This window comes from Pseudophryne corroboree, chromosome 5 (assembly GCF_028390025.1).
Source record: "Pseudophryne corroboree isolate aPseCor3 chromosome 5, aPseCor3.hap2, whole genome shotgun sequence".
NCBI classification, from domain to species: Eukaryota; Metazoa; Chordata; class Amphibia; order Anura; family Myobatrachidae; genus Pseudophryne; species Pseudophryne corroboree.
The window spans coordinates 638957409-639079304 of NC_086448.1; the positions used below are offsets into that span (position 1 = coordinate 638957409).

At 47.5% G+C, this 121896-nt stretch overlaps 1 protein-coding gene across 3 annotated transcripts; it reads right to left on the reverse strand.

Annotated features, from left to right (window-relative positions):
- Positions 1-22012: 22012 nt before the first annotated feature.
- Positions 22013-115001, reverse strand: SS18 (SS18 subunit of BAF chromatin remodeling complex). 3 transcript variants are annotated; one of them, XR_010177848.1, is made up of 11 exons: positions 114439-115000; positions 106945-107021; positions 106034-106118; positions 67443-67596; positions 66433-66654; positions 61730-61897; positions 60985-61089; positions 34909-35001; positions 34072-34194; positions 30897-31090; positions 22013-23164 (listed from the first exon to the last, which is right to left on the reverse strand). XR_010177848.1 is itself a non-coding variant. In XM_063923631.1 (11 exons), exons 1-11 carry the CDS (start codon positions 114505-114507, stop codon positions 23138-23140), a joined length of 1257 nt encoding a protein of 418 aa, XP_063779701.1. In that variant the 5' UTR covers positions 114508-115001; the 3' UTR covers positions 22013-23137. The 3 variants fall into 3 exon arrangements, 2 of the variants coding, with proteins under 2 accessions (XP_063779701.1, XP_063779702.1); XM_063923631.1 differs by having other exon boundaries at positions 30957-31090; positions 114439-115001; XM_063923632.1 differs by lacking the exon at positions 34909-35001 and having other exon boundaries at positions 30957-31090; positions 114439-114960.
- Positions 115002-121896: the final 6895 nt, after the last annotated feature.

A 121896-nucleotide genomic window follows, 5' to 3' on the forward strand; every position in this document is an offset into this window, starting at 1 on the left:
CAAATCCGGGACATCCACAAATGACTTCCCTTCCCCATCAGAAACATCTGTGTCAGTGTCTGTGGGGTCAGTATATGCACCGTTCTCGTCAGAGGACGTGTCTGGAATAGCAGTGGATTGGGAGGAGGTAATGGACCGTTTACAAGATGACTTAGTCTTAGGCGGGCGAGAGTGACACTTAGATTTAGTCATAGATCGGTTCAAATGCTGTAACTGAGTGGAACGGTGATCCGCCCATGGCGGGTTAACAGCAGGGACCATAAACTGTTGCAGTGGCACAGGTGTTCCCACAGGGGGCGTCAATTTAGGTACAAGCCTGTTTAACAATGTGGAAAATGTATCCCAAGGTGGGTCTTGTGATGCCCGAGGTGCTGCCGACCCACCGGGGGCATATTATACTCCATTACTTCCGCGGCCTCACTACCACGCTGTGTGGGAGAAGCCCCAGCGTCGTTGCCACATGTAGCAGACATAACTATGTGCACAATAATGGGCAACCTGGTACAAAGTGTAGCAGCACTATACCTATCAAGAACTCTCAGTAAAGTGTGCCTATGATAGCACAGACCAGGAGTTCAAGAGATATAGTCTATATAATGACTATAAATCACAAGTAAAAATACACCATCAACATATCTTGTGAATCCTATATTAAACAGAAAGAAAACCTGAAACACTTGGCCCCCTCAGGTATAGCAATATAGGAATAGCCCACTGAGTGAAATACCCTGTAATAAGGCAACCACGCAGCAGCTACATGCACACACACAGATATAGTCACAAGCGTACCATGCAGAAATGATGTACCATAAAATTGCACTGGACTAGCAATACAAAGTAATACTCAGTATGGCTATATGTGTTAACAATAGATATATCAAAGCACAGTAAACACTGGATGTATATCACAGGGTGTTTGTACCACACAACCCTGAATGTATGCACTCTTTCTTAACTGTCCCAGTGACAGGTAGAATACTTAAGTGTCCTGTAAGAAGCACAGCACTAGCAATCAGGTGGTTCTACAGAGGAGGATTTGCCCCAGCAGTCCTAGAAACAGCTCAGCTCAATCTATGATGGCCGCTGGTCAGGAGTGAGGGAGAGACAAGCAGCTCCAGGGCAAGAGCATTGCTGAAATGGCACCCTGGGGCAGGGGGGGAGGGGCCTCAGGTTCGACCTGCTCCCCCTGCTGGCATCCCCAACGGGTACTGCGGGCGGTGAAAACGGGGTTAATATAAAGAAAAAAAACCTGACCTGTGCCCCTGAACTTCCCTGGTGGCTATTGCAGCGGCTGCCCAGTAATTAGTGTCCACGACAGTGCGCGCACACGGACGGCCCGCCTGCTACGGCCGCGCTGGATCGCAGTAAAGTGCGGGCACAGAAGCCACTTACCTCCCCCTTGTCAGCGGCCCCACGATCCGGGAGGTCGGCGTGTGTGTTACTGACTTTTTAGAAGAAACCAGAGCCTCCACTGCAGTGACCCGGCAACCAGGGCGCAGGAGTATACAGCGCCGCTGGGGGTGACGGAGCCGCACGCGGGGAAGTCTATGAGACTCTGCCTGCTGCAGCCCTGGTAGTATTCTGTATTCTTTAAAAAATTGAAGCTCTGAATAGGCTGTCTGAGGCAGCCCCCTGTTAAGTGCCTGCATACTGCATGGCACCAACTTACAAACTGAGCTCCCTGTGCATGGAGGCGGGGTTATAGAGGAGGTGGCGCTGAGCATCTTGGGAACAGTCAAAAGCTTTGAGCCTGTTGGTGCCTCGGATCAAGATCCTACTCTACACCACAATGTGAATCCTTGTGGATCCCAGTGTACCCCGCGGCAGAAACAGTCGTTGACCGTGTCCAGGAGTGTCCCAAGGTGCCCCATGCTCTGAGCTGGGACCAGCGAGGATTTCTTCCAATTGATGAGCCACCTGTGGGCTTGAAGGAAGCTTACCGTCAGTTGCAAATGACTGAGGAGGACATCGTGGGAGTTTGCCAGAATCAGCAGGTCGTCCAGATACGGCAGGATCCTGACTCCCTGGCGATGGAGATGGGCCGTCATTACGGCCATGACCTTGGTGAAGATCCGAGGAGCCATAGCCAGTCCAAATGGGGGAGCCTGGAACTGATAGTGGAGGCCGCCAATAGCAAACCACAGATACTGCTGATGCGACATGGCGATAGGTATATGCAGGTATGCATCCTGTATATCCAGGGATACCATATAGTCTCTGGGTTCCATAGCCAGTATAATTGAGCGCAGTGTTTCCATATGGAACTTGGACACTCTCACAAACTTGTTCAGTGATTTGAGGTTGAGTGTAGGCCGGAAAGACCCATTGGGTTTCGGAACCAGAAACAGGGTTGAGTAGAAACCTCTGTCTCTCTGGGCCAGAGGAACCGGCACTATCACTCCTGTATTCAGGAGAGAACTCACAACCTTTTGCAAAGCTTGCGCCTTTAACGGATCCAATGGGATAACCGTGGTGCAAAACTGGTGAGAGACAACTTCTCGCATCCATGCGTCTGAAGTGGTCATTAACCAGACCTGGGTAAACTGCAGAGGTCAGCCTCCCACCCTGGGTTCCCCCAGGGGGAGGTCCGTCCCATCATACAGCAGGCTTGTCTTCTTTAGAAGCAGGCTGACGGGCCACCCAGGACTGCTTTGACTTGGGCTTAGTGGTTTTGGGAGCACAAGATTGTCTCCGGTATGCCTGATCTTTTTCTTTCCCTTGAGGCCAAAAGGAACAAAAAGGGGTACCTTTAGCCTTCTGTGCAGAAGGATTAGTATTTGGGAGAAAGGCAGTCTTAGCAGCCGCCAATTCAGACACAATTTTATTTAGGTCTTCCTCAAACAAAATGTCCCCCTTAAATTGGAGTACCTCCAAGGTCTTTTTGGAGTCTAGGTCCACTTTCCATGACCTCAACCACAGAATACGGCGAGCCAGGACAGACGTAGTCGACGCCTTGGCTGCCAACACACCCGCCTCAGAGGATGCCTCCTGAATGTAATAGGCGGCGGTGGTAATGTGAGGCAGGTATTGTCTGGCATTTTCAGATGTATCCTCGGGCAGCTCTTCCTCTAATCCCTGAACCCATGCTTTCATTCCTTTTGCAGACCAAATGGCCGCAATAGTGGGTCTATGTACAGCACCTGTAAGGGAGTAAATAGATTTCAGGCATCCCTCCACACGCTTATCTGTCAGTTCCTTCAGTGAAGTGACAGTGGTGACAGGCAGAGTGGATAACAACCCTCGGCAGGTGACATGAGAATCCACTGGCAGTGAATTTTCCCACTTCTTACATAACTCTGCAGGGAGAGGATAACGAGCCAAGGCCCATTTAGACAGGGAATTTCATCCCTGGATGAGATCAGGGCTCCTGCCTGATGTCCACCAAATGGTCAGAATGGGATAATAGATTTTTAATCACCTTCTGCCATTTATTTCTTAGCCACAGTAGTGGAATCGTCATCATTAGTGATTTGCAGGATTTGATTAATCAATTTGCAATGGAGAAACCTCATCAGAAACACCTGATTCAGTCTTACAGGACAGTATGCTCCCCCTCCTCTTCAGATGAAACATCTGAGAGATTTGTGGAGTGACCGGAAGTAGATTTTTGTCTGACCAAGGAATGATTTAATTGCTGCAACTGGTTAGACAAATTTTCAGCCGAAGGCGGATTAACCAGAGTACCCAGTAGGTTTGTAAACGCAGACCAGGGTGGCTCCTGATTACAGGAGCTGCACACTGACTGGAAGATGTATGATACATAGTACACAGACCATCATACACAGCTTCCCCCTCTGGACGTATGATACATAGTACACAGTCCATCATACACAGCTTCCCCCTCTGGTAAATCTTCGGCGCATGCTCTGCATGATGCAGGAGCATCCACAGACTTACTGCCCTTCTTGTTAGACATTGTACACAAATGCAACAACAGAGCGAATTAGTACGATAAAGCCAGAGTACAATACCTGCGAATAAATCCGTTAGTATGTGACTGTAGACACAGTACACAACACCAGCGAAAAAATCCGGTATTATATGACTGAGTACACAGTAGAATACACAAAATATGTAAATACTGTAACGCACTATATATATATATATATATATATATATATATATATATATACACACACACTGTTCAAAAAAATATAGGGAACACTTAAACAACACAATGTAACTCCAAGTCAATCACACTTCTGGGAAATCAAACTGTCCACTTAGGAAGCAACATTGATTGACAATCAATTTCACATGCTGTTGTGCAAATGGATAGACAACAGGTGGGAATTATAGGCAATTAGCAAGACACCCCAAATAAAGGAGTTGTTCTGCAAGTGGTGACTACATACCACTTCTCAGCTCCTATGCTTTCTGGCTGATGTTTTGGTCACTTTTGAAAGCTGGCGGTGCTTTCACTCTAGTGGTAGCATGAGACGGAGTCTACAACCCACACAAGTGGCTCAGGTAGTGCAGCTCATCCAGGATGGCACATCAATGCGAGCTGTGGAAAGAAGGTTTGCTGTGTCTGTCAGCGTCGTGTCCAGAGCATGGAGGCGCTACCAGGAGACAGGCCAGTACATCAGGAGACGTGGAGGAGGCCGTAGGCGGGCAACAACCCAGCAGCAGGACCGCTACCTCCGCCTTTGTGCAAGGAGGAACCGGAGGAGCACTGCCAGAGCCCTGCAAAATGACCTCCAGCAAGCCACAAATGTGCATGTGTCTACTCAAATGATCAGAAACAGACTCCATGAGGGTGGTATGGGGGCCCGACGTCCACAGGTGGGGGTTGTGCTTACAGCCCAACACCGTGCAGGACGTTTGGCATTTGCCAGAGAACACCAAGATTGGCAAATTCGCCATTGGCGCCCTGTGCTCTTCACAGATGAAAGCAGGTTCTCACTGAGCACATGTGACAGACGTGACAGAGTCTGGAGACGCCAAGGAGAACGTTCAACTGCCTGCAACATCCTCCAGCATGACCGGTTTGGCAGTGGGTCAGTAATGGTGTGGGGTGGCATTTCTTTGGGGGCCGCGCAGCCCTCCATGTGCTCGACAGAGGTAGCCTGACTGCCATTGGTACAGAGATGAGATCCTCAGACCCCTTGTGAGACCATATGTTGGTGCGGATGGCCCTGGGTTCCTCCTAATGCAAGACAATGCTAGACCTCATGTGGCTGGAGTGTGTCAGCAGTTCCTGCAAAACAAAGGCATTGATGCTATGGATTGTCCCGCCCATTCCCCAGACCTGAATCCAAAAGAGCACATCTGGGACATCATGTCTCGCTTCATCCACCAACGCCACAGACTGTCCAGGAGTTGGCGGATGCTTTAGTCCAGGTCTGGGAGGAGATCCCTCTGGAGACCATCCGCCACCTAATCAGGAGCATGCCCAGGCGTTGTAGGGAGGTCATAGAGGCACGTGGAGGCCACACACACTACTGAGCCTCATTTTTACTTGTTTTAAGGACATTACAAAGTTGGATCAGCCTGTAGTGTTTTTCCACTTTAATTTTGAGTGTGACTCCAAATCCAGACCTCCATGGGTTAATAAATTTGATTTCCATTGTTAATTTTTGTGTGATTTTGTTGTCAGCACATTCAACTATGTAAAGAACAAAGCATTTAATAAGAATATTTCACTAATTCAGATCTAGGATGTGTTATTTTAGTGTTCCCTTTATTTTTTTGAGCAGTGTATATATATGACCCTGACGCACCTAGTCCCTTAGGGTACTGAATATAGTTATAGATATATCTGGGAAACACTGAAAGTGAAACCAAACAGCAGATACAGGCACACACAGTCACAGGCAATGCAGATATTTATTATGACAATAAAACTGCACTGGACTAGTATACGTATGTACAGAATAAATATAAATATAAATATATATATATATATATAGATTTCTAAATGGAACGGCACTCAGAGGCTTTTTCTTTGCAGCAATAGTGTATTAAAAATTTCAATAATACATCAATTCATTATCAACGTTTCGGTGCCGACGCGCACCGTCGTCAGGATATGATGCATAGAATCAACATGTAACGACAAACACATACGTATGTGTTTGTCGTTACATGTTGATTCTATGCATCATATCCTGACGACGGTGCGCGTCGGCACCGAAACGTTGATAATGAATTGATGTATTATTGAAATTTTTAATACACTATTGCTGCAAAGAAAAAGCCTCTGAGTGCCGTTCCATTTAGAAATCTACATCAGCGGTGAATTCCGTTTCTGGATCAGGACACCGGGGTAATTGAATCATTTATTGAGTGCCGGACTCAGCTTTATTATATATATATATATATATATATATATTAGGAAAAACCAGATACCCAACTGACTTTTCAAACAATTGAATAACCCTTGCAGAATACTCAAGTGTTTGTAAAGTCACAGCGCTGTATACAGACGGCTTTACAAGGAAGACCTTGCCCTGCAGTCCCAGAGACAAGCCGCAACTATGCTTATAAGATGGCACCCAGTGTCTCAGTCAGGGAGTGAGGGAGAGTGTGAGGCAGCTCCAGGGCGGGAAAATCTGCAGTAGATGTTGCCCTGGTCCGGGGAGAAACTACAGGTCAAACGCCAGCTCCCCTATGCTGGATTTCAATCCCAGGTACTAGCGAGCCTTATTAAATGGGGTATTAGTACACCCGACCTGTGCTCTATTGCTCTGGTGGTCTAGTAGTCTAGCGCCACGACCCATCTCCCTAGGTCGTGGATGGAATACGATTTAATGGTGGGTCCCGCCTAAGGGACTCTCTTACCTCCTCCCCGTAGCAGCCACTCGAACCAGGAGAGCGACTGCGACCGTGTGCCTAGAGCCAGAGCGTCTCCGCCGCAAGTTGCCAGGAACAGGCCACGGGAGGTAATGGAGCTGCAGCGCTGAAGTGTCACCATGACATACAGTACTGACAGCCCAGTTTTGAAGAAATTTTCTGTCAGAAAAAGCTTTTTCAGGGCTGCCCAGTGCAGCCCACCTGTTAAGTGACCTGCTGTATGCAGACAAACTGAAACTTAGCTCACAGTGCCTGAGGCGGGGTTATAGAGGAGGCGCAAATCCATCCTGGCACAGCCTAAAGATTTAGCCTGTTGGTGCCTCTGGATCAAGATCCACTCTACACCACGATGTTTCCCTGTGGAAACCACTGAAACCTGCTGTAAATATACGTTATCGTAAGAACTTACCGTTGATAACGGTATTTCTCCTATGTCCACAGGATAACAATGGGATATGATGGAGCGATAGCGGATTGGCACCAAACGATCACAAGCTTTCAGTCCTCCCAGGATGCAACGGGCCCGTCCATATATCCCCGCCCACTGGCTCAGGCAAATCAGTTGGATTCCAAAGCATTTAGGCAGGAGCATCATGTAGAGCCCTAATCAGGCGAGAAGAACACACATGCACACCCTTCCATACAAGAAGAAAGAGGTTAGTGAGTAGAAAGATCCTCAAATCAGGTGCGTCAGGGTGGGATCCCTGTGGACATAGGAGAGATACCGTAATCAACGGTAAGTTCTTACTATAACGTATATTTCTCCGGCAGGGTCCACAGGTTATCCACAGGATAACAATGGGATTTCCCAAAGCAATTTTTAGTGGTGGGGACGTTCCTGATTGGTAGGAGAACCCTTCGCCCGAATTCAGCATCATGAGAGGCAAAAGCATCCAAGGCATAATGTCTAGGAGTGTGTTGATGGAAGACCATGTGGCTGCCTTACATATCTGTTCCTGCTAAAGCATCATGCTGTGCTGCCCATGAAGGACCTACCTTTCGAGTAGAGTGAACAGAGACATTAGCCGGAAGAGATAGATCAGCTTGAGAGTATGCTTCTGAAATCGTTATTTGAAGCCATCTTGCCAGCGTCTGTTCAGGCCATCGTAGAGAATGAAGAGAGAATCTTTCTTTCTGACGGCACTGGTACAACCCACGTAGACCCTTAATGCCCGGACTACGTCCAGCGACGCATTTCCTGAAGAAAGTCCCGATACCTGAAAAAAACGGGACTACAATTTCTTCATTAAGGTGGCTCTTAGACCCCACCTTATGAAGATACCCACATCTAGTTCTGAGAACTACTTTATCTGGATAAACATCAGAAAAGGAGATTTACATAACAGTTCTCCTAAATCTGATACTCTTCTAGCTGATGCCATAGTCAGCAGAAAGAGAACTTTAGTTGTTAACCATTTAAGATCCACTTTTTTAAGTGGTTCCAATGGAACAACTTGAAGGGCTTTGAGGACTAGACTACCGTCCCAAAGCACTGCAGGCGGAACAAAGGAAGGTTGAACACGCAGCATTCCCTGGAAAAAGTGCACCCATCCTGAAAATTGCCAATTTTCTTTCAGAACTATGCAGTCAATGCTGACACTTGCACTCTCAAAGAAGCCATCCTTAAACCTTTATCCACTCCCGCCTGAAAGAATGCTAGAACCCTGGGAATTCTGAAAGATTTTGGGTCCATAACTCTTCCATTACACCAATGATTATAGGCTTGCTATATTCGGTGGTAAATATGAGCCGAGGAAGTCTTTCCTGCTCTGAACATTGTTTGAATTACCTGTGAGAATCCTCTTGACTTCAGGATATAGATTTCAAGAACCACGCCGTAAGACAGTTGATCCAGATGTCTGTGATAACAAGGACCTTGCATTAGCAGATCTGGGCGTTGAGGAAGCGGAAGTGGAGCATCCATCGACATTCTCTGTGGATCTTTGTACCAACGTCTTCTGGGCCAAGCCGAAGCTATTAGAATCATGGCACCCTTAGCTTCTTTTATCGTCCTCACTACCCTGGTAGCAGGATGATTGGAGGAAAAAGATAGAGCACTTTTGTTGTATTTTCCTCACCATCCTGGGTTAGCAGGATGATCCAAGGATACACATAAGAGAAATGAAATTCCCATTTAATCCATAGTCCCAGAATAGTAATCTTTTGGACAATGGCACTCCCCAGCCCTGAAGACTGGCATTTGTTGTCAGTATATCCCAACTTGATATCTAACAAGGTTGTCCCCTTGTCTAAATGGGATGTCTGTAGCCACCAGGCTAATGACTTTCTTACCTTCTCTGACAGTACCACTTTGAAAATAATTACGGCAGCAGTGGGATCTGAACCCAAACCTCCGAAGAGATTGGAGCCTTAATAAAGCGCTTTAGACCGCTCTGTCATGCTACCACATCGTTTACTGTCCATCTGGCCCACGTACAACACCTGTTATTCACAGGTGGTCTCCTATCAGAGATTATAACACTGATTAACTTCCAACATCAGATGAGATTGGACCTATCCAGTGTGATGCGGCTGTTGACAAAATCAGAAGCTGCAGAAGTTTTCAGTGGAATTGTTCATTCTCCACCATGTCGAATATTGACACCATCAAACTCATCATTCGCATGCTGCGTGAATTGATATTGTTTGACTGTGTAACAACTCCTGAGTCCTTGACTGTACCTTGGATATCTTATTCAGAGGTAAATATTTTCTGCAGGCTTTGATTCAGTACAGCCTCCCCGTGAGTCATCCGTTGTAACGGAGCCAGGGATGACCTTGCCCCATTTATGAACCACCCGTACCTCTGCAGACATGTTTTTGTCTGTTCGGAATAGCACAGAAGCCTTTCCTGTGATTGTTCCAGAAAAGAAGGGTGGTTGAGGTATGGCAATTTCCTTATCCTCTGCTTGCGGAGATAAACTGCCATAATTATTTTGGAACATACTCTGGGGCTGTGGCTAACCCAAAGGGTAAGACCTAGAACTGAATGTTGCTGAAGGATGGTAAACCTTGAAATAACACTGATGGACAGTGCTATAGAAACCTGTAGGTAAGCATCCTGACTATCCAGGGATACTATGTAATCTACTGGCTCCTTACCAAACTATGGAGCACATCCATGTGAACCATGGTACCCAAACCTATCTGTTTAGGATTTTAGAGATTGAGAACGGAGAAAGAATCCTTCTGAATAAAACCCAGGTTGGAGTAAACCCCCTGTCCACATTGTTGGGTTACTGGGATGCCTACTCCTGACAAAACCAATTTCTGAACTGCTTCTTGCAAACCCCTTATCTTCTATCTGTTAGCAGCTGTTAAGGTTGATGCCCCAAAAGCATAACCCATATCTTTGCTGCCTGTTACATATAAGCTTTATGGGATTCTTGCTCCTATGCAGGTACTGAAGGTCTGTCTTCCAATACCTCAGCCCAGGCAGTTATTTGCTTTTATGCAAGCTGAAGTCCTGGCTGGCCTTATGACTGCCCTAAACAGAGACATTATGTTTTGTTTTTTTTAAATCCATTACTCTCTTGATGTTGACGGCAGAGGCCATAGATTTATGCACTATCAAATGATATGCATATGAGGAACTTCCCTTTTTTTATTTTTAACAATCCCCAGCTAGAAAAGGATATTGGGATGTAGCCCAAACCTTTTTCCTGATTCTCAGCTGTTGGCGTCCCCCTTGAGGAGGCCCTACCTGTTTTGAGACATTAAAATACAGGTGCCTTATAATTAACCAAGGCTCTGCTGCCTCTAAGAACAGACTAACCTTTACTGCTCTTATTGTTTCAGTTTATTTACTGAACTGATACCTTTTACCTGTTCTTCGTGTACCGAAGTAGAGTATATAGAGCTTTCATTGTCTGATGATCATCATGTGTAGCCTGTGAAGTGGATGAATTATTTATACTCGGTGTATCAGCTTGACTTATTCGGAGAAGCTGTTAGGGATATACTGTATGTAGGGAGCTGCATGTATGGATTCTAGTAAACCCCATTCCTGGAATCGAGACTGTTGGAATTAACCTTTCAGTCAAACTGAACAAGGTCTGTGCAAACATCACCCAAGAGAGTCTATCTATACCTGGTGTCAATCAGGGACCTGAACCTCCAACCATTTACACATAAACCATCCTGTACCAGATCAGAAAGGATAATACAATTTTTGCAAACATAATAATATGAGCGGTTGTTGGTGTTACTGCAAGTGTACCCTTGTCACTTTTACCGCTCTTACACATGATAATCAGAACTTTCAGTGTACTACACAATTTGTGACTGTAACCACTCTATCTCTCTAAAGTGATATCAATCTGACCCTACCCATGCACCAGCATTGAGGATCAGGAGATCAACTGACAAACATATTTAAAGTCAGCAGACTAGCAGTCAGTCACATGTTATATATTAGTCATATGAGCACATAATCAACGACAAACACATTTCAAAAGGATGTAGGAGTACATATTACTGAATTCTGTTTTATGCATTACATTAACGTATTCAGACGCAATGCGAAGAAAACCACAGTAATGTACAGACTCATATGCACTAAACTTAACTATTCATACTGACAAAGGTAGATAGAATTTTAGTGCTGTATAACCCGTACTCAGTAGAGTGGGATACAGGGAGACACGTCGATCTTGGAAGTGAGATCAATACATTAGCAAACGCTGAGTGGATCCAGACGCTACTAGTGTACACTGTCGCTCCAGGAACTTTAAGTGGACAGATGCACTGTGCATAGACGCACCGGTCATACAGACGCCTGTACTGCAACCGGGTCTCCTCGCGGTAGCGCTTAGTGAACACAGATGCAGCCACCTATGCTGCGACGAGACCCCTCGTGGTAGCGTCTGAGATGGAAGGGAGGCAACAGTTCATGGTGGGAGACCGACGGAAACTGGTCATGAACTGGGGGGGGGGGGGGGGGGGGGGGGGGGAGGACGACCAGGAGAGCATCTGACTCCCCACCGCTGACATCAACCCTAGGGATCGCAACCTCACACTATTCCTGGAGCCTTATGATCCCTAAGACCTAGCGCTGGAGCACCCGTGGTGGCGGCGGCGCACCAGCTACTGTTTGGTAGTCTCCTCCCAATACAGTGCTGCTGTGTCTGTTGTTCCCCTTCTAAGTGGAACCGATGCCTTACCTTCTCCCCGTGCTCCGACCACAGCCTGGTAACGTCTGCTGGACCTGCTAGTATATCTGACACAGACGCCCCTCAAGACAGCACTTGTACCATGGGTAAGCGTTGCTGCAACCTGGCGGAAAGTTGTTGGAGCGACTCCTTCCAATATGTGTATAAGACGCTGTTAGGAAAGATCACTCAGAAAACATAGTAAAAGACTATAAAAATAAAATAAGAAAGCTTAAATCTGCCAAACACAGCAGCCCTGTGACCATGGTCCGGCTCCTGCCGCACCAAACAAAAAACTGATTTGCCGAGCCAGTGGGCGGGGATATATTGACAGGCCCATTGCATCCTGGGAGGACTGAAAGCTTGTGATCATTTGGTGCCAATCCGCTATCGCTCCATCATATCCCATTGTTATCCTGTGGACCCTGCCAGAGAAAATTGGAATATTGTGCAAAACTTAATTTATTTCAGTAATTCAACTTAAAAGGTGAAACTAATATACTATATAGACTCATTACATGCAAAGTGAGATATTTCAAGCCTTTATTTCTTATAATTTTGATGATTGGGGATTACAGCTTAAGAAAACCCCAAACCCAAAATCTCAGAAAATTAGAATATTGTGAAAAGGTTCACCTGTAGCTGTGTAGCGAACAGGGACGTGCAGTGAGGTAAATGTTTCAGGAGGCACTGGCTAGTACCAGAACCAGATTTATATACAACGTAAGAGCCAAAGGGTTCATGTGGGCAATATACACAGGTGCAGCAGTATATACTGTACTGCTAGAAACTTGGCGAGTTTTAATCGGAGATACGCGGAAAAGATAAGCAGATGAGGCACTGCCCCACCTGCCATAGACTTTTTACTCCAGAGACTTGACTATAAAAATCATTAGAATAAAAAGAAAATATTTCTAATACATTGTTCATATTTGTCATATACTTTATATAATCAAATCTCTGGGTTAAACGTTAGTATGGCAGGAAAGGCTCTGGCTCACCCCACCGCAGACCACTGGTTGCCACTAGTCCTCTGTCAAGTATATGTCGTTTCTGAATGTGTTTGGATAAAAATTAGGTGATAACGTCACGTTCGGTGATGTCCCACCCTTAAAGCGCATACAGAATAAAAGTTCACAAGTAACAGCAGCATCATATCAAAATATACAATAAATGACCATTTCTATGTTACTATTTAGCAGCTTGGATATATATGTATCATAAAAACAAACTGAAGTGCAGAAAGTAGAAGACCCTAAAAACAGCAAAACAACAACAACAAACTATTATAAAAGTAATGGTAGAGATGAAGATAAAACTCCAGCAAAAAATCAGATACAGGATACTAATCTCAAAATAACTCCTAGATTAAAACTAAAGAAAAATAAAATTCAAGAAGACAATTAAATGATAAATCCTCATTAAGACCATATGGATGAACAGTGTGTAACAAAGATGCACCCAGAATTAAATTGAAGCAATGGGTGGGAAGGGTGGTTTTGCACATCAGGTGTGTCTTTGGATGCAGTTGCCGAGAAGAATATATGCCAATGGTTGAAGGAGGAGTCTGAAAGAAAAAGATACTTTCTGCGGGCATTGCAGATTTGAGTGCTACATCCGAAGAAGCAACATCAGATAGCCATTGTTGCACTTGATGGTTATCTGAGTAATCTAAAGAATACTTAGAATGGCCACCTCACGCTCGTTTTCAAGACAAGTCAATCTGGAAGATGCTGACACCTGTCTCTCCATTCTGATGTGCCAAATTACCAGTGTGTTGCCACACCTTTCCAATGACCATAGTGGCCTTCACTTTTAGGTGACTTATCCCTTAATCTACCTAAAATGACCAAACAATTAATATATTTTATTAAAAAGGCAAAATGTGTGTAATTATTTTAATAATAACCATCAATATACACTTTATGTTCTTCTTACATAAAACTGGTTGCCAGATTCCACAAATACCTGTAGGTTTGTATACTAAAATCTGCACGTGACATCCTTTAAACCAGGCATTCCCTTAAGGTCCTCAAGGCACACTAACAGTCCAGGTTTTGGAGATATCCATGCTTGAGCCCAGGAGACTTCATTAGTACCTCAGTTATTATTTAACCATCTGTGCTAAAGCCTGGATATCACTAAAACCAGCACTGTTAGTGGGCCTCATCCCTTGGTTGGGAATGCCTGCTTTAAACCGTTCATGAGCAGGGCTCTCTCTTCTCTCTCTCTTCGCTCACGTGCTTTAATCACTGACTTCTACCATTATCTCATCCTCACTGCCTGCAACAGCACCTAGTCTTTAAATTATGACACCCTGCAGCCTGAGTATTAGTTTATGACCATTGCTGCATCAGCAGTTCTATGTTCTGAAATGCTCTGTACTAGAAGTCACTCTTATCTTGTTTTGTTCAAACAGTTTCTGTATTTTGTAAGGCGCCGAGGACCCCTTGTGGTGCCATATAGAGGAAGAAGATGATTAAGAACACTTAACTGGCTAACTTTTGTTCCCAAAGAAATTGCAATATATATTTTTTTTAATACGAGGACAAGTATTTAAACATATCCAAACTATATAACAAAAAAAATAAAATTTGTAAAAACAAAACACTTTCAAAACATCAGACCACCATCGGAACATGGAAAACCATCACAACTTGGATTTCCCCAGCAGTGCATCATCTGAGCAGCCCCCAGGTACAAGCTTTGGGGGGGGGGGGTTCATTTACATTTCCTGGGCAGCTGCTCTTCTATGCAGCTGCCAGGTGGGGGTTCCTGCTGTGCTGACCGATCGGCAGCACTGTAGAAGAGTGCAGAGAGGCCGGGAGGTCCAACTGTGAGTGGCGGCTGCTAGAACATTATCTTTCGGCAGCCGGCCACTCAATCTGACTTGTTGCATCATTTGCGACCAGGTCAGATAACGCACTGCCTGGTGTCATCTTGAATTAAAGGTTTACAATCTATAAGAATCATAGCGTAGCCCAACAAAACATACCTAGAAAACATTACATGGTGTTATCCAGTCAGGTGGTCAACAGGTTAAAAGTGTCGACATGGATTTTAGAGCGACAACCAGTATATTGACATACAAAAAATTAAAAAACCAGAATGATCACATAAAAGGTTTTTACTTATTTTCAGAGTTAGGCTAAAATAACCAAAAACATGCGTTTAGCTTTCTGGTATCAACACGTTATATGGCGACATTACAGACATATCTGTTAAAGTCCATGATGACATTCTGAAGGTTGAGCCTCTAAATGTTAACACTTCAGGCCACATCCAACCCCTGTATTTATTGGATATAAGATGGGGGAGATTTGTGCCAGACAATACACCTACTGGGGCAGATGTATTACCCTGGAGAAGAAGTGATAAAGCAGTGATAAGCGCAAGGTGATAATGCACCAGCCAATCATTACAGATTTGAAAAATGACAGTTCGGAACTAACTGGCTGGTGCTTTATCACCTTGCACTTATCACTTCTTCATCCTATCTCCAGGCTTAATACATATGCCCCATAGTTTGAAAGTATGGGCTCCTCTTTGAAGTGACTGCATATATACCAGCATGGGGGAAGTAGGTACTCTACCCTACTGTAAAATGCAGATAATCTGCCAGATAATTGTACTTTATGCCCAGCTGTAGAATGCTCCAGGTGCCAAGCTTCTCCCTTTCTCCTTCCTACATCCCTTGAATGACGCAAACAGCTTGCTTAACCACTTAACTGACAATTTTTCCCTTCAAAAGCGTTAACATTGTTTATTAAATAAAATACATTTTAAAAAAAGTTGAAAAGGTATTTTTTTTTAAATAATATTTAAACACTATATTATGCACATCTGCAGAACGGATCTCCTCATCAAAAATAGGGGGGGGGGGGGGACACAGGGTGGGATGGCGCAGTTGCATGAAATCTGACCATGCCAGTTAAGTGGTTGCCAACAATTGAAACTATGCATACACATCTGTAAAATAATATTTTACTCACCGGTAAATCTATTTCTCGTAGTCCATAGTGGATGCTGGGTACTCCGTAAGGACCATGGGGAATAGACGGGCTCCGCAGGAGACTGGGCACTCTTTAAAGATTAGGTACTACATCTGGTGTGCACTGGCTCCTCCCTCCATGCCCCTCCTCCAGACCCCAGCCAGGGAAACTGTGCCCAGAAGAGCTGACATTACTAGGAAAGGATTTGGAATCCAGGGTAAGACTCATACCAGCCACACCAATCACACCGTACAACTCGTGATAACAATACCCAGTTAACAGTATGAACAACAACTGAGCCTCATTAAACAGATGGCTCAGAACAAAAAACCCTATAGTTAAGCAATAACTATATACAAGTATTGCAGAATTCCGCACTTGGGACGGGCTCCCAGCATCCACTACGGACTACGAGAAATAGATTTACTGGTGAGTAAAATCTTATTTTCTCTGACGTCCTAGTGGATGCTGGGTACTCCGTAAGGACCATGGGGATTATACCAAAGCTCCCAAACGGGCGGGAGAGTGCGGATGACTCTGCAGCACCGAATGAGCAAACTCAAGGTCCTCCTCAGCCAGAGTATCAAACTTGTAGAATTTTGCAAACGTGTTTGATCCCGACCAGGTAACAGCTCGGCAAAGTTGTAAAGCCGAGACCCCTCGGGCAGCCGCCCAAGAAGAGCCCACCTTCCTCGTGGAATGGGCTTTGACTGATTTAGGAAGCGGCAGTCCAGCCGCAGAATGTGCAAGTTGAATCGTGCTACAGATCCAGCGAGCCATAGTCTGCTTAGAAGCAGGAGCACCCAGCTTGTTGGGTGCATGCAGGATAAGCAGCGAGTCAGTTTTTCTGACTCTAGCCGTCCTGGAAACATAGATTTTCAGGGCCCGGACTACATCCAGCAACTTGGAAGCCTCCAAGTCCCGAGTAGCCGCAGGCACCACAATAGGTTGGTTCAAATGAAACGCTGATACCACCTTAAGGAGAAATTGGGGACGAGTCCTCAATTCTGCCCTGTCCATATGGAAGATCAGATAGGGGCTTTTACATGACAAAGCCGCCAATTCTGACACACGCCTAGCCGAAGCCAAGGCCAAAAGCATGACCACTTTCCACGTGAGATATTTCAACTCCACGGTCTGAAGTGGCTCAAACCAATGTGATTTTAGGAAATCCAACACAACGTTGAGATCCCAAGGTGCCACTGGTGGCACAAAAGGGGGCTGAATATGCAGCACTCCCTTAACAAACGTCTGAACTTCAGGCAGTGAAGCCAGTTCTTTTTGAAAGAAAATAGACAGGGCCGAAATCTGGACTTTAATGGATCCCAATTTTAGGCCCATAGTCACTCCTGACTGTAGGAAGTGCAGAAATCGACCCAGCTGAAATTCTTCTGTTGGGGCCTTCATATCCTCACACCAAGCAACATATTTTCGCCATATGCGGTGATAATGTTTTGCTGTCACATCCTTCCTAGCTTTTATCAGCGTAGGAATGACTTCAACCGGAATGCCCTTTTCCATCAGGATCCGGCGTTCAACCGCCATGCAGTCAAACGCAGCTGCGGTAAGTCTTGGAACAGACAGGGCCCCTGCTGTAGCAGGTCCTGTCGGAGCGGCAGAGGCCAAGGGTCCTCTGAGATCATTTCTTGTAGTTCCGGGTACCAAGTTCTTCTTGGCCAATCCGGAACGATGAGTATAGTTCTTACTCCTCTCTTTCTTATTATCCTCAGTACCTTTGGTATGAGAGGAAGAGGAGGGAACACATAGACCGACTGGTACACCCACGGTGTTACTAGAGCGTCCACAGCCATCGCCTGAGGGTCCCTTGACCTGGCGCAATATCTTTTTAGCTTTTTGTTGAGGCGGGACGCCATCATGTCCACCTGTGGCCTTTCCCAACGATTTACAATCAGCTGGAAGACTTCTGGATGAAGTGCCCACTCTCCCGGGTGGAGGTCGTGCCTGCTGAGGAAGTCTGCTTCCCAGTTGTCCACTCCCGGAATGAACACTGCTGACAGTGCTATCACGTGATTTTCCGCCCATCGGAGAATCCTTGTGGCTTCTGCCATCGCCATCCTGCTTCTTGTGCCGCCCTGTCGGTTTACATGGACGACCGCCATGATGTTGTCTGACTGAATCAGCACCGGCTGGTTTTGAAGCAGGGGTTTTGCCTGACTTAGGGCATTGTAAATGGCCCTTAGTTCCAGAATATTTATGTGTAGGGAAGCCTCCTGACTCTACCATTGTCCTTGGAAGTTTCTTCCCTGAGTGACTGCCCCCCAACCCCGGAGGCTTGCATCCGTGGTCACCAGGACCCAGTCCTGTATGCCGAATCTGCGGCCCTCGAGAAGATGAGCACTCTGCAGCCACCACAGCAGAGACACCCTGGCCCTCGGGGACAGGGTGATCAGCCGATGCATCTGAAGATGCGATCCGGACCACTAGTCTAACAGATCCCACTGAAAGATCCTTGCATGGAACCTGCCGAAGGGAATTGCTTCGTAAGAAGCTACCATCTTTCCCAGGACTCGCGTGCAGTGATGCACCAACACCTGTTTTGGTTTCAGGAGGTCTCTGACCAGAGATGACAACTCCTTGGCCTTCTCCTCCGGGAGAAACACCTTCTTCTGCTCTGTGTCCAGAATCATACCCAGGAACAGCAGACGCGTCGTAGGAACCAGCTGCGACTTTGGGATATTAAGAATCCAGCCGTGCTGTTGTAGCACTTCCTGAGATAGTGCTACTCCGACCAACAACTGCTCCATGGACCTCACCTTTATAAGGAGATCGTCCAAGTACGGGATAATTATAACTCCCTTCTTTCGAAGGAGTATCATCATTTCGGCCCTTACTTTGGTAAATACCCTCGGTGCCGTGGACAGACCAAACGGCAACGTCTGGAATTGGTAATGGCAGTCCTGTACCACAAAATGATGTTCAGTGATTCCATATAATCCCCCTCTTCCAGGCTTGCAATAACCGCCCTGAGCGATTCCATTTTGAACTTGAACTTCCTTATGTAAGTGTTCAAGGATTTCAAATTTAGAATGGGTCTCACCGAACCGTCTGGTTTCGGTACCACAAACATTGTGGAATAGTAACTCCGTCCCTGTTGAAGGAGGGGAACTTTGATTATCACCTGCTGGAGGTACAGCTTGTGAATTGCCGCCAGTACTACCTCCCTGTCCTGGGGAGTAGCTGGCAAGGCTGATTTGAGGTAACGGCGAGGGGGAGACGTCTCGAACTCCAGCTTGTATCCCTGAGATACCACTTGTAGAACCCAGAGATCCACCTGTGAGCGAACCCACCGGTCGCTGAAGTTCCGGAGACGGGCCCCCACCGCACCTGGCTCCACATGTGGAGCCCCAGCGTCATGCGGTGGACTTAGTGGAAGCAGGGGAGGATTTTTGTTCCTGGGAACTGGCTGTATGGTGCAGCTTTTTCCCTCTACCGCTGCCCCTGGGCAGAAAGGACGCGCCTCTAACCCGCTTGCCTTTCTGAGGCCGAAAGGACTGTACTTGATAATACGGTGATTTCTTAGGCTGTGAGGGAACCGGAGGTAAAAAAGTCAACTTCCCAGCTGTTGCTGTGGATACGAGGCCCGAGAGACCGTCCCCAAACAATTCCTCACCCTTATAAGGCAAAATTTCCATGTGCCTTTTGGAATCGGCATCACCTGTCCACTGCCAAGTCCATAATACTCTCCTGGCAGAAATGGACATTGCATTAATTCTAGATGCCAGCCGGCAAATGTCCCTCTGTGCATCTCTCATATATAAGACTACGTCTTTAATATGCTCTATGGTTAGCAATATAGTGTCCCTGTCAAGGGAATCAATGTTATCAGACAGGGAATCAGACCACGCTGCTGCAGCACTACACATCCATGCTGAAGCAATAGCAGGTCTCAGTATAGTACCTGAGTGTGTATACACAGACTTCAGGATAGCCTCCTGCTTTCTATCTGCAGGCTCCTTTAAGGCGGCCGTATCCTGAGAAGGCAGTGCCACCTTTTTTGATAAGCGTGTGAGCGCCTTGTCCACCTTAGGGGATGTCTCCCAGCGTAACCTATCCGTTGGCGGGAAAGGGTACGCCATTAGTAACCGCTTAGAAATTACTAGTTTCTTATCTGGGGAACCCCACGCTTCTTCACATAAATTCATTTAACTCATCAGATGGGGGAAAAGTCACTGGCTGCTTTTTCTCCCCAAACATAATACCCTTTTTTGTGGTAACCGGGTTAATGTCAGAAATGTGCAACACATTTTTCATTGCCGTAATCATGCATCGGATGGCCCTAGTGGATTGTACATTTGTCTCATCCTCGTCGACACTGGAGTCAGACTCCGTGTCGACATCTGAGGTAGCGGGCGTTTTTGAGCCCCTGATGGCCTCTGAGATGCCTGGGAAGGCGCGGGCTGAGATGCCGGCTGTCCCAAAGCTGCGTCATCGAACCTTTTATGCAAGGAGTTGACACTGTCGGTTAATACCTTCCACATATCCATCCACTCAGGTGTCGGCCCCGCAGGGGGCGACATCACACTTATCGGCACCTGCTCCGCTTCCACGTAAGCGTCCTCATCAAACATGTCGACACAGCCGTACCGACACACCGCGCACACACACAGGGAATGCTCTGACTGAGGACAGGACCCCACAAAGTCCTTTGGGGAGATAGAGTATGCCAGCACACACCAGAGCGCTATATAACAGAGGGATATACACTATACACAAAGTGAATTTTCCCCCGATAGCTGCTTATATCACAATTTGCGCCTAAATTTATGTGCCCCCCCCCCCCCCCCCTCTCTTTTTTACCCTTTCTGTAGTGTATACTGCAGGGGAGAGCCTGGGGAGCGTCCTTCCAGCGGAGCTGTGAAGAAAAAATGGCGCTGGCTGTGCTGAGGAAGATAGCCCCGCCCCTTCAGCGGCGGGCTTCTCCCGCTTTTTTTATGAAAATTATGGCGGGGGATTAGGCACATATACAGTTTAGGACTGTATTATGTGCAGTTTGCCATTAAGGTATACTAATTGCAGCCCAGGGCGCGCCCCCCCCCACCCCAGCAACCGGAGCGTGTGGTGTGCTGTGGGAGCAATGGCGCACAGCTGCAGTGCTGTGCGCTACCTTATTGAAGACAGGAGTCTTCGGCCGCCGATTTTCTCCAGTTTCTTCCGTCTTCTGGCTTTGCAAGGGGGACGGCGGCGCGGCTCCGGGAACGGACGATCGAGGTCAGGCCCTGTGTTCGATCCCTCTGGAGATAATGGTGTCCAGTAGCCTTAGAAGCACAAGCTAGCTGCAAGCAGGTAGGTTTGCTTCTCTCCCCTAAGTCCCACGTAGCAGTGAGTCTGTTGCCAGCAGATCTCACTGAAAATAAAAAACCTAACAAATACTTTCTTTATAGTGAACTCAGGAGAGCCCACTAAGTGCATCCAGCTCAGGCCGGGCACAAATTCTAACTGGGGTCTGGAGGAGGGGCATGGAGGGAGGAGCCAGTGCACACCAGATGTAGTACCTAATCTTTCTTTAAAGAGTGCCCAGTCTCCTGCGGAGCCCGTCTATTCCCCATGGTCCTTACGGAGTACCCAGCATCCACTAGGACGTCAGAGAAATAATGTTAAAAAAAAATTGCCTAGCGAAGCACTTATTCATTCTTAAACAACGTACTGTGAGAAAGACCTAACACCATAAATAATATTGTTAGACAATTCCAAAACCCGGCATAAAGACTTGAGAAATTGAATATACCTATTTATGTGTATAAAAACAATTAGTACGTCTTCCCTGAAGTTAGTTTTTTTGTTTTTAGTAAATCATGACACGCTGCACAAAACTCAATGGGGTTAATTTGTTGGGAAGGCCACGAAGTGGTGACGATATTGTGAAAACTCCGGCACATTGCACATATTCCCTCACGCTACTGGGGTACTGTAATTCCCCAGTGACACTGAGCCCAATGTGTTTGAAGTTATTTAGAGAATACCACAGTAGGGAAGCCATCTTAAAATTCCAAAAAATAAATAGAATTTTGTGTAAATAAAATACAACCCACACACATTTTACAACAAAAATAAAACTCAAGTCACAAATAATTTATTTTTGTAAAGTACATTTTAAATAGCAATGCTAGAACACCGGTGCAAGTTTGGCACAAAACCCATAAAACAGATGACAACAATACTGCCCGTACTAGGTTTATTTCATTTGTGTTGTGTGTTTTATTAAGTTTTAAACAGGAAAAATATTGGGCTGCATAATAAACACGTTAAATCTCTCAAGATTCTTTTTTTTTGGGGGGGGGGGGGGACAGAAAGAGACATACCTTTAACTTACAACAAATATTTATGTTGCTCAACTGTATTGCATAATGGTTACTCAATAATTGAGAATTATGATGTATTGCAGCTTGTGCTCTTTATTGTTTAAATAAAACTGTGTGCTGGTCAATAGATATGAAAATGTGACTGATCGGATCCCTGATGTGCTATAGCCAGATTTATTTCCTGGAAATTCAGAGATGTTGCAAAATAAATGCAGTGCATTCTTAATAACTCAAACACAGTTTTCCAGATTAAAAATAAAATGGAAGGAAGAGGTCACAAACATTTCAGGCTGCAACATTTTAGGAAAATCAGAAATGAAAGCGTAACAATTATTTTCCTGTTTTTAAATCCTATTGTCAGCATTCATAACATAGGATAGAATGTGTTCCTTAATTACTCACATTTATTAGCTAAATGTATCCTACAACATTTCAGTTTGTCTTGAACATCCTGTTCCCCACTTAATCGCACAGATTCGCTTTAACTTGTGACAAAATCCACAGAACAATCCTACCGTGATAGAAAAAGTAAATTTCCCCAAAACCATTTATGGGAAGTCTGTATGGTCTACGTTCTACATTAGACTGATATCCTGGATCGTGTGATGCAACATCGCCACCTAGAGTACATGACGTGAAATAGCTTGGCATGTGAATCACTGCAGTCTTCAATAATTAATCCATGTGGACCGAAAACTTAGAAGCTGCCATCAACTGACATTGTTTTCCCGAATGTAAAAGATAAAGTTAATAAACTCTTCAAAAGGAAGATGTCCACAGTTCCTGGGAAGCAATACAACAGCTACAAGGACTGGCTACAGGAACCCAAAAGTTTATTTTTATTTTATTAAATTTTTTTATGGTTTTTTTAAATTTTTTTTTATTGTTGGTAGTTTCCATACTGACCCTAAAATAAAGAAGAAAAAAAAAAAAAAGACAGGCAGTTAAGACCAGAATAAGTACATCAAGTTAATGATTTTCACATTAGAATAAAATAGGATTTTTGAGGGCAGATTCAATTCTGTGTGATCTGCCCACCGAATGGCAATGTTACGGTCTTTGCAAGTTTCCCTGAGCACTCTACGAAGAAAAACTTGTTACGTTGATAGAGACAAAGGTGGTCATTCCGAGTTGTTTGCTCGCTAGCAGTTTTTAGCAGCCGTGCAAACGCATTGTCGCCGCCCACTGGGGAGTGTATTTTCGCTTTGCAGAAGTGCGAACATCTGTACAGCAGGGATCAGTACTAAATGCCGGCGGTCGGAATCCCGGCGGTCGAAATACCGACGCCGGAATCCCGACCACAAAATCCCGACAGGGGTGGTAAGCGGAACGCAGCCCCTTGCGGGCTCGCTTCGCTCGCCACACTATTATATTCTCCCTCTATGGGTGTCGTGGACACAAACGGAGGGAGAATATGTCGGGATTGTGGCGGTCGGGATTCCAGCGTCGGTATTTCGTCCGGCGGGATTCCGTCCGGCGGCATCTTGACCGCATCCCGTACAGCAGAGCGCCTGCAAAAACATTTTGTGCAAAACAAGACCAGCCCTGAACTTACTGTTCGTGTGCGTTGATTCTAACGTTGGGGGGGGTTTGGCTTTTGACGTCACACACCCGCCAAGCCACGCCTGCGTTTTACTAAGCACTCCCTGAATACTGTCAGTTACCACCCAGAAACGCCCATTTCCTGTCAATCTTCTTGCAGCTGCCAGTGCGAATGAAAACATCGCTATAACCTGTGCAAAACCACAAAAGCTTTTGTACCCGTACGTCGCGCGTGCGCAATGCGGTGCGTACGCATGCACAGAAATGACCATTTTTAGCCTGATCGCTGAGCTGTGAATGACAGCTAGCGATCAACTCGGAATAACCCCCAATGTTCTGGTATGGACCAAAACATTGCAGCTACCGTGCAATGAATTGCCCTGTTGGCTTGCTAAATGAATTACAAAAAAATAAGATTTTACTCACCGGTAAATCTATTTCTCGCAGTCCGTAGTGGATGCTGGGAACTCCGAAAGGACCATGGGGAATAGCGGCTCCGCAGGAGACTGGGCACAACTAAAGAAAGCTTTTAGGTCACCTGGTGTGCACTGGCTCCTCCCACTATGACCCTCCTCCAAGCCTCAGTTAGGACACTGTGCCCGGACGAGCTGACATAATAAGGAAGGATTTTGAATCCCGGGTAAGACTCTTACCAGCCACACCGTATAACTCGTGATACTATACCCAGTTTAACAGTATGAAAACAACTGAGCCTCTCAGATGGCTCAACAATAACCCTTTAGTTAACAATAACTATGTACAAGTATTGCAGACAATCCGCACTTGGGACGGGCGCCCAGCATCCACTACGGACTACGAGAAATAGATTTACCGGTGAGTAAAATCTTATTTTCTCTGACGTCCTAGTGGATGCTGGGAACTCCGAAAGGACCATGGGGATTATACCAAAGCTCCCAAACGGGCGGGAGTGCGCAGATGACTCTGCAGCACCGAATGAGAGAACTCAAGGTCCTCCTCAGCCAGGGTATCAAATTTGTAGAATTTTGCAAACGTGTTTGCCCCTGACCAAGTAGCAGCTCGGCAAAGTTGTAAAGCCGAGACCCCTCGGGCAGCCGCCCAAGATGAGCCCACCTTCCTCGTGGAATGGGCTTTTACTGATTTAGGATGCGGCAGTCCAGCTGCAGAATGCGCCAGCTGAATTGTGCTACAAATCCAGCAAGCAATAGTCTGCTTAGAAGCAGGAGCACCCAGCTTGTTGGGTGCATACAGGATAAATAGCGAGTCAGTTTTCCTGACTCTAGCCGTCCTGGAAACATAAATTTTCAAGGCCCTGACTACGTCCAGTAACTTGGAATCCTCCAAGTCCCTAGTAGCCGCAGGCACCACAATAGGTTGGTTCAAGTGAAAAGCTGATACCACCTTAGGGAGAAACTGGGGATGAGTCCTCAATTCCGCCCTATCCATATGGAAAATCAGATAAGGGCTTTTACATGACAAAGCTGCCAATTCTGACACACGCCTGGCTGAAGCCAAGGCCAATAACATGACCACTTTCCACGTGAGATATTTTAGATCCACGGTTTTAAGTGGCTCAAACCAATGTGATTTTAAGAAACTCAACACCACGTTGAGATCCCAAGGTGCCACTGGAGGCACAAACGGGGGCTGAATATGCAGCACTCCTTTCACAAACGTCTGAACTTCAGGTAGTGAAGCTAGTTCTTTCTGGAAGAAAATCGACAGAGCCGAGATCTGTACCTTAATGGAGCCTAATTTCAGGCCCATAGTCACTCCTGCTTGTAGGAAATGCAGAAATCTACCTAGTTGAAATTCCTCTGTTGGGGCCTTTTTGGCCTCACACCAAGCAACATATTTCCGCCATATGCGGTGATAATGCTTTGCAGTTACATCTTTCCTGGCTTTAATCAGCGAAGGAATGACTTCCTCCGGAATGCCCTTTTCCTTCAGGATCCGGCGTTCAACCGCCATGCCGTCAAACGCAGCCGCGGTAAGTCTTGGAACAGACAGGGCCCCTGCTGCAGCAGGTCCTGTCTGAGCGGCAGAGGCCATGGGTCCTCTGAGATCATCTCTTGAAGTTCCGGGTAACACGCTCGTCTTGGCCAATCCGGAACCACGAGTATTGTTCTTACTCCTCGTTTTCTTATTATTCTCAGTACCCTTGGTATGAGAGGCAGAGGAGGGAACACATAAACTGACCGGTACACCCACGGTGTCACTAGAGCGTCCACAGCTATCGCCTGAGGGTCCCTTGACCTGGCGCAATATCTCTCTAGTTTTTTGTTTCGGCGCGACGCCATCATGTCCACCTGTGGCCGTTCCCATCGATTTACAATCAGCGTGAAGACTTCTGGATGAAGTCCCCACTCTCCCGGGTGGAGGTCGTGCCTGCTGAGAAAGTCTGCTTCCCAGTTGTCCACTCCCGGAATGAACACTGCTGACAGTGCTAGTACGTGATTTTCCGCCCATCGGAGAATCCTTGTGGCTTCTGCCATTGCCATCCTGCTTCTTGTGCCGCCCTGTCGATTTACATGGGCGACTGCCGTGATGTTGTCTGACTGGATCAGTACCGGCTGGTGTAGAAGCAGGGATTTTGCCTGACTTAGGGCATTGTAAATGGCCCTTAGTTCCAGAATATTTATGTGTAGGGAAGACTCCTGACTCGACCATAATCCTTGGAAGTGTCTTCCCTGTGTGACTGCCCCCCAGCCTCGAAGGCTGGCATCCGTGGTCACCAGGACCCAGTCCTGTATGCCGAATCTGCGGCCCTCTAGAAGATGAGCACTCTGCAGCCACCACAGCAGAGACACCCTGGTTCTTGGAGACAGGGTTATTAGGCGATGCATCTGAAGATGCGATCCGGACCATTGGTCCAACAGGTCCCACTGAAAGATTCTGGCATGGAACCTGCCGAAAGGAATTGCTTCGTAAGAAGCCACCATCTTTCCCAGGACCCGCGTGCAGTGATGCACCGATACCTGTTTTGGTTTCAGGAGGTCTCTGACTAGAGATGACAGCTCCTTGGCTTTCTCCTCCGGGAGAAACTTTTTTCTGGACTGTATCCAGAATCATACCCAGGAACAGTAGACGTGTCGTCGGAACCAGCTGTGATTTTGGAATATTCAGAATCCAACCGTGCTGGTGTAGCACCTCCTGAGATAGTGCTACTCCCACCAACAACTGCTCCTTGGACCTCGCCTTTATTAGGAGATCGTCCAAGTACGGGATAATTAAAACTCCCTTTCTTCGAAAGAGTATCATCATTTCCGCCATTACCTTGGTAAACACCCTCGGTGCCGTGGAGAGTCCAAACGGCAGCGTCTGGAATTGGTAATGGCAATCCTGTACCACAAATCTGAGGTACTCCTGGTGAGGATAGTAAATTGGGACATGCAGGTAAGCATCCTTGATGTCCAGGGATACCATGTAATCCCCCTCGTCCAGGCTTGCAATAACCGCCCTGAGCGATTCCATCTTGAACTTGAATTTTTTTATGTATGTGTTCAAGGATTTCAAATTTAAAAATGGGTCTCACCGAACCGTCCGGTTTCGGTACCACAAAGTGTGGAATAGTAACCCCGTCCTTGATGAAGTAGGGGCACCTTGATTATCACCTGCTGGGAATACAGCTTGTGAATTGCCGCTAGCACAGCCTCCCTGTCTGAAGGAGTAATCGGCAAGGCAGATTTTAGGAACCGGTGGGGTGGAGACGCCTCGAATTCCAGTTTGTACCCTTGAGATACTATTTGCAGGATCCAGGGATCCACCTGTGAGCGAGCCCACTGATCGCTGAAATTTTTTAGGCGGCCCCCCACCGTACCTGGCTCCGCCTGTGGAGCCCCACCGTCATGCGGCGGACTTGGAAGAAGCGGGGGAGGACTTTTGCTCCTGGGAACCTGCTGTTTGTTGCAGCCTTTTTCCCCTACCTCTGCCTCTGGACAGAAAGGACCCGCCTTTTCCACGCCTGTTTTTCTGAGTCCGAAAGGACTGTACCTGATAAAACGGCGCCTTTTTAGGCTGTGAGGGAACATGGGGTAAAAATGCCGACTTCCCAGCAGTTGCTGTGGAAACTAGGTCCGAGAGACCATCCCCAAATAACTCCTCACCCTTATAAGGCAAAACTTCCATGTGCCTTTTTGAATCTGCATCCCCTGTCCACTGGCGAGTCCATAAGCCTCTCCTAGCAGAAATGGACAATGCACTTATTTTAGATGCCAGCCGGCAGATCTCCCTCTGTGCATCTCTCATGTATAAGACTGAGTCTTTTATATGCTCTATGGTTAGCAGAATAGTGTCCCTGTCTAGGGTGTCAATATTTTCTGACAGGGAATCTGACCACGCAGCGGCAGCACTGCACATCCATGCTGACGCAATAGCTGGTCTAAGTATAATGCCTGAGTGTGTATATACAGACTTCAGGATCGCCTCCTGCTTTCTATCAGCAGGTTCCTTGAGGGTGGCCGTATCCAGAGACGGTAGTGCCACCTTTTTAGACAAACGTGTGAGCGCTTTATCCACCCTAGAGGGTGTCTCCCAACGTGACCTATCCTCTGGCGGGAAAGGGAACGCCATTAGTAACTGCTTAGAGATTACCAATCTTTTATCAGGGAAAGCCCACGCTTCTTCACACACTTCATTTAATTCTTCTGATGGGGGAAAAACTACGGGTAGTTTTTTCTCCCCAAACATAATACCCTTTTTAGTGGTACCTGGGTTTATATCAGAAATTTGTAACACCTCTTTCATTGCTTCAATCATGCAACGAATGGCCTTAGTGGACATTAGACTAGACTCATCATCGTCGACAGTGGTGTCAGTATCCGTGTCGACATCCGCGTCTGCCATCTGAGGTAGCGGGCGTTTTAGAGCCCCCGATGGCCTTTGAGACACCTGGACAGGCACGAGCTGAGAAGCCGGCTGTCCCGCATTTGGCATGTCATCAATTTTTTTGTGTAAGGAGTCGACACGTGCACGCAATTCCTTCCATAAGTCCAACCACTCAGGTGTCTGCCCTGCAGGGGGTGACATCCCTTCTATAGGCATCTGCTCCGCCTCCACATCATTATCCTCATCAAACATGTCGACACAGCCGTACCGACACACCGCACACACAGGGAATGCTCTAACAGAGGACAGGACCCACAAAAGCCCTTTGGGGAGACAGAGAGAGTATGCCAGCACACACCAGAGCGCTATATAATGCAGGGACTAACTGAGTTATGTCCTCTATAGCTGCTGTATACTGCGCCTAAATTTAGTGCCCCCCCTCTCTTTTTTACCCTTTTCTGTAGTGTAGACTGCAGGGGAGAGCCAGGGAGCTTCCTTCCAGCGTATCTGTGAAGGAGAAATGGCGCCAGTGTGCTGAAGGAGATAGCTCCGCCCCTTTTTCGCGGACTTTTCTCCCGCTTTTTTATGGATTCTGGCAGGGGTAATTATCACATATATAGCCTCTGGAGCTATATATTGTGGTATTTTTGCCAGCCAAGGTGTTTTTATTGCTGCTCAGGGCGCCCCCCCCTAGCGCCCTGCACCCTCAGTGACCGGAGTGTGAAGTGTGTATGAGGAGCAATGGCGCACAGCTGCAGTGCTGTGCGCTACCTTGGTGAAGACTGATGTCTTCTGCCGCCGATTTTCCGGACCTCTTCTTGCTTCTGGCTCTGTAAGGGGGACGGCGGCGCGGCTCCGGGACCTAACACCAAGGCCAGTTCCATGCGGTCGATCCCTCTGGAGCTAATGGTGTCCAGTAGCCTAAGAAGCCCAAGCTAGCTGCAAGCAGGTAGGTTCGCTTCTTCTCCCCTTAGTCCCTCGCTGCAGTGAGCCTGTTGCCAGCAGGTCTCACTGTAAAATAAAAAACCTAATTATATACTTTCTTTTTAGAAGCTCAGGAGAGCCCCTAGTGTGCATCCAACCTCGGCCGGGCACAATCTAACCGAGGCTTGGAGGAGGGTCATAGTGGGAGGAGCCAGTGCACACCAGGTGACCTAAAAGCTTTCTTTAGTTGTGCCCAGTCTCCTGCGGAGCCGCTATTCCCCATGGTCCTTTCGGAGTTCCCAGCATCCACTAGGACGTCAGAGAAATTCAATTTGCGGGAGGGTACTAAAGCAGAAATGCAGTAAAAACCCCACTTTCAGGGTTTTACAGCATTTCCACATGTACTAAAGCCCAGACACTCCAATGCACAAAGCAACGCAAGCTATAACTGGCATTACCTTATAGAAGCCTATGGGCTCCAATCGGATCCCTCCCGTGGCCGCCGCGTCCTTCTGCGCATGTGCAGACGGACTCCCTGGTCACAAACCCAGAAGTCCAGCGACCGGAGCGCATCGCAAAAGACCGCTCTTATCGAGAGAGCGGTTCTTTGCAATACTAATAGCATAAGTTAGTGCATATACGATTAATACCGATGCAATGTATGGCAGGCTATACACTGCAAGGTTAGTACATTCCGCCAAGGAACACTGAAAACTTAGATTTCACAGTACTCATTCTTTGTTTCTCCAACAGAAGCGCATTAACAAAATTATTCCATTAGATGTGGCATTCATACTAACCCATTGCATCCTACATTACAGTATAAAAGCAGGATCGTTAATAATTCTGCTCACAAACGGTTAATTGTAGCAAGAAAGGCATAGCATTCTCCTACCAATCACACTTCATATGCTGGGCATACATGTGCAGATAAAATGCCTGTCAGATGACAGGCACCTCATCTGGCAGCCTGTAACCCAGCAGATATTGTGGCCACACACAGATATCTCTCACATCGTATTGGACACAACATCTGTGCTCCTTCCCTGGAGAGGAAACATTTCCCCATATACTGGCGCATATACTGCCCGATGTGTCAGACTTTCAATTTAGAAAATATCGCACTGGATGGACAACACGGCATGCCTGACTTTTTTGGGGATCGATCGATCACATATATGTAACAATTATTTGGGCTGTACACCAATATCAGCCAGAACATATCAGTGTGCATGCCTAGTTTTAGCTATAATACTACAGCATGTCATCCAATTAAGGCCTAAAATTCCTGTTACTACTGTAAACTGAAAATACATTCTGATGACAGGCATAACAAACAAAGTATTATTCATTGAATTTTGGCTTACATTTGGTTGGTTGTTTTTTTGCTGGTGGTTTTACATAACCATTGGATGAAAAGGCTATACCTGATCATATCCATAAGGTCTCTGCTGCTGTGGCTGTGAAGGTCCTGGCTGTGTAGGTCTGTATGCCACATACTGCTGACCCTGTCCCTGAGTGTAATTGGGGTACTGAGGACCTGGACCACTTTGTGAAGGACCTAGAATACAGACAATAGTATAATAATTGTATCAATGAACAAAAAACATAAGCAGTGTATGTTATGAAAAGGAACTCCATGTCCGAGAAGACTTTTATTGAATGTTAGAATGTGGATATAGGATACAACTCAATAATAAAGGTAACAGGACAACTCTGGTCTTTCTGACTAGGAACCTCCTGTTTCAGGTGATACAGGCACCTGGAAGATAGGCAGTGCTCCATTCTTCTGTTTTGGTAAATCTCCTCCCACCAATCCTTACTTTGCCAATCATGAATGCACCAGATTGAGTTTTTGTTACTTACTGTAATGTACAGCTCTTGAGAGTAGGCCCCTGAAAAACTTTACACTCAGTTGTGAAAGTATTTACAGAAGAACATTAGAATGCATTTGTTCCATCAAGAGTATTAAGATTTGGAAACTAGGGTGAGGGAATACCAGATGTGAAATACACTGCTCAAAATAATAAAGGGAACACTAAAATAACATCCTAGATCTGAATGAATGAAATATTCTTATTAAATACTTTAGGCCAGATGTATTAACCTGGAGAAGGCATAAGGAAGTGATAAACCAGTGATATGTGCAAGGTGATAAAGGCAGCAGCCAATCAGATCCTAACTGTTAATTTACATATGGGAGCTGATTGGCTGGTGCCTTTATCACCTTGCACATATCATTGGTTTATCACTTCCTTATGCCTTCTCCAGGTTTATACATCTGCCCCTTTGTTCTTTACATAGTTGAATGTGCTGACAACAAAATCACACAAAAATGATCAATGGAAATCAAATTTATTAACCCATGGAGGTCTGGATTTGGAGTCGCACTCAAAATTAAAGTGGAAAAACACACTACAGGCTGATACAACTTTGATGTAATGTCCTTAAAACAAGTCAAAATGAGGCTCAGTAGTGTGCGTGGCCTCCATGTGCCTGTATGACCTCCCTACAACGCCTGGGCATGCTCCTGATGAGGTGGCGGATGGTCTCCTGAGGGATCTCCTCCCAGACCTGGACTAAAGCATCCGCCAACTCCTGGCAGTCTCTGGTGCAACGTGGCGGTGGATGGAGCGAGACATGATGTCTCAGATATGCTCAATTGGATTCAGGTCTGGGGAACGGGCGGGCCAGTCCATAGCATCAATGCCTTCGTCTTGCAGGAACTGCTGACACACTCCAGCCACATGAGGTCTAGCATTGTCTTGCACTAGGAGGAACCCAGGACCAACCGCTCCAGCATATGGTCTCCCAAGGGGTCAGAGGATTTCATCTCGGTACCTAATGGCAGTCAGGCTACCTCTGGCGAGCACATGGAGGGCTGTGCGGCCCCCCAAAGAAATGCCACCCCACACCATTACTGACCCACTGCCAAACCGGTCATGCTGGAGGATGTTGCAGGCATCAGAACGTTCTCCTTGGCGTCTCCAGACTCGGTCACGTCTGTCACATGTGCTCAGTGAGAACCTGCTTTCATCTGTAAAGAGCACAGGGCGCCAGTGGTGAATTTGCCAATCTTGGTGTTCTCTGGCAAATGCCGAACGTCCTGCACGGTGCTGGCCTGTAAGCACAACCCCCACCTGTGGACGTCGGGGCCCTCATACCACCCTCATGGAGTCTGTTTCTGATCGTTTGAGTGCACACATGCACATTTGTGGCTTGCTGGAGGTCATTTTGCAGGGCCCTGGCAGTGCTCCTCCTGTTCCTCCTTGCACAAAGGCGGAGGTAGCGGTCCTGCTGCTGGGTTGTTGCCCTCCTACGGCCTCCTCCACATCTCCTGATGTATTGGCCTGTCTCCTGGTAGCGCCTCCATGCTCTGGACACTACGCTGACACACAGCAAACCTTCTTGCCACAGCTTGCATTGATGTGCCATCCTGGATGAGCTGCACTACCTGAGCCACTTGTGTGGGTTGTAGACTCCGTCTCATGCTACCACACGAGTGAAAGCACCGCCAGCTTTCAAAAGTCACCAAAACATCAGCCAGAAAGCATAGGAGCTGAGAAGTGGTCTGTGGTCACCATCTGCAGAACAACTCCTTTATTGGGGGTGTCTTGCTAATTGCCTATAATGTACACCTGTTGTCTATTCCATTTGCACAACAGCATGTGAAATTGATTGTCAGTGTTGCTTCCTAAGTGGACAGTTTGATTTCACAGAAGTGTGATTGACTTGGAGTTACATTGTGTTGTTTAAGTGTTCCCTTTATATTTTTGAGCAGTGTATGTAATCCTCAATATGGCATGATTGCATTAAGACTGAAAGATTTGGGTTATTAGGGGTTTTTACACAAGAGCTAAACTTGGTGAGGAGAATATTTCTTTAAAGCATTAATTAGCTGTACTGCATATTAAACCTAGCCTGTACTGAGGTTTTATCACTTCTTTCAGAAATAAAACCTAACACTATAAAGTATACAGATCCCCATCTCTGCTTCTCTGTATCCGCATTGTATCCAAAAGTTAACGAGAAGCTACAGTTTCCTTTTTGTGACTAGTCCATAGACAAATCAATAGTGCAATACAAAGGCAAGGCTTATGGCAAACCGGAGCTATATAGGATTAGCACGGTTAGGAAGAGCATGTACTCAGCAGCTATGCCAACCCCACCACATCCGATTATGGATCAATGGGTCAACCTGAAAAAGATAGTGTCTAGATCAACCATGCACAAGGCTGACATGGTAAAAAGGAGGACACAGGGAAAAGGTAGACATAAGGTTCGTTTTGGGTGTTTTCCCTGCAAACAAATGGGAACACCAAATTAGTATCCCCTTGCATGGTTCGCTTCGATAGGTTACCATTTCCAATCACAGTCCACGTGGATGGTAAAGTATAAACATGTTGAAGATAAAATTGCAAAAAACATGTCGACCTTTTGACAATGTCTGTCCGTGTTAACCAATAGTGATCGACCCATCATCCGGATACCCCACAACCAATTCATGAGATTATCTGTACGCACACTACACTAAATACTCACCATAACCTTGCTGCTGGCCAGGATAACCTTGCTGGGTGGGGTACTGCTGTTGCTGGGTTTGGTAGGCTTGCTGCTGCGGCGGCCCCTGATAGGTTTCTTGCTGTTGACTATACTGTGCATTTCCTGAAGGTGAATTTACAAACGTAAACAAAAGGAAATTAAATACAACAATTTAAATTGTATACCTTTACAACCAACACCAAACAAAGAATTAAAAGAAAAACAAAAATACAAAAAACCAAAATATAAAAAAATAAAATAAAATATACACAACCAGTCAAAATACTAAACAACAAACGTAAAAATCAAACATAAGGAAATCAGCCCACAAACTTAATAAAAGCTAGCTTGGCAAGTTTGGACTGCAGCACTTTTTTTTTCTTTTTCTCAGCATCCTTGGCAAATGAGCAATACATTTACAAAGTGTCACAGTCTTATGACCATGACTGTAAGAGTAAAGAAAAAAACATGGAGACAGCTGAAGGAGCACATACTAGCTAGACAAGATCAGAAAGCTGGTTCCTAAAGACAAAATGTGTATGTGTATATAATAAGAATGGAAATATTAACTGGATTGTTTGGTTAGGTTTATTTTGCTGATAAGCTTTGGAAAATAAAACATGTTTTAGCCGTTTGTGGTCAGTAAGAGCTTGTGAACAATTATGGTGTTGAACACTGAAGCCTAGCTTTTTTGTGTAAAACAAATAAATAAGCCAGAACTAAGGTCTCAATCATAGACTGATATGGACATGTGTGGTGAAAACTCTCATTCCGGGATTGGCAAACGGAAAAAGATTTGATATATGTGAGTGTGTGTGTGTGAAGGTATATAGATACCTCCTTCGTAGTAATGTTGTGAGGAATCCTCGTAAGGCCTATCGTAGCCTTGTTCAGGGTACGACGGTTGCTGATAACCGTAATCATTATGACCTACATCAATTCGACAAGAAACAGGAAGAAACGTTAATGGCCTGTTGCTGGAGATGCATATAAGTAGTTTTACTTATTTCAGCTCATCAACCATATTTCACATTAAAGACTTACAGCAAACTGAAGCACAATAATGGCTGGCAATCCCTGCCCGTCTATCCAGTATAATGCATATTTATAAACTATATAAAAATAACTATTTCAACCTGCTTATGAGTTGGTTACAGGGCTTTTCTATTTTAGCACAACGGAAAAAGGATATTTTATTCTTGCATGGACCAAAAAATGAGATTTATGGTAAGAACTTACCGTTGTTAAATCTTTCTGCGAGGTACACTGGGCTCCACAAGGATTAACATCGGGGTGTAGAGTAGGATCTTGATCCGAGGCACCAACAGGCTCAAATCTTTGACTGTTCCCAAGATGCACAGCTCCGCCTCCTCTATAACCCCACCTCTGTGCACAGGAGTTCAGTTTCGTTAACCAGCCCAATGCAGTAGCAGGTACTAGAGACGACAATCGTTTATAGCCAATTACACCACACACTCACCACAGGAGAGGGTGTCAGCGGCTATGCCACACCAACCCAAAGAAGCTCAGTGCATCAGGGTGGGCGCCTTGTGGAACCCAGTGTACCTCGCAGAAAGATTTAACGGTAAGTTCTTACCGAAAATATCGTTTTCTGCTGCGGAGTACACTGGGCTCTACAAGGTTTAACATCGGGGATGTCCTAGAGCAGTTCCTTATGGTAGGGGGCGCACTGTAGCAGGCACAAGAACCCGGCGTCCAAAGGAAGCATCCTGGGGGGCGGAAGTATCAAAGGCATAGAACCTTATAAACGTGTTCCCTGAGGACCACATAGCCGCCTTGCACAATTGTTCAAGGGTTGCACCACGGTGGGCCGCCCAAGAAGGTCCTAAAGGCCGAGTAGAATGGGCTTTGATGGTAGCAGGAGCTGGATACCAAGCCTGTACATAAGCATGTGCAATCACCATTCTAATCCATCTGGCCAGGGTCTGCTTGGAAACAGGCCAGCCACGTTTGTGAAAACCAAACAGCACAAAGAGAGAATCGGATTTCCTAATGGAGGATGTTCTCTTCACATAAATACAGAGCCCGTACCACATCCAAAGACCGTTCTTTGGAAGACAACTCAGGAGAATTAAAGGCCGGAAACACAATCTCCTGGTTAAGGTGGAACGAAGACACCGCCTTGGGTAAATAACCCGGAGGCGTTCTAAGGACCACCCGGTCACGATGAGGCATTACAGGATAAGGCACCCAAGTCCAAGACCCTTCTAGCTGAAGTAATAGCCAGCAAGAATAGCACCTTAAGCGAGAGCCACTTAAGGTCAGCAGAGGCAAGAGGTTCAAATGGATACTCTTGCAAGGCCTCCAGTACCACCAACAGATCCCAAGGAGCCCCAGGCGGTACATAAGGAGGCTGAATCCGCAACACACCCTGAGTAAATGTATGAACATCCGGAAGGGCAGCAATTTTTCTCTGAAACCAAACCAACAAGGCAGAAATGTGAACCTTGAGGGAGGCCAGATGCAGGCCTAAATCCAGGCCCTGTTGCAGGGAGGCCAACAGTTTGGCCGTGCTAAACTTGAAAACATGATTGTGAGACGCACACAAAGTAAAGTAAGCATTCCAGACCCTATGGTAAATCAGAGTAGAAGCTGGCTTACGGGCCTTCAACATAGTTTGAACAACCGCCTCAGAAAAACCCTTGGCCCTCAGGACGCCATGCAGTCAAAGCCAGACGGTCCAAGTCCTGGTAAACACAAGGGTCTTGAACGAGTAGGTCTGGTCGTTGTGAAAGTAGAAGGGGATGATCTAGTGAGAGGCCCTGTAGATCAGAGAACCAGTGCCGTCTGGGCCACGCTGGAGCGATCAGAAGTAGGTTTCCTCCTTCTTGTTTGAACTTCCGTATTACTCTGGGCAGGAGTGACACCGGAGGGAACACATACGACAGCCGAACGTTCCATGGAATTGACAGAGCATCCATGAACGCTGCTTGAGGATCCCTTGTCTTTGCTTCAAAGACCGGAACCTTGTGATTGTGTCGAGACGCCATCAGGTCCACATCTGGAAGGCCCCACTTGTCCACGAGAAGTTGAAACACCTCTGGATGGAGGCTCCATTCTCTGGTGTGTATGTCCTGATGACTGAGAAAGTCCGCTTCCCAGTTTAGGACCCCCGGAATGAATACTGCGGATATGGCCGGCAGATTGCGTTCTGCCCACTAAAGAATCCTTGATACTTCCCTCATTGCCATTTGGCTTCGAGTGCCGCCTTGATGATTTATGTACGCCACCTGTAGCAGATGCTGGGCCATTGTCAACGCATTGAACACTGCCCGCAGTTCCAGAATATTTATTGGGAGTAGAGACTCCTCCTTGGTCCACCGACCCTGAAAAGAGAGTTGTTCCAATACCGCGCCCCAACCTCTCAGACTGGCATCCGTCGTCAGGAGGAGCCAGTTGGATATCCAGAAAGGACGGCCCCTGCTCAATCACTGGTTCTGAAGCCACCAGCTCAGTGACAGGCGGACCTCCAGAGACAAGGAGATCATATGAGATCTGATCCGGTGAGGCAGACCATCCCACTTGGTCAGAATTAACTTTTGCAGAGGGCGAGAATGGAATTGAGCATACTCCACCATGTCGAAAGCAGACACCATGAGACCTAGCACTTGCATTGCCGAATGTATCGACACTTGCGGATGACATAGGAAGCATTGAATCCTGTCCTGAAGCTTCAGGACTTTCTCCTGAGACCAGAACAACCGTTGGTTGCGAGTGTCCAACGCTCCCAGATGTAACATGCTCCGAGCAGGAACCAGGGAGGATTTCTTCCAGTCAATCAGCCACCCGTGGGCCTTTACGCACTGGACCGTCAGATTGAGATGACACAGGAGAAGTTCTGGGGAATTTGCCAGGATCAACAAATCGTCTAAGTACGGTAGGATCCTAACCACTTGATGGTGGAGTGTAGCCGTCATGACTGCCATAACTTTGGTGAAAACTCGGGGAACCGTTGTCAAACCAAAGGGTAACGCCCAAAATTGGTAACGAAGGTTGCCCACTGCAAACCTCAGGTACTGCTGATGAAACACTGCAATAGAAATATGCAGGTAAGCATCCTGTATGTCCAGGGAGACCATAAAAGTCCCCAGGCTCCAAGGCCAGAACAATAGAGCGCAGAGTTTCCATACGAAACTTGGAGACCCGCACATGCTTGTTCAAGGACTTCAGATTGAGAATGGGCCGTGAGAACCCGTTCGGTTTCGGCACTAATAACAGCGGTGAATAGTACCCCTTGCCTCTCTGAGCTAGAGGCACCTGTACTACCACTCCTGTGGTCAGGAGGGAATGTACCACCGAGTGCAAAGTGTTTGCTTTTGCCAGGTCCAGAGGCACAAAATCGATGAGGGGGACGATTCTTGAAGGGTACGGCGTAACCTCGAGTGACTACTTCCCTTACCCAGGTATCTGAAGTGGTCTTCAACCATTCCTGGGCAAAACCTAGAAGTCGGCCCCCCACCCTGGGATCCCCCAGAGGGAGGCCCGCCCCGTCATGCGGCAGGCTTGTCAGTTTTGGAAGCAGGCTGACGGGCAGCCCAGGCACGCTTCGGTCTGGGCTTTGCAGGTCTGGAAGCACGAGCTTGCTTTGGGTACGCCCGACCTTTTGCTTTACCTGGAGGGCAAAAGGGCTGAGGGAAAGTATTTTTAGCCTTCTGCGTAAAAGGAGCCGTACTAGGTAGGCAAGCTGTTTTAGCAGTAGCCAGATCAGCCACAAGCTTATTGAGGTCTTCTCCAAAGAGAATGTCTCCATTGAAAAGGAAGCACCTCCAGGGTTTTCTTGAAATCCATATCCACCGACCAGGATCTCAACCAAAGGATACGTCTGGCCAAGACGGACGTAGTAGCAGCCTTGGCCGCCAGCACCCCGGCATCGGAGGCCGCCTCCTTAAGGTACAGAGAAGCCGTGGTAATACAAGAGAGATATTGTCGAGCATGGTCAGATGCGTTGGAAGGCAGCTCCGCCTCAAGCTCCTGAGCCCACACCTCAACCGCTTCAGCAGCCCATGTTGCTGCAATGGTTGGCCAATGCACAGCCCCAGTTAGGGTGTACATTGCTTTCAAACAACCCTCCACACGTCTATCCGTCGGTTCCTTCAGAGAGGTGACAGTAGTTACTGGCAGGGCAGAGGAATCTACCATGCGTGCCACATGAGAATCTACAGGCGGAGGAGTTTCCCAATTCTTACATAGTTCTGCAGGGAGAGGACAGCGAGCCAACAGTCTCTTATTTGGTGTGAATTTTGCCCCTGGATTTTCCCAGGATTCCTGACGTATGTCAGCCTGGTGTTCAGAACGAGGTAAAACCTGTTTAACCACTTTATGTTTCAACTTTTCCGGCTTTTTAGAGACCGCCTCAGGATCATCATACACCTGATGGATGAGCCTAATTGCCTCAATCAGATCAGGGACATCCACCAATGACTTCCCTTCCCCATCAGAAACATCTGAGTCAGTGTCTGTGGGATCAGTATATGCACCATCCTCCTCAGAGGACGTGTCCGGGATAGCAGTGGATTGGGAGGAGGTAATGGCCCGTTTAGAAGACGACAGTCTTAGGCGTGCGAGAGTGACACTTAGATTTAGTCAGTGACCCGTTCAAATGCTGTAACTGAGTAGAGATTTGATCTGCCCATGGCGGATCAATAGCAGGGACCATAAACTGCTGCATTGGCACAGGTGGTCCCACAGGGGGTGCCAATTTAGTTACAATCGTGTTTAATAGCGTGGAAAAGGTAGCCCAAGGAGGATAATTTGTTGCCCCCGATGCTACGGACCCACGGGGGTGGGGTGGGGGTATGGAAACCCCCCTGAACCTGAACTCTCCGCTGCCAAATTTTCCTCCAAAATGTCTGCATCATCACCACCATGCAGTGTGGGAGAAGCCCAAGCTCCGTTGCCTCTTGTAGCGGACATAATATTAAGCACAATATTGGGCAACCTGGTACAATTCGTAGCAGCGATATCCCTAGCAAGAACTCCCCGTGAAGTGTGACTGTGGCAGCACCATCACCGGGAATCCAAGAGATATATATGGTGACTATAAATCACAAGTAAAAATACACAGCAAGTATCTCTTGTGAAAAAAAATCCTATATTATACAGAAAACCTGATACACTTAGCCCCCACAGGTTATGGAATATACGAACAGCACGCTGAGTGAAATACCCAATAAGGCAGCCACGCAGCAGCTACATGCGCGCACACATATATACAGTAGTCACATGCGTACCATGCAGAAATTATGCACCATAAAACTGCACTGGACTAGCAATACAAAGTAACACTCAGTATAGCTATGTGTGTCAACAATAGATATAACAAAGCACAGTAAACACTGGATGTTTGTACCCACACAACCTTGAATATATGCACTCTCTTAACTAACACTATCCCAGTGACAGGTAGAATATTTAAGTGTCCTGTAAAATGCACAGCGCTGGCGAGCAGTCGGCTTTACAGAGGAGGATTTGCCCCAACAGTCCCAGGAACAGCTCAGCTCCGTTTGTGATGGCGGCTGACAGGGAATGAGGGAGAGATATGCAGCTCCAGGGTGGGAACATTCACAGAAATGGCGCCCTGGGGCTGAGGAAGGGGCTACAGGCTAGGCCTTCTACCCCTGCTGGCAGAATTGTGTTGCTCTTTGTTACCTGCACTCCATTTTTGTTATTTATTTACTGTTATGCTAAGTTTTGTCTCCCTGTACTGTCCTTTGTACGACGCTGCGAAACACTTGTGGCGCCCTATAAATAAAATGTAATAATACTAATAATAATAATAATAATAACCCAGTGGAGCAGCTGCCCAGTAACCCTGTCCACGCCAGCACGCGGCCCGTCTCCCACAGCCGTGCCGGATCGCGGTAAACAGCGGTCAAAGAGACCCCTTACCTCCCCCTTTACCTGCGGCCACGCGATCCTGGAGGATAGCGGCGGGTGTGTGACTGACAGGAAATACACTGGAGCCTCCGCTGTAGTTACCTGGCAACCAGGGCGTGGGAGTATACAGCGCCGCTGGGAGTGATGGAGCTGCAGCAAAGAATGTCTGACATCAAACACTGCAGCCCTTTGAAGTCTTAAAAGTATTTTCTTCTTTTCTTCAAATAAAGCTATAAATGGGCTGCAAAAGGCAGCCCCCCTGTTGATTGCCTGCTTACTGCATGGCACCAACTTGCAAACTGAGCTCCTGTGCACGGAGGCGGGGTTATAGAGGCAGCAGCGCTGTGCACCTTGGGAACAGTCAAAACTTTGAGCCTGTTGGTTCCTCGGATCAAGATCCTACTCTACACCCAGATGTTAATCCTTGTGGAGCCCAGTGTACCCCGCAGCAGAAAAAATATATACATCATGAAAACAATACATTCACATACAGTAAAATGAGACAGCATTTAACAAGATTGAGTCCCTGCAACAGATGAAGGATTCCTGTACACGCCAGTGTCACTGCTGGAACAGTGCAGAGCAGCTTTTTTCTTTAAGCTACGCGAACAAGATAAAGGACATTGGGGGGGAGGGGGTGGGGGGGAACAACATCTGATGTTACATATGTTATGGTATCCTGCTCTTACTTTATTTAAAATAGGCGACAATCATGTCCAAAGAATGTCCTTTGAAAGTAATTTTGGTAAAAGACGTAGGGCTGAACTAAACACGCATACATTTTACAGAGAATAAACTATGGTCCCATATTTTGGTAAAAATTAAAATATATTTTAACTGGATGCCATAAAAAATGGCTGCTTTTTGCATATGTTACATAGTTTCTCTTAGATATATGTTAATACTTTTTAGAATTTGTTAGGCTGTGTCAGGGCATCTAGCTTTTACTTTCAGTGTGTCATTTTATTTTTATTTTTTACTTCAAGTCCCAAAACTGTCCAGCTAATTCATTTTTAATAAGAATAATAAGTGAGAAGTTTTATTAGTTATAAAAATATGCCTTTCTTACTTGCGTGTCTTCATTATGTGTCTTGAGCAAGGATGTCATAGCACGTGTGTGTACAGCTTGGGGCAGTGTACTCGGACACGTGTATCGGACACTTGCTGCATCCTGTGATTCAAGGCACAAAGCAGGGCCGTTCGCATATAAATGGAGTCCAGTAAAAGCATTGACCTTCTTGTTTCCCCCTTTTGGCCATGCCTACAGAAGACAGGTGCAAAGTACGCCTTGCAACGGCATGGCACACAGCTATGTTGCAGCTACTGTATGAACAGACATTAAATGGTCCATGTATAAGATGCACCTTGCACAAAATACAGATTGCCTATTATAACGTAATAAGAAAACCATTAAATGGTGCTTTTTTATTTTCTAAATAAAATGACATACAAAATATTAGAGGGGTCCTGCAGTTGATTTGGCATTTGCTACACTCTTCCCCCACTATAATCCAAAGATAGTTTACCAGCCTCAGTCACGTCAGAGGAGATCTGAAGAGAGCAGAGTGACCACCAATATTACGGCTGAACACCTTAACTTTATGCAGAAATGTGGCATTGTAACTATGATCTGTGAGCATTTGAAATAATTCTCAAAGTAACAAATATCCCAAGTATGACAAAAAACAAAAAACAGTGATAGTTTAATTTCAATACATTGTAACATTTGCCAATTTAAAACAGAACTAGAACCACACAGTAATTCTTGATCATATGGCAAATAATAAGATTTTAAACCTACCGGTAAATCTTTTTCTCGTAGTCCGTAGAGGATGCTGGGACTCCGTAAGGACCATGGGGATAGACGGGCTCCGCAGGAGACATGGGCACTTTAAGAAATACTTTGACTCTGGGTGTGCACTGGCTCCTCCCTCTATACTCCTCCTCCAGACCTCAGTTAGTGAAACTGTGCCCAGAGGAGACGGATAGTACAAGGAAAGGATTTTTGTAATCCAAGGGCAAGATTCATACCAGCCACACCTTATAACTCGAGATATATTATCTAGTTAACAGTATGAAGAACATCATAACATCGGCCAAAAACTGATGAAACTATAACATAACCCTTATGAAAGCAATAACTATATACAAGTCTTGCAGAAGTAGTCCGCACTGGGGACGGGCGCCCAGCATCCTCTACGGACTACGAGAAAAAGATTTACCGGTAGGTTTAAAATCTTATTTTCTCTAACGTCCTAGAGGATGCTGGGACTCCGTAAGGACCATGGAGATTATACCAAAGCTCCCAAACGGGCGGGAGAGTGCGGATGACTCTGCAGCACCGATTGAGCAAACAGGAGGTCCTCCTCAGCCAGGGTATCAAATTTATAGAACTTTGCAAAGGTGTTTGACCCCGACCAAGTAGCAGCTTGGCACAGCTGTAGTGCCGAGACCCCTCGGGCAGCCGCCCAAGACGAGCCCACCTTCCTAGTGGAATGGGTCTTAAACGTTTTCGGTAACGGCAATCCTGCCGTAGAATGCGCCTGCTGAATCGTGTTACAGATCCAGCGAGCAATAGTCTGCTTTGAAGCAGGGCCGCCAACCTTGTTGGCTGCATACAGGACAAACAGTGCTTCTGTTTTCCTGATCCTAGCCGTTCTGGCCACATAAATTTTCAAAGCCCTGACCACATCAAGGGACTCGGAATCCTCCAAGTCACGTGTAGCCACAGGCACGACAATAGGTTGGTTCATATGAAAGGATGAGACCACACTTAGGTAGGAATTGAGGACGGGTCCGCAACTCCGCTCTATCCATATGGAAAACCAGATAGGGGCTTTTATGTGACAAAGCCGCCAATTCCGAAACTCACCTAGCCGAAGCCAATGCTAACAACATGACCACCTTCCAAGTGAGAAATTTCAACTCCACTGTTTTAAGTGGTTCAAACCAATGTGACTTAAGGAAACTTAACACCACGTTAAGGTCCCAAGGCGCCACCGGAGGTACAAAAGGAGGCTGAATATGCAGTACTCCCTTCACAAAAGTCTGTACTTCAGGTAAAGAGGCCAATTCCTTTTGAAAGAAAATGGATAAGGCCGAAATCTGAACCTTAATGGAGCCTAATTTTAGGTTCAAATTCACTCGTTTGTAGGAAGTGAAGAAAATGGCCTAGATGGAATTCTTCCGTAGGAGCATTTCTGGCCTCACACCAAGAAACATTTTCGCCATATTCGGTGATAATGTTTAAACGTCACGTCCTTCCTAGCCTTTATTAGCGTAGGAATGACCTCATCCGGAATACCTATTTCCGCTAGGATCCGGCGTTCAACCGCCATGCCGTCAAACGCAGCAAGTCTTGGAACAGACAGGGACCCTGTTGCAACAGGTCCTGCCTTAGAGGAAGAGGCCACGGATCTTCTGTGAGCATTTCTTGCAGATCCGGATACCAGGTCCTTCGTGGCCAATCTGGAACAATGAGAATTGTTCTCACTCCTTTTTCTTATTATCCTCAAATCCTTGGGTATGAGAGGAAGAGGAGGAAATACATATACCGACTGGAACACCCACGGTGTCACTAGGGCGTCCACAGCTACCGCCTGAGGGTCTCTTGACCTGGCGCAATACCTTTGTAGCTTTTTGTTGAAACGGGATGCCATCATGTCTATTTGGGGTAGTCCCCACCGACTTGCAATCTGCGCGAAGACTTCCTGATGAAGTCCCCACTCTCCCGGATGCAGATCGTGTCTGCTGAGGAAGTCTGCTTCCCAGTTGTCCACTCCCGGAATGAACACCGCTGACAGAGCGCTTACATGATTCTCAACCCAGCGAAGAATTCTGGTGGCTTCCGCCATAGCCACTCTGCTCCTTGTGCCGCCTTGGCGGTTTACATGAGCTACTGCGGTGATGTTGTCTGACTGAATCAGAACTGGTCGATTGCGAAGGAAGATCTCCGCTTGACGTAGGGCGTTGTATATGGCCCTTAGTTCCAGGATGTTGATGTGAAGACAAGTCTCTTGACTGGACCAAAGTCCTTGGAAATTTCTTCCCTGTGTGACTGCTCCCCAACCTCGGAGGCTCGTGTCCGTGGTCACCAGGATCCAGTCCTGAATGCCGAACCTGCGGCCTAGGGTGAGCACTGTTTAGCCACCACAGGAGAGATACTCTGGCCCTGGGGGACAGGGTGATCCGCTGATGCAATTGCAGATGCGACCCGGACCATTTGTCCAATAGGTTCCATTCCTTGCATGGAATCTGCCGTATGAAATGGCTTCGTATGTTGCCACCATCTTTCCCAGAACTTGAGTGCAATGATGTACTGACACTTGTTTTGGTTTCAACAGGTTCATGACTAGAGTCATGAGTTCCTGCGCTTTTTCCGTCGGAAGAAAAACCCTTTTCTGGTCTGTGTCCAGAATCATGCCCAAGAAGGGCAGACGAGTTGTAGGATTCAGCTGCGACTTCGGAATATTGAGAATCCAGCCGTGTCGCTGTAACAGTCAGTGAAAGTGATACGCTGTTCAGCAACTTCTCCCATGATCTTGCTTTTATGAGGAGATCGTCCAAGTACGGGATAATCGTGACACCCTGCTTGCGCAGGAGCACCATCATTTCCACCATTACCTTGGTGAAAATTCTCGGAGCCGTGGAAAGCCCAAACGGCAACGTCTGAAATTGGTAATGACAATCCTGTACCGCAAATCTCAGGTACGCCTGATGAGGATACATGGGGACATGCAGGTATGCATCCTTTATGTCCAGAGTTACCAAAAAAATCTCCCCCTTCTAGGCTGGCGATGACCACCCTGAGCGATTCCATCTTGAACTTGAACCTTTTTAAGTAAAGGTTCAGGGATTTTAAATTCAAAATGGGTCTGACCGAACAGTCCGGTTTCGGAACCACAGAGTTGAGTAGTACCCCTGCCCTCTTTGAAGCAGGGGAACCTCTACCACCACTTGTTGAAGACACAATTTGTGAATCGCATGCAACACTATCTCCCTTTCCAGGGGTTGTTTCGGTAGGGCAGATTTGAAAACCGGCGAGGAGGCACTTCTTAGAATTCCAGCTTGTAACCCTGGGCAACTATTTCTATTGCCCATGGATCCACCTGTGAGTGGACCCAGACGTGGCTGAACAGTCGAAGCCGTGCTCCCACAGGAGCCGACTCCCTCAGGGGAGCCCCAGCGTCATGCGGTGGATTTTGCAGAGGCCGGGGAGGACTTCTGTTCCTGGGAACTAGCTGTGTTATGCAGCTTCTTCCCTCTGCCCTTACCTCTGGCAAGAAAGGACGATCCACGTGCTCTCTTGCTTTTATTGGAACGAAAGGACTGCATTTGATAATGAGGCGCTTTCTTAGATTGTGAGGGAATATATGGCAAAAAAATGGATTTACCTGCCGTAGCGACAAGGTCCGAGAGCCCCTCTCCAAACAATTCCTCACCCTTGTAAGGCAACAACTCCATATGTCTCTTGGAGTCGGCATCACCAGTCCACTGTCGGGTCCATAAGACACGCCTAGCAAAAATAGACATAGCGTTTATCCTGGAACCCAGTAAACTAATGTCTCTTCGAGCATCCCTCATATACAAGACCGCATCTTTTATATGCCCTAGGGTCAATAAAATGGTATCCTTATCAAGAGTCAATATCCGTTGATAAGGAATCTGTCAAAGCTGCTACAGCACTACAAACACAGGCCGACGCAATAGCCGGTCTGAGTAACGTACCAGAATGTGTGTAAATGTACTTCAGGGTAACCTCCTGCTTGCGGTCAGCAGGATCCTTGAGGGTAGCCGTATCTTGGGATGGAAGCGCTATCTTTTTTTATAAGCGTGTCAAGGCCTTGTCCACCCTAGGGGAGGATTCCCACCGTATCCTGTCCTGCGACGGGAAAGGATACTTCGTTAGGATCCTTGGGTATCTGCAGTTTTTTGTCTGGAGTTTCCCAAGCCTTTTCACATACTTCGTTCAGCTCATGTGATGAGGGAAAGGTGACCTCAGGTTTCTTTCCATTATACATGTGTACCCTCGTGTCAGGGACAGGGGGTTCCTCAGCGATATGCAACACATCTTTTATTGCGATAATCATATCGAATACCTTTAACCACCTTTGGCTGTAATTTTGCATCATCGTAATCGACACTGGAGTCTGAATCCGTGTCGGTATCTGTGTCAACTACTTGGGATAGTGGGCGCTTCTGAGACCCCGAAGGTCCCGGCGATATAGGGACAGGCATGGGTTGATTCCCTGACTGTGCCCCAGCTTCGGCTTTGTCTAGCCTTTTGTGCAATAAAAATAAGATTTTACTCACCGGTAAATCTATTTCTCGTAGTCCGTAGTGGATGCTGGGAACTCCGTAAGGACCAGGGGGAATAGCGGCTCCGCAGGAGACTGGGCACAACTAAAGAAAGCTTTAGGTCACCTGGTGTGCACTGGCTCCTCCCACTATGACCCTCCTCCAAGCCTCAGTTAGGACACTGTGCCCGGACGAGCTGACATAATAAGGAAGGATTTTGAATCCCGGGTAAGACTCATACCAGCCACACCAATCACACCGTATAACTCGTGATACTATACCCAGTTAACAGTATGAATATAACTGAGCCTCTCAACAGATGGCTCAACAATAACCCTTTAGTTAGGCAATAACTATATACAAGTATTGCAGACAATCCGCACTTGGGATGGGCGCCCAGCATCCACTACGGACTACGAGAAATAGATTTACCGGTGAGTAAAATCTTATTTTCTCTGACGTCCTAGTGGATGCTGGGAACTCCGTAAGGACCATGGGGATTATACCAAAGCTCCCAAACGGGCGGGAGAGTGCGGATGACTCTGCAGCACCGAATGAGAGAACTCAAGGTCCTCCTCAGCCAGGGTATCAATTTTGTAGAATTTAGCAAACGTGTTTGCCCCTGACCAAGTTGCAGCTCGGCAAAGTTGGAAAGCCGAGACCCCTCAGGCAGCTGCCCAAGATGAGCCCACCTTCCTTGTGGAATGGGCTTTTACAGATTTTGGCTGCGGTAGTCCAGCCGCAGAATGCGCCAGCTGAATTGTGCTACAAATCCAGCGTGCAATAGTCTGCTTAGAAGCAGGAGCACCCAGTTTGTTGGGTGCATACAGGATAAACAGCGAGTCAGTTCTCCTGACTCTAGCCATCCTGGAAACATAATTTTTCAAGGCCCTGACTACGTCCAGTAACTTGGAATCCTCCAAGTCCCTAGTAGCCGCAGGCACTACAATAGGTTGGTTCAAGTGAAAAGCTGATACCACCTTAGGGAGAAACTGGGGACGAGTCCTCAATTCTGCCCTATCCATATGGAAAATCAGATAAGGACTTTTGTATGACAAAGCCGCCAATTCTGATACACGCCTGGCCGAAGCCAAGGCCAATAACATGACCACTTTCCGCGTGAGATATTTTAGATCCACGGTTTTTAGTGGCTCACACCAATGTGATTTTAAGAAACTCAACACCACGTTGAGAACCCAAGGTGCCACTGGAGGCACAACCGGGGGCTGAATATGCAGCACTCCTTTTACAATGTCTGAACTTCAGGTACTGAAGCTAGTTCTTTCTGGAAGAAAATCGACAGAGCCGAGATCTGTATCTTAATGGAGCCTAATTTTAGGCCCATAGACACTCCTGCTTGTAGGAAATGCAGAAATCGACCTAGTTGAAATTCCTCTGTTGGGGCCTTTTTTGGCCTCACACCAAGCAACATATTTCCGCCATATGCGGTGATAATGTTTTGCAGTTACATCTTTCCTGGCTTGAATCAGCGTAGGAATGACTTCCTCCGGAATGCCCTTTTCCTTTAGGATCCGGCGTTCAACCGCCATGCCGTCAAAACGTAGCCGCGGTAAGTCTTGGAACAGACAGGGCCCCTGCTGCCGCAGGTCCTGTCTGAGCGGCAGAGGCCATGGGTCCTCTGATATAATTTCTTGAAGTTCTGGGTACCAAGCTCTTCTTGGCCAATCCGGAACCACGAGTATCGTTCTTACTCCTCGCCTTCCTATTATTCTCAGTACCTTTTGTATGAGAGGCAGAGGGGGGAACACATAACCGACTGGTACACCCACGGTGTTACCAGAGCGTCCACAGCTATCGCCTGAGGGTCCCTTGACCTGGCGCAATATCTTTTATAGCTTTTTGTTGAGGCGGGACGCCATCATGTCCACCTGTGGCCTTTCCCAATGGTGTACAATCCTTTGGAAGACTTCTGGATGAAATCCCCACTCTCCCGGGTGGAGGTCGTGTCTGCTGAGAAGATCTGCTTCCCAGTCGTCCACTCCGGGAATGAACACTGCTGACAGTGCTAACACATGATTTTCCGCCCATCGGAGAATCCTTGTGGCTTCTGCCATCGCCATCCTGCTTCTTGTGCCGCCCCGTTGGTTTACATGGGCGACTGCCGTGATGTTGTCTGATTGGATCAGTACCGGCTGGTTTTGAAGCAGAGGCCTTGCCTGACTCAGGGCATTGTAAATGGCCCTCAGTTCCAGAATATTTATGTGTAGGGAAGTCACCTGACTTGACCAAAGTCCCTGGAAGTTTCTTCCCTGTGTGACTGCCCCCCAGCCTCAAAGGCTGGCATCCATGGTCACTAGGACCTAGTCCTGTATGCCGAACCTGCGGCCCTCTTGAAGATGGGCACTCTGCAGCCACCACAGTAGAGATACCCTGGTCCTTGAAGACAGGGTTATCAGCCGATGCATCTGAAGATGTGATCCGGACCACTTGTCCAACAGGTCCCACTGAAAAGTTCTTGCATGGAACCTGCCGAATGGGATTGCTTCGTAGGACGCTACCATATTTTCCAGGACTCGCGTGCAATGATGCACCGATACCTGTTTTGGCTTCAGGAGGTCTCTGACTAGAGATGACAGCTCCTTGGCTTTCTCCTCCGGGAGAAACACTTATTTCTGTTCTGTGTCCAGAACCATCCCCAGGAACAGTAGACGTGTCGTAGGAACCAGCTGTGACTTTGGACTGTTTAGAATCCAACCGTGCTGTTGTAGCACTTTCCAAAATAGTGCTACCCCGACTAGCAACTGCTCCTTGGACCTTGCCCTTATAAGGAGATTGTCCAAGTACGGGATAATTAAAACTCCCTTTTTTCGAAGGAGTATCATCATTTCGGCCATTACCTTGGTAAACACCCTCGGTGCCATGTACAGTCCAAACGGCAGTGTCTGGACTTGGTAATGGTAATCCTGTACCACAAATCTGAGGTACTCCTGGCGAGGATGGTAAATGGGGACATGCAGGTAAGCATCCTTGATGTCCCGGGATCCCATGTAATCCCCCTCGTCCAGGCTTGCAATAACCGCCCTGAGCGATTCCATCTTGAACTTGAATTTTTTTATGTATGTGTTTAAGGATTTTAAATATAAAATGGTTCACACCGAACCATGCGGTTTCGGTACCCCAAACCGTGTGGAATAGTAACCCCGTCCTTGTTGAAGTAGGGGCACCTTGAGTATTACCTGCTGGGAATACAGCTTATTAATTGCCTCTAGCGCAGCCTCCCTGCCTGAGGGAGTTGTCGGCAAGGCATATTTGAGGAAACGGCGGGGGGGGAGACATCTCAAATTCCAGCTTGTACCCCTGAAATACTACTTGAATGAAACAGGGATCCACCTGTGAGCGAGCCCACTGATCGCTGAAATTTTTGAGACGGCCCCCCACCGTACCTGGCTACACCTGTGGAGCCCCCGCGTCATGCTGTGGACTCAGAGGAAGCGAGAGAAGAATTTTGATTCTGGGAACAGGCTGACTGGTGCAGCTTTTTCCCTCTTCCCATGTCTCTGTACAGAAAGGAAGCGCCTTTGACCCGCTTGCTTTTCTGAAGCCGAAAAGACTGTACCTGATAATACAGTGCTTTCTTAGTCTGTGAGGAAACCTGAGGTAAAAATATTTCTTCCCAGCTGTTGCTGTGGATACGAGGTCCCAGAGACCATCCCCAAATAATTCCTCACCCTTATAAGGCAGAATCTCTATGCGCCTTTTAAAGTCAGCATCACCTGTCCAGTGACAGGTCTCTAATACCCTCCTGACAGAATGGACATTACATTCATTTTGGATGCCAGCCGGCAAAATATCCCTCTGTGCATCCCTCATATATAAGACGACGTCTTTAATATGTTCTCATGTTTGACAGGGTCACCGACCACGCTGCAGCAGCACGATCTGCAGGTCTCAGTCTAGTACCTGAGTGTGTAAATACAGACTTCAGGATAGCCTCCTGCTTTTTATCAACAGGTACCTTCAAAGTGGCCGTTCCTAAAACGGCAGTGCCACCTTTTTTGACAACCGTGTGAGCGCCTTATCCACCCTAGGGGATATCTCCCAGCGTAACTTATCCTCTGGCGGGAAAGGGTACGCCATCAGTAACTTTTTAGAAATTACCAGTTTCTTATCGGGGGGAACCCACGCTTTTCACACACTTCATTCATTCATCTGATGGGGGAACAAAACACAGCCTGCTTTTTCTCCCCAACATAAAAACCCATTTTTAGAGGGTTAATGTCAGAAATGTGTAACATTTTTTTTATTGCCGGGATCAAGTCACGGATGTTCCTAGTGGATTATGTATATGTCTCAACCTTGTCGACACTGGAGTCAGACTCCGTGTCGACATCTGTGTCTGCCATCTGAGTGAGCGGGCGTTTTTGAGCCCCTGATGGCCTTTGAGACGCCTGGGCAGGCGCGGACTGAGAAGCCGGCTGTCCCACAGCTGTTACGTCATCCACCCTTTTATGTAAGGAGTTGACACTGTCGGTTAATACCTTTCACCTAACCATCCACTCTGGTGTCGGCCCCACAGGGGGCGACATCACATTTATCGGCATCTGCTCCGTCACCATATAAGCCTCCTCATTAAATATGTCGACACAGCCGTACCGACACCGCGCACACACAGGGAATGCTCTGACTGAGGACAGGACCCCACAAAGCCCTTTGGGGAGACAGAGAGAGAGTATGCCAGCACACACCAGAGCGCTATATAATGTGGGGATTAACACTATAACTGAGTGAAATTTCCCCAATAGCTGCTTGTATATATAATATTGCGCCTAAATTTAGTGCCCCCCCTCTCTTTTTAACCCTTTGAGCCTGAAAACTACAGGGGAGAGCCTGGGGAGCTTTCTTCCAGCTGCACTGTGAAGAGAAAATGGCGCCAGTGTGTCCGAGGGAGATAGCTCCGCCCCTTTTTCGCGGACTTTTCTCCCGTTTTTTTCTGGATTCTGGCAGGGGTATTTACCACATATATAGCCTCTGGGGCTATATATTGTGGTATTTTTGCCAGCCAAGGTGTTTTTATTGCTGCTCAGGGCGCCCCCCCCAAGCGCCCTGCACCCTCAGTGACCGGAGTGTGAAGTGTGTATGAGGAGCAATGGCGCACAGCTGCAGTGCTGTGCGCTACCTTGGTGAAGACTGATGTCTTCTGCCGCCGATTTTCCGGACCTCTTCTTGCTTCTGGCTCTGTAAGGGGGACGGCGGCGCGGCTCCGGGACCGAACACCAAGGCTGGGCCTGCGGTCGATCCCTCTGGAGCTAATGGTGTCCAGTAGCCTAAGAAGCCCAAGCTGGCTGCAAGCAGGCAGGTTCGCTTCTTCTCCCCTTAGTCCCTCGCTGCAGTGAGCCTGTTGCCAGCAGGTCTCACTGAAAATAAAAAACCTAATTCTATACTTTCTTTCTAGAAGCTCAGGAGAGCCCCTAGTGTGCATCCAACCTCGGCCGGGCACAAAATCTAACTGAGGCTTGGAGGAGGGTCATAGTGGGAGGAGCCAGTGCACACCAGGTGACCTAAAGCTTTCTTTAGCTGTGCCCAGTCTCCTGCGGAGCCGCTATTCCCCCTGGTCCTTACGGAGTTCCCAGCATCCACTAGGACGTCAGAGAAATAAGATTTTACTCACCGGTAAATCTATTTCTTGTAGTCCGTAGTGGATGCTGGGAACTCCGTAAGGACCATGGGGAATAGCGGCTCCGCAGGAGACTGGGCACAACTAAAGAAAGCTTTAGGACTACCTGGTGTGCACTGGCTCCTCCCTCTATGACCCTCCTCCAGACCTCAGTTAGGATACTGTGCCCGGAAGAGCTGACACAATAAGGAAAGGATTTGGAATCCCGGGTAAGACTCATACCAGCCACACCAATCACACCGTATAACACGTGATACTATACCCAGTTAACAGTATGAAATATAACGGAGCCTCTCGACAGATGGCTCAACAATAACCCTTTAGTTAACCAATAACTATATACAAGTATTGCAGACAATCCGCACTTGGGACGGGCGCCCAGCATCCACTACAAACTACGAGAAATAGATTTACCGGTGAGTAAAATCTTATTTTCTCTAACGTCCTAAGTGGATGCTGGGAACTCTGTAAGGACCATGGGGATTATACCAAAGCTCCCAAATAGGCGGGAGAGTGCGGATGACTCTGCAGCACCTAATGAGCGAACTCTAGGTCCTCCTCAGCCAGGGTATCAAACTTGTAGAATTTAGCAAATGTGTTGGACCCCGACCAAGTAGCTGCTCGGCAAAGTTGTAAAGCAGAGACCCCTCGGGCAGCCGCCCAAGAAGAGCCCACCTTCCTCGTGGAATGGGCTTTTACAGATTTAGGATGCGGCAGTCCAGCCGCAGAATGTGCAAGTTGAATCGTGCTACAGATCCAGCGAGCAATAGTCTGCTTTGAAGCAGGCGCACCCAACTTGTTGGGTGCATGCAGGATAAATAGCGAGTCAGTCTTTCGGATTCCAACTGTCCTGGAAACATAGATTTTTAGGGCCCGGACTACGTCCAGCAACTTGGAATCCTCCAAGTCACGAGTAGCCGCAGGCACCACAATAGGCTGGTTCAAATGAAAAGCTGAAACCACCTTTGGGAGAAATTGGGGACGAGTCCTCAATTCCGCCCTATCCATATGGAAAATCAGATAAGGGCTTTTACATGATAAAGCCGCCAATTCTGACACACGCCTGGCCGAAGCCAAGGCCAACAGCATGACCACTTTCCACGTGAGATATTTTAAATCCACGGTTTTAAGTGGTTCAAACCAGTGTGACTTTAGGAAATTCAACACCACGTTGAGATCCCAAGGTGCCACTGGGGGCACAAAAGGGGGCTGAATATGCAGCACTCCCTTAACAAATGTCTGAACTTCAGGTAGTGAAGCCAGTTCTTTCTGGAAGAAAATCGATAGAGCCGAAATCTGGACCTTAATGGAACCCAATTTTAGGCCCATAGTCACCCCTGACTGTAGGAAGTGCAGAAAACGGCCCAGCTGAAATTCCTCCGTTGGGGCCTTCCTGGCCTCACACCACGCAACATATTTTCGCCATATGCGGTGATAATGGTTTGCGGTCACTTCTTTCCAAGCTTTAATCAGCGTAGGGATGACTTCCTCCGGAATGCCCTTTTCCTTCAGGATCCGGCGTTCAACCGCCATGCCGTCAAACGCAGCCACGGTAAGTCTTGGAACAGACAGGGCCCCTGCTGCAGCAGGTCCTGTCTGAGCGGCAGAGGCCATGGGTCCTCTGAGATCACCTCTTGAAGTTCTGGGTACCAAGCTCTTCTTGGCCAATCCGGAACAATGAGTATAGTTCTTACTCCTCTTCGTCTTATTATCCTCAGTACCTTGGGTATGAGAGGAAGAGGAGGGAACACAAACAGACTGGTACACCCACGGTGTCACTAGAGCGTCCACAGCTATTGCCTGAGGGTCTCTCGACCTGGCGCAATATCTTTCTAGCTTTTTGTTGAGGCGGGACGCCATCATGTCCACCTGTGGCCGTTCCCATCGATTTACAATCAGCTGAAAGACTTCTGGATGAAGTCCCCACTCTCCCGGGTGGAGGTCGTGCCTGCTGAGGAAGTCTGCTTCCCAGTTGTCCACTCCCGGAATTAACACTGCTGACAGTGCTAACACGTGATTTTACGCCCATCGGAGAATCCTTGTGGCTGCTGCCATCGCCGTCCTGCTTCTCGTGCCGCCCTGTCGGTTTACATGGGCGACCGCCGTGATGTTGTCTGACTGGATCAGTACCGGCTGGTTTTGAAGCAGGGGTCTTGCCTGACTTAGGGCATTGTAGATGGCCCTTAGTTCCAGAATATTTATGTGTAGGGAAATCTCCTGGCTTGACCATAGCCCTTGGAAGTTTCTTCCCTGTGTGACTGCCCCCCAGCCTCGAAGGCTGGCATCCGTGGTCACCAGGACCCAGTCCTGTATGCCGAATCTGCGGCCCTCTAGAAGATGAGCACTCTGCAGCCACCACAGCAGAGACACCCTGGTCCTTGGAGACAGGGTTATCAGCCAATGCATCTGAAGATGGGATCCGGACCACTTGTCCAACAGATCCCACTGAAAGATTCTTGCATGGAACCTGCCGAATGGAATTGCTTCGTAGGAAGCTACCATTTTTCCCAGGACTCGCGTGCAGTGATGCACCGAGACCTGTTTTGGTTTCAGGAGATCTCTGACTAGAGACGACAACTCCTTGGCTTTCTCCTGCGGGATAAACACCCTTTTCTGGTCTGTGTCCAGAACCATCCCCAGAAACAGTAGACGTGTCGTAGGAACCAGCTGTGACTTTGGAATATTCAGAATCCAACCGTGCTGTTGTAGCACCTCCCGAGATAGTGCTACCCCGACCAACAACTGCTCCCTGGACCTCGTCTTTATAAGGAGATCGTCCAAGGAGTATCATCATTTCGGCCATTACCTTGGTAAATACCCTCGGTGCCGTGGACAGACCAAACGGCAACGTCTGGAATTGGTAATGACAGTCCTGTACCACAAATCTGAGGTACTCCTGGTGAGGAAGGTAAATGGGGACATGTAGGTAAGCATCCTTGATGTCCAGTGATACCATGTAATCCCCTTCCTCAAGGCTTGAAATAACCGCCCTGAGCGATTCCATCTTGAACTTGAACCTTTTTATATAGGTGTTCAAGGATTTCAAATTTAAAATGGGTCTCACCGAACCGTCCGGTTTCGGTACCACAAACATTGTGGAATAGTAACCCCTTCCTTGTTGAAGGAGGGGTACCTTTACTATCACCTGCTGCGAATACAGCTTGTGAATTGCCTCCAGCACTGCCTCCCTGTCCGGGGGAGCTGTTGGCAAGGCAGATTTGAGGAAACGGCGAGGGGGAGACGTCTCGAATTCCAGCTTGTACCCCGAGATACTACTTATAGAATCCAGGGATCCACCCGTGAGCGAGCCCACTGGTCGCTGAAGTTCTTGAGACGGGCCCCCACCGTACCTGGCTCCGCCTGTTGAGCCCCAGCGTCATGCGGTGGACTTAGAGGAAGCGGGGGAGGGCTTTTTTTCCTGGGAACTGGCTGTATGCTGCAGCTTTTTTCCTCTACCTCTGCCTCTGGGCAGAAAGGACGCGCCTTTAACCCACTTACCTTTCTGGGGCCGAAAGGACTGTACCTGATAATACGGTGCTTTCTTTGGCTGTGAGGGAACATGGGGTAAAAATGCTGACTTCCCAGCTGTCGCTGTGGAAACGAGGTCCGAGAGACCATCCCCAAACAACTCCTCACCCTTGTAAGGCAAAACTTCCATGTGCCTTTTAGAATCTGCATCCCCTGTCCACTGCCGAGTCCATAAACCCCTCCTGGCAGAAATGGACATTGCACTTATTTTAGATGCCAGCCGGCAAATATCCCTCTGTGCATCTCTCATGTATAAGACTGCGTCTTTAATATGCTCTATGGTTAGCAATATAGTGTCCCTGTCTAAGGTATCAATATTTTCTGACAGGGAATCTGACCACGCAGCTGCAGCACTGCACATCCATGCTGAAGCAATAGCTGGTCTCAGTATAATACCTGAGTGTGTATAAACAGACTTCAGGATAGCCTCCTGCTTCCTATCAGCAGGCTCCTTTAGGGCGGCCGTGTCCGGAGACGGTAGTGCCACCTTCTTTGACAGGCGTGTGAGCGCTTTATCTATTCTAGGGGATGTCTCCCAACGTGACCTATCCTCTGGCGGGAAAGGGTACGCCATTAGTAACTTTTTAGAAATTACTAGTTTCTTATCGGGGGAAGCCGACGCTTCTTCACACACTTCATTTAATTCATCAGAAGGGGGAAAAACCACTGGTAGTTTTTTCTCCCCAAACATAGTCCCCTTTTTTGTGGTACCTGGGGTAATATCAGAAATGTGCAACACATTTTTCATTGCCGTAATCATGTAACGTGTGGCTCTATTGGAATGTACACTAGTCTCATCATCGTCGACACTGGAGTCAGTATCTGTGTCGACATCTGTGTCTGAAATCTGAGGTAGCGGGCGTTTTAGAGCCCCTAATGGCTTTTGAGACGTCTGGGCAGGCACAGGCTGAGAAGCCGGCTGTCCCACATCTGATATGTCGTCAAACCTTTTATGTAAGGAGTTGACACTGTCGCGTAATTCCTTCCACATATCCATCCACTCAGGTGTCGACCCCGCATGGGGTGACATCACATTTATCGGCACCTGCTCCGCCTCCACATAAGCCTCCTCAAACATGTCGACACAGCCGTACCGACACACCGCGCACACACAGGGAATGCTCTGACTGAGGACAGGACCCCACAACGCCCTTTGGGGAGACAGAGAGAGAGTATGCCAGCACACACCAGAGCGCTATATAAAACAGGGATACACACTACACAGTGATTTTACCCCTTATAGCTGCTTATATATCACAGATTGCGCCTAAATTTAGTGCCCCCCCTCTTTTTTACCCTATGTAGTCTGGAACTGCAGGGGAGAGCCTGGGGAGCGATTCTTCCAGCGGAGCTGTGAGGGAAAATGGCGCCAGTGTGCTGAGGGAGATAGCCCCGCCCCTTTTCCGGCGGGCTTCACCAGCTTTTTTTTATACAGTTATGGCAGGGGATTTTACACATATATAGTCTTAAAGGCTATATTATGTGTTAATTTGCCAAGCAAGGTACTTATATTGCAGCCCAGGGCGCCCCCAGCGCCCATCAGTGACCGGAGTATGTGGTGTGCCTGGGGAGCAATGGCGCACAGCTGCAGTGCTGTGCGCTACCTTAATGAAGACCGAAGTCTTCTGCCGCCGATTTCCAGGAACGTCTTCTTGCTTCTGGCTTTGCTAGGGGGACGGCGGCGCGGCTCCGGGACCGGACGACCGAGGCTGGGCCTGTGTTCGATCCCTCTGGAGCTAATGGTGTCCAGTAGCCTAGAAGCCCAAGCTAGTTGCAAGCAGGTAGGTTCGCTTCTCTCCCCTAGGTCCCTCGTAGCAGTGAGTCTGTTGCCAGCAGATCTCACTGAAAATAAAAAACCTAAATATTACTTTCTTTCTAAGAGCTCAGGAGAGCCCCTAGTGTGCATCCAGCTCGGCCGGGCACAAAATTCTATCTGAGGTCTGGAGGAGGGTCATAGAGGGAGGAGCCTGTGCACACCAGGTAGTCCCAAAGCTTTCTTTAGTTGTGCCCAGTCTCCTGCGGAGCCGCTATTCCCCATGGTCCTTACGGAGTTCCCAGCATCCACTTAGGACGTTCGAGAAATTAACATTTGCACTTAAAACATTCCACATATCCATCCAGTCCGGCGTCGGCACAGCCGACGGAGACCTAACATTCATAAACTCCCCCTCCTCCTTAGGGGAGCCCTCAACCTCAGACATGTCAACACACACACGTACCGACACACCACACATACACAGGGAAGCTCTTTTCTGAAGACAGGTTCCCCACCAGGCCCTTTGGAGAGACAGAGACAGAGTATGCCAGCACACACCCCAGCGCTATATATGACCCAGGAATAACACAGTAAATTAATGTTTACCCAGCAGCGCTGTTTTATGTATCTGCGCCAATTATGTGCCCCCCCCCTCTACTTTAAAACCCTCTGTCACCGTGTGTCAAGCAGGGGAGGAGTCCGGGGAGCTTCCTCTAAGCGGTGCTGTGGAGAAAAAATGGCGCTGGTGAGTGCTGAGGGAGAAGCCCCGCCCACTCGGCGGCGGCCTTCTGGCCCGCTCAATTTTTTCAATACATGGCAGGGGCTCTTTTTATACATGTACAGTATGTATATGTATATGTGTGTGTGTGTATGTATGTATATATATATATATATATATATATATATATATATATATATATATATATATCTATATATATATATCTATATCTATCAGTGGTCACATACAAAACCAACGTTTCGGGGTCCTGAGACCCCTTTGTCAAGGCGTGAGACAAAGGGGTCTCAGGACCCCGAAACGTTGGTCTTGTATGTGACCACTGTTATGTGTTTGATTTGAATACATATCTGATTGTTTATACCGACGGAGTGCAGCTGCTTCTTTCCTTTCCTGCATTATTGCCGACTGCGGAGGGCACCCGGTCTTTGCCACAGTACACTAGGAGTGCCGGGCATTGCTATACATATCTCTATATCTATATATATCTATATATATCTATATATATCTATATATATCTATATATATCTATATCTATATATATATCTATCTATCTATGACATAAGAGAGGTTTATATTGCTGCCCAGGGCGCCCCCCCTGCGCCCTGCACCCTTACAGTGACCGGAGTGTGTGAGGTGAAGGGGAGCAATGGCGCACAGCTGCAGTGCTGTGCGTTACCTCAGTGAAGATTCAAGTGTCTTTTCCTCACTCTCACCTTCTTTCTTCCGGCTCTGCGAGGAGGACGGCGGCGCGGCTCTGGGACGGGCGGCGAGGGGTGAGACCTGCGTAGCGATCCCTCTGGAGCTAATGGTGTCCAGTAGCCTAAGAAACAGAGCCCTGAACTCAGAGAAGTGGGTCTGTTTCTCTCTCCTCAGTCCCTCGATGCAGGGAGTCTGTTGCCAGCAGGCTCCCTGAAAATAAAAAACCTAACAAAAATGCTTTCTTACAGGAAACTCAGGAGAGCTCCTGAAATGCACCCAGTCTCCACTGGGCACAGTATCAAACTGAGGTCTGGAGGAGGGGCATAGAGGGAGGAGCCAGTGCACACCCAGAGTCAAAGTCTTTCTTAAAGTGCCCATGTCTCCTGCGGAGCCCGTCTATCCCCATGGTCCTTACGGAGTCCCAGCATTCTCTAGGACGTTAGAGAAATAAACATACTATATTTTAATTATAAAAATGTCATTGACTTTAAAAAGATTTATTGAGGAACTTATGTGTAAAAACATGCCTCATCCTAAAGCTGGCTCAGAGATAGCTGCACATTTATTAAAACAGCTTGGCATTACAGGTCCGCTACCTGGATTATGAGGTCAGGCTTTCAGATTATACCTTAACTTCCAATGTAGGTACCACAGTTAGAGACATGAAGGTGTGTGAGACATTTCATAAACGAGGTAGGTTTTGTATTTAAAAATGCCGAACACTGTAAACAGATTGTTTGGCACTCATTTTCCAGTTAAAAACATGCTCTACGTAACCTCGGCACATAATTACAAGAAAAAAAAAAACTACTATTTTGTATTACGTGTGAAATTTAGCAAGCTACACAAGTTCCAGTACAAGAGTTTCAGTACAAGAGTTTCATAAACCTCAAAGATGGGTAGCAATTAAATGAAAGTGTTTTAATGCGTATTTGTTCATAACAGTTTCATTCTCTAGCATACAGTTACCACTGACTAACAATTAAGCATGTATGTTATAACCTAAATATTAACTAGACAAGCCTAACTGTAGAAATAAAAATTATACACTAAATGTGGTTTACAGGTTGGATTGTATTGGATAAGTGTCAGGCTTAAAATGCTCTGCAATCCTTCGTACACAAATAGGCAGAGTATGGTTTAAATAAAAAATAAAAGCCTTCAAATCTAAAAAGGACAAAAACCAAACCAGAGTATGTGAGTAGTGTGGGACCAAACACATTTTTAACAGATATCAAATAGTTTTGTAAAGGATTTATCCAAACCAGATTTAAATGAGAAGCTAAATTTGTATAACCATTTTGGTGTGTCATAGGAAATCTATAGAAAAAAATAAGTAATTTTATACTAAAAAACAATTACCTTCGGGGTAATATTGTTGATTAATGCCTTCAGAAGGACCTTGACCGCTATGACTGTATTGGTCTCCGTAATAGTCTTCTTGGCCTGAGTACTGTTGTGGTGGACCTAAAAAATTGTTCATTTTATTATGGTTTGTTCATTTAAAGTCATTCATGACCTGTATCTCCTCTATATTAGAGACTGACCCATTCCAAAAGGTAGGTGACTAGAGCATATCAACACTTTTGAAGACAGGCTAATAATGGTTGCCTCGCTCTTTGATGCAATGGCACCAAGGCATTTCAACTGGATCCCAGCGATAAGACCTCTCATGTACACTGTTACTATACACTACTATTACAGTGGCCACAGTACGGTCCCCTTTTCCAGGCAAATGTAGAGGTCAGGATCAGGGTTGGATTGTGGATAGAGAGCAGTGCCAGTTATACATGGCAAAGTAGGGAGGAGTCTAAGAACTGGGGGCCAAATGTTAGTGCATTTCTGCATCTTGGATGCCGCAAAGCTATCACTATGTGAACTGCTTGTCAATTGCTACAATTTTGCAGGTTTTTAATTTTTGTGCCAACTTCAAGATTAATTTGCAGTCTTGCTCTATGCTCAGAAACGAGGACATTTTCATGAATTAAGACATAATATCATCCATCTACTATAGTTTTCATCAAGTGATATCAATGTATCAGTATGTCCAGCCACCTGACCCCCTGTTCTTGCAGTGTGTAAAAGACAGAGTGTACAAGGTTCTCACCTTGCTGAGGAGGTCTGTATGGCGGAATCTGCCTTTGACCAATCATGTGATTCCCTTGGTTAACTTGGCCCATCATTCCAATAGGTGGCTGCTGTCCCTGGTAATGCTGGCCACCACCCTGTGGCATGTTATATTGCTGTGAAGAAGGCTGCTGGTGCATCATTGGGCCTGAAAAATAGATATACATAGCTAGGTTATTTATGCTGCATACTAACACTATACAATTCATACAGTGATTCAGTAATAAGCCATTAGTACCTAGTGCAATCCTAGTGTCATTTGCCAATGGTACAGTAGTTGCTGACATAAGACTGAACCAAGACGTTCCACTTAGCAGCAGATATCAAGTGGTTTTACAAACTATGTTTTAGTAGAGGGTAGTGTCTTCTACATGAGGGGCAAGAACTGGGAGGTGCCATGCCTGTTTAGGTTGACACACAATGGGGGTGACTCAATTGTTTTTGGGCATCTATTTGTCCCATTTAAATGGTATGTTTTTAGGCTCAATTGTTTGGGCGCACATGTATCTCACAGCCAAACAGGTAGGGTTTAGCAGCATAAAACGGCTAAAGGCGTCTAAAGTCCTGCTTTGGATATTCAAATTCCCGCTCGGACACCCAAAGCGCCAACTTCACACACATTTCTTGTCACACCACGGGTGGCTGTGAGAAAAAAAAATGTCATCCCCACAGCTCCTGGGCGTTATGCGCCCCCCTAGTGGTAGTCACGTGGTACAACAATTGAATCGCCCCAATGTTTGGAGAGATTCTGTATACACGGTAATGGGTCCCTTCCAGGAGAACCAACAAATTATTTCCAACCCTCTTCAGTAAATTATATTTATTCTTATTGAGAACATGTATTTTAAAAATTCCCCCACGTTAACAATTCTAACCCAAAACCGTATCAGACATAGGGGTATATGCAATTGCGGTCGAATTGCCGCAAATGACGAAAAACAGGGCATTTTCGACACAAAAAAAAGATTTGACAATGCAATACAGTACTTTGACAAAAAAACAGCCGTTTCAAATTCGACTTTTTGCAATTCGACAGTAGTCAAATTCGACATGTCTGCAATGGTAAAAATGCGGCTTTTCGACAAAAGTATATTCAATTGAAGAATGTTGATTCGACAACAGTGCTTTTCGACAGTCATTTCGTCAATTTCAGTCCGCCTCATTTTGCTGGCGGGATCTAATAAAAAAAATTTTTTAAATGTTTTTTTGTGTGTTTTTTTTGGCTAATAGCATATCTATTTATATTAGAAGGGATTATGCACTTGGATTGTCTATTAGGAGCCACGACTACTATTATTTATATATTTTTTAAAAGAATATTTTTTTTTTTTTACTGACTAAAATAATATGGAGAGATCAGAGCATGTTTTTCAGTGGGAAGGGATGGGAATGGGTTAAAAATCCTTAAAAAAAAAAAATGTGTGGGGGTCCCCCCTCCTAAGCATAACCAACCTCAGGCTCTTTGAGCCGGTCCTGGTCGTAAAAATACGGGGGTGGGGGGGGGTGGGGAGGGGGAAATGACAGGGGATCCCCCGTATTTTCACAACCAGCACCTGGCTCTGCGTCCGGTCCTGGTGCAAAAAATACGGGGGACAAAAGACGTAGTCCCCCGTATTTTTCACACCAGCACCGGGCTCCACTAGCTGGAGAGATAATGCCACAGCCGGGGGACACTTTTATACCGGTCCCTGCGGCCGTGGCATTAAATCCCCAACTAGTCACCCCTGGCCGGGGTACCCTGGAGGAGTGGGGACCCCTTAAATCAAGAGGTCCCCCCCCTCCAGCCACCCAAGGGCCAGGGGTGAAGCCCGAGGCTGTCCCCCCCCCAATCCAAGGGCTGCGGATGGGAGGCTGATAGTCAAGTGACAAAAATAAAGAATATTGGTTTTTGTAGCAGAACCACAAGTCCCAGCAAGCCTCCCCTGCAAGCTGGTACTTGAATAACCACAAGTACCAGCATGCGGGGGGGAAAAGGGGCCCTGTAGTTCTACAGCAAAAAAAATACCCAAATAAAAACAGTACACTCACACCGTGAAAGTAAAACTTTATTACATACATGCACGCCGACACACACATACTTACCTATGTTCACACTAGTGATGAGCGGATTCTGTTTTACTCGGTTTTACTCGGTTCTCAAAACCGAATCTTATTGGCTCACTGATGTCACGTGTTTTGGATAGCCAATAAGATTCGGTTTTGAGAACCGAGTAAAACCGAGTAAAACCGAATCCGCTCATCACTAGTTCACACGCCGACTCTGTCCCCTCCTCCACGTAGAATCCATGGGGTACCTGAAAATAAAATTATACTCACCAAAAACCTGTGCAGATCTGTCATCTTCTCCTTGTAATCCACGTACTTGGCAAAATAAAAAGCATTACCCAGACCACGAACTGAAAGGGGTCCCATGTTTACACATGGGACCCCTTTCCCACGAATGCCGAGACCACCCGTGACTCCTGTCAGAGGGTCCCTTCAGCCAATCAGGGAGCGCCACGTCGTGGCACTCTCCTGATTGGCTGTGCGGTCAGCGGTTGACCGCGAGTAACCTCACCGCAAAGTTCCCACCATCGAATATAATGGAGCGGCATAGTGCTATGCGCCGTCTGACAGCTCAGACGCACACAGCCAATCAGGAGAGTGCCACGACGTGGCGCTCCCTGATTGGCTGAAGGGACCCTCTGTGACAGGAGTCACGGGAGGTCCCGGCATTCGGTACGTGGATTACAAGGAGAAGACGACAGATCTACACAGGTTTTTGGCGAGTATAATTTTATTTTCAGGTACCCCATGGATTCTACGTGGAGGAGGGGACCGAGTCGGCGTGTGAACATAGGTAAGTATGTGGGTGTCAGCGTATGTAATAAAGTTTTACTTTCACGGTATGCGTGTACTGTTTTTGTTTGGGTATTTTTTTTTGCAGTAGAACTACAGGGACCCTTTTCCCCCCCGCATGCTGGTACTTATGGTTCTCCAAGTACCAGCTTGCGGGGAGGCTTGCCGAGACTTGTAGTTCTGCTACAAAAAAAAAAAATCTTTATTTTTGTCACTTGGCTCCCATCCACAGCTCTTGGATAGGGGAAGGGGGGGGGAAGACAGCCTCGGCTTCACCCCCCCTGGCCCTTGGGTGGCTGGAGAGGGGGGGGACCCCTTGATTTAAGGGGTCCCCACTCCTCCAAGGTACCCCGGCCAGGGGTGACTAGTGATTTAATGCCAGGGCCGCAGGGTCAGATATAAAAGTGTCCCCCGGCTGTGGCATTATCTCTCTGACTATTGGAGCCCGGTGCTGGTGTTAAAAATACGGGGGACCCCTATGTTTTTTGTCCCCCGTATTTATGGCACCAGGACCGGACGCAGAGCCCGGTGGTGCTGGTTGTGAAAATACGGGGGATCCCCTGTCATTCCCTCCCCCCCCCCCCCCCCCCCCGTATTTTTACAACCAGGACCAGCTCAAAGAGCCGAGGCTGGTTATGCTTAGGAGGGGGAACCCCACTCATTTTTTTTTTCAGGACTTTTTTTTTTTTTTTTACACACTTTTGTGCCGTCCATGAAGTCGAATCCAAGACGCACACTATCGTCAATTGGTCCGTTTTTCGACAGCGGGACTGTCGAATCAGTTTATTGAATATGTCAAATTCGGGTCCCGGCGGGAGGGTGTCTGACTGTCGAACTGTGTCGAATTGAAAAACAGTCGAATTCCAGCAGGAATTCGACCGCAATTGCATATACCCCATAGAATGTTTGGCTGGCTTCCCAGTCATGTCAGGTAGGTTAACACTTTTGTCTCCAGAGACAGTATTTAGACTACCTAGTGTACTCTCTCGCTCTCAACTCTATGACGGTGAAATAATTCAGCACGATGTGCATGCCGAAACAGCACTCGGAGACCTCCAACATCAATGATTTTGCCTTGCACCATATAGATGTGCGCTGGAATGTCAGCTGTGCTGGGCTTCCAAACGCTATGGATCTGCATATTGTGAACATTGCTCTGCCATCCCCTCTATTCAGCCATATTCTATGGACAGGTGCAGCATTTTACTCAGAGACCAAATGCAGCATATATGAGGCAAGAAGGAAGAGGGGTGAGGAGGAAGGCAGCATTGGCCAGCAGATAACTGCTTTTCTTGGAAGGCAACAAAATGGTTTTCTCTGCATGTTAAAGTAAATTAGACTGCCACTGGCATTGTGGGTATATGAGTGTTTAACTCATGTGTCCTCTACCTCCCAACTCTTATTCTGTATTGTTTTTAGCCAGTCCTTCCAACACTTAGTTGTCCATATATGATGAGTTGCTGCATAGAGGGCAATAGCCACTAGATGGCGCCCAAATTGAGCTATTCAAATTGTAGCTGCTTTCGGGCGCGAAGGCTGCCAGCGTCTGCATTTCAGCTCGTACTCCCCCAGGGGTGGCGAGTTGAAATGCGCAAAAAGTGACCTGTTTGGGCACCCAAACTGCACTTTTCTCAAATCACATCCAGCACTTTGGTCGAGTTTAGCTGCTTTACGCGGCTAAACCAGACCTTTATGAGCGCGTTCAACGCAGAAAAAAAAACAAACAAAAAAACCCAAAACATTTGAATTACACAACGCGATCTCACTTTTTAGACGGGAGATCAAGGGCAAAACAACTCATAGCGCCCATAGTGGTGCCTTACAATAAAACTACTTCTCCGTTACCTTGGTTTGGCTGCATACTCATGCTTGGCCTGGGGCCGTAGTTGCCCATTGACTGGCCTTGATTCATAGTCATCGGATTCTGTACTGGAATATTTTGTGAAGATGGTACAGAATGGTTATATCCTCCCATGGAACCATGATTACTGGTAGGCATAGACATTGAGCTATTTGTCATGTTATGCTGATTAGGTCCTGGTCCTTGCATAGGCATATGGTTTGGTCCTTAAAAAAAATAAATAAAAAATAGAAGTTAACAAAATATTAAACTACAACCCCCTTCCCCCCACTAAATACATTTAGAAGGACAAATCACAAACATTAAGGCTATGATGTTTTTACATATCACCAGTTAAGCCACAACCCACTGTGCAGAATACTGGGAACATGCGTACAGGAGAGCTTACTTACTAGCTAGACACTATATACGGACAATCATCCACAATACTGTGCAACAATTAAAATACTGTCATAAAGGCTTACATTTCTAGCACTACATTAACATTTTGGAATGTATTGTTACCGTATTCTAGATTGAAAAAGCCAGCCTATATGCTATGATGCAGACAAAAGGTAGAGACAGTATATTACTATTTTACATGGCACTCTACTAGCAAACATCAAATCATGACCTGGCAGTGAAAGGGTTACAGGAGCAATAAAAAACATACCTCTGCTCTCATAAAGGGATTTATTTTTCTGAAGCCAATGGCCAATCTCTACAAAAAGCTTTTGAGAGCCAGCTGTACTGTGTGGTTTCACACAGACTAAATTTAGACGGTTCTGTACATCACAGCAATGCTGTGTGTCAGCCACATCAAAGCCCAAGGGCGGAAAGATAAGCAGTGAATACAGGTCACGTAGCTCTGTAGCTAACAAACTGTAAGAGAGCTCGCACTCCAGGGCATTCAGTGCAGTTTTGTCATCAGCAATCTAGCATCCCCTGAGCCTGCACGTCGATCGGTTGCTAAGTAACCTTGGTGTTAATACCTTAGAGAAGAAATTTTTCTTACCAGGCATCTGGCCGTTCATCTGGTTTTGCATGTGTGGTGCAGATGGGGCCCCTCCTACCATTCCTTCAGAAGGCATGTTGTGTGAACGTGGTGGTTGTGGGGGGCCACTCGGATTCATCCCTGCTGGACCCATAGGCATAGTCGGTGTGGGTAGCTAAAGCAGATTTAAAGACCATTTAATACCAGGAACCTATGAAGTAGTGAACTCATTACATAATACTATACACAATCTGGCTTTGTAAAACAAATTACAGTGACAGATTATAGAACCCCATACCTACACAAATGTCATAACTACCAAACGCTTCAAACATTCTTGCTGGTAACATTCACCGCGCCCTACATATCAATAAACAGGACACCAAAGGTTTATTCAGCTTTATGTAGCTTGAAATTATTCTTGTACCTACCCTCTGGTAATATTTACGAATTATAATGCCTTTTCTTTCCAAGGGCATGTACACACTGGGCGATATCGCATACAATCTGGTCAATAACTGCCTTATTGCATGCAATATTCACATCGTCTAGTGTGTACGCACTATATCATGTATGATGCGTGCTCCCGTGGGTCGTTATGTGGCATTGCCCGTCGGACCTACATGCAGGTCCGACAGACAATACTGCTAAAGAGGGACATGCTGCCGAATGCAGCACGGCCACCATCCCCCTCTCTCCAGTCATCGGCAAGTGCGTGCACACCAGTTTCTGCCGCTAGCATTATCGCATTGTGCGCACAAGGCCTAATCTGTACATAGACCAAGCTTCTCCTGTGCTTTAGTGCCATGCAATGCTGGGTGAACCATGATATACACAACTGCTCAGTACAATTCACATGAAAAAAGTAAAGTATTCAGACGCCCCACACCTACATATTACGATCACTGACGTTTTGTGGCAAAGATTTTAACATGCACAAATAAGCTTTTGCCCCATCAAGTTTGGATAACACCACATTCACCCAGACCTAAGCCCAATACCTTTTGTGCCAACGCATATATTCTGTCCTGACTACAGATATATCCTTCATTCTTCTCTCTCCTTTAAACTCCTCTGTTAATATTTCAGTATACATGCAGTATTCTTTGCATTATAAACTCAATTGCAACTCCAAAAAGGTACGCCCTTACAGTTACTAGGTAGGACCACTGCTGCCCCTAGAACTGGAATGTGATGTGGCATAGATTCAACAAAGCGCTGAAAACATTCCTTAGACATTCTGGCCCATGGTGACATGTTGGTATCACACAGCTGCAGCAGATATGTCTGCCACACATTTATGCTGCAAACCTCCAGTCCCACCACATCTGAGATCTGGTTCCTGTGAAGGCCATCTGCGCACACTGAACTCATGGTCATATTAATAGAACCAGTTTCATATAACCTGTGCTTTTTAACATGGAGCTTTACCCTTATTAGATGAGTAGACTGTGGCTTTAAAGGGATGCACATGGTCAGCACGAATAATCATGTAGGCCAGGGCATTTAAACCATGCTCAACATTCTCCAATACTCAATGCTGTTGACAAAAGGCAGGATGGTTCCATGTATTTATAGGGGTGTATTCAATTGCAGTCGGAAACTGCCTGTCGGAAACACTGCAGTTTCCAACTTATTTTTAGGTCAGAAGGGGCTCCAACCTATTCAATCCTCCCTCCCTTTTTCCAAAAAGTTGGGAATTCAGACATGTCGGAAAACACATGGATCTGTGGAATAGCCGCGGATCAACATGCTTTTGACGGAAATGCAGCCAAATCCAACAGGTTTTAGCCCTGTTTCCAACAATGTCAATCAGACTTTAAAAAAAGTCTAACTGGCATTGTCCGGAACAGCCAAATCCTGTTGGATTTCGCCGTTCATTGAATACTAAGATGTCTGATTATTTCCGTCGGAGAGGATCAGACATCATTGAATACACCCCATATTGTTTGTCAAATTCTCACCTCACTACCTGCATGTCAGGACAGAAATTAAATTTGTCAGACCATGCAACATATTTCCAATCTACCTATATAGTTTTGGAGAGTCTGCGTCCGCTGTATCCTCAGTTTCCTGTTCTTAGCTGAAAGGCATGGAACCCAGTCCACTCTCCTGCTGCTGTAGCCCATCCACTACAAAGTGCAACATGCTGTGTGTTCACAGATACTTTTCTGCATATCACTGTAGTAATGCAAGGCTATTTCAGTGACTGTTTCCTTCCTGTTTGGTCATTTTCATAATACTCATTAACAAGGCCTATTCTGTGACCAAACTGCTGACCACTGGAGGTTTTTAAGTTTGTGCCTTGATAACAGCCTACATTCAGCCATTTGGATAGCCTTCTTCCTTAGTCATACACCATAACCTCCCCAGTCAGCCATCTAGTGGACACTCAGGAGTCTATCATACACAAGTTTATTTCCTATGTTGGGGTGCCATCTTGTGTACTTTTGTTGAACTTTTCCCTGTACTGTCAAATAATATATCCTTTGTTATCCAATATGCGTTACATAGAGTTTGCATCTGTGTGAAGACTCGCCATGGTTCTTTTATTTCTGGGTAAATAAAAGAGAAGCAAAACGGGGCAATACATTGGGTTCTCTACTGACCGACTGAACACTAACGAAGCATACAAAATATGTTTAGAAGCCGTTTACACCATAACACTACACACACAAAAAAAAAAAAAAAAAAAAAAAAGAGAAAAAAGTCTACCAATATTTCTCTTCAGAGATTTGGTATAAAAAGGACATTTTATTTAAATAGAACAGCGTGATAGAGAGATATCTATATCTCTCTATCTTTTACCTGTCTGAACCAAGCTATTTATTGTATACCGCTACAGGAGCTTACATTATACCATTTTGGTTAACTGACTCAAAGCACAAATATCGGCAGCCTAAGTTGGTTATTATGCTAAAAAAAGAGTTTAAAATGAAGTTACCCCTGAAAAGGGCTTGAAGTTTGAGGTTTACTGGGCAGCAATCTGTCAGAAAGGGTACTTCAACCACTTAACTGACATTTTTCCCCACCACAAAATCGCTCAGAAAGTGTCAGGATTTTTTTAAATTACCTATTAAAGTTTAAAAAATAAGATTTTACTCACCGGTAAATCTATTTCTCGTAGTCCGTAGTGGATGCTGGGAACTCCGTAAGGACCGTGGGGAATAGCGGCTCCGCAGGAGACTGGGCACAACTAAAGAAAGCTTTAGGACTACCTGGTGTGCACTGGCTCCTCCCACTACGACCCTCCTCCAGACCTCAGTTAGGATACTGTGCCCGGAAGAGTGACACAATAAGGAAGGATTTTGAATCCCGGGTAAGACTCATACCAGCCACACCAATCACACCGTATAACTCGTGATATTATACCCAGTTAACAGTATGAAATATAACTGAGCCTTACTAACAGATGGCTCATAACAATAACCCTTTAGTTAGGCAATAACTATATACAAGTATGCAGACAATCCGCACTTGGGATGGGCGCCCAGCATCCACTACGGACTACGAGAAATAGATTTACCGGTGAGTAAAAAATAAGATTTTACTTACCGATAAATCTATTTCTCGGAGTCCGTAGTGGATGCTGGGGTTCCTGAAAGGACCATGGGGAATAGCGGCTCCGCAGGAGACAGGGCACAAAAAGTAAAGCTTTTTCCGATCAGGTGGTGTGCACTGGCTCCTCCCCCTATGACCCTCCTCCAGACTCCAGTTAGGTACTGTGCCCGGACGAGCGTACACAATAAGGGAGGATTTTGAATCCCGGGTAAGACTCATACCAGCCACACCAATCACACCGTACAACTTGTGATCTAAACCCAGTTAACAGTATGATAACAGCGGAGCCTCTGAAAGATGGCTTCCTTCAACAATAACCCGAATTAGTTAACAATAACTATGTACAATTTATGCAGATAATCCGCACTTGGGATGGGCGCCCAGCATCCACTACGGACTCCGAGAAATAGATTTATCGGTAAGTAAAATCTTATTTTCTCTATCGTCCTAGTGGATGCTGGGGTTCCTGAAAGGACCATGGGGATTATACCAAAGCTCCCAAACGGGCGGGAGAGTGCGGATGACTCTGCAGCACCGAATGAGAGAACTCCAGGTCCTCCTTAGCCAGAGTATCAAATTTGTAAAATTTTACAAACGTGTTCTCCCCTGACCACGTAGCTGCTCGGCAAAGTTGTAATGCCGAGACCCCTCGGGCAGCCGCCCAAGATGAGCCCACCTTCCTTGTGGAGTGGGCCTTTACAGATTTAGGCTGTGGCAGGCCTGCCACAGAATGTGCAAGTTGGATTGTGCTACAGATCCAACGAGCAATCGTCTGCTTAGACGCAGGAGCACCCATCTTGTTGGGTGCATACAATATAAACAACGAGTCAGATTTTCTGACTCCAGCTGTTCTTGCAATATATATTTTTAATGCTCTGACAACGTCCAGTAACTTGGAGTCCTCCAAGTCACTTGTAGCCGCAGGCACTACAATAGGCTGGTTCAGATGAAATGCTGACACCACCTTAGGGAGAAAATGCGGACGAGTCCGCAGTTCTGCCCTGTCCGAATGGAAAATCAGATATGGGCTTTTGTAAGATAAAGCTGCCAATTCTGACACTCTCCTGGCAGAAGCCAGGGCTAGAAGCATGGTCACTTTCCAAGTGAGATATTTCAAATCCACCTTATTTAGTGGTTCAAACCAATGAGATTTTAGAAAATCCAAAACTACATTGAGATCCCACGGTGCCACTGGAGGCACCACAGGGGGCTGTATATGCAGCACTCCCTTAACAAAGGTCTGGACTTCAGGGACTGAAGCCAATTCTTTTTGAAAGAAAATCGACAGGGCCGAAATTTGAACCTTAATAGATCCCAATTTGAGACCCATAGACAATCCTGATTGCAGGAAATGTAGGAATCGACCCAGTTGAAATTCCTCCGTCGGAGCACTCCGATCTTCGCACCACGCAACATATTTTCGCCAAATTCGGTGATAATGTTGCACGGTTACTTCTTTCCTTGCTTTAATCAAAGTAGGAATGACTTCTTCCGGCATGCCTTTTTCCATTAGGATCCGGCGTTCAACCGCCATGCCGTCAAACGCAGCCGCGGTAAGTCTTGAAACAGACAGGGACCCTGCTGAAGCAAGTCCCTCCTTAGAGGTAGAGGCCACGGATCTTCCGTGATCATCTCTTGAAGTTCCGGGTACCAAGTCCTTCTTGGCCAATCCGGAACCACTAGTATCGTTCTTACGCCTCTTTGCCGTATAATTCTCAATACTTTTGGTATGAGAGGCAGAGGAGGAAACACCTACACCGACTGGTACACCCAAGGCGTTACCAGCGCGTCCACAGCTATTGCCTGCGGATCTCTTGACCTGGCGCAATACCTGTCCAGTTTTTTGTTGAGGCGAGACGCCATCATGTCCACCATTGGTCTTTCCCAACGGGTTACCAGCATGTGGAAGACTTCTGGATGAAGTCCCCACTCTCCCGGGTGAAGATCGTGTCTGCTGAGGAAGTCTGCTTCCCAGTTGTCCACTCCCGGGATGAACACTGCTGACAGTGCTATCACATGATTCTCTGCCCAGCGAAGAATCCTTGCAGCTTCTGCCATTGCACTCCTGCTTCTTGTGCCGCCCTGTCTGTTCACATGGGCGACTGCCGTGATGTTGTCCGACTGGATCAACACCGGTTTTCCCTGAAGCAGAGGTTCTGCCTGGCTTAGAGCATTGTATATTGCTCTTAGTTCCAGAATGTTTATGTGAAGAGACGTTTCCAGGCTTGTCCATACTCCCTGGAAGTTTCTTCCTTGTGTGACTGCTCCCCAGCCTCTCAGGCTGGCGTCCGTGGTCACCAGGATCCAATCCTGTATGCCGAATCTGCGGCCCTCCAATAGATGAGGACTCTGCAACCACCACAGAAGAGACACCCTTGTCCTTGGAGACAGGGTTATCCGTAGGTGCATCTGAAGATGCGACCCTGACCATTTGTCCAACAGATCCCTTTGGAAAATTCTTGCGTGGAATCTGCCGAATGGAATTGCTTCGTAAGAAGCCACCATTTTTCCCAGGACTCTTGTGCATTGATGTACAGACACCTTTCCTGGTTTTAGGAGGTTCCTGACAAGCTCGGATAACTCCTTGGCTTTTTCCTCCGGGAGAAAAACCTTTTTCTGAACCGTGTCCAGAATCATCCCTAGGAACAGCAGACGAGTTGTCGGCATTAACTGGGATTTTGGAATATTCAGAATCCACCCGTGCTGTTTTAGCACTTCTTGAGACAGTGCTAATCCCATCTCTAGCTGTTCTCTGGACCTCGCCCTTATTAGGAGATCGTCCAAGTATGGGATAATTAATACGCCTTTTCTTCGAAGAAGAATCATCTCGGCCATTACCTTTGTAAAGATCCGAGGTGCCGTGGACAATCCGAACGGCAGCGTCTGAAACTGATAGTGACAGTTTTGTACAACGAACCTGAGGTACCCCTGGTGTGAGGGGTAAATTGGAACGTGGAGATACGCATCCTTGATGTCCAAGGATACCATAAAGTCCCCCTCTTCCAGGTTCGCTATCACTGCTCTGAGTGACTCCATTTTGAACTTGAACTTCTTTATGTACAGGTTCAAGGACTTCAGATTTAGAATAGGCCTTACCGAGCCATCCGGCTTCGGTACCACAAAAAGAGTGGAATAATACCCCTTCCCTTGTTGTAGAAGAGGTACCTTGACTATCACCTGCTGAGAGTACAGCTTGTGAATGGCTTCCAAAACCGTCTCCCTTTCGGAGGGGGACGTTGGTAACGCAGACTTCAGGAAACGGCGAGGTGGATCTGTCTCTAATTCCAACCTGTACCCTTGAGATATTATCTGCAGGATCCAGGGATCTACCTGCGAGTGAGCCCACTGCGCGCTGTAATTTTTGAGACGACCGCCCACCGTCCCCGAGTCCGCTTGAGAAGCCCCAGCGTCATGCTGAGGCTTTTGTAGAAGCCGGGGAGGGCTTCTGTTCCTGGGAAGGAGCTGCGTGTTGCTGTCTCTTCCCTCGACCTTTGCCTCGTGGCAGATATGAATAGCCCTTTGCTCTCTTATTCTTAAAGGAACGAAAGGGCTGCGGTTGAAAAGTCGGTGCCTTTTTCTGTTGGGGAGTGACTTGAGGTAGAAAGGTGGATTTCCCGGCTGTAGCCGTGGCCACCAAATCTGATAGACCGACTCCAAATAACTCCTCCCCTTTATACGGCAAAACTTCCATATGCCGTTTTGAATCCGCATCGCCTGTCCACTGTCGCGTCCATAAAGCTCTTCTGGCCGAAATGGACATAGCACTTACCCGTGATGCCAGTGTGCAGATATCCCTCTGTGCATCACGCATATAAAGAAATGCATCCTTTATTTGTTCTAACGACAGTAAAATATTGTCCCTGTCCAGGGTATCAATATTTTCAATCAGGGACTCTGACCAAACTACCCCAGCACTGCCCATCCAGGCAGTCGCTACAGCTGGTCGTAGTATAACACCTGCATGTGTGTATATACTTTTTTGGATATTTTCCATCCTCCTATCTGATGGATCTTTAAGTGCGGCCGTCTCAGGAGAGGGTAACGCCACTTGTTTAGATAAGCGTGTTAGCGCCTTGTCCACCCTAGGAGGTGTTTCCCAGCGCTCCCTAACCTCTGGCGGGAAAGGGTATAATGCCAATAATTTCTTTGAAATTATCAGCTTTTTATCAGGGGCAACCCACGCTTCATTACACACGTCATTTAATTCTTCTGATTCAGGAAAAACTATAGGTAGTTTTTTCATACCCCACATAATACCCTGTTTAGTGGTACCTGTAGTATCAGCTAAATGTAACGCCTCCTTCATTGCCAAAATCATATAACGTGTGGCCCTACTGGAAAATACGGTTGATTCGTCACCGTCACCACTGGAGTCATCGCCTGTGTCTGGGTCTGTGTCGACCGACTGAGGCAAAGGGCGTTTCACAGCCCCTGACGGTGTTTGAGTCGCCTGGACAGGCACTAATTGATTGTCCGGCCGCCTCATGTCGTCAAACGACTGCTTTAGCGTGTTGACACTATCCCGTAGTTCCATAAATAAAGGCATCCATTCTGGTGTCGACTCCCTAGGGGGTGACATCCTCATATTTGGCAATTGCTCCGCCTCCACACCAATATCGCCCTCATACATGTCGACACACACGTACCGACACACAGCAGACACACAGGGAATGCTCCTAACGAAGACAGGACCCACTAGCCCTTTGGGGAGACAGAGGGAGAGTTTGCCAGCACACACCAAAAGCGCTATATATATATATATATATCAGGGATAGCCTTATAATAAGTGCTCCCTTATAGCTGCTTTGTTATATCAAAATATCGCCATAAATGTGCCCCCCCCTCTCTGTTTTACCCTGTTTCTGTAGTGCAGTGCAGGGGAGAGACTTGGGAGCCGTCCTGACCAGCGGAGCTGTGAGAGGAAATGGCGCCGTGTGCTGAGGAGATAGGCCCCGCCCCTTTTCTGGCGGGCTCGTCTCCCGCTATTTAGAAAAATTAGGCAGGGGTTAAATATCTCCATATAGCCTCTAGGGCTATATGTGAGGTATTTTTAGCCTTTATAGGTAATCATTTGCCTCCCAGGGCGCCCCCCTCCCAGCGCCCTGCACCCTCAGTGACTGCCGTGTGAAGTGTGCTGAGAGGAAAATGGCGCACAGCTGCAGTGCTGTGCGCTACCTTTAGAAGACTGCAGGAGTCTTCAGCCGCCGATTCTGGACCTCTTCTGATTTCAGCATCTGCAAGGGGGCCGGCGGCGTGGCTCCGGTGACCATCCAGGCTGTACCTGTGATCGTCCCTCTGGAGCTTGATGTCCAGTAGCCAAGAAGCCAATCCATCCTGCACGCAGGCGAGTTGACTCCTTCTCCCCTCAGTCCCTCGCTGCAGTGATCCTGTTGCCAGCAGGAATCACTGTAAAATAAAAAACCTAGCTAAACTTTTTCTAAGCAGCTCTTTAGGAGAGCCACCTAGATTGCACCCTTCTCGGCCGGGCACAAAAATCTAACTGGAGTCTGGAGGAGGGTCATAGGGGGAGGAGCCAGTGCACACCACCTGATCGGAAAAAGCTTTACTTTTTGTGCCCTGTCTCCTGCGGAGCCGCTATTCCCCATGGTCCTTTCAGGAACCCCAGCATCCAGTAGGACGATAGATAAATCTTATTTTCTCTGACGTCCTAGTGGATGCTGGGAACTCCGTAAGGACCATGGGGATTATACCAAAGCTCCCAAACTGGCAGGAGAGTGCGGATGACTCTGCAGCACCGAATGAGCAAACTCAAGGTCCTCCTCAGCCAGGGTATCAAACTTGCAGACTTTTTTAAAAATGTTTGAACCTGACCAAGTAACAGCTCGGCAAAGTTGTAAAGCCGATACCCCTCGGGCAGTCGCCCAAGAAGAGCCCACTTTCCTCGTGGAATGGGCTTTTACAGATTTAGGGTGCGGCAGTCCAGCCGCAGAATGTGCAAGTTGAATCTTGCTACAGATCCAGCGAGCAATAGTCTGCTTAGAAGCAGGAGCACCCAGCTTGTTGGGTGCATACAGGATAAATAGCGAGTCAGTTTTCCTGACTCCAGCCGTCCTGGAAACATCTATTTTCAGGGCCCTGACTACGTCCAGTAACTTGGAGTCCTCCAAGTCCCACGTAGCCGCAAGCACCACAATAGGTTGGTTCACATGAAAAGCTGATACCACCTTAGGAAGGAATTGGGAACGAGTCCTCAATTCCGCCCTATCCATATGAAAATCAGATAAGGGCTTTTGCATGACAAAACCGCCAATTCTGATACACGCCTGGCCGACGCCAAGGCCAATCGCATGACCACTTTCCACGTGAGGTATTTTAGCTCTACGGATTTTAAGTGGCTCAACCCAATGTGACTTCAGGAAATCCAACACCACGTTGAGATCCCACGGTGCCACTAGAGGCACAAACGGGGGCTGAAAATGCAGCACTCCCTTAACAAAAGTCTGAACTTCCGGCAGTGAAGCCAGTTCTTTTTGGAAGAAAATGTACAGAGCCGAAATCTGGACCTTAACGTAACCCAATTTTAGGCCCGTAGTCACTCCTGACTGTAGGAAGTGCAGAAATCGACCCAGTTGAAATTCCTCCGTTGGGGCCCTTCTGGCCTCACACCACGCAACATATTTTTGCCATATGCGGTGATAATCTTTTGCGATCACATCTTTCCTAGCCTTAATTTTTTCAGCGTAGGAATGACCTCCTCCGGAATGCCTTTTTCCTTTAGGATCCGGTGTTCAACCGCCATGCCGTCAAACACAGCCGTGGTAAGTCTTGGAACAGGCAGGGGTAAGACTGATTTGAGGTAACGGCGAGGGGGAGTCGCCCCGAAACTCCAGCTTGTATCCCTGTGATACTACTTGCAGAATCCAGGGAACCACCTGTGAGCGAGCCCACTGGTCGCTGAAGTTCCCGAGACGTGCCCCCACCGCACCTGGCTCCACCTGTGGAGCCCCAGCGTCATGCGGTGGACTCAGAGGAAGCGGGGGAAGATTTTTGATCCTGGGAACTGGCTGTCTGGTGCAGCTTTTTTCCTCTTCCCTTGTCTCTGTGCAGAAAGGAAGCGCCTTTGACCCGCTCGCTTTTCTGAAGCCGAAAGGACTGTACCTGATAATACGGTGCTTTCTTAGGCTGTGAGGAACCGGAGGTAAAATATTTTCTTCCCAGCTGTTGCTGTGGATACGAGGTCCCAGAGACCATCCCCAAACAATTCCTCACCCTCATAAGGCAGAACCTCCATGTGCCTTTTAAAGTCAGCATCACCTGTCCACTGCCGGGTCCCTAATACCCTCCTGGCAGAATGGACATTGCATTAACTTTGAATGCCAGCCGGCAAATATATCAATATTATCTGACAGGGTATCAGACCACGCTGCAGCAGCACTATCCATGCTGAGGCAATTGCAGGTCTCAGTATAGTACCTGAGTGTGTATATACAGACTTCAGGATAGCCTCCTGCTTTTTATCAGCAGGTTCCTTCAAAGTGGCCGTATCCTAAGACGGCAGTGCCACCTTTTTTGACAAACGTGTGAGCGCCTTATCCACCCTAGGGGATATCTCCCAACGTGACCTATCCTCTGGCAGGAAAGGGTACGCCATCAGTAACTTTTTAGAAATTACCAGTTTCTTATCGGGGGAACCCACGCTTCATTCACTCATCTGATGGGGGAACAAAACACTGGCTGCTTTTTCTCACCAAACATAAAACCCCTTTTTTTTGTGGTACTTGGGTTAATGTCAGAAATGTGTAACACATTTTTCATTGCCGAGTGCAACGGATGTTCCTAGTGGATTGTGTATATGTCTCAAACTCGTCGACACTGGAGTCAGACTCCGTGTCGACATCTGTATCTGCCATCTGAGGTAGCGGGCGTTTTTGAGCCCCTGATGGCCTTTGAGACGCCTGGGCAGGCGCGGGCTGAGAAGCCGGCTGTCCCATAGCTGTTATGTCATCCAGCCCTTTACATAAGGAGTTGACACTGTCGGTTAATACCTTCCACTTATCCATCCACTCTGGTGTCGGCCCCACAGGGGGCGACATCACATTTATCGGCATCTGCTCCACCTCCACGTAACCTTCCTCCTCAAACATGTCTACACAGCCGTACCGACACACCGCACACACACAGGGAATGCTCTGACTGAGGACAGGATCCCACAAAGTCCTTTGGGGAGACAGAAAGAGAGTATGCCAGCACACCCCAGAGCGCTATATAATGCAGGGATTAACACTATAACTGAGTGATTTTTCCCCCAATAGCTGCTTGTATACACAATATTGCGCCTAAATTTAGTGCCCCCCCTCTCTTTTTAACCCTTTGAGCCTGAAAACTACAGGGGAGAGCCTGGGGAGCTGTCTTCCAGCTGCACTGTGAAGAAAAAATGGCGCCAGTGTGCTGAGGGAGATAGCCCCGCCCCTTTTTCGGCGGACTTTTCTCACGCTTTTTTTATGGATTCTGGCAGGGGTATTTATCACATATATAGCCTCTGGGACTATATATTGTGATTTTTTGCCAGCCAAGGTGTTAATATTGCTGCTCAGGGCGCCCCCCCCCCCCCCCAGTGCCCTGCACCCATCAGTGACCGGAGTGTGAGGTGTGCATGAGGAGCAATGGCGCACAGCTGCAGCGCTGTGCGCTACCTTGTTGAAGACCGAAGTCTTCTGCCGCCGATTTCCAGGATCATCTTCATGCTTCTGGCTCTGTAAGGGGGACGGCGGCGCAGCTCCGGGACTGAACGATCGAGGTCGGGTCCTGTGTTCGATCCCTCTGGAGCTAATGGTGTCCAGTAGCCTAAGAAGCCCAAACTATCTCCAGTCAGGTAGGTTCGCTTCTTCTCCCCTTAGTCCCTCGTAGCAGTGAGTCTGTTGCCAGCAGATCTCACTGAAAATAAAAAACCTAAAATATACTTTCTTTTCTAGGAGCTCAGGAGAGCCCCTAGTGTGCATCCAGCTCAGCCGGGCACAAGATTCTAACTGAGGTCTGGAGGAGGGTCATAGTGGGAGGAGCCAGTGCACACCAGGTAGTCCTAAAGCTTTCTTTAGTTGTGCCCAGTCTCCTGCGGAGCCGCTATTCCCCATGGTCCTTACGGAGTTCCCAGCATCCACTAGGACGTCAGAGAAAGTATTTTAGTAATAGATTAAAATAAGATTTTACTTACCGGTAAATCTATTTCTCGTAGTCCGTAGTGGATGCTGGGGACTCCGTAAGGACCATGGGGAATAGACGGGCTCCGCAGGAGACGGGGCACTTTAAATAAGAATTTACTCACCGGTAATTCTATTTCTCGTAGTCCGTAGTGGATGCTGGGAACTCCGTAAGGACCATGGGGAATAGCGGGCTCCGAAGGAGGCTGGGCACTCTAGAAAGATTTAGGACTACCTGGTGTGCACTGGCTCCTCCCACTATGACCCTCCTCCAACCTCAGTTAGGACACCGTGCCCGGACGAGCAGACATAATAAGGAAGGATTTAGAATCCCGGGTAAGACTCTTACCAGCCACACCAATCACACCGTACAACTCGTGATACAATATCCAGTTTGACAGTATGAAAACAACTGAGCCTCTCAACAGATGGCTCAACAATAACCCTTTTGTTAACAATAACTATTTACAAGTATTGCAGACAATCCGCACTTGGGATGGGCGCCCAGCATCCACTACGGACTACGAGAAATAGAATTACCGGTGAGTAAATTCTTATTTTCTCTAACGTCCTAGTGGATGCTGGGAACTCCGTAAGGACCATGGGGATTATACCAAAGCTCCCAAACGGGCGGGAGAGTGCGGATGACTCTGTAGCACCGAATGAGAGAACTCCAGGTCCTCCTCAGCCAGGGTATCAAATTTGTAGAATTTTGCAAACGTATTTGCCCCTGACCAAGTAGCTGCTCGGCAAAGTTGTAAAGCCGAGACCCCTCGGGCAGCCGCCCAAGATGAGCCCACCTTCCTTGTGGAATGGGCCTTTACAGATTTTGGCTGTGGCATGCCTGCCACAGAATGTGCAAGCTGAATTGTACTACAAATCCAGCGAGCAATAGACTGCTTAGAAGCAGGAGCACCCAACTTGTTGGGTGCATACAGGATAAACAGCGAGTCAGATTTTCGGACTCCAGCCGTCCTGGAAACATTTTCAGGGCCCTGACAACGTCTAGTAACTTGGAGTCCTCCAATTCACTAGTAGCCGCCGGCACCACAATAGGCTGGTTCAGGTGAAACGCTGACACCACCTTAGGGAGAAATTGGGGACGAGTCCTCAACTCTGCCCTATCCATATGGAAAATCAGATAAGGGCTTTTACATGATAAAACCGCCAATTCTGACACTCGCCTGGCTGAAGCCAAGGCTAATAACATGACCACTTTCCACGTGAGATATTTCAGATCCACGGTTTTTAGTGGCTCAAACCAATGTGATTTTAAGAAACTCAACATCATGTTGAGATCCCAAGGTGCCACTGGAGGCACAAACGGGGGCTGAATATGCAGCACTCCTTTTACAAAAGTCTGAACTTCAGGTACTGAAGCTAGTTCTTTTTTAAAGAAAATCGACAGAGCCGAGATCTGTACTTTAATGGAGCCTAGTTTTAGGCCCATATCCACTCATGCTTGCAGGAAATGCAGAAATCGACCTAGTTGAAATTCCTCTGTTGGGGCCTTATTGGCCTCGCACCATGCAACATATTTTCGCCATATGCGGTGATAATGCGTTGCCGTAACATCTTTCCTGGCCTTAAGCGTAGGAATGACTTCTTCCGGAATACCCTTTTCCTTTAGGATCCGGTGTTCAACCGCCATGCCGTCAAACGCAGCCGCGGTAAGTCTTGGAACAGACAGGGCCCCTGCTGTAGCAGGTCCTGTCTGAGCGGTAGAGGCCACGGGTCCTCTGAGAGCATCTCTTGAAGTTCTGGGTACCACGCTCGTCTTGGCCAATCCAGAACCACGAGAATTGTGTTTACTCCTCGCTTTCTTATTATTCTCAATACCTTTGGAATGAGAGGCAGAGGAGGGAACACATAAACCGACTGGTACACCCACGGTGTTACTAGAGCGTCCACAGCTATCGCCTGAGGGTCCCTTGACCTGGCGCAATATTTTTTTAACTTTTTGTTGACGGGACGCCATCATGTCCACCTGTGGTTTTTCCCAACGGTTTACCAGCATCTGGAAGACTTCTGGGTGAAGTCCCCACTCCCCCGGGTGGAGGTCGTGTCTGCTGAGGAAGTCTGCTTCTCAGTTGTCCACTAGCGGAATGAACACTGCTGACAGTGCTAGTACATGATTCTCCGCCCATCAGAGAATTTTTGTGGCTTCTGCCATCGCCATCCTGCTTCTTGTGCCGCCCTGTCGATTTACATGGGCGACTGCCATGATGTTGTCTGACTGGATCAGCACCGGCTGGTGTAGGAGCAGGGATTTTGCTGGACTTAGGGCATTGTAGATGGCCCTTAGTTCCAGAATATTTATGTGAAGGGAAGTCTCCTGACTTGACCATAGTCCTTGGAAGTTTCTTCCCTGTGTGACTGCCCCCCAGCCTCGAAGGCTGGCATCCGTGGTCACCAGGACCCAGTCCTGTATGCCGAACCTGCGGCCCTCTAGAAGATGAGCACTCTGCAGCCACCACAGTAGAGATACCCTGGTTCTTGGAGACAGGGTTATTAAGCGATGCATCTGAAGATGCGATCCGGACCACTGGTCCAACAGGTCCCACTGAAAGATTCTGGCATGGAACCTGCCGAAGGGAATTGCTTCGTAAGAAGCCACCATCTTTCCCAGGACCCGCGTGCAGTGATGCACTGATACCTGTTTTGGTTTCAGGAGGTCTCTGACTAGAGATGACAACTCCCTGGCTTTCTCCTCCGGGAGAAACACTTTTCTCTGGACTGTATCCAGAATCATACCCAGGAACAGTAGCCGTGTCGTCGGAACCAGCTGTGACTTTGGGATATTCAGAATCCAGCCGTGCTGGTGCAGCACTTCCTGGGATAGTGCTACTCCCACCAACAACTGTTCCTTGGACCTCGCTTTTATTAGGAGATCGTCCAAGTACGGGATAATTAAAACTCCCTTTCTTCGAAGGAGTATCATCATTTCCGCCATAACCTTGGTAAATACCCTCGGTGCCGTGGACAGTCCAAACGGCAGCGTCTGGAATTGGTAATGGCAATCCTGTACCACAAATCTGAGGTACTCCTGGTGAGGATGGTAAATGGGGACATGCAAGTAAGCATCCTTGATGTCCAGGGATACCATGTAATCCCCCTCGTCCAGGCTTGCAATAACCGCCCTGAGCGATTCCATCTTGAACTTTAATTTCTTTATGTATGTGTTCAAGGATTTCAAATTTAGAATGGGTCTCACCGAACCGTCCGGTTTCGGTACCACAAATAGTGTGGAATAATAACCCCGGCCTTGTTGAAGTAGGGGTACCTTGATTATCACCTGCTGAGAATACAGCTTGTGAATTGCCGTTAGCACCGCCTCCCTGTCTGAGGGAGCAATTGGCAAGGCAGATTTTAGGAACTGGTGGGGTGGGGACACCTCGAATTCCAGCTTGTACCCCTGAGATACTATTTGCAGGATCCAGGGATCCACCTGTGAGCGAACCCACTGATCGCTGAAATTTTTGAGGCGACCCCCCACCGTACCTGGCTCCGCCTGTGGAGCCCCACCGTCATGCGGCGGACTTGGAAGAGGAAGCGGGGGAGGACTTTTGCTCCTGGGAACCTGCTGTTTGTTGCAGCCTTTTTCCCCTACCTCTGCCTCTGGACATAAAAGACCCGCCTTTTCCACGCCTGTTTTTCTGGGTCCGAAAGGACTGAACCTGATAAAACGGCGCCTTCTTAGGCTGTGAGGGGACATGGGGTAAAAATGCTGACTTCCCAGACGTTGCGGTGGAAACTAGGTCCGAGAGACCATCCCCAAATAATTCCTCACCCTTATATGGCAACACTTCCATGTGCTTTTTAGAATCTGCATCTCCTGTCCACTGGCGAGTCCATAAGCCTCTCCTAGCAGAAATGGACAATGCACTTACTTTAGATGCCAGTCGGCAGATTTCCCTCTGTGCATCTCTCATATAAGACTGAGTCTTTTATATGGTCTATGGTTAACAGGATCGTGTCTCTGTCTAATGTGTCTTTTCTGACAGTTTATCTGACCAAGCAGCGGCAGCACTGCACATCCAAGCTGACGCAATAGCTGGCCTAAGTATAATGCCTGTGTGTGTGTATATACAGACTTCAGGATCGCCTCCTGCTTTCTATCAGCAGGTTCCTTGAGGGCGGCCGTATCCGGAGACGGTAGTGCCACCTTTTTAGACAAACGTGTGAGCGCTTTATCCACTCTAGGGGGTGTTTTCCAACGTGACCTATCCTCTGGCGGGAAAGGTAACGCCATTAGTACCTTCTTAGGAATTACCAATTTTTTATCAGGGAAAGCCCACGCTTCTTCACACACTTCATTTAATTCATCTGATGGGGGAAAAACTACGGGTAGTTTTTTCTCTCCAAACATAATACCCTTTTTAGTGGTACCAGTAGTTATATCAGAAATGTTTAACACCTCTTTCATTGCCTCAATCATACAGTGAATGGCCTTAGTGGGCATCAGGTTTGACTCATCGTCGTCGACACTGGTGTCAGTATCAGTGTCGACATCTGGGTCTGCTTGAGGTAGCGGGCGTTTTAGAGCCCCTGACGACCCATGCGACGCCTGGGCAGGCACGAGCTGAGAAGTCGGCTGTCCCACATTTGGCATGTCGTTGATTTTCTTATATAAGGAGTCAATACGTGCACTCATTACTTTCCATAAGCCCATCCACTCAGGTGTCTGCCCCGCAGGGGGTGACATCCCTTCTAAAGGCATCTGCTCCGCCTCCACATCATTATCCTCATCAAACATGTCGACACAGCCGTACCGACACACCGCACACACACAAGGAATGCTCCGAATGAGGACAGGACCCACAAAAGCCCTTTGGGGGGACAGAGTGAGAGTATGCCAGCACACACCAGAGCGCTATATAATGCAGGGACTAACTGAGTTATGTCCCCTATAGCTGCTTTTTATATTATATATGTATTGCGCCCAATTTTAGTGCCCCTCATCTGTTTTTACCCTGTTCTGAAGTGTAGACTGCAGGGGAGAGCCAGGGAGCTTCCTTCCAGCGGATCTGTGAAGGAGAAATGGCGCCAGTGTGTCTGAGGGAGATAGCCCCGCCCCTTTTCCGCGGCCTATTCTCCCGCTTTTTTCTAGATTCTGGCAGGGGAATTTACCACATATATAGCCTCTAGGGCTATATATTGTGGTATTTTTGCCAGCCAAGGTGTTTTTATTGCAGCTCAGGGCACCCCCCCCCCCCAAGCGCCCTGCACCCTCAGTGACCGGAGTGTGAAGTGTGCATGAGGAGCAATGGCGCACAGCTGCAGTGCTGTGCGCTACCTTGGTGAAGACGGATGTCTTCTGCCGCCGTTTTTCCGGACCTCTTCTTGCTTCTGGCTCTGTAAGGGGGACGGCGGCGCGGCTCCGGGACCGAACACCAAGGACTGGGCCTGCGGTCGATCCCTCTGGAGCTAATGGTTTCCAGTAGCCTAAGAAGCCCAATCCGGCTGCAAGCAGGCGAGTTCGCTTCTTCTCCCCTTAGTCCCTCGCTGCAGTGAGCCTGTTGCCAGCAGGTCTCACTGAAAATAAAAAAACCTAAAACTATACTTTCTTTCTAAGGGCTCAGGAGAGCCCCTAGTGTGCATCCAACCTCGGCCGGGCACGAAATCTAACTGAGGCTTGGAGGAGGGTCATAGTGGGAGGAGCCAGTGCACACCAGGTAGTCCTAAATCTTTCTAGAGTGCCCAGCCTCCTTCGGAGCCCGCTATTCCCCATGGTCCTTACGGAGTTCCCAGCATCCACTAGGACGTTAGAGAAAGAAAGAATTAGTATACTGGTGTGCACTGGCTCCTCCCTCTATGTCCCTCCTCCAGACCTCAGTTAAGGAAACTGTGCCCAGAAGAGCTGACAGTACAAGGAAAGGATTTTGGAATCCAGGGCAAGACTCATACCAGCCACACCAATCACACCGTATAACTCGTGATAAACTTATCCAGTTAACAGTATGAACAACAACAGAGCATCAGATAACTCTGATGCAACCATAACATAACCCTTATTTAAGCAATAACTATATACAAGTATTGCAGAAGAAGTCCGCACTTGGGACGGGCGCCCAGCATCCACTACGGACTACGAGAAATAGATTTACCGGTAAGTAAAATTTTATTTTCTGTAACGTCCTAGTGGATGCTGGGGACTCCGTAAGGACCATGGGGATTATACAAAAGCTCCCAAACGGGCAGGAGAGAGCGGATGACTCTGCAGCACCGAATGAGCAAACACAAGGTCCTCCTCAGCCAGGGTATCAAACTTGTAGAACTTTGCAAAAGTGTTTGAACCTGACCAAGTAGCCGCTCGGCAAAGCTGTAATGCCGAGACCCCTCGGGCAGCCGCCCAAGAAGAGCCCACCTTCCTTGTGGAGTGGGCTTTTACTGATTTTGGAAGCGGCAATCCAGCCGCAGAATGAGCCTGCTGAATCGTGTTACAGATCCAGCGAGCAATAGTTTGCTTTGAAGCAGGAGCACCCAGCTTGTTGGATGCATACAGGATAAACAGCGAGTCAGTTTTCCTGACTCTAGCCGTTCTGGCTACATAAATCTTCAAAGCCCTGACTACATCCAGTAACTCGGAATCCTCCAAGTCACGAGTAGCCACAGGCACCACAATAGGTTGGTTCATATGAAAAGATGACACCACTTTTGGTAGAAATTGCGGACGAGTCCGCAATTCTGCCCTGTCCATATGGAAAACCAGATAGGGGCTTTTATATGACAAAGCCGCCAATTCTGACACACGCCTAGCCGAAGCCAAGGCTAATAGCATGACCACCTTCCACGTGAGATATTTTAACTCCACAGTTTTAAGTGGCTCAAACCAGTGTGATTTCAGGAAACTCAACACCACGTTAAGATCCCAAGGTGCCACTGGAGGCACAAACGGGGGCTGAATATGCAGTACTCCCTTTACAAACGTCTGAACTTCAGGAAGAGAAGCCAGTCCTTTTTGAAAGAAAATGGATAGGGCCGAAATCTGGACCTTAATGGACCCCAATTTTAGGCCCAAAGTCACTCCCGACTGTAGGAAGTGAAAGAAACGGCCCAGCTGGAATTCCTCCGTAGGGGCATTCCTGGCCTCACACCAAGCAACATATTTTCGCCATATACGGTGATAATGTTTAGCAGTCACGTCCTTCCTAGCCTTTATCAGCGTAGGAATAACCTCATCCGGAATGCCTTTTTCTGCTAGGATCCGGCGTTCAACCGCCATGCCGTCAAACGCAGCCGCGGTAAGTCTTGGAACAGACAGGGCCCCTGTTGTAACAGATCCTGTCTTAGAGGTAGAGGCCATGGGTCCTCTGTGAGCATTTCTTGTAGCTCTGGATACCAAGTCCTTCTTGGCCAATCCGGAACAATGAGTATTGTTCTCACTCTTTTGCTTATGATTCTCAGCACCTTGGGTATGAGAGGAAGAGGAGGAAACACAAAAACCGACTGGAACACCCACGGTGTCACTAGTGCGTCTACAGCTATCGCCTGAGGGTCTCTTGACCTGGCGCAATACTTCTGTAGCTTTTTGTTGAGGCGGGATGCCATGTCCACCTGTGGCAGTTCCCATCGCCTTGCAATCTGCGTGAAGACTTCTTGATTAAGTCCCCACTCTCCCGTGTGGAGGCAGTGTCTGCTGAGGAAGTCTGCTTCCCAGTTGTCCACTCCCGGAATGAACACTGCTGACAGTGCTCGTATGTGATTCTCCGCCCATCGAAGAATTCTGGTGGCTTCCGCCATCGCCACCCTGCTTCTTGTGCCGCCTTGGCGGTTTACATGAGCCACTGCGGTGATGTTGTCTGATTGAATCAGCACCGATTGGTTGCGAAGCAGGGTCTCCGCTTGACTTAGGGCGTTGTATATGGCCCTTAGTTCCAGGATATTGATGTGAAGGCAAGTCTCCTGACTTGACCACAGACCCTGGAAATTTCTTCCCTGTGTGACTGCCCCCCACCCTCGGAGGCTTGCGTCCGTGGTCACCAGGACCCAGTCCTGAATACCGAATCTGTGGCCCTCGAGAAGGTGAGCACTCTGCAGCCACCACAGAAGAGACACCCTGGCCCTGGGGGATAGGGTGATCAGCCGATGCATCTGTAGATTCGATCCGGACCACTTGTCCAACAGATCCCATTGAAAGGTCCTCGCATGGAACCTGCCGAAGGGAATGGCCTCGTATGACGCCACCATCTTTCCCAGGACTCGCGTGCAGTGATGCACAGACACCTGTTTTGGTTTTAAGAGGTCTCTGACCAGTGTCATGAGTTCCTGAGCCTTCTCAGTCGGGAGAAAAACCTTCTTCTGGTCTGTGTCCAGAATCATGCTGTATAACTGTTTTTGCGCCAAATTTATGTGCCCCCCCTCTCTTTTTACCCTCTTTCTACCGTGATTCTGCAGGGGAGAGCCTGGGGAGCATCCTCTCAGCGGAGCTGTGGAGAGAAAATGGCGCTGGTGAGTGCTGAGGAAGAAGCCCCGCCCCCTCAGCGGCAGGCTTCTGTCCCGCGTTGTGTAAAAATAATGGCGGGGGCTCATGCATATATACAGTGCCCAACTGTATATATGCTGCTTTTGCCAAGAGGTACCTAATTGCTGCCCAGGGCCCCCCCCCCCCCCCCTGCGCCCTACAGTGACCGGAGTGTGTGGGAGCAATGGCGCACAGCTGCAGTGCTGTGCGCTACCTCATATGAAGACTAGAGTCTTCTGCCGCCGATTTCGAAGTCTTCTTGCTTCTCACGCCGGCTTCTGTCTTCTGGCTCTGCGAGGGGGACGGCGGCGCGGCTCCGGGATCGGACGACCAAGGGTGCGTTTCCTGTGCACGATCCCTCTGGAGCTAATGGTGTCCAGTAGCCTAAGAAGCAGGACCTATCTTCTAGTGAGTAGGGCTGCTTCTCTCCCCTCAGTCCCACGTAGCAGAGAGTCTGTTGCCAGCAGATCTCTCTGAAAATAAAAAATCCTAACAAAATACTTTCTTTTTAAGCAAGCTCAGGAGAGCTCACTAAGGTGCATCCAGCTCGTCCGGGCACAGATTTAAACTGAGGTCTGGAGGAGGGACATAGAGGGAGGAGCCAGTGCACACCAGTATCCTAATTCTTTCTTAAAGTGCCCTGTCTCCTGCGGAGCCCGTCTATTCCCCATGGTCCTTTCGGAGTCCCCAGCATCCACTAGGACGTTACAGAAATTAGGATTTTACTTACCGGTAAATCTATTTCTCGTAGTCTGTAGAGGATGCTGGGGATTCCGTAAGGACCATGGGGAATAGACGGGCTCCGCAGGAGATAGGGCACTTTAAGAAAGCTTTGGATTCTGGGTGTGCACTGGCTCCTCCCTCTATGTCCCTCCTCCAGACCTCAGTTAGAGAAACTGTGCCCAGAGGATATGTACAGTACGAGGAAAGGATTTACGTAACCTAAGGGCGAGATTCATACCAGCCACACCGTATAACTTGTGATAAACTACCCAGTTAACAGTGTGAACAAGTGACATAACCTCAGTTCAAGACCAACCAACTATAACATAACCCTTATGTAAGCAATAACTATATACAAGTCTTGCAGAAGAAGTCCGCACTTAGGACGGGCGCCCAGCATCCTCTATGGACTACGAGAAATAGATTTACCGGTAAGTAAAATCCTATTTTCTCCAACGTCCTAGAGGATGCTGGGGACTCCGTAAGGACCATGGGGATTATACCAAAGCTCCCAAACGGGCGGGAGAGTGCGGATGACTCTGCAGCACCGATTGAGCAAACAGGAGGTCCTCCTCAGCCAGGGTATCAAACTTAAAGAACTTTGCAAAGGTGTTTGACCCCGACCAAGTAGCAGCTCGGCACAGTTGTAGTGCCGAGACCCCTCGGGCAGCCGCCCAAGAAGAGCCCACCTTCCTAGTGGAATGGGCCTTAACCGATTTAGGCAATGGCATCCTGCCGTAGAATGTGCCTGCTGAATCGTGTTACAGATCCAGCGAGCAATTGTCTGCTTTGAAGCAGGAGCGCCAACCTTGTTGGCCGCATACAGAACAAACAGAGCTTCAGTCTTCCTGACCCTAGCTGTTCTGGTCACGTAAATCTTCAAAGCCCTGACCACATCCAGGGACTCTGAGTCCTACAAGTCCCGTGTAGCCACAGGCACGACAATAGGTTGGTTCATATGAAAAGATGAGACCACCTTGGGCAGAAATTGAGGACGAGTCCTCAACTCTGCCCTATCCACGTGAAAAATCAGGTATGGGCTTTTATATGATAAAGCCGCTAATTCCGAAACACGCCTTGCAGAAGCTAAGGCCAACAACATGACCACTTTCCAAGTGAGGTATTTCAACTCCACTGTTTTGAGTGGTTCAAACCAAGGTGACTTGAGGAAACTTAATACCACGTTAAGATCCCAAGGCGCCACCGGAGGTACAAAGGGAGGCTGAAAATGCAGCACTCCCTTCACAAAAGTCTGTACTTCAGGAAGAGTAGCCAATTCTTTTTGAAAGAAAATGGATAAGGCCGAAATTTGGACCTTTATGGACCCTAATTTTAGGACCAAATTCACTCCCGTTTCAAGGAAGTGAAGCAGACGGCCCAAATGGAACTCCTCCGTAGGAGCAGCTCTAACCTCACACCAAGAAACATTTTCGCCATATACGGTGATAATGTTGCAATGTCACATCCTTCCTAGCCTTGATCAGGGTAGGAATAACCTCCTCCGGAATCCCTTTTCCAGCTAGGATCCGGCGTTCAACCGCCATGCCGTCAAATGCAGCAGCGGTAAGTCTTGGAACAGACAGGGCCCCTGCTGCAGCAGGTCCTTCCTTAGAGGAAGAGGCCACGGATCTTCTGTGAGCAACTCTTGCAGATCCGGATACCAAGTCCTCCTTGGCCAATCTGTAACAATGAGAATTGTTCTGACCCTCCTTAGTCTTATTAATCTCAACACCTTGGGTATGAGAGGCATAGGAGGAAACACATAGACCGATCTGAACACCCATGGTGTCACCAGAGCGTCTACCGCCTGAGGGTCTCTTGACCTGGCGCAATACCTCTAGCTTTTTGCTGAGACGGGACGCCATCATGTCTATTTGAGGCAGTCCCCACCGATCCACGATCTGTGTGAAGACTTCTTGATGAAGTCCCCACTCTCCCGGATGCAGGTCGTGCCTGCTGAGGAAGTCCGCCTCCCAGTTGTCCACCCCCGGGATGAACACTGCTGATAGCGCGCTTACATGGCCTTCCGCCCAGCGCAGAATCCTGGTCACCTCTGCCACGGCCACTCTGCTCCTTGTGCCGCCTTGGCGGTTTACATGAGCCACTGCCGTGATATTGTCTGACTGAATCAGAACCAGTTTGTTCTGAAGCCACTCCTCCGCCTGGCGTAGGGCGTTGTAAATGGCCCTTAACTCCAGGACATTGATGTGGAGACAAGTCTATAGGCTTGACCAGAGACCTTGGAAATTTCTTCCCAGTGCGACAGCCCCCCAACCTCGGAGGCTCGCGTCAGTGGTCACCAGGATCCAGTCCTGAATGCCGAACCTGCGACCCTCTAGGAGGTGAGCACTGTGCAGCCACCACAGGAGAGATACCCTGGTAGACAGGGTGATCCGTTTCTGCATATGTAGATGGGACTCTGACCATTTGTCCAATAGGTCCCATTGGAAAGTCCTCGCATGGAACCTGCCGAAGGGGATGGCCTCGTATGAAGCCACCATCTTCCCCAGAACCTTTGTGCAATGATGCACCGAAACCTTTTTGGGCTTTAAAAGGTTCCTGACCAGGGCTATGAGCACCTGAGCCTTCTCCACCGGAAGAAAAACTTTTTTGGTCTGTGTCTAGAATCAGGCCCAAAAAGATCAGACGCGTTGCAGGTACTAGCTGGGATTTCGGTAAATTGAGAATCTCATTAACACGACAGGGGACACAACCGGACAGCATGTCGCATGTGATGCAAGCTGGCCAGGTAACGTACTCCTGGTTTCAGTCACATCAAGCAGTTAAGGCCCTGTACTCATTGGTGTCAAAGTAAATGCCTTTGCCAAACATTATAAACAGCTAGACTGCTACAGCAAATACCACTCAGTTGTTTCAAACACAGAAGAATTTGTACTACATTTTAATTTGCGGTCTGATTAATTTAATTGCATTCATTGGGAGTGACTGTACTGAGGTCAATGAAGTGAAAGTACTTTTTGATCACTACACCAATGTGTATAGGCAATACATAGGGACAAAAAAAAAAATAAAAAAAAAATAACTAAACAAAAAACCACACACAACAACTTTGTTCTGAACCACTGTTGACAAGTGTCAACTGGGCATGACACTGCACACTGATCGGCTAACCTTAACCAGCAGGCATATGCAGATCTCGTGGAGGCAAAATAACTTATAACTGGTTAATATGGTAATGGCTGATGGCTTACCATGTGTTTGCAAATGTATGTAACCAAGATCTCTGCACTTGTCTATTATGGTGTGCTGGGGGAATTTGTTTCTAGTCTAGATTAAGCCTTCCCTTACATGCACCTGTGATGGACCAATAAAATGATTTGAGCAACTACCATTCTGTGGATCACTAATATGGTCATGGATGAGCTATGGCAGCTTTAGACCTTACACAGATCTATGCACCATTGCGATACATAAGTGCTGTTGCATGGGCTGGGGATCACAAACACTGGGGTAGTACACATCTAGCAGACACCCTACCAATGACAAAGTAGCTCATCCTGCAACAGGACAATTAATTCTGCTTAATATAACCGCAACTCTCAGGATAATTCAATGGGGATGTTGATGTCCCATCTCTACCACCTACTAATACCAGAATGTCAACTTCAGGACCATGCAGCTTGCGATAATGGTGAGCAGATATTTCTTCACACTGAAAATCAGTATTTGGAAGGGTTTTGTTTTTTAATGGAGTTTGTTGGGTGAAGAGTGAAACTATAGGACAGATGGCACATACACATCAATCACATACCTAATAGGAAGCATGTGATTAATGTGAGTCACCTCTACTTTTCTGCTGCCACATTCACTTCTGTATCACTTATGTATATCCGTAAATGAATAAATAGCTTCCGATGCAGAAGCCTTTAGATTAACAGTAGGCAACCTGCTGCATATCAGGCTTTCATGCTCCGCTAAATGTCAGCACAAAGTGTTTCATTCTGCTACAATATATTTCCAGTTTTTAATGTTACCTGCAATGGGCTGTGGATCTCCACCGAACTACAATAGGATTCAAATACTGTTACTACCAGAATTCCTAGATAACAGCAGCACCAAGTACTGATCTTGGAGCTCCAATACAGGAACCGAGAGTATGCTTTGGCACCAAGAAATCAACAAGTCTCTTCGCTCATTCTGAAGTTAACAGCCCGGTGTGTATTAGTGATCTTCATTAGACCTCAGCATAGCAGTAACAATGGTTGATTGAAGTTTCTTAAAATTGGCCAATGGCAGGAAAAGTTAAGTTGACATGGACAATAAAATCCTTCAAGGGCAGAGCTAGTATCTGCAAATGTAAGTTGGACACCAAGTACTTTCTACAGCACACACAAAAAAAAATATTACTCCTACTCTGGCACACCAGTAATAGTCAACACGAGAGAGTGAGAGAGAGGTGTGGGGGAGAATCAGTTTGAGTGAAAGGGGTGACTCACCGTGGCTGCAGCATTTAAAAGCCGGCATTGGTAGCCCAATTCACCCACTTTTGCCTAAAAGTGCTTGCTACCCTATGTGAGTGAGATCCTCCGCCGTGAAGTGTGGTGGGTGTCGGGTGGATTTGGCCAGGCAAATTAGTTTAGCACCAATTAAATTCCGCCCCAAAAAGAAAGAATGTACACTGTACTTTATTTACCCTATTTGAAAGGGGGCAAAAATAAAACCTCTAAAAATGTCCACTAGAGCCTGGAAAATAGAATTTTAATTACCTACAGGTAAATCCTTTTCTCGTAGTCCATAAGAGATATTGGGGAATTAGTATGATGGGGTATAGACAGGTATAAAAGGAGCCGGCGCACTTTAAATTTCTTCAACTGGGTGTGCTGGCTCCTCCCCTCTATACCCCCTCCCACAGGCAGTTATAGGTAAAACAGTGCCCGAAGGAGAATGGGCAAACTTGAGAGAAGAAACATAACAATGAGTGGTGAGATTCACATACCAGTAACATAAAACGACCAGCAACGGCAGGTAACAAAACAACAGCTGAACAGGTAACCATAGGGGTATAGGCAATTGCGGTCGAATTCGCGGCAATTATCGCCGTTTTTTAATTCGACCAAATTCGCCAGGTGAATCCCGGCAGGTGCCTGCCGGGATTCACCATATTCAATGAAAAACGGATTCGCCAGAATCGCGGGCGAAAATCGGCCGATTTGGCGGATTTTGCCGCGATTTTAAAAAACGGGAAAAAAACGTGAAAAACCCGAAAAAAAAATGGCGTGGGGTCCCCCCTCCAAAGCATAACCAGCCTCGGGCTCTTTGAGCTGGTCCTGGTTCTAAAAATGCAGGGGAAAAATTGGCCAGGGATCCCCCGTATTTTTAAAACCAGCACCGGGCTCTGCGCCTGATGCTGGTGCCAAAAATACGGGGGACAAAAAGAGTAGGGGTCCCCCGTATTTTTAACACCAGCATCGGGCTCCACTAGCTGGACAGATAATGCCACAGCCGGGGGTCACTTTTATGCCGTGCCCTGCGGCCGTGGCATCAAATATCCAACTAGTCACCCCTGGCCGGGGTACCCTGGGGGAGTGGGGACCCCTTCAATCAAGGGGTCCCCCCCCCCCAGCCACCCAAGGGCCAGGGGTGAAGCCCGAGGCTGTCCCCCCCCATCCAATGGGCTGCGGATGGGGGGGCTGAGCCTTTGTGATAATAAAAAGATATTGTTTTTTCCATTAGTACTACAAGTCCCAGCAAGCCTCCCCCGCAAGCTGGTACTTGGAGAACCACAAGTACCAGCATGCGGGAGAAAAACGGGCCCGCTGGTACCTGTAGTACTACTGGAAAAAAAATACCCAAATAAAAACAGGACACACACACCGTCGACAGTAAAACTTTATTTCATACGTCGACACACACTTACCTATGTTCACACGCCGACATCGGTCCTCTTCTCCATGTAGAATCCACGGATACCTGTAAAGAAAAGTTCAAAATACTCACCTCAACCATGGTCCAGAGATAAATCCACGGACTTGGCAAAATAAGAAAACGCAAATACCCGCACCAAAAACGGACTGAAAGGGGTCCCATGCTGAAATTCGAATTTCAAAAAGTCGAATTTTGAAAGTCCGTTTTTTGGTCGGAAAGCACTGGATTGCATAGGGGAATTTTTTTTTTTGGTCGAAAATTTAGAGACACAAAATCTGGACCTTAATGGAGTTCAGACGTAAGCCCTTATCCACACCAGCCTGCAGGAAAAATAAGAATTTACTTACCGATAATTCTATTTCTCGGAGTCCGTAGTGGATGCTGGGGTTCCTGAAAGGACCATGGGGAATAGCGGCTCCGCAGGAGACAGGGCACAAAAGTAAAGCTTTCCGATCAGGTGGTGTGCACTGGCTCCTCCCCCTATGACCCTCCTCCAAGCCAGTTAGGTACTGTGCCCGGACGAGCGTACACAATAAGGGAGGAATTTTGAATCCCGGGTAAGACTCATACCAGCCACACCAATCACACCGTACAACTTGTGATCAAACCCAGTTAACAGTATGATAACAGAGGAGCCTCTGAAAGATGGCTTCCTAAACAATAACCCGAATTAGTTAACAATAACTATGTACAATTATTGCAGATAATCCGCACTTGGGATGGGCGCCCAGCATCCACTACGGACTCCGAGAAATAGAATTATCGGTAAGTAAATTCTTATTTTCTCTATCGTCCTAGTGGATGCTGGGGTTCCTGAAAGGACCATGGGGATTATACCAAAGCTCCCAAACGGGCGGGAGAGTGCGGATGACTCTGCAGCACCGAATGAGAGAACTCCAGGTCCTCCTTAGCCAGAGTATCAAATTTGTAAAATTTTACAAACGTGTTCTCCCCTGACCACGTAGCTGCTCGGCAAAGTTGTAATGCCGAGACCCCTCGGGCAGCCGCCCAAGATGAGCCCACCTTCCTTGTGGAGTGGGCCTTTACAGATTTAGGCTGTGGCAGGCCTGCCACAGAATGTGCAAGTTGGATTGTGCTACAGATCCAACGAGCAATCGTCTGCTTAGACGCAGGAGCACCCATCTTGTTGGGTGCATACAATATAAACAACGAGTCAGATTTTCTGACTCCAGCTGTCCTTGCAATATATATTTTTAATGCTCTGACAACGTCCAGTAACTTGGAGTCCTCCAAGTCACTTGTAGCCGCAGGCACTACAATAGGCTGGTTCAGATGAAATGCTGACACCACCTTAGGGAGAAAATGCGGACGAGTCCGCAGTTCTGCCCTGTCCGAATGGAAAATCAGATATGGGCTTTTGTAAGATAAAGCTGCCAGTTCTGACACTCTCCTGGCCGAAGCCAGGGCTAGTAACATGGTCACTTTCCATGTGAGATATTTTAAATCCACCTTTTTTAGTGGTTCAAACCAATGAGATTTTAGAAATTCCAAAACCACATTGAGATCCCACGGTGCCACTGGAGGCACCACAGGAGGCTGTATATGCAGCACTCCCTTAACAAAAGTCTGGACTTCAGGAACTGAAGCCAATTCTTTTTGAAAGAAAATCGACAGGGCCGAAATTTGAACCTTAATAGATCCCAATTTGAGACCCATAGACAATCCTGATTGCAGGAAATGTAGGAATCGACCCAGTTGAAATTCCTCCGTCGGAGCACTCAGATCCTCGCACCACGCAACATATCTTCGCCAAATGCGGTGATAGTGTTGCACGGTTACTTCCTTCCTTGCTTTAATCAAAGTAGGAATGACTTCTTCCGGCATGCCTTTTTCCTTTAGGATCCGGCGTTCAACCGCCATGCCGTCAAACGCAGCAGCGGTAAGTCTTGAAACAGACAGGGACCCTGCTGAAGCAAGTCCCTCCTTAGAGGTAGAGGCCACGGATCTTCCGTGATCATCTCTTGAAGTTCCGGGTACCAAGTCCTTCTTGGCCAATCCGGAACCACTAGTATCGTTCTTACGCCTCTTTGCCTCTCATACCAAAAGTATTGAGAATTATACGGCAGAGGAGGAAACACATACACCCACTGGTACACCCAAGGCGTTACCAGCGCGTCCACAGCTATTGCCTGCGGATCTCTTGACCTGGCGCAATACCTGTCCAGTTTTTTGTTGAGGCGAGACGCCATCATGTCCACCATTGGTCTTTCCCAACGGGTTACCAGCATGTGGAAGACTTCCGGATGAAGTCCCCACTCTCCCGGGTGAAGGTCGTGTCTGCTGAGGAAGTCTGCTTCCCAGTTGTCCACTCCCGGGATGAACACTGCTGACAGTGCTATCACATGATTCTCTGCCCAGCGAAGAATCCTTGCAGCTTCTGCCATTGCACTCCTGCTTCTTGTGCCGCCCTGTCTGTTTACATGGGCGACTGCCGTGATGTTGTCCGACTGGATCAACACCGGTTTTCCTTGAAGCAGAGGTTCTGCCTGGCTTAGAGCATTGTAGATTGCTCTTAGTTCCAGAATGTTTATGTGAAGAGACGTTTCCAGGCTCGTCCACACTCCCTGGAAGTTTCTTCCTTGTGTGACTGCTCCCCAGCCTCTCAGGCTGGCGTCCGTGGTCACCAGGATCCAATCCTGTATGCCGAATCTGCGGCCCTCCAATAGATGAGCACTCTGCAACCACCACAGAAGAGATACCCTTGTCCTTGGAGACAGGGTTATCCGCTGGTGCATCTGAAGATGCGACCCTGACCATTTGTCTAACAGATCCCTCTGGAAAATTCGTGCATGGAATCTGCCGAATGGAATTGCTTCGTAAGAAGCCACCATTTTTCCCAGGACTCTTGTGCATTGATGTACAGACACCTTTCCTGGTTTTAGGAGGTTCCTGACAAGCTCGGACAACTCCTTGGCTTTTTCCTCCGGGAGAAAAACCTTTTTCTGAACCGTGTCCAGAATCATCCCTAGGAACAGCAGACGAGTTGTCGGCATTAACTGGGATTTTGGAATATTCAGAATCCAGCCGTGCTGTTTTAGCACTTCTTGAGACAGTGCTAATCCCCTCTCTAGCTGTTCTCTGGACCTTGCCCTTATTAGGAGATCGTCCAAGTATGGGATAATTAATACGCCTTTTCTTCGAAGAAGAATCATCATCTCGGCCATTACCTTTGTAAAGACCCGAGGTGCCGTGGACAATCCGAACGGCAGCGTCTGAAACTGATAGTGACAGTTTTGTACAACGAACCTGAGGTACCCCTGGTGTGAGGGGTAAATTGGAACGTGGAGGTACGCATCCTTGATGTCCAAGGACACCATAAAGTCCCCTTCTTCCAGGTTCGCTATCACTGCTCTGAGTGACTCCATTTTGAACTTGAACTTCTTTATGTACAGGTTCAAGGACTTCAGATTTAGAATAGGTCTTACCGAGCCGTCCGGCTTCGGTACCACAAATAGAGTGGAATAATACCCCTTTCCCTGTTGTAGAAGAGGTACCTTGACTATCACCTGCTGAGAGTACAGCTTGTGAATGGCTTCCAAAACCGTCTCCCTTTCGGAGGGGGACGTTGGTAAAGCAGACTTCAGGAAACGGCGAGGCGGATCTGTCTCTAGTTCCAACCTGTACCCCTGAGATATTATCTGCAGGATCCAGGGATCTACCTGCGAGTGAGCCCACTGCGCGCTGAAATTCTTGAGACGACCGCCCACCGCCCCCGAGTCCGCTTGAGAAGCCCCAGCGTCATGCTGAGGCTTTTGTAGAAGCGGGGGAGGGCTTCTGTTCCTGGGAAGGAGCTGCCTGTTGGTGTCTCTTCCCCCTTCCTCTGCCTCGTGGCAGATATGAATAATATCCCTTTGCTCTCGTTTTTAAAGGAACGAAAGGGCTGCGGTTGAAAAGTCGGTGTCTTTTTCTGTTGGGGAGTAGCTTGAGGTAAAAAGGTGGATTTCCCGGCTGTAGCCGTGGCCACCAAATCTGATAGACCGACTCCAAATAACTCCTCCCCTTTATACGGCAAAACTTCCATATGCCGTTTTGAGTCCGCATCGCCTGACCACTGTCGCGTCCATAAACTTCTTCTGGCCGAAATGGACATAGCACTTACCCGTGATGCCAGTGTGCAGATATCCCTCTGTGCATCACGCATATAAAGAAATGCATCCTTTATTTGCTCTAAAGACAGTAAAACATTGTCCCTATCCAGGGTATCAATATTTTCAATCAGGGACTCTGACCAAACTACTCCAGCACTGCACATCCAGGCTGACGCTATAGCTGGTCGTAGTATAACACCTGTATGTGTGTATATACTTTTTTGGATATTTTCCATCCTCCTATCTGTTGGATCTTTAAGTGCGGCCGTCTCAGGAGAGGGTAACGCCACTTGTTTTGATAAGCCTGTGAGCGCCTTATCCACCCTAGGAGGTGTTTCCCAGCGCGCCCTAACCTCTGACGGGAAAGGGTATAAAGCTAATAACTTCTTTGAAATTAGCATCTTTTTATCGGGGGCAACCCACGCTTCATCACATACATCATTTAGTTCTTCTGATTCAGGAAAAACTATAGGTAGTTTTTTCACACCCCACATAATACCCTGTTTAGTGGTACCTGTAGTATCAGCTAAATGTAACGCCTCCTTCATTGCCAAAATCATATAACGTGTGGCCCTACTGGAAAATACGGTTGATTCGTCACCGTCGCCACTGGAATCAGTGCCTGTGTCTGGGTCTGTGTCGACCGACTGAGGCAAAGGGCGTTTTACAGCCCCTGACGGTGTTTGAGGCGCCTGGACAGGCACTAACTGATTGTCCGGCCGTCTCATGTCGTCAAACGACTGCTTTAGCGTGTTGACACTATCCCGTAATTCCATAAATAAAGGCATCCATTCTGGTGTCGACCCCCTAGGAGGTGACATCCCCATATTTGGCAATTGCTCCGCCTCCACACCAATATCGTCCTCATACATGTCGACACACACGTACCGACACAGCAGACACACAGGGAATGCTCTTAATGAAGACAGGACCCCACTAGCCCTTTGGGGAGACAGAGGGAGAGTTTGCCAGCACACACCAAAAGCGCTATATATGACAGGGATAGCCTTATAATAAGTGCTCCCTGTATAGCTGCTTTTATAATATAATTTTTGCCACTATTTTGCCCCCCCTCTCTTGTTTTACCCTGTTTCTGTAGTGCAGTGCAGGGGAGAGACCTGGGAGCCGTCCTGACCAGCGGAGCTGTGCAAGGAAAATGGCGCTGTGTGCTGAGGAGATAGGCCCCGCCCCTTTTCCGGCGGGCTCGTCTCCCGCTCTTTAGTGTATTCTGGCAGGGGTTAAATATCTCCATATAGCCCCGGAGGCTATATGTGAGGTATTTTTTAGCCAAATAGGTTTTCATTTGCCTCCCAGGGCGCTCCCCTCCCAGCGCCCTGCACCCTCAGTAACTGCCGTGTGAAGTGTGCTGAAAGGAAAATGGCGCACAGCTGCAGTGCTGTGCGCTACCTTTAGAAGACTGAGGAGTCTTCTGCCGCCGATTCTGGACCTCTTCATGTTACAGCATCTGCAAGGGGGCCGGCGGCGAGGCTCCGGTGACCATCCAGGCTGTACCTGTGATCGTCCCTCTGGAGCTGATGTCCAGTAGCCAAGAAGCCAATCCATCCTGCACACAGGTGAGTTCACTTCTTCTCCCCTAAGTCCCTCGTTGCAGTGATCCTGTTGCCAGCAGGACTCACTGTAAAATAAAAACCTAAGCTAAACTTTCTCTAAGCAGCTCTTTAGGAGAGCCACCTAGATTGCACCCTTCTCGGCCGGGCACAAAAATCTAACTGGCTTGGAGGAGGGTCATAGGGGGAGGAGCCAGTGCACACCACCTGATCGGAAAGCTTTACTTTTGTGCCCTGTCTCCTGCGGAGCCGCTATTCCCCATGGTCCTTTCAGGAACCCCAGCATCCACTAGGACGATAGAGAAAGCAAAAAACGTCCCAAGTGGAACTCTGCTGGCGGATATGCGTTTTCCTCATATCAAGAGACATTTCTTCTCCAGATATGACGACAGCATTTTGACGTCACAGGCTTCCTGGCCTGAACCATGGTCACAATAACCTTTTTGGAAAGGCCTTTGAGAGCCTCATCCTCCATGCCGTCAAACGAAGTCGGCGTAAGATCAGATAGCTGAACGGCCCTTGTTGAAGATCTCTTCTCATCAGCAGAGGCCAAGGGTTGTTGGACATGTCCAGAAGATCTGCGAACCACGCCCTCAGAGGCCAATCCAGGGCAATTAGAATTGCCTGGACTCCTTGATTCGCTTTAGCAACCTTGGGATCAATGGAATCGGAGGAAACGGGTAGAACACCCGGTAAGGCCAAGGCGACGTCAGTGCATCTACTGCCCTCGCCTGAGGGTCCCTGGTTTGTGTGCAATACCAGCAAAGCTTCTTGTTGAGTCGAAAGCCATCATGTTTATTTGTGTGCAGCCCCACCGGTCTATGATCTGCTGAAACACCTGATGGTGGAGCCCCTACTCTCCCAGGTGGAGATTGTGACGACTCAGGAAGTCAGATTCCAAGTTGTCCTCTCCTGGAATGAAGATTGTGGATAGTGCTCTTGCATTTCTTCTTTCTACCCAGAGGAGTATCTGACATCTCTCGCATGCAGGCCCTGCTTTTTGTCCCTCCTTGTTGATTTATGTATGCCACAGACGTGGCATTGTCCGACTGAACTTGGATCCTCTGATCCCAGAGTAGAGGAGAGGCCTGAAACAGAGCATTGTAGATCGCCCAAAGTTGCAGAATGTTGATCAGAAGTAGGGCTTCGTGGGCTGACCACCTGCCCTGGAACTGAGCCCCCTGGGTGACAGCTCCCATCCTCTCAGACTCGCATCTGTCATGAGGAGGAACCAATCCTGAATACCGAAACTACGACCTTCCAGTAGGTTTAAATACTGCAGCCACCACAGGAGGGAAATCCTGGCCTGAGGTGACCGCTGTATTATCCGGTGCAGCTGAAGATGTGATCCGGACCACTTGTTCAGGAGATCCAATTGAAATGTTCTGGCATGGAGCCTTCGATACTGGATTGCCTCATAGGAGTCTACCATTTTCCTCAACAATCTTATGCAAAGATGGATGGATATACGAGTAGGCCGTAGAACCATTCAAACCATCTCCTGGAGTGTTCTCGCTTTGTCCTCTGGTAGGAACACTTTCTGTGCCACCATATCCAACATTCCCAGGAACAGGAGCCGCTGAGTTGGCTCCAGGTGGGACTTCTGTAAATTGAGGATCCACCCATGTTGTGACAGAAGTTGGATAGTGTGGTCTATATGGAACAATGAAAGCTCCCTGGATCTCACCTTTATCAAGAAATCGTCCAGATAAGGTACAATATTGACGACCTGGAACATCATCTCCGCCATCACCTTCGTGAACACCCTTGGAGCTGTTGACAGGCCGAAGGGTAGCGCCTGGAACTGCTAGTGATTGTTCAGCAGGGTAAACCGGAGGTAAGCCTGGTGAGGTGGCCAAATCGGGATATGGAGATAAGCGTCCTTAATATCCAGTGAGACCAAGAACTCCCGTTCTTCCAGGCCTGCAATCACTGCTCGCAAGGATTCCATCTTAAACTTAAAAACCTTTAAGGGTTCAAGGATTTGAGATTTAAAATGGGCCTTTACTGAACCGTCCAGTATCGGTACCATGAACAGGTTAGAGTAATAACCCTTTCCCTGTTGTTGCAGTGGCACTGGAACAGTGACTTAGGACTGGACCAACTTTAGGATGGCCTGTTGCAGCATAACACGCATATCCTCCAATGCTGGTAAGCTTGATTCGAAAAATCGTTGGGGGAGGAGCGCCGTTCAAGTCCAGCTTGTAGCCCTGAGAAATGAGGTTCTTTACCCAGGTATCCGGGCATGAGCTGTCCCAGATGCGGCTGAAGTGACGCAGCCGAGCTCTCACCTAGAGATGGATGGGCACCGTCATGCTGAGGCCTTAGTGGAAGCTTAACTGGTGCTCTGTTCCTGAGAACCTGCGGTTGCTGGATCTCGTCTTACCTCTGGTGCCTCTAGTCGCATTGGAGGCTCCTCTGGCCCTAGATCTAAATCTGTTAGACCGAAAGGACTGGGCAGACGGCCCCGGGTAGGAACATCTAGCTGGTGGGGCCCCAGAGGGGAGAAACGTGGGTTTCCCCGCAGTAACTTTAGAAATCCACGTATCCAATTCAACCCTGAAGAGCCAATCCCCTGAAAAAAAGGAAGAGACTCTACACTGTGCTTGGATTCTGCGTCCGCTACCTACTGGCGCTTTGCGCACCGACACTGCCATAGCAGTGGTCCGAGCATTAATATTGCCTATCTCCTTGAGAGAGTCACACAGGATGCGTGCAGTGTCTTGAATGTGTTTTAGGAGAGTCACCGTAGTGACCAGGGACATATCCCCCGAGAGACCCTCTTGAATTTGAGTAGCCCACGTATGAATGGCATGAGTCATCAGCAACCCGCTATGACCGGTCTTTGTGATATACCAGCCGTTATGTAGATAGACTTCAGTGTAGTCTCTATTTTCCTTTATGGTAAAGGACCCCGGAGCTGGTAGTACCACCTTTTTAGATAGGCGAGTGACTGATACGTCTACATCCGGGTGTTCTTCGCAGAGTTTCCTGCCTTCAGGAGCAAATGGGAAAGTGTGCTAAAACAGTTTTATCACTTGATATTTCTTATCTGGATTTTTCCAGGCTAACTTAGACAGGTCATCCAGCTGTGCAGAATCAGGGAAAGTGACAGTTTGTTATGTGTTAAGAAAAACAACTGCTGCAGGGTCCTCTAGAAGGAGTTTTAACACGTCTCGTATAGCAAGAATGAGGGGGAATCCCCAGTAACAAGATCCAAGTCCTCCCCCTCCTCCTGTATCTCCTCATCAGAGTGAGAGTAAAGCAAGTTACCCACGTTTTTGTGGTCCTGATCTAGAGAGGTGGGCTGTTGAACATCAGCCCTTGCAGCTAGGTCTGCAACAGCCTGCTGCAGTTGTGGAGTTTTGTGAGCATTGGCAGTGAACCGAGATGACACATCTGACATCATGGATTTTATGGCACCTAGCCAGGAAGGCTCTTGGCCCTCCCCCACCCAGCCCCCTCACTGAGTTGTGAGGACTGGCTGCATTGTTCACATGATATGGAACCAGATGTAGAGGGAGAGAGAAAGAATATGGCGTGACATACACTGCATAATTGTTGTTTTACCATGTTTACAGTAAACACATACAGACAAGTAATATAATAGCAAGCCTGTCCTAACTGTGAGAGGGAGACAGAAAGAACAGCACACCCAAGCTAAGCAGCCCAGTGAGACTGCAAGCTGTTATAGCACGGTGCAACACCAGAGTTTTTGTCCTTTTCAGGACACAGACTGTGTACAATAGCAGCTCTCCCCCTTTGCTACACCCCTGTACCAGTTTTCCTGTGTATCCCGAGTGTCTGGAGGAGCTTGGTGTGCCTGCTGTTACAGCTGTAAGCAGAGGAAGGCGCCAAAACACCACTTGTCCTGCTCTGAGGAAGCTCCGCCCCCTGTAATTGCACCGGAGCTTCACAGATATTTATAATGGCAAAGTCTCCATATAAGTGTAAAACATCACATAAGTGTTAGTTTTCACTACCGCTGCCAGTGTACATAGGGAGGCTATAGCAGGTCCCCCATGGGAGAGTCCCGTATACCGCACCAAGAAACGCGGCCCCCGGTTTGTACTCACCACTCGTCACCTTCAGGCAATGTTAGGGGTGTGTGGCGTGCTGCGATTGTGACCGCTAAGGCGCAGTGTCCCGCTGTACAACAACTTCTCAGGACGGTGGTCCTGCAGCGGGGAAGCGGCTCTGACGTCCACCCCCTAACTCCCTCACGGTGCAGGTATGCCGTTGCCCAAACAGCATACCGAAAATAATAAAGTTTTAAAAGAAACTGAAGAAAAAACAGTCTGGAGCTCCAGAGTGTGCATCCTCTCCTGCGGGCACTTTTTTCTAAACTGCCTGTTTGAGGGGACAGAGGGGAGGAGCCAGCACACCCAGCTGAAGACATTTAAAGTACACTGGCTCCTTTGGACCCCGGCTATACCCCATCGTTTTAATTCCCCAATATCCCTTATGGATGCCAGAGAAATTAATACAAATTAAAATATTTTTAAGGAAAAACAAAACAAAAATAAACCACCAGCTACTTTTCAAACATCTATAAAAATAAACCCAATATTTGAACAGTAATAGTCCTAAAGCCCTAATCATTAATATACAAACTGCCCAGCAAACATGTTGCAATAAATACAACAGGATCCACTTTAAACATTAATCACAGCAAAACTCACTGCATTGTGGAATTCTCTTTGCACTTGAATGTAGCTCAATATCACAATGAAGGGTACATTTACTAAAGTGTAGTTTTACAGAGGTGGAGGTGTTGCCCATAACGGATTCTAGCTCTCTTTTTCTAAAAGGTACTAGATAAATACATAAAATCTGATTGGTTGCTATGGCAGAAGCTCCACAATTGTGACCTCGCACTTCAGTAAATATAACAGAGCACACAGTGAAATGCCCTAATCAGCATGTTTTCAGGATCTCCTCACTGCACTCTTCTTATACCAACCATTTCATCACTCTCGCAAGCACGGGGCTGGGAGTGGGGTGGGGCCACAAACATGCACAGTTGGAAAAAATAAATAAATAAATAAAATAAAGTAAAAAAAAAAAAGATTAAAAAAAAGGAACTTTAATGGTAAAAATAACAAAAACATGTACAATTTAACAGCAATTTACGTTCACTTACTGCTGGTAATAAAGGTTGCATATTTTGATTGGAGTCTGCTATGGTAGCCAAGTAAACCAGATTTGTGTGTAACATCTGTTGATACCTATGAAAAAAAAATTGTTGGTTGACGTCGTACATTATAATTCTACAAACGATAAACCATTACAGGAAAGTATTTAATAAACATCATGAAACTGAGCACGCGCTTTAGAAATCAAACTAGGATTTGCTGCACCTTTGACTCTGCTTTGAATTTTAAGCATGTACATAGTACAGGTCAAGCCACATTCAGAGTATGATCGGTCAAACTCAACAACAGAAATGAAAGAGCTGAGCAATGACACCAATGTACTATGTTACAGCCACAAAGAGGCCAGGTGAGTAAGTCAGTGGACTACTTTGTTAGTATGGGTTCCTTGGCTCACAGTTGTTCCCACTAGTAAATTCATGCCTGGAGCCACAGAAGCAAGGTTATTATTGACAGTCACTGCTGGCTTGTGCATATAAAATAGCTAATTCAGGGGAACCACAGGTGATGCTTGTTAATAAGAATACAAAATGATTGGCAAGAACCGCAAAGTACAGCATTTGTAAATCACTGTTGTGTTACATTGTTACTAGTATAGTGGACATGTCAGTATCTATCCCACCCTGAAACCTGAACGACTGACACAAATGACTACAGTTTCCCTTGCAGTGGGAGCCATAGGGACACGCAGATTGAGGAGTCGGGACAGACCTTCTACAATTATGTAGATGTCTTATTTGACATGACCTCTTTTGTACACTCAAAACTCAGATCATTTCTTTCTACCACTTGCTCTACAGTAATTGCTGGGTTGTACAGGACTAGGGTATAATACAACTTTACTCAAGTACTCCTTTGAAAGTAAGAAACATACCTACACATTCTATGGTTTACTACTTACTGAGAACATTCAGATGTCTTCCCTTTATTTTGATAATCCATAATACACTGAATAAGATGGTTATTTTCATCCAACATCTGTAAAACAAGCAAATGTTGTAATCAAAAAAGTTAATACATTATAACTGGCAAATTAAAATGAAGTTCACCACACATTGTTTTGCTGCAGCTAAGGTTCCAAGACCAATTCAATTATATAGTCCCATAATGAGTTCAGCACCTAGAATAGAGCTTAAAATTGCTCATGTATAAGTGTGTTGTAAAGCAAGCATCAATAAAGTTTTGTTTTTTAAATCTAGGCTAAGCCTCAACAGATACTGGTCACAGTGACTATGATTTTAGCCTTGGCAACTAGATTTTACTACAGAAACATCCAGAAGTCGGAGCACTTACCACTAGTGCAGCTTCAAATCCATATTCACGCAGAGTGCAGCAGTGCATTCATTTCATGCACTGTGGGACAGGGTGTGCAAACAGTGACATGCGGTGAGGTGAGCCAGAGGATTTTTTTGTCATACTAAAGTATAAGCCAGAGTTTTGACTATATAAAAGTATATGGAAAAATACAAAGAATATATTATAAATATCTTCTTTGTATTATCCTGATAATTTTTATAGTCAAAACTGGAGTAAAATGTCTGTGACAGGTGAGCCAGTGCCTCCCCTGACCATCTTTACCACACATCTCTGATCAAAACTCACCAAATTCCCAGCAGTGTATACTGCTATATTGTGTATAATGCCCACATGAACCCTTTGGCTCAGTGGTTTCCAAACTTTTTTGAATCACGGCGCCCTAGAATATCAGAATTTTTTCACGGCACCCCTAGGCCAAAAATTTCTTACTGAGAAATTTAGAAAGAAATATTACATTAAGTAGATTGCGTTTATATGTCATCCTTAGGGTCGGTTGTGTGGTGAGGGACAAGATTTGCTTCTGTTTGGCCACATATTTTATGACTGGTAGCCTCCAGCACTGGTTTTGCCTATTATATTGACCATGAATAATTTGAATTGGTCCTGGACCACCAACCCAGGGCACCCCTGCAAGTGTTCCGAGGCACCCCAGGGAGCCACGGCACACAGTTTGGGAACCTCTGCTTTGGCTCATAAATTGTGTGTAAATCTTTCTCTGGTACTAGCCAGTGTCTCCTGAGCCATTTACCTCACCACACGGCCCTGGCAAACAAAGGACTATACCCTTGATTTTCGAAAATGAGCTTCCTCCCTCAAAACTACAGATCATGGTAACTAATCACACACTATATAACTTTCACATAACACATTGTGATAGGGACAGAAGGTTCTTTTTTATACCAAAATATATAGATAGGAGCAATCTCACACGTGCAGGATGTTCAGCTCCCGGATGCAATATGCTTGGTGGAACACCGTATAAAACAGGATGCGGACACCTTGCAGAATACCAGTACCCCGACCAACAGCATCCCCGATGGTAAGTATTGGGATAGGATCCAGAAAGGGGGGGGGGGGGGGGTGTTTGGTGCTAAATTAATTTCCCCGTCCCCTGTCAGCATTCTAAAAGTTGGGATGCTGCAGTCTGTCGTGTGACAGTTTGCGGATGGTTGGGATGCCAACGATGTCACACCCTATAAAACCAAGGGGGTCATTCCGACCTGATCGCATGCTAGTTATTTTTTGCAGGGCTGTGATCAGGTCAAGACTCGGCAAAACTGCGCATGCACCGCAATGTGCAGGCGCGTCGTACGGGTACAAAGCGGATCGGTGCTGAGCGATGTATTTAACGAAGAATTGAATCTCACAGCCGATCGCAAGGAGATTGACAGGAAGAAGGTGTTTATAGGTGTCAACTGACCGTTTTCAGGGAGTGGTTGGAAAAACGCAGGCGTGTCCAAGCGTTTGCAGGGCGGGTGTCCGACGTCCATTCCGGGACCGGACAGGCTGAAGTGATCGCAGCGGCTAAGTTCAGACCTACTCAAAAACTGCACAAAACTTTTTTGCACCGCTCTTCTGCACAAGCGTTCGCACACTTGCAAAGCGAAAATACACTCTCCCATAGGCGGCGACTATCTGATCAAAGCGCTGCAAAAAATAGCTAGCGAGCAACTCTGAATGACCCCCCAAGTCCTGTGGACATCTGAACAATCCACCCCACTAGCAAACTAAACTAAAACAGTGTTCAGTTATGACTCAAGAATTACATAAACCTGTCACATTAGCGCCTGTGTTACAAATTAACCCTGTGCGCTTGCTTACTTCACCACTGGCATGGGGAGAGCTCTGTGGCATCACTGGTGGGTGGAGAATACTACAAATAAAGTTCAACAGTCTCCACAGTTCTGCTAGGTGAGTGGAGGTGGTGAGTAACAATTTATTGCTGGATATTTCCTTGTAGCAGTATCGCTCAGGAACAGTTATCAAAAAACTGCACAACAGATAGAGAATTACATCTAGCATTATACATAAAAGTGATAATGTGCAATTGCCTTTCTACACAGAATAAGTATAGCTCTGAGAGCTGCAATACATTACTAAAAGTAGTGACGGCATGGGAACTTTTATCCAAAATATTTGAGACTTAGGATTTCCTAAACGTTTTAACCTTTTGTAGGAGGACAAAAAGGTATGATTTATCTAATATTACTGGACAGATAAAAATGTTCAGCAAATTCATGTGTAACGTATTCGACAGATCTAGAGAAGAACGCTGACCCTTGTCAATTACTGAAGAGAACCCTTAAGATACAAATAATGTAGACATACCTAGTAAATGTTTAAGTTAGTTTTACAGAAACACAAACTCTAGGCACGAAGTAAAGTTTTAAATTCTTGATACGGCACCACTAATAAACGGGATCATACACACAACACAGGACACCTCTCCTTCTTAGAAATAGACTACACTCTTCAATACACATCATAACCTCTCAAATCAAACTTCTCTCACACCCCTATCCCTTCTCAAGTCCATTACATATGGTGTCTTCCTCCTCAATCCCATTCATCTTCCTCTATAGCATCACTGCTCACTCATTCCTCTTCTCCATCCCACCATCATCCCATCATTCTTACAGGACCACTATAAACACATTCCTTTTATCATTATCAGCATCCTGTCCTCATCAGCAAAGTGCCTCCCTCCATCACTAAAATCATAAATAACATCTGGGGCCAGATGTAATGACGTCTGAGTTTGCCAGAGGTGCAGGTTCCCAGTTGAACTCGGATGTTTGTTTAAAGTAGCAACCATTTACAAGGCATGGTTCTTTCTTGTAAATTGGCGCTTTAAAAAAAATAAATAAAAAAATCTTCATCCAGGAACCCGCACCTCCGGCCAACATTACATCTGGCCCCTGCTGTAATTACTACAGTTGGTGCTATGGGGAGAAGAACCACCTCTGGTACCCAGTTTCTCTGCACCCAACTCATGGCGGCAAACGCTGCTGTGAGAGACCCTGATGCACCTTTTCGTTTTCCCTGAGGTCACATATGCGTCAGCTAGTGGGGACGGAGATGCACACACCAACCAGCAAGGAGCAAAATAACCATGCTTGTACCCTGGGGGCACTACAATGTGACATTACCTGAACTGGGGTACAAAGTGCTAATTACGCCCCAGCCCCATTCTACAGTCATTCACTCTCCCTCCTCCATAATTTGCCCTCCCATAGTTACCTGCAGTAACTCCTCCACAAAGCTCAAATGTCAAATATGTGGCCCATTTAAAAAAAATCTTGGGGTCCTAATTCACATTACAATGTATGGTTATATGTAAAAGCCCCGTAAGTGCCAAAGTCTCTTCTGTGAACTCTGTGCCTGCACTGCTATCACTCCAAACACCCTCCTATGTATCTACCACTGGACAGTACTATCTGACCAGCCAGAGTGCATCCTGCCATTGTGTTTTAGTAAGACATACGCTCTAACACGTATACACTGCCTATGTATTTATGGATCACACATCAGTTACCCCGAGTACTAACGTATGTACTAAGCCTGATCACATACAGCAAACCTTCTCTAGCTCCCTGTAGCCACAGTCTACACCCCAGTGTCTACTCTACTTGCCAGTGTCACCTAGTGACTGAAAATTGTCCCTTTTTATACAAGTATCCGAAGTGTTAGGCACCATGGAAATTGGGGCTTGCAGAGCTAGACAAAACACACCGAGGATTTATGAAAATAAACTACAAAACTATATACAGATATTTAGAGTCAAACTGTCACTTACCATATATTAGGGTAAGTCAAATAAAATCGCAGTAACTGCATCACACCTGGGAGACGCAGCTTAAATACCAGGCATTAGTTGATGTAAATTGCACCTCTCAGGTTCAGTAACATGAACAGCTCTGGCCACTCAAGAGCTACATCCTTCAGTTCTAACTGAATTCCACCCCCCCCCAATTGTGTTTGTGGGGGGAGGGGGGATTCATTTTTCTGCACTTCCGATTTCCTCTCTAAAGTGATGGGACATCGAGGAGGGCAATTCAAAAAAATTTTTTTTTATCGATCGTGTATGTCGCACCTAAACAGACAGGGTTTAGCTGCACACAGCTACTAAACCAGTCTATAGTATTGGGAGCGACGCAAAAAGTCCTTTTTGGGTGCCCCAAACAGCAGACTGTTTGCACACCACAGCTGAGGCTGCAAGTGGCATCTAGTTGAAGCCACGGGAAAAATCAATTGGTTTCCCCAGCAATTCAGTCAACTGAATAACTCCGAGCTATGGTAGGTCAGTTGTGGGCTGAGTTTTGAGGCGCGGGGCTCCTGAATTGCTTTGACTGGGTTGCATCAATGCATCGCAATGTAACCCTTATTTTAGCACTTTATAGCACTCTATGCACTTTCATGTCTGGGGAATGTTGGTTCTCGCAGACTAAACAGGGTGTTTTGCTGCAAGAACCTGCATTCTCCATCTAAAGTGCCTGGCGCAATACTGTTTCAGATGCGCTAAAGGCAAAAATCAGTATCGCACCAGCACTTATCTGACTCCTGCTCACACCCCTGGAGGGTGCGAGAAGAAATCCTTTTGTCGGGTGTCACAGAGAGCTGAATTGAATAGCACCAGGAGCTAATTCCCAGCGCTATTCAATCCGCATTGTACTGAATCGAGCCCTTTGTTTGTTTTTTTTAATCCATGTAACATTTCTAACACATTTATCTTTCACCCCTGTGACACACCAGACACATAATAGCTACTCTCACTTATCTATAGGTGCCCATACACCAGGAATAGGTATGGCATGCGCTCTGTCGCATGCGATACCCTTCAACTCCCAGAAGTTCCTGGACTCACGATAAAGCGAGTACAGGTGCGTCTACTCACGTCGTGCTATCGCAAGCGACAGGGCCAGATCTTACCTACTGCAGGTAAGATCTAAAAGCCCTACTTTTGACTCCCAGGAACACACCTCAGATCGGAATTGTAAGTGGACCACACACGATGTATCATTTGTCCACATAACAGACAATATATTGTACAATGTGTACTCAGCATAAGTTGGAGGGGTGGACAGGAAATGAGTAAAGTGGGTAGTCAGAGGGGTAGAATACTGAGGAGGGCCGATAGACTTATGAAGAGATCAAGGTATGGAATCAGGCTGTGGATAGTGGAAGTAAATCAGCGTGAAATTTATAGTGACAACACAAGAAATCTTAGATGCGGGCATGAGATGGGGTCAAGGTACAAGGTGGTCAATGGAAGAGCATGAACATAGAAGACATGGGAGAGAAGTGGAAGAAAAAAAAAATATAGCCCTGATCTGCTGAAAACTGCCTTTTCTCTGCTTCGTTCCCTTCAGAGCAGGTTACCGTTACTTCTCTGGCGGCGTCCCCGCTCCATGTCTGCATCGCATCACCATACTTTTGTATGGAGAGTGTGATTCATAAAAGAAAAGAAAGCTCTGGTTCCCATTTCTCAGCTCTTCTCATATTCACCAACTCAGGATAAATTGATATTAACTTCAATGTGAAAAAGACAGGGGAGTTGGTTACTTCCCTGTCTTTGGGCCCATCAACCGTTCTAGCCCCCCCCCCCCCCTTTACATCCCAGCAGCCCCTCCTGACGCTGATGCTCAGGCACATGTGCAGAAAGGACCTGCCTTCCAACTTCACGCTTCTGAGAGAGGACAACGGCTGAAGACAGGATGGCATTGCTGGAAAGGTAAGTATACATGTATTGCTACTAAACAAAGCTATACATTGCATCGACCTGATGCAATATAAAGAGAAAAATAATTCGTAACAGCGTGACTAGACACCCAAGACGCTCAGTTAGGCACGCATCTGTTTCACCCAAAGATAAGGGAGAGCAGAGCTGAAACTGGGGGGGGTCTGGGGGTGCACCGGACCACCCGCTAGCCTGAACACGGACTTATACATTTAATTAGTGTCCGCCCTGTCAAGAACACATATACTGACCGGGAGGACGATGGGCATGTTGTAGCTCCCCCTCCCCTCTGTAACAGCCTATTGAATCCTCTTGTATGTGTGTGACGTGATGTCGTCTAAGTTGGGTCTAAGTTAGTAGGTACCTAGGAGGGCATCGCAGCTATTTACTGGGCGTGCTGCTTGAAAACACACACATTACACAGCACACTTATTCCTAGCTTTGGGGTGCAAAACGGTGACTAAAAAAACTCAACTGTCTACTATTGTTAGTTTCCCTCAAACCTCTATGGAGTGCGAGAGAAAATGTGCAATGAAGATGGGAAAAATGCACCATTGCAGAACACCACATTGCATCCAATTAGGTTTCCCCCAAAGACTGCTTAACGCAGCACCCATCTGAACTACTCATAGGTTACCCATACCATCGGCCAACATTATTGGGGGTGACGGGTGGGGATTCAATTAGTACAATATGAAAAGCGCTCTACAAACACATGGTCCTGCCTTCACTTGTAGACCTACTAATTAGGCACAGAGCCAGGTCACTGCCACTGACCAAGACTGGAAGAGCTACATACCGTAGCTGTCCAGGCTGGGATACGGTTCTTAGGTCAACCTCACTTATGCGACAATCATTAGGTCAACATGGGCATTAGGTTGACAAGTTTTTCACATTTTTTTTCTTCGTTTTTTGAACTTTTTCATACTTTACGATACCTTGACAACTACGATTGGGAGTAGGCCATGAGATTGGACACGGTGCACTAAATGGTGTTCCCGGTCACTTAATGAATACATCGAAACAAACAAAACTCATGTTAACCTTTTTTCATGTGCCCACCAAAAATGGTCAACCTAATGAGTGTCGACCTAAATAGGGCCAACCCAACAAACCCATTCCGTCCAGGATCTCCCCCTATGCCAGTGGTCAGCCAGATCACCATGGGCGCGATGCAGACCCCCCACCCCCAATATTACTTTGGCTCGTTGGCAGTCACACAGCCTGACCTACAGCAGTACCCACAATGCGATCCTCCATAGGCAGGAGTAGGGAAGAGCTGGGACAGGAGCCGAGCACCCCAATCCTTGCATGGCGGTAACGAGCTGCCCTTTGTGTTACCTTCTGTATGGCGGCAGGGGTGATCTCGCCCTTCCCCCGCTGCCGAGGAGCTGCAAAGGCCACAGACATGTCGCTGGGAGGAAGACGGAGCAGGTGAAGGGAACCCGGAGACCTCGCTGCTTCTGCTGCTGTTGTTATTGATGGGGACGGAGCGACCGGAACAGAACACAGGAGCTTCCCCGCGCGCAGCCAGAGACCGGAACAGACCAACTGCTGCTGTACCAGGGGGGGGATCTAGCGGCCGCCCCCAACTAGAGGCCGCGCACGCCGTGCCAGCGCCCACCACACACACGCTGCTCACTGACCGGCTCTCTTCGGCGATCACACGGGGAGCGCAATGCCCCGCACAGCCGCTAATCTCTCACTGCCTGATCCGTGCACCCCCCCTGGCGCCGTGCGAACGTCCTATCATCCTGTGCAGCAGCAGCGACGCGCACACTTGGTACATCCCGACGGGGGAGGGGGTTAGGGAACCGCACGATATGTATGTATTATCTCAGGGACTCGGAGCACAGCGATAGGTTATCACACTCTCTGTCCCCGGTGTATAACATTGGGCGGCGCTGTCTATAGGAGGTGAGTGTAACTGCTGGAGGCATAGCAGTGATCTCCCCCGCATGTTCTGTTCTATGGACTACTCCAAAGTGAAGAGAAACAAGAGTGACTAGTGAGCCACAATTTGTCTCCGTAATCTTCAGTACAAAACTGAAGTAAATGACTGTGGTCTTAGGGAAAATGGCCGCTGTGAAATGGGACCTAATAGTGTAGTGTCCCGGCGACATCTTACAGAGGACTATGGGTGGTTACTGAGCCGCTGCACTGGCCGTCACGTGATGCTGTGTGTACCACGTGGCCACAGGAATAGGTGTGTAGGGGTATTACCCAGTAAGGGTAGCGGAGTACAAAAAAGTACACTTGAAACAACAGGAGAGGTGTGTCTTTGTCACCCAGATATGTGTCTATCCCTAGTTTAGGAATGGCTATCGGTGTGTCTACCATCGATGGTTTCCATTGAAGGTGATATGGCAGGTGTCCATTGAAGGTTGCATACATACATTGAACACTCAAAAACCCGTACAAATTAGGAAAAGGGTCGAGGCCACAGGTAAAAGGGGCGTGGTCACACCCCCTTTCCTATAATTTCTATGGAGATTTAGTGAGCAAAAAATCGGTACAAAGCCCTTTTTAGCAGGTACAGCCCATAAAAAAAAAACGGTACTGTACCGGCTAAAAAGGTACAGTTGGAGGATAGGATACATACTGTGCCATAGATGACCATCCCTGTACTTTCACTGACTTTCCCATGGGCCAATCAGGACTTGGGCTATGTTTTGGGTCCCAGCCCTCTGTTGAAAAAGAAAACAAAAAACGTTGGTTGGCTATACCATTGATGGTGGGAAAACGCTCTGGTTCTCTCCCCATCGATGGCAAAAGTTCATTGGCAATAAACCGTCAATGATTTGGAATCATCAGTGATAGCCATCTATACCCAACTACTCTCATTTTCCACATTATGATAACATACCCCCCAACTGTACCTTTTCTCTTACGTCCTATAGGATGCTGGGGTCCACATTAGTACCATGGGGTATAGACGGGTTGACCAGGAGCCATGGGCACTTTAAGAGTTTAATAGTGTGGACTGGCTCCTCCCTCTATGCCCCTCCTAGGGGATGTCCATAGGAGTTTTTCTAGTTTTATTATTTTTCTTAGAGTTAGGAACAGGGAGGCTGCTGGCAACAGCCTCCCTGCTTCGTGGGACTTGGGGGGGTGGGGGGGTTTAGTAGAGTCCAACCCTGAGAGGTTAATGGCCACTATCTCCGCTGACAGGACACTGAGCTCCTGAGGGTGATGATCGTTAGCCGCCCGAGGCGAGCGCTCACTCTTGCAGCATGTCGCCACTCCCTAACAGAGCCAGAAGATTCCGGTGGCGAGTGAGACACCGGCGACCCGATAAGCGGGGAGACGATGTGAATAGCAGCAACAGGGTAGGAGCGCAGTACTAACTGCGCTCCGGAGAGCTCAGGGGTACACAGTGCAGCATTATGAGGGGCGCCCTGAGCCAGCTCAAATACCCTAAACTGGTCACTCAAGGCTATCAGCGACCCCGGTGACGCTGCTAGCAAATTCCTCAGGCAAGTATAAAAATTTGAAAGTGCAGGAAGACGCGCCATGTCCAGGGGGCGGAGCTTCTCCTCAGAGCGGACCCAGCAGCAATCAGCGCCATTTTCTCCCTGCAGATACAGCTACAGAGACGCTGACAGGGAGTGCTGTCCTTCCACACGACTCCAGCTATCCTGTGCAGTACCAGGGGGTTGTAGAAGGTGGGGGGGTGGAGGCTGTGTATTATTGTGTAGTCTATTAAAAGTACACAGTCAGTGCCAGGTTGGTTGTACCTATCTAATTGGGCGCTGTGTGTGTGCGGGCTCCAAGCTCTGTTTCTGCTGCGGGGTACACTGGGCTCCACAAGGAATGGACAATGGGGTGTAGAGTAGGATCTTGATCCGAGGCACCAACAGGCTCAAAGCTTTGACCTTCTTCCCCGAATGCATAGCGCCACCTCCTATATCACCCCACCTCCCTGCACAGGATCTCAGTTTTGTAGATGGTGTTGCAGTAGCAGGCACTTAACAGAGGGGCTGCTCCAGGCAGCTCTAAGAAGAGCTTTTTTTCTGAGGAAAAAAGTGAAGACTTCAAGGGCAGCAGCAGTGTTACATGTCAGTGGACATTCACGGCTGCAGCTCCGGCTCTCCCCAGCGGCACTGTACACTCCCGAGCCCTGGTTGCCGGGTAACTACAGCAGGAGGCTCCGGTTTTCTTCTTGTCAGGCACACACGACGGGGGCTCTCCGGGATCGCGTGGCCGCGCTTCGGGAGGTGGAAAGTAGGTCCCGCTTGCGGGACCCGGTCTTAATCGCGATCCGGCGCGGTCAGTGGGAGGCGGGCCGCGCGCGCTGGCCGTGGACACTGTGGCAGTACAGGCGATCCCACTAGATCACCAGGGCATGGGACAGGTCAGGTTTTCTCTATAAACCGTTTTATTAGAGCCCGCAGTACCCAGTGGTTTTGCCAGCAGGGGGATAAGGCTTAGACCAGGAGCCCTCCCCCAGCCCCAGGGCGCCATTTTCTGCAAATGTTCCCACCCTGGAGCTGCATATCTATCTCTCCCTCACTCCCTGGCAGCGTCTGCGGCGCCATTATCCCTCAGCTCACTGTTCCTGGGAATGCTTGGGCAAATCCTCCTATGTAAAGCCGCCTGATTGTCAGTGCTGATACTTTACAAGACATTGCAGTATTCTACCTGCCTTTTTTAGTCAATGTTAGTTAGGAAAGAGTGCACTTAGGGTTTCCTAGTACAATTACCCTGTGATATACATCCAGTTCTTACTGTGTACTGTTATATAGCTGTGTAAGCTAGTCCAGTGCAGTATTATTGTTAGTAATAACCTCTGCATTGTACAGACTGTGACTATTTGTGTGTGCATTGATAGCGGAGTGGTGTCCATTTCGTGTCTTTCACTCAACCTGCTATCCCTATATTCTATAACCTGAGGGGGCCTGGTGCGTCAGGTTTTATCCAATATAGGATTTTCGCAAAGATATACTGTATTACGTATTTTTCTGTGTGATTTAGTCACCATATCTCTCCTTTATCTCTGCTGGTGCTGACTACACTGCGCAGGGGTTTGGGCTAGAGGTATTGTGCTGCTGACAAATTGTACTGTGTTACCTGATACTGCAAGTTATATCATGTCTGCTTCTGAGGGTAACGGTTCTGGGGCTGAACACACTGCCGGTGTTGCTGAAGCCGCAACACCGAGACAGGAGAATATAGCAGCTTTGGGCTCTGGTTCTGGGGGCTCCTTGCCCCCCATTGGGACAGTGGCAACGGGGGCAAATAATGACCCGCCGCGGGCTGCTTTTTCCACGCTTCTGCATACGCTAGTTCATAAACTAACACCCCCTATGGGACCCCCAATGCCAGTGCAACCGTTTGTGGTCCCTGCAGCTAACCCGCCGTGGGCGGACGATTTATCTGCTCAAATAAAGAAGTTGAACCAGTCCCTGACTACTAAAAAGTCAGACCGTCGCTCGCCTACGTCCAAGGGGTCCTCTAAGCGAGCGCTTGTCTCCTCACAATCCACTGCTGTCACTGACACCTCGTCGGATGAAGACGGCACTTACACTGACCCCACAGGTTCTGACTCAGATACGGCTGATGGGAAGGGTGGTTCACATGTGGATGTTCCTGATCTTTTGGAGGCTATTAAGTTAATTTCTCTAACGTCCTAAGTGGATGCTAGGGACTCCGTAAGGACCATGGGGATTAGCGGCTCCGCAGGAGACTGGGCACAACTATAAAGAAAGCTTTTAGACTACTGGTGTGCACTGGCTCCTCCCACTAAGACCCTCCTCCAGACCTCAGTTAGATTCTTGTGCCCGGCCGAGCTGGATGCACACTAGGGTCTCTCCTGAGCACCTAGAAAGAAAGTATATTTAGGTTTTTTATTTTCAGTGAGATCTGCTGGCAACAGACTCACTGCAGCGAGGGACTAAGGGGAGAAGAAGCGAACCTACCTAACAGGTGGTAGTTTGGGCTTCTTAGGCTACTGGACACCATTAGCTCCAGAGGGATCGACCGCAGGACCCGACCTTGGTGTTCGTTGCCGGAGCTGCGCCGCCGTCCCCCTTACAGAGCCAGAAGCACGAAGAAGGTCCGGAAAATCGGCGGCAGAAGACTTCAGTCTTCACGAAGGTAGCGCACAGCACTGCAGCTGTGCGCCATTGCTCCTCATGTACACCTCATACTTCGGTCACTGATGGGTGCAGGGCGCTGGGGGGGGGGGGGGCGCCCTGAGGGCAATAAATAACACCTTGGCTGGCAAAATATACATCATATATAGTCCCAGAGGCTATATAGATGTAAAATCACCCCTGCCAGTATCACAGAAAAAGCGGGAGAAAGTCCGCCGAAAAAGGGGACGGGGCTTCTCCCTCAGCACACTGGCACCATATTTCCCTCACAGTTCCGCTGGAAGGAAGCTCCCTGGCTCTCCCCTGCAGTCTGAGAATACTACAGAAGGGTAAAAAAGAGAGGGGAGGGCACTAAATTTAGGCGCAGTATAGATATATATATATGTAATATATATAAAAAAGCAGCTATAGGGAAAACACTCATTGATAGTGGGATCCCAGTGTTATATAGCGCTCTGGTGTGTGCTGGCATACTCTCTCTCTGTCTCGCCAAAGGGCTTTGTGGGGTCCTGTCCTCTGTCAGAGCATTCCCTGTGTGTTTGCGGTGTGTCGGTACGGCTGTGTCGACATGTTTGATGAGGAGGCTTATGTGGAGGCGGAGCAGATACCTGTAAATGTGATGTCACCCCCTGCGGGGTCGACACCTGAGTGGATGGTGCTGTGGAAGGAATTACGTGATAGTGTCGACTCCTTACATAAAAGGTTTGACGACATACCTAATGTGGGACAGCCGGCTTCTCAGCCTGTGCCTGCCCAGGCGTCTCAAAAACCATCAGGGGCTCTAAAACGCCCGCTACCTCAGATGGTTGACACAGATGTCGACACGGATACTGACTCCAGTGTCGACGACGAAGAGACTAATGTAACTTCCAGTAGGGCCACGTTACATGATTGAGGCAATGAAAAATGTGTTGCACATTTCTGATGTTAACCCCGGTACCACAAAAAAGGGTATAATGTTTGGAGAGAAAAAACTACCAGTAGCTTTTCCTCCATCTGAAGAGTTAAACGAAGTGTGTGAAGAAGCGTGGGCTTCCCCTGATAAAAAGATGGTAATTTCTAAGAGGTTACTAATGGCGTACCCTTTCCCGCCAGAGGATAGGTCACGCTGGGAAACATCCCCTAGGGTGGATAAAGCGCTCACACGCTTGTCGAAGAAGGTGGCACTACCGTCTCCGGATACGGCCGCCCTGAAGGAATCTGCTGATAGAAAACAGGAGGCTATCCTGAAATCTATATATACACACACAGGTGTGATACTGAGACCGGCTATAGCTTCAGCCTGGATGTGCAGCGCTGCTGCTGCGTGGTCAGATTCCCTGTCAGAAAATATAGATACCCTAGACAGGGACACTATTTTGCTGAACGTAGAGCATATAAAAGACGCACTTTTATACATGAGGGATGCACAGAGGGATATTTGCCGGCTGGCATCCAAAATTAGTGCTATGTCCATTTCTGCCAGGAGAGGGTTATGGACTCGGCAGTGGACAGGTGATGCAGCTTCCAAACGACACATGGAAGTTCTGCCTTATAAAGGTGAGGAATTGTTCGGGGATGGTCTCTCGGACCTCGTTTCCACAGCAACAGCTGGGAAGTCTACATTTTTGCCCCATGTTCCCTCACAACCAAAGAAAGCACCGTATTATCAGGTACAGTCCTTTCGGCCCAATAGGGGCAAGCGGGTTAAAGGCGCGTCCTTTCTGCCCAGAGGCAGAGGTAGAGGGAAAAAGCTGCAGCATACAGCCAGTTCCCAGGAGCAAAAGTCCTCCCCCGCTTCCTCTAAATCCACAGCATGACGCTGGGGCTCCACAGGCAGAGCCAGGTACGGTGGGGGCCCGTCTCAAGCATTTCAGCAATCAGTGGGCTCGCTCACGGGTGGATCCCTGGATCCTTCAAATAGTATCTCAGGGGTACAAACTGGAATTCGAGACGTCTCCTCCCCGCCGTTTCCTCAAATCGGCCTTGCCAACCACTCCCTCAGGCAGGGAGGCAGTGTTACAGGCAATTCAAAAGCTGTATTCACAACAAGTGATAGTAAAGGTGCCCCTACTTCAACAAGGAAGGGGTTACTATTCCACAATGTTTGTGGTACCGAAACCGGACGGTTCGGTGAGACCCATTTTAAATTTGAAATCCTTGAACACATATATCAAAAAATGCAAGTTCAAGATGGAATCGCTCAGGGCGGTTATTGCAAGCCTGGACGAGGGAGATTACATGGTATCGCTGGACATCAAGGATGCTTACCTACATGTCCCCATTTACCATCATCACCAGGAGTACCTCAGGTTTGTGGTACAAGATTGTCATTACCAATTCCAGACGTTGCCGTTTGGTCTCTCCACGGCTCCGAGGGTCTTTCCCAAGGTAATGGCGGAAATGATGATACTCCTTCGAAGGAAGGGAGTTTTAATTATCCCGTACTTGGACGATCTCCTGATAAAGGCGAGGTCCAGAGAGCAGTTGTTGGTAGGGGTAGCACTATCTCGGGAAGTGCTACAACAGCACGCCTGGATTCTAAACATTCCAAAGTCACAGCTGGTCCCTACGACACGCCTGCTGTTCCTAGGGATGGTTCTGGACACAGAACAGAGAAAAGTGTTTCTCCCGGAGGAGAAGGCCAAGGAGCTGTCATCTCTAGTCAGAGGCCTCCTAAAACCAAAACAGGTGTCGGTGCATCACTGCACGCGGATCCTGGGAA

Excerpts from the sequence above, each read along its gene's own strand:
- SS18 (XM_063923631.1), bottom strand. The coding sequence starts at position 114,507 with ATGTCTGTGGCCTTTGCAGCTCCTCGGCAGCGGGGGAAGGGCGAGATC. Across the intron at positions 67,597-106,033 it reads TGCAACCTTTATTACCAGCA|CTACCCACACCGACTATGCC; the intron begins GTAAGTGAACGT and ends AATCTGCTTTAG. Across the intron at positions 61,090-61,729 it reads ATACAGACCTCCTCAGCAAG|GTCCACCACAACAGTACTCA; the intron begins GTGAGAACCTTG and ends ACAATTTTTTAG.